The sequence below is a fragment of the Lycorma delicatula genome, chromosome 6 (genome assembly GCF_047948215.1).
Source record: "Lycorma delicatula isolate Av1 chromosome 6, ASM4794821v1, whole genome shotgun sequence".
In the NCBI taxonomy this organism is placed as follows: Eukaryota; Metazoa; Arthropoda; class Insecta; order Hemiptera; family Fulgoridae; genus Lycorma; species Lycorma delicatula.
The window spans coordinates 158,298,935-158,443,113 of NC_134460.1; the positions used below are offsets into that span (position 1 = coordinate 158,298,935).

Below are 144,179 nucleotides of genomic sequence, written 5' to 3' on the forward strand. Positions count from 1 at the left end.
CCTTATGGTGGTTCTGGAGGCTAAACAGAAACAGAAAAAGTCTAATATGATTAGAATCCAGCTTTTTCAAGTCTGCAATACACTTCCCGTGAATTGTAATAAACGACATACTTTCTTGATAATGATTTTGATGGTATACATTATTGTGCTAAGGATCAGTCATTAGTAATTTAGAAGGACTCTTTCATCAATATGCAAATTTTACCCAGTTTTTACTAAATTAAAAGAACATGTCATAATACATTGAGAGGCTGTAGACATAGAGGTTATAAGTTTTAAATCACTACATTCACAGACAGGATATAAAATTTACAACTACCTTGATAACATACATATAACTTTTTCTGTACCATCTGTCAAACTTACCTTTCATTGTATTCCTTTAACTTCAAGTGATCTCATCAAATGATATTTTTTTATTTTGTTTAATTAAATATTCCCTTATTAAAGTCAAAATAAAACTGCTGCATAACACATAAATCTATATTCTATTTTTGCAGTCTTGCTCAGAATGAACTGAATCTACTATATTTCAATTAACATTTTTTTATTAAATAAAATTCAAAATGGAAACAATCATAAAAAGTGTTATTTAAAAAAAAACGAAAAAGTGAATAATGTACACTACAACAATGACTGATAATATGTTAACAATCTATTTGAGGAATAAAACACACTTTCAAATTATTGAATTTGATGTGACAAAAGCATTGCATTTGCCATAAATTTTGCCTAAGATACCAGCATGAATCTTAGCAATGACAGATAGGCAAGATATTAAATAGAGATCAATAAAATATTTTCCAATAATAAGACTGTCAGGGCAGGTTTAAACTGAAATACAGAAAACATTGCTAAACCCATTCGTAATTTAAGACTTATTAATAATTCTATTAGATTTTATTTTTGAGACATTAGGATTTGTAGAATTGTACAAATTCCACGAGAACAAATAATAAAACATTACAAAGAATATAAAACACATTATTATAATAAGCAAATACTTACTATTGTATTCCATCTGCTCTAAAAGATCTACTAATATACACTGTTGCTGCTTAGAATAATGCATGAATTCAACTTGAAGAATATTTTGGGCAACAAATTTTCCTTTAGGCATAATCTTTCTCAACACCGAATTCTTTCATATATTTCATGGCAGCATATATAAATTCCACATGTCCTCTTTTATGGGTCTCCCTAACCCTGAAATGATTCAATAATTCTAAATAAGTTTCTTTTGATTTGTCTTCAGTTCTTTCAAAACGGTTAGGAGCCGATAGTTTTTCATCATCTCTCTTAGAAGAGAAATTCTTATTGAATGTATGAAAGCACGTCCTATTATTAAAAATTACTTTTCTATGTAATCCATCACAAACGTTTAAAAAACCAGTAATTTTTTTTAAACTAAGTCTAAAAATTGCTTGTGACATTAGTAGCCGTTAAATAAGAATTACCGGTCAACATAAATTAGGATACTTGAAAAATCACATGTTATTTATAAATCATTTTATAAACTATATACATTACAAAAAAAGATATTTAAAGACAAAAATCATACACATAACGCTGAAACAATATTATTTACAGTAATTATTTTTTTCAGCTAGGGAAATGGCTCTCCCTCACATTATTTACAATACTAGAAAATTAACCTGAAAATTTCGATCATTTGAATTGACGATCCACTGCTATCTAGTAATGCGAAGAATCGTGAACGAGTCGTTCCTTCGATTCGATTCTTTATACTGAACGAAAAGAATCGAGAATCGGTTTGCAGGAGAAACAGATTCTTTCTACATTTCTTAACAATGAAATGGATAGGCGACGGGAAACCAAATCTTTCTCAATTACGAATCGATTCGATTCGATTCATAGCAATGAGTTATGTATTATTAATTCTATAAAAGAAATGTAGTCTGTTAATCTTTTTTGATATCAGTATCATTTTGTTAAAAACAATTTTATCTACATTACAGAAATTTTGTTGATATGAACTAGATCTTTCAGCTTACTTGAAAGCCATCATCAGGAGATAATATTATTTTATTAAAGTTTAAAATATTTAAAAGATCACAGTTAAAATTTAAAACAGTCATAACTGTGTGGTCCTACCACTATACTGAAGGAAGATACATGTACTCTAATGGATTATTCCTGTATTCCATGTTCTCTACATCAGTATTCCTTCGCTATACTGGTAAGACCATACAGTCATTACTTTTACATGTGAGCTTTTAAATTTTTAATTTTAATTAAATAATTTTATCTCCTGATGATGGCTTTCAAGTAAGCCGAATGATCATGCATTGATTTCAACTGGTAACAAAGTCTGATTGAAGTCTGATGTAATTTCCTCTTTTTGGTAAATATTACACACCAATTTGTATAACCTATCTATTGCTTTCTCACCTGCACTGTGCAGTAATTCTGGAGGTATCCCGTCTATCCATTCAAATCTTTTAATGCTATATTAAATTCAGATCTCAGTAGTGTTTCTCCCCTTTCATACTCAACTTCCTCTTCTTCCTCTATAACACCATTTCCTCCATATAACTCTTCTATATATTCCACTCTATTGACCTTTCCTTTCATATTATAAATCAGTACACCATCTTTGTTTAACACATCAGATTTTAATTTTTTTTTTTTTTTTTTTTTTTTTGTCTTCAGTCATTTGACTGGTTTGATGCAGCTCTCCAAGATTCCCTATCTAGTGCTAGTCGTTTCATTTCAGTATACCCTCTACATCCTACATCCCCAACAATTTGTTTTACATACTCCAAACGTGGCCTGCCTACACAATTTTTTCCTTCTACCTGTCCTTCTAATATTAAAGCGACTATTCCAGGATGTCTTAGTATGTGGCCTATAAGTCTGTCTCTTCTTTTAACTATATTTTTCCAAATGCTTCTTTCTTCATCTATTTGCCGCAATACCTCTTCATTTGTCACTTTATCCACCCATCTGATTTTTAACATTCTCCTATAGCACCACATTTCAAAAGCTTCTAATCTTTTCTTCTCAGATACTCCGATTGTCCAAGTTTCACTTCCATATAAAGCGACACAGTTCTAATTTAATACTTGAAAATCGATTTATATTACATTTAAATTTAGATATTCAACTCAAATACAGCAGAATGAATGATATACATAAAATACCCATCACCTAAACTTAAATTAGTATAATTAATGTTAGTAAGTAAGTCAATGTTAGTAAAACAATTTTTGAATGATAAAACAGTTACAATTCTAAGCTACATAAAAAGAACATGCAATTACTAGCTACATAACATGCAATTACAAGCTACCTAATTATTTTATGTATATTATTCAAATTACTGTATATGAGCCAACAAAACCGTGTAAACATAATTTGTATATGAAATATACATAGCAAAAACATTTACCTCTCTCAAAAGAAGTTAAAGTTAAATATTTAATTAAAATGTTAGGAAAATAATACTTATTAATATTGTTGAAAAATTGTATTATTTACATTACATTAAAAAACCGACAATTCACATAAAGAACAAAATTACAGTGTACTACTTGTTATTATGAAAATATATGGAACCTTTACAGTATATGGTCATTTGACTACTTGCTTAAAGGCACGAATATAAATTGGGATTGTATTTTTCTTCCTGTATTAAGTTTTACTAATGGCTATACATAATTAAATAAATTCAGTAAAATGATTGTAACTGAAAAGGAAAAGCAGAGTAAAAAATTGTAAATGATTTCAATGAAGAAATTATTTGAAATAATTGGCCAACTTTCTGATATGAATGTAGTGACAAGGGAGATATAGGACATCAGTACCTTAACCACCAAAGTAGCTAACCTAACAAAGTTAAGAATTGCATAAAAAATATATTAAAGTATAGACTAAAATTCATTGAGAAGAAAAATGATTAATTAAAAAAATTATGCCCTTATTTTTCTTTCTACCTAGTCTCCTGTATAATCAGAAAAATAAAAAAAATGCACCCGCTTGAAAATAATTAAAAAATATGATTAAACGTTTTTGATTGTATTGCAGTATTCAGAAATTTGTGTGCCAGTTGGCAATTCACTAAACATGGTAATGGATCAAATGAAAATATTAAAAATGGATTAGAACAAGTTTTATTTGGATTAGAATATTCTGTTGGTATTTATTAGTGAACTGAAAGGATTAAAATAAATTTAGGCAAAAAATGTGAATTACGATTGGTTGATTACACAGTAAAACAGCTTTACAAAATATTTCTTTATCAAGTTACAATTGAGAGACCCAGAAATGAATGCAGTTAACTACAACTGACGTCCAGGAAAAATTTAGAAACATAGGAAACAAAAATAAATTTTAAATTAACTTTAATAAATAAAAGATAATTTCTTATTATTATAAACTCTTGAGAAATAAATGAAGAATATATTTTCAATAATGGAAAATATTTGTAGAAGTTATAATTGGCTTTTATTTCTAGAATTTTCTAGAGAATTACAGAAAAAAAGAAATTAAATAATGTAGATGTGAAAATGTATGGATGTCCAATAAGATTTGGTTCAATGATTTTGTATGAAAGAAGATTCTGATTGTTCTAGTGGGGAGATAACACAATTATTATGACCTGAAAAAACTAAAAAGGAATAAGTAAATTTTAAATATGATATAAAACTGCACATTGTTTTTTTTCCTAATTCAAAATACAAACTATTTTCTTAATAGAGTTTCTAAAAAATATTTCCTGTTTCAGCAATAATAATTAAAATATTCGATACATCAAACTATAAAATTTGATATTTTCTGGGACATATTCATTGTACTTATTTTCAGTAGACAAAGTAGCGAAGCGCAAGATAAAACATGTCTATTCAGTTAAATTACATTTACTATTAATACAAATAATGTATCCAGATGCAATATAAAAATTAGGCAATTCCTATAAAATTATTGAAAATATTAATAAATTTTATAGCATTTTTTTGAATAAAATTCATTTTAGTTCCTACATAAAATTCATCAGTAATTCATTTTACAAAAATTTTGTCATATTGGTATATCCATTTCAAAAAAAGTTTATATCACCCCTGTTTTTTTTTAATAACAAATTTTGTAAAATGTAAGATTATTATTTATCTATAATAGATATTAAATTAAAAAAAGATCAAAATTAAAATTAGATATTAAATTAAGAAACAAAATTACATCTAAAAAAGTTCAACAAATTAATTGTAACAACGTGCTTTATGAAACCACGTTAAATTTTCACGTTTCATTAAACTGTAAATTAAGAAAGAAATGTTTAATTTAAAACGGATATATAAAAAAAAAAATCTATGTTGCATACAATAAATGTCCCTCACTTAAAATAATGTCCTAAATTGTGTGGTTAATTTTCTAGAAGATTGTTCAAAGTTTCCCACACGGATGATATGCACAAATATAAACTCAGAATCTTTCTATCACCCATCTTTTTTGAAAAATTTTTAAATTTTAATTAAAGGATTTTTTTTTTCATTTTTCAATGTATAGTTTAGCATTTTAAGCTCCTATATTGTATTTAGTTAGCTCATTTTTTATGGTTTAACTTTGTTAACATAATTTGCAAGGTATAAATAAACAATACTAGACAAAGAATTAAATCACATCATAGTCACATATTATGACATCATATCAAATGCTGAAGAGTGAGCCTTCATGGACAAGATTAATCATGTCTGTGCAGATCAAATATGTAGCTGAAAACGCAGCTGTGTTGTTTGTATTAAGCACTGAATTTAGGAATGAATTAATTTTGTTCAGTCTTATTGCTATCTTAAGTTTGTTAACAGTGGTGTCGTAATGCCTCAAAATTGTGTAAATGATGTGGATGCCTTTTGTTATGTATGTGGTGAGTTTGCCATAAAATCAAATAGAAAAAACATGACACCTTTAATTAAAAAAGCATATCATTTGTACTTACAGTGTAAAATTGGTGATCAGGATAAGATGTGGGCTCCTCATATAGTATGTACTAACTGTTCTTTATATTTAAGAGGATGGCTGAAAGGTACATGGAAGACTTTGCCATTTGGTGTACCTACGGTTTGATGTGAACCAAAGAATCACGTAACCAATTGTTACTTTTGTTTAACAAGTGTTTCTGGAATTTCTAAAAACTCTAAACATACTGTAAGTAAAATATCCTTCATTGCAAACTGAAATCAGGCCTGTACCTCCCAGTGAAATTATTCCAATTCCTGAGCCACCTGTGAACGTATGTTTCAAAAGCAGCGATGAAGAATCAGGCAGTACTGAAGAAGACAATAATGACAGTGACTTTGAATTATCTTCCAATAAGCTACATTTTATATCACAAGGTGAATTAAATGACTTAGGGATTTAAAGTTATCAAAAAATCAAGCCGAACTGTTAGGATTGAGACTGCAAGGTTGGAATTTATTTTTTAAAAAATACACACATTTCGGGCTTTTGAAGCCGACAAAAAGAACTTTCTCAGTACTTTCTTGATGAAAATAATTTGATGTATTGCACAAACATTATGTTGCACTTAGGACCTGAGGACTGATGCCTTTTCATAGATTCATCCAAGTATAGTTATACCTTCGATACCATTCGCTTATAATATTAATTTGGAAGAGACATACAATGTGATGAAAAACGTTCTTGAAAAAAAAAATTATAAAAAACATAGCTGGAACATATGTGGTGATTTGAAAGTTATAGCTATTTTGTTAGGCATGCAGTAAGGCTATAATGTACATGTGTTTGCGATTGGAACAGCCGAGCTAGGGATAAATATTATGCTACCAAAGAGTGGAAAAAATGAGACAACTTAACTCTAAATGAGAAAAATATTATTCATGAGTCCTTAGTTCAACCCAAAAAAATATTTTTACCCCCTCTCCATATCAAGCTAGAACTAATGAAAAATTTTATAAAAGCAATGATGTAGAGTACTGGGTTTTTGTACATAGGCAGAAATTTCCAAATGTAAGTGAAGGGAAAATTAAAGAAGGAATATTTGTTGGTCCTCAAATAAGAAAGTTGGTGAAAGATGATGTATTTAACTTAATATTAAATAATGTAGAAAGTGCAGCTTGGGCTTCATTTAAAGACGTTTGCAAAAAGTTTCCAAGCAAACAAAAATCCGACAATTACCACAATATTGTTAATCAACTTCTTACTTCATACAGAGCTATGGGATGTAATATGTCTTTGAAAAAACCATTTCCTTCACTTACATCTGGATTTTTCCCTGGACAACCTCAGAGATGTAAGTGACAAACACGATGAACGTTTCCACAAAGATATTTCAATGATGGAAAGCCGCTATAAAGGGAGATGAAATACTAACATGCTAGGCGATTACTGTTTGACATTAATTCGGGATGTGCCTGAGGCTATTTATAAAAGAAAAGCATCAGTGAAATCATTCTAACGCAGGTATGGCCCATGCAAAATTATAAATTTTACAGATTTTTAACTATATTTTCCCTTAATTATTTTTGAACCATAATTTATTTAAAATTAAGGGTGATAGAAAAATTGTATTTACAGATCTGTAATGTACGCAAAAAAAGAAATTCAAGTAATGGTATCACACTTAAGAAACATTAAACAATTTTTTTTTGTGTATCAGTGTTATTTTTAATTGTTCATCAAAAGTATGATTATTTAGAAAAACTTAACCAAGATTATAAATTTAATATGAAACTCTACTTTATGTTGAAAGATCCAAAGAATCCTTAGTAGCATAACAGTTGGAAGCATAGAAAGATAACCAAAAAATGAAGAATAACAAATTTTAAGTTACATAAGTTTTTAGAGCTACGCTTATGTAAATTTACAGTACATACATTGCAAGCTAAATAAAAGCATGTAATAAACGTCATAATAGGCGTCTTTACAAAAAAATGTTCTAATATCATTTGTTGTAATAAAGTGGATGGTAGATGGCTGGCACAAAATAACAATCTAACAAAAAATGCGTGCGCTCTTATATACTTTGTTAATACGGTAGAATGGTAAATCTTCTCACAGATGGTGTGATTGTCTCAAATTTTTCAAAAATTTGTTATTTATATATTTTTTTTCATCTTGGAAGGGGGGCAGCTGCCTCCCCTTGCCCCCTCTGGATACCTGGATAAGCCTGGGAACATGATACATTTTTTGGTTCGTATAAAGTGTAAGTAGTTGTGTTTGTATTCACCCTCAGTTTTTAGGCCCATATTTCAGTATGCCTCCTAGTGTTGTCAGTTGAATGTATTTTATCCATTGATAATATTTTTTTGCTTTATATTCAGAATGCTGAAAGTCAAAACATGTATAATTCTTTGTTTGCAGCACTGATGCATAACTTAAAATTTCAGGTTTTCCAAAAGAGGCTTTACAATGTTGTTTTTCAATAAAAATATATTTTATGAATATATCTTCATTTTAAATAGAAGTACTATCACGGCTACAATGACAGGCATTGACATGAAAATCATATTTCGTATGATTGCGACATTTTTTCAATCATTAGGACATTAATTTCCCTTATGAGGGCTCTGATGTTATTTTTTAAATTTTATATGTATTCTGGCTTTGTAGATATAAACTTTACTTTTAAATAGCCCTAAAGAAAAAGCCCATAGTGTCAAGTCAAAGATGGAGGCCAATTCACATCATCATTTCAGGAATTCATTAGTACAGGTAATGTTTTTGTATAATAATGTTATGTTCGGTCATATTGTGTAGTTTGTAGCACTGTCGTATAGAAAATAAACATTAGAAATGTTGAAGATGGTCAAGGTTATTTAAATTACATTAAAATATCAAAAGAATAAAATTTCAGAATCAAATTTAAATATTTTTATTACATTAATTTTATGCAATACATACATGTATGTTTCAAACAATCAAAATAAAAGTAATACAAATCAGAATACTACTACTTGTATACTTAAACCCATAACCAATCATTAAAAATAAATAAATTAAAACAAGATTTCTAAAATATCACAATATTTATGTAAAAGTAAGTACAAAATAACTATAAAATATAGAGCAAATAATTCTCTCAACAAAATAAAAGAGTATCAGCTTTTACAATAAAGTTTATTACTTACAAAAATAATAAATTTATTAATACCTTTAAATAATTTTTAAAGCTCATGATCATAAATACCATAACTTTTGCCAAAATTCAATTTTAATTTTAGGTGTAAAATTTACTTAAGAGTAATTTGAAATAATTGCTACAATTATTAATCCACTGGAATTTGGGGGGGAAGATTTCAGCATTTTTTCCTGAATGGATCTTTGGGATAAAGCAGTCATCATTCGGTAAATGTTCATTGAAAAATAATAATAAACAAACAGTCTGCCAGTGATTACTAAAAAATGTATATATATATATATATATATATATATATATATATTTAAAACAGTTCATAAAATACATCAGTTATGTAGAAAACAAAAAGCTGTACAATAAAAAAATAGTTGTCAAATATTTTTTTGAACAGAATGTAGAATATAGAAGAAAAACAAAAAATGCAATTCTTATACCGTTATAAGGTATGAATTTTGAAGATAAGAGCAGTCAGCCTAAACAGATAAATAGACCATTAAAACATTTTCATATATAGCAGTAGTATGTATGTATTAAGAATGGTGGACAGTATTTTCAGCTTTAACAAGCATAGCAAAATTTTTTAGCCAATATATATATATATATATATATATATAATGGACAAAAATCTCTTAATTTTTAATCTTTTAACAACTCATTTTTCTTTTATTAGTCATAATTTATTAAAATTTTGAGGCATACATATTGTTATTGCAAGAGAGTTCTTTGATTGACTTTGATTTGTCAAGTTCAAAGCAAATCGATTTGAAATTTTATGTATTTATATTCGTATGCAGGAGTGCATATTTTTGCATACAACATGCACTAATTTTTCAGTAACAAATCACATCTTGCTAGTTTTTTCTTAATTTTTTTATTTTTTACAGTTATAAATTTTATTTGACTTAAAACTTTTATGTCCTGTGAAAATTACATAATACAAGTATATATAAAATTACTAAATACATTATGAAACAACTAGTACTACATAGGGAAGCTTGGAGAGCTGCATCAAACCAGTCAAATAACTGAAGACAAAAAAAATAGATTATGCCATTAAGAAAAGCAATATGCGTAACAATTCTAAATTGTTTATTAGTTTTTAATTAATTCTTTAATACCTCACTCACTCAAATGTTGGTCAACAACAACTTAAAATGCAAATACAATGATCTCTAGCTATGTTTAGGTAAATAATTTAGTACATGAGAATTAAAGTAAAAGTAGTTTGAAATAAGTAAGAATTTTAAACTGCAGATTCTAATATAAAAATCCTTTATAATTATTTTTCATTTTATTTGGAGGAATTAGAAAAAATAAGTAGAAAGCAAATATTGAATGTTTTCTTTTGAGTATATTTTACATGGGCACTCTATAAGCAGCAATGACATCTATAAAAATAAGTGGTATGCAGAGGTAAATGAACGTGCATATTCTACTTTCTGATAATTTGTAGCCAAAACATGGGCAGTTTATCTGTAGTTTATTGCAAAAAATAATTGTAAAGAAATGTTAATGCCTTATGCATAAGAAGTTTGCTAATCCCAGATGTAAAGAGTAACTCAACAAACTATTTCATGAGTGTAGAATTATTATTTAGTCACTTGGTAAAAATCACACGATGAATTATCTGGTTGATTACAAGGTTAAATGAAAATTAACCTATGCATATTATATTACAAGTTTTATCAAAACTTTGAAAAATGAATAAAAAATGAGGTCTACAAGAGTTGTATCATACATAACATTCAAATTATAGATTGAAATTTATATATTATATATATATATATATATATATATATATATATATATATATATATATAATACAGCAAGTGTCTGTAAGGTATGAGAATTAAATGTAAAAAAATAAAACAAATTCAATATTTTTTTTTAATATACTGATATACTGAAAAATAAGCAATTTCCAAGTGCAAGTCATTTCATTTGTTTTTGTTCTGTTTCTTCAGTAAAATTTGATTTTTAAAACGTTTATTTGATTTTTATTAGACTTACTAGCATCATTATTTTTAGAATTTAATTGTTTACAAGTTTTGTTAATAAATTTTACACATTTATTAGCCATTTAACAGAAATATTGTACTGCAAACCTAAAGAAGAGTTTTCAGACATCAAATGTTTCAGTTTTAATGCAGGTATCATGAAAACTATTGTAAATACAGTTTTGAAACCTATTTTATTCAAACTTTTCAGGTTAAAAACCATAGGAAACCATTAATTTCATCCCTCAATTAATGTCCTAAAAATTTCAGTACAACCTCATTTCAGCAGGGGAGCTAGCTGAATTCCGGGTGAAATCTTTCAATAGCCATAACTCACAAAAGAAGCGTTTCCAGGCCTACATTTACATAAAATCTTTTCATTATTTTGATGAAAGTAATGTATCTGTCAAGTATTTTGGGTTCTTCGAGGGACACCTATATACATACAGTAGCATACAAATTAATTCGAACATATGGAATTTTTTTTGTTTATTTCTACATTGTGGCTTGACCACACCCATTCTTTAAATTGTCTGTGTAATGTAAAATTTATTTTTTTTATTTAGCAATTTTAATGTTGTAAATAGTACAAGTATTTTATGAAAGTTTTTATTTTTTATCACAAAATCATTTTTTGTTCTGTGTGTCCTGACTTATAATAACAGACGTAATTCCAAGAAAGTGTTAAAAAATTGATTCACTTTTTGAGCACAACAGTATGATACAATGACAAATAGCTTCTGAGTGTGGTGTTGAACTTGAAACAGTGAATGCTAATTTAAAACAATTTAAAGAAACTGATCCTTTTCATCTCATAGGAAAGGCAAATGTGGCCATAAAAAAAACTACTACAACTCAGGATCAGTTGGTTATTAGTGACAAAAAGTAAACTTGACCCAAAACTATCTACTGTGCATTTAGATTGAGATTAACAGCCAGTGTAACAGATTTACACATGACAAATGTTAGACTGACTTCTTGCAGCTGGATGGAAAGCTTGTCAGCCAGCTAAAAGTAGCTTTTAACACCAGCAATATGCAATAATAAAAGGCTGTTGTCTTTGATTTCCAGTCAAAAGACTGGCAAAGCAAGAGATAAAAATATTTCATCGACTCATAGCCAACAATAAATTAAACATCTCCAGAGAAAAATGTTTTAGGATTGTTTCACATTTGAAGGCTCTTACTCATTACTTCCAGTAGATGGTATGTTGAAAAATGATTGATATATATATAAAGATCCTGAAGTAAAGGGTTGCAACAAAACTTCAAAACAAATTTCCACTAGGCAACGGAGTGACGTAGTGGACCATTAACTAATGGCCCAGCGAACACAGCACCATGCTGTGCTGCCAAAAAAGTAGAAAAATCTTTTGAGTAATGAAAATTAGGGTGTTCCCATGGTTAGGCAACAACCCAGACTTAAAACCAACTGAAAATCTTGGGCAACAATCAAAAAACAACTATCAAAAATGAATTATACCACAAAAATTGACTCCATTAAAGCAATAATATCAGTATGGTTTCATGATGAATAAATAATAAAAAAAAAATGTATAATAGGCTGTTGAATCGATGCCAAATCATGTAAATTAAATGATTAAGAATACAGAAGGACATATTAATAACTAGATATTCACAAATTGTACAGGTAAAATTTTTTTCTAATTGATTATAAAAGAACTCATCTTAGAGAGTACTTTATATGTACCTGTACATCCTTAGATATTAATTAAATATTTGTCAATATAATTTATTTTTATGAAATTTGAATGTTAATATATATTTTTCACTGCAGTTTGAAGCAATTATTTTTTTTTGTTGAAATGGCAACATTAATTATCAGTTTTTCCAGCTACATCAACCCACCGGTATACACGCATAACAATTAGCCACTAATAATTATAATAGGTAGTTTAAAAAGTACTGAGTCCCTTTTATGCACAAGATAGCATTAGAGTATTCTGGCAAAAGTCGAGGATGACCATCACATAAGCAGTCACGACATTGCCAATGACCTAAACATCAATCACCAAATAGCGTAAAACCATTTGGAGAAAGCTAGCTACAAAAAGAAACTCAATGTTTGGGTGCCAAACAATCTGACTCAGAAAAATTTACTCAATCAAATTTCTATCTGCAAGTCTCAACTGAAACGTAACAAAATTTATTCATTTCTGAAGCAGTTGATCGTGAGTGATTAAAAGTGAATAACTTACAACAACAGTGTGTAAAAAAAATTGTGGTCGAAGTGAGGAAAAGCTCCACCACAGTCTGTAGCAAAGCCCATACTGACACCCAGGAATGTTATGCTGTGCATTTGGTGGGGATCCACCAAAAATGCATAAAAAAGCATAGTTTAAAACATTTGGTGGGCATCGTGCATCAGGAGGTGCTGCTGCCAGGTAGAATGATATAGTCAGTCTTGTATTGCTGACAATTAGCGCAATTACACCTAGCAATTAAAAAAAAACAGCCTGAACTGATTAACAGAAGGGTGTTGTATATCACACTGATAACACCAGACCACATAGATATTTAAACCCCATCAGAAATTGAGAGAACTTGGCTGGGAGGTTTTAATGCATCTACCATATAGCCTGGACCTAGCACCATCAGACCTATTATTTGTGTTGGTTTCTGCAAAACTACCTGAATAGTGTTAAGTTAGTCTCAAAAGAGGTCTGTGAAAACCACATGTCATACTTTTTTGACCAGAAAGAAATTCTATAGTGACAGGATTACAGTGTTGCTGGAGGAATGGCAGAAGGTCATGGAAAAAAGTGGTGCACATGTGGTCTCAATGTTATTTTCAAAAAACAATAAATGTATTCTCAATTTTGCCCTCCAAAGACTCAATATGTTTTAGACAACCTAATACATAATAGTACAGCTGGGAATCATCACGGCCATATACTACATCACACATGTCATCTTGATTATACACAAATTGTGCAAAAATGAATGTCAGAGATCGCATTAGTAAACAATGGAATAACCCACCATTCATTACTCATAATAAAAAGGTATTCATTACTCGGTAAAGGAAAAAAAGCATCACTACTCCAAGACTACTACAGACTGACCCAGTACAGCTGAGTAATGCAATTAAAAACCTTTATAAACATTTGATGGTAGTATTATTGAGATTTAAAATGATTTCCAAGATCGATGACCACACATATAAATTAAAGTAATTTAATAATAAAATTTAGTTGAAGTAGGTTCGATATTAAATTATTTGTCATATACTATCATAGTTTTATAAACAACAGTAAATAAATTCATAATTAATTAAAAATGATAAACAAATAATTTTTCTATTACTTATAAATTAACAACACATAATGCTTTATCCAACTCAACTTTTAATATTTACTAATAGTATGCTAAAAAAATAAACTTATAAAGTTTAATAAACTTAAAAGTAAGGTTTAGTTTACACTTACAAGAGAATAGTTTAAAAGATTAAACTCATATACAAGTTTAATAAATTTATATTTTAAATAGACATAAATAAAAACATAGACATAGATAAGAAAGAGAAACAAATAAAAATAAGGTATACATTAAGATTACTGTAGCAGTACGAATTTAAGTACAATATTATTTTAATTTACCCAAAAATAAATTATATAACACAGCATCTTTACATGTTTATAATGTAGAAGTAGAAATGATTTAGTTAATCAACTTTGATTGTACTATAACCAATACTGCTGACATAAATTTTTTTAATAACTCAAAGATAACAAGGTTTCTTTCTTATTTGGTTGCATTTTATTAACTTTAAAGTTAATAAAGTTTATAAATGCTGGAACAGTTTTCAGTATAGTCTATTATTCATACAACAGAGAATACTTAAGGTTTTTACTTTTAATCTTCTGATTTTCTTTACATTTCTCTTAATTTTTAACAGTACATTTATTGTTATTGTTTTTTTAAGAAACATTTATAAAAATTTGTTTAATATAATGAAAATCAAAAACTTTTAGATTATTCAAGTTAAACTAAATGGAAAACAAAATCAATCTATTTGGTTACACTAGATTATGTTATTATATAACCACAGAATACGTAGAAAAATATCTTTTAAAATAAAAAACCAATATATAAAACTTTTCAAGTTGAGGTTAGATATAAAAAATCTTACTAGTACAAGTCTAGTAAACAAATAAATTATTTTTGACATAAAAAAATAAATATATTAGAATAAAAAAGTATATGAATGATAATAATGATAATTTTAATAATAATTATTAAATACATTTATATTTTCTGCTAAGATTGTCATAATTTTTATATAGAGTACAATTATCTACCTTTCTTAGCCTCATCATAGTTAAATCATATGTTGACAACTTTCAGATAAATTCCATTTTCAAAACTCACTGTATTTATAATAGAATGGTGATCAAATTCATGTTTGGTTAGAAATCTCTTAAACAAATATTTTGGATTAAAAAAGAGTATACCTTAATGGTATGATGACTGGAGGAAATAAAAAAAAAGGTTTACAATAGTAGATAGAAAAAGCTTACTCCATATGAAATTTTCAAACAGAAAATTCTTTCAAAAATAAATGTAAGAGGTGTAATTGTCGCAAGAAAAGGTTGAAATAGACTTCAATTTAATTGAGGGTTGTATAAAATGTGTGAGACAGTGATGAGAGTAGATTTTTGAAGAAAATGTATTTATTTCATATTATTTTGATGGCACACATGAGAAAATATAACAAATTCTTGAGTAAGGTAAGACTATCTGGCTATTATGTAAAAGAGGAGAGTTGTCACTAGGTAAAAAAAATTTGGAATAATAGAGTATCTGTGAAATAATAATATTAAGAGTTAAGTTTAATTTTAATAAGATCAGTTTATTAAAACTCTTACGTTTATTTTTGAACAAATTTTCTGTTTGAAAATTTCATAAGGAGTAAGCTTCCTACCATCTACAGCTAAATGAAGTATTACTGTAAGCGTTTGTTTTTTATTTCCTCCAATATTCATACAGATAAGTATATTACCTCAGTATAATAAAAATTAGGATGGCTCCAAGAACGAATAATTTTGTAATAATGGAACAGAATGTTCACAAACAAATGCTGAAGAACATGATGAATCTCTGGTTTCCGTGACAATTAGTAAATAAGTACAGAATACACTAATAGAGTTTTAGTTAATACAGTAAACCTCTACAAAACAGAACCTCCAAAAAACAAAAAACCTCCTCAAAATGTATGGTTTACCAAATCCCGATATATTTTTGTAGAAATTAATCTCTTCAAAATGGAAAAGTTTGCAATACGGAAACAGAAAGGAAACACATTTTACTTTTAATTTTACGTATTAAGCTTGTTCCATAAGACGGAAAGGAAATTAAAAAAAAAAATTTGTACATTCCCAAGATATGCAAATTATAAATCCAATGGATGATTATTATTATAATAAAGTACTGCAACTGTTGTTTATCTAAGTATACACCGTCACATTCTTGGCTCCAAACTCCCAGCGTATAAGCCGATGGTCATTAATAAAATTTGATAGCGGACAGCAGCTTATGTAAACAATCTATGTACAGTTCTGAGAATAATTTTATTCAGTGTCTTGAACCCCTTGTGAGAGTTTAAATATTAAGTTCAGACGCCTTTATTTTTAGTTTAATCTAATACTTTAAAAACTGTAACATTTTAGTTTTAAGTTTTAGTTTAGTGCGATTTTCTTCTTTTAAAAGGCTCGTAATTATATCAAGAAAAAATACTTCATGTTTAAAGTACAAAATAGAGGTTATTAATTTAATTTCTAAAACTAATTTTAAAGAACTTAATGAAAAGTTTAATTGTGGAAAAACAAAAATTTACAATATTTAAAAAATTCAAGGAAGAATGATTGAAGGGTGAAAGGAATGCTAATTGTATATGGCAGACTAAAAGAAAAAATAAATAAATAAATTCAATTTTATTTAAACGGTTCACACATGCAAGATCAAAAAATCTTCTTATTTCGAAGTCTATCCTGCAACAACAGGCGAAAGAAATTGCAGCTAGTTAGGAGTTACTACATTTAGCGCTATAAATGGATGGCTAAAAAAATTTTGTGAGGCATTCTGTTTTTTAAAATCAAATTTCAGGTGAGGCTAAAGATGAAGACACAAGAATTGTTATCGACTGGAAAAATAAAATTAGTGTTCTGGATGCACTAACGTGGCTTAATCGTATAAACAAATTACAAATAACTGTGTTAAAAATGCATTTAAAGAAGCTGGTTTCTGCACGGAAACCGATAATGATTATGTTCCCGATACATGTACTTTGTGCAATACAACAATATTGTGTGAAGTTGAATTTCTGTTGCAAGAAAGTGGTCAAACATCGGTCCTTGCTGAAGACTATGTGGGTATTGACAGCGATTTGGTAACCAAAGAAAGATTTCAGACTGTAAATGAAATTATTTTGTGTGAAACTAACAAAATTAATTAAAGTTCAGAATAAAAAGAAAAAGGACAAGAAAAAGACACAAAAAACAAAATTAGCAGTTTCAGAGAAGTAATGGGTATGACCATATACAGCTGGAGGAATTCGTGATTTGTATAAATGGCAATGATTTGTGACAGAATATGTTAACCACTAGAAATATTACTGAAAATGAAAGTTCCAAGAGTAAATTATTGAAACAAAAAACTGTACCCAACTATTTTAGAAAATGATTTTATTTTAGAATTAGTGTTAGATCATGCTTTGTTTTAGGCTAAGTGATTTTTTTCTATTTACTTGTATTACTGAAGTGTATACTTGAAGTGAAGTGTATAATTATTGAAAACGAAAGTTCCAAGGGTGTTATTGAAACAAAACTATACTTGATTATTTTATAAAATTATTTTATTTTAGAATTATTGTTAGATCATGTTGTTTTAGGCAACATACATGTCTTCTAATTAAACATAACTTTTAAATAAAAAATTACTAACTTGTAAAAATAAAAAAAACATCCTTTTTTTAGTGCAACTGAACAATTTTTAAAAATTAGTGTTAATGTTCTCTATATGCAGTATAATTTGCGGATTATTCAAAACGTTTAGCCTTGTCTAACTTCATTTTAAATTTGTATAATTCATAGCACAAGACCTCAAGATAAATTAGCTCAATTTTTAAAAACTCAGCAAGACAGAAACCTCTTCAAAACTGAATTCTTTCTCGGTCTCGTCAGATACCGTTTTGGGGATGTTTTACTGTATCTATTTACCCAATCAACTAATAAGTACATATTCCTAGATATTTTTTGTTAACAAATGAAAGTAAGTGACCATTTGATTCAGTTAATCTCTAAATTCAAATTTCATTATTTATTTATTTTTTAGGAACTAAGATTAGAATCTGAATATTTTAGAAACATGGTTATTACTAAATAAATATATTACCAAAATGTGTGTAATAGATTTCTAAAAATTATTTTAACTCTTTATTACATTTATATTATCTCATTTACTATAACTGAAAAGACAGAATAAATCTAAGAAAAAATAAAATGGTAATTTGTAATACAGATACTGCTGTGGCGGTAATTTGTACTTTACTGGAAACTACATTTGTCCATTCATATTATGTATCTAAATAAAAATTTTTGATCACTTTTAAGCTAGATAATGAAGTAGACGTATTATTGAAATCTTTATAATATGTGACATATACAATATATAACGCACAGTGTATATTTAGTACAATAAAATACTTAAAAGTTCAATTTATCAAGTAACTAGTAGAAATAATTCATACCATAAATTAATAACCAATTTCCAGTAATTCCTAAATAATTGCTGTTTTTTTCTGAAACATCTCTCAAATTATTACTTTGAATTTTCAACTTATAATGAAAGAATTGAAAAGCATTTAAATATCTGACTGTACATTACATTAATATATAAGATAAAGAATATGAATATTTACACATGAAACACTTAAACATTATTTTGTTTCAGTAGACATTTGCTAATTTATTATAAACCATCTGTTAATATAACCGTTTTAAATTGCTAAATATTTTACATTGTTCTACAGCAGAACGGTTCATTCTATATCAGTTACTGACCCACTGTATATTTTCAATATATTTATTATGCTTTTAATTTAATTTCTACAAAATGTTCTGATGAAGCATAAATTTCTGTGAAAGTACAAAATTAGGGGGAAAAAACCAGTTAATGGAAAAATGCATTTTTATAAATAATTATACACTCTTGCAAGATGCATCTGCTAATTATTATTTATACATATATATAATATGATTGGTGGGAATTGCCCACCAATGAAGTGTGTGCCTGAAGGTTCCCTTCAGGCACACACTTCAACACCTTTCTTGCAGATGCTCAACTCATAGCTTAAACAGAGTATTCCTCTATAAACAAACTGTCCCTTCTAACCACCCAGTTTCGCTTATTTTCCTTCTTTCAGTTTTTCTTATTTTTGACTTTTTTCTTATTTTTAAATTCTGCAGGTGAAGGTCTGACTCTGGCAGGTCCTAGTTGAGGATGCTAAAATTTATAGAGCCAGTATATCTTTGGTGTGATCTTACAGGATGCCTGGCTGCTGAATGATTCCTTCTTGTCTACTGGCTGGAAAATAGGCCCATTGAATGAAGTGTGCTAATTAAGAATAACAGAGGAACCTCCTAATGCTTTTTTAAATATAAAAGAAATACAAAAAACAGAACTATCAGGTATGCTAAAGATTTTCATACATGTAGAAAATTTTTTACAAAGCTAAAAATAAGGTAGAAATTATGAATCTTTAATAAATATCTAATTTTAAGATAAGGATTTTTTTTTTCAAAAAATAACTTCATCTATAAATTCATATACACTTTTAATGGAGTAGATTTTTTTTTTTTATAAAGTATTACTTGAAACACTACTTGAATTAGGTTATGTATATATATTTTTATCCATACTATCTAAAAAATTAAAGCAACACATGCACTCAACAATGAAGTCATGCACTCATATATAACATAGAGCAGATATAAACAAAACAATTGACTCATATATAAACTGACAGTGGCTGACAAGAAAGCCTATTAGACCAGAATTCAATTGCATTAACTATAACAGAAAACAATAATTATCTTATCGTGAATAAAAGATGACTGAAATGAACAGATAAACTTTTACAATTAAAAAGTAATTGATTGATGTTTACTTCATTATAAAGAAATAATTTTAAAAATTAAGAAGAGTCAAGATAATATCAAATTAGAACTGATACTAATAAAAATTAAAAAACTGTAATTTATAAAAATTATTAATTTAATGATGTCAGTAAAGCCGATGAAGCGCATCTAAATCCTAAATTACCAGCTGAACTGTCAGGAGTGTTCTGACTACGAGCTGCACATCTATACCTGTAGCAGTAACTTTCATGACATAAATATGAACCTCCTTTTTTCACCTTATCCAAACCACTTTTTGGACCGATCTAAAATGAACAAATTAATGCAAAATAAAATAAATTAAATTATTTCTCAATAATTCACTTAATTACATTTTTGAAAATCATTTAAAAGTATTCAGTACAGTTTCAACATGAAACAGTGAATAAAACATCTTTTTATAAAAGTATTAATTTCCATTGTGGTTAGACTGAATCTTTACATATAATCATTTTCCCTAAGACAGTAGAGGGCATTGTTTTTCACAGAAAGAAGTAGATCAGAGGAAAGAAAAATAATTTCAATTATCATTCTTACAGCTGTGAGACATACAAAGTACCTGAGTACAAGCAGCAATAGTTGTATTGCTCTGTTTGAAAAAATAATGTTAATTATGCAGCCAGCTCCTGCAGTTGCACCTCAATAACCACCAACTTCGTATGTTTGAAACCGGTACATAATATTAAGAAAATCTGAATTCTTTGATACATGACCTGGACTTGTAGCATCTACAAGAGCTTAATGAAAATGAACTCTGTGATTATTTGACTCAATAAAGATAAGAAAATATTTTCTTTATTTACTAACTATTTATTAACTAACAGTGACTTAAATTCTTTCTAGTCCATTTTTTTCACCCAGCATTTTGTAATTTTGTCAGTTTTATTTTTGATTTTACTTAATTATGTTCTAGACAATTAATTATGAGTGTATATGGGTAGGTGTGTAATACAAAATGGTTGTAGGCTAGTTGATAAGTGCCAAGAATTTACAAGTTATTCCTGAAACTGATGCAGCCATTAGCTTACATTTTACAAAAATGAGAATGCGAGTAATCACAATTTACTATTGCAGACTCAGTTTAGGGATCATTATTCTTTTTATCAAAATAATAAGGAACATGTGCAAGGCTTACTAAAAAAAGTGAGGGTTGGAGTGGTTTCCCATTTTGTTCTTCACTAAGCTAAACATATCATTGCAGATCAACATACCAAGCTCACTGAAATACAGAAGATGTTCATTTCTACAAGTGGCATCTTCACTTTATTTACCACAAGGAATTGGATATACGGTGGAGACATCATTACTCTCAGATACAAAAGCTCTGACTAATGCTTTTGAGCTGCAGGTATGTTATAAGCATCAAGATCATAATAAAGACTGAAGCAAATACTGTACAGTAGAAATTATTTATCTTTCTTGTAAGAAACAATGCATTGCATAGATTATGTTAATTTTGTAGGGGAGTTAATTATGAGGATGTGATATATAATTTAAATAAATATAATCACACATTTTATATAATATAAAAAAATCAGTAATTCAAAATTGTAATTTTTGCCAGCAAATACTAACCATTTTAGTTCTTTAAAATAATAAATAACCGTACTTTAATAAATAACATTAAAAAAGAGCAAAATAACTTCTCGAGAAATACAGAAATAATAGTGAAAACCACACACACACTAGCGTAATCTTTCAGTATATTAACAAATAAATGTATAACCAATTTTCATTAATAAATAATCCTTCTTAATCCATACTGTAATGTATGTATTTGTAATATATTCATTTATATTTTATATATAAAAAAAACCAGAAAGTGCCCCTAGTGTAATATTATGCCCCTAGTTATGCTCAAGCATATCTGATTTTTCTTTTTTTATTTATAACAGGCTGTGGCAACATCATTCTATTAAAATGATTCAATTAACAATGAAATTAACATACATATCTATATGAACAATAACTGACAAACAAAGGAAATGACTCTGGCATAGCCTGTTTTATTATTTTTATGTCGATTGGTTTTATTATTTTCTGCCTGTTATTTTGTGTTGACTGCTTCTTAATGTCTTATTTTATATATTAACCACTGTTCATGGATTTGTTCTGTTATGTGCAGTTGTTAATTTAAATAAATAACATTGATTTTTTATTTAAAAATATCTTTTTAATTATACATGGTACGCTTTTCCATTTGTAACATACTTCCAACTGATCTACTAGACAGTTCTCACAAAAAACCTCACATGTACTGGTACTGTAAGACATACATTCTCAATTACAGTTTTACAAATTTCAAACACTGACTTTCTGTATAGTTTTACTTCCCTTTGCATTCCTCTGATACCAAATTAACTAAACTTTTATCAACTTAATTCGATCTAAGATTCTGCCACAAATTTCTCTTTTCTGCTATTTATGTTAAAACGTCATTTAGAACCTTACCAACAAAACTTATTAAAAAATAATTAGTAGATAGAATCTACTATTATGCTTCACACTTGTGTAGATAAAAAACTCTTCTAACTGACTAGAACTTAAGTGTTGCAGCATCACAAAGCAGCAGTTGACTTATATAATAAAAATTAAACAGATCTGTTAGATTTTACAAGAAGCAAGTCAGCCTAAAAAGCATGCATTTTGTGCATTCTAATTTATCAGATTCAATTAGCTTAATTCTATTATACTCTTATAAGACTTAAAACCTGGTTTAACAATGAGAATCCTTGTGTAGATAAGAGGATTCTATTAAAATTAAATTCCTCACATTTTGTAATATGTCGCACAGAAGTGTAGGCATAATAGCCATAACAGAAATTTACTTGAGCACTCCTAGAATTTAGATTTACTTCTTATTTTCAGTTGGTTCTTCAATGACAAACACTTAAAAGTTCATCAGAGGGTTGGATACTCCATCATTTAATAATTTTACTCAAACACCCATAAATTTTCCACAGTTTTAATAAATATGATACTAAGCCTGCATATTAATAAATGGTGTTATACCATGCCATTTGACCAGAAACACAGCCCTCTCATTATTCTCAACCTCGAGTGTTGAAAAAAATTAATAACCAACCCTTCAATTATTTAAATTGAGTTAATTTTTTTTATAATCATATAAAAAATCACTTTGCAATAAAATAAACAAATCTTTTTTGAATTAAGTCATAAGAACAAATAATTCAAAAGTATAATTAAAACTCAAAGAAATCAATGAAAACAAATTATAAGAAACCTACAGGATTATTAAGCTCATTTAAATCATGTTGTATTGTCCACCAATCTGCAGTCCATTCCCAAACATTGCCGACCATGTTATAAAGACCAAAACTATTACTGGGAAATGAATCAACAGGTGCTGTACTGATAAAACCATCAAGCACAGTATTATTTACTGGAAAATCACCTTGCCATATATTTATTCTGAAAATAAAAGCAAACATAACAATATTTTAAATCATCATAACATAAAAAAATATGTACATGTACATACAACAAACTATACAGTATTCATAATTGTTGCTTAACCCTTTGCAGCTGGACAGCCAGTATAGCTGGCCACAGCCCGCTCTCAGTCAGTTCAGAATATTTACAGCCAGTAGTCTGGCCGCTTACCTGTCATTGTTGGCTCAACTGCCATATTGACTGCTCTGCCTCACCAGCTCGGAATTGTTTCTCAATCATTCCTAAATATTTATATAGGGTATTTAATTTTTTAAAAAAGCCAATATTTTATAAAAATATTTTTTTTTTACCAACATAAAGAATGGCTTAATATAGTTTTGATTAATTTTTCTTTACTAAATATAACATAATAAAATGATATTTAAAAAGAAACTTTGTAGCATAAGAAAATTGTCCCAACACATTTGTTTAACTTGCTAGCTAGATTGTGGTTTATTTTTCAGAATGGTATTTTTCAGAGCATTCATCCATGTGTATAGTCCAGGGTTTCTGAAAGAATTTTGCAAAAAAATTTGCTTTGTTTTCTTTCTCTTCTAAGTGTTCTGTCACTGCAAACAGCACAGTCTTTTGTTAAAAGACTGTGGAAAAGATCAGGAAACATGATACACAATTAGTTAAAAGGCTGTCTGATAGGTTACAGTACTATTCACAGAATAAAAAAGAAATACACTTTTCTATAGCAATATATTGAAGAGGCCAGTACTGCTGGCCTTCCGGGCGTTCAAGGGAATTTAACCTAGTCACTACTGCTTGCCATCTAAACTGTGAGGAATCAAACTTCAAGAATCAAATAATAATTTTGAACTAAAATTTAAGTTTATTTTTCCATTTTCTACTTAGTGACTTGGTCTTTTGCCCTCACTGGCTGCGTTACAGGACTATTTTCAATAACTTTTGTGGAAGGTTTTTTTTTTTAATTTTGAAAAAGAGTTCCAAACCCGTAGAAGATTTTTGAAGTGATTTCTTTTTCTACCATGGATTTTAAAAGAAAACTGCAATGAAAAAACTAAAGCAGCCTTTACTGGAAATATTTTTTAGTGGTTTCCTAGTCTTATGTATAACATTAAATTACTGAGAACTATATTTTAATAATTTCTCCTATGTAAACATTTTATTAAGAACAATATGGCCAGTATTTGGGCTGGATAATTACCTACCTTGATGCTCAAAAGCAAACAGCAACTTAAGAGAAGCTGGATATATCTGCTAATATTTACTGGGAAATTCTTTTCTAATGAAATTTTAAATATATATTTATTGCAATGTTATGACAAAATTCAATCTTTGATAACAAGTAACTTATACATGTAGATATGAAGAGATTTGAAAAAATATTTCTAAAGATTAGTAAATAATTTGTCAAATAAAAAACTACTGCATACATAAATTCATACTTCTTATTTTTCAGAAGTACAGACATTATATCTAAAAATAAGCTCAAAATGATGGGAATATAAGGACAGGTAGAAGGGAAAAATTGTGTAGGCAGGCCACATTTGGAATATGTAAAACAAATTGTTAGGGATGTAGGATGTAGAGGGTACACTGAAATGAAACGACTAGCACTAGATAGGGAATCTTGGAGAGAAACCAGTCAAACCAGTCAAATGACTGAAGACAAAAAAAAAAGATGGGAATATGTTTACAGTACATAGTAATGAAATTACTATGTATTAATGTTAATGTTAATATTGTGATATTGACATTATTAAAATCTAAAAACGAGTGAAAATAGGGAGGTAGAATAAAGTTTTCGTCTAAAAACTATCACACTGAGGTATAAAGAAGTATACTAAAAATATCAATTTAAAAATAAAATATTATAAAATTACCTATGCTTTCCATGTGGTAAAAGTTTATTACCCCATGGAAATAATCTCCTATCCAGTGAACTACGGCATGCATATTCCCATTCAGCTTCAGTTGGCAAACGTTTACCAGCCCATTGACAATACTCATTGGCATCATTCCAGCTGACATGAACAACAGGATGATTCAGTCTATCTGTAATAAGGCCAGAAAAATAAAATAAAGTTGAGCAAGTAGAATGAAGATAGATTTTAAGTTATAAATGACTTCATGAAACTTAACTGGCATATATGATAGGGTCTTGAAAGGTAGTTTTATCTTGCCATCCTACTTGGAGGAAAATATACATGGAGGTAACGAGGACAGTGAAAAAAGTGATAAAAATAAAATTTGGCTGTGCATGGACAGCCAAAAATAAAAATAATAAAGAATGTAAAAAACCTTAAAAATTATATTACAAATAAATATAATGTTGACCTCTGTGGTGAAGTAACATCTCTGCCTTTCAAATGCAAGGTTCTAGGTTCAAATCCTTCTGTTATGGCTTGCTTTGTTTGCATGCAACAAAATCTATTTCTTATCATTATAAAACAAAGGAGGATAACTATTCTAATGGGTGTCACACTGTAATTGTGAAAATGGATAAATTAAGATTAACAAAGTACAAGTATAATAATTAGAAATTTTAACTTTTAAAGTGAATACAGCTTGCTTTTTAAAAAAAAAAAAAAATTAAATAAATTTTTTACTTTATATTTTCTGATAATTGTAATGAAGTTTATATTTGAATAATATGAATCCCATTCACACATAAAAATGTTTCAAATAAACATCAAAGCATTTTTATGAATAACGTTAAATTGGAAGGCAAGCTCTGAAAACAATTTAAGTTTTATTTCACAAATGTTTCAATTTCAAACATATAAATAAAAAGCAAAAATTTTACTTTCCTAGAAGATATTCTAACAAAAAACATATTTACAGTCCCTCATTATTTTCTTTTATAGTTTTTTAATTTTTAGCATTTACTGAATTTCCCTAAAAATTATCCTATATTTAAAAAATGGATAAACACTTGATCCAAGAATACTGGAACACATTAAATAATGTGTGGTTCAAGAACAGTATATCACATCTTATATTAGTTCAAATTTTGGTCAACCTAGATATACACCTAGGAATATATTTGATCAAATCTGTTGAATTAATTATCTACAGACATGTGCATGTTATCATCCATAAATTTTATTCTATATTTAATCAAACTTGTTTTATTTAAACTTAGCTCCTTTACAATTAAATCTGATAATTAAAGTAATTAATATTACATTTGACTTAACAGCTTTACACACATTTTCTTTTAGAAAACGGAGGAATGACCAGCTAATAAACAACTTTTACTTTACTGTTACAACCAGGAAGTCATTTTTTTTCCATAAAGTATAATGAGTCAATCTTGGACCACTCTTTTCTTCTATAACTTGTTATTTTTTAAGTTAATTAAAAATTTAATAAAATGTTTGATTCAAGTTTACTACTGCAATAAAGAAGGGCAAATACTGTTTGATTGGCAAACGTTAATAAACCGTCGGAAAGTGAGGTAAAAAAAAAAAAAATGAAATGCATTAATCAAAGCACTGTACAGCTTAGATACAGATTTATTATTATTGATTTATTAGGTCCAGGTTTATTTTTAATATACAAGATGTGACACAAAGAAACAGGAAGAATTTCAGGATACATTCTACAAATTAAAATAAAGAAGATCTAGACATACAAACAAGGGTCTGAACACATTTCATTTTATAATCATAGCTTTGAAAAGTTTTCTCTGATTTTTGCTCAAAACAGAAACGAATCCTGCTGAACTGAAATTCTTCAAACCTAAATTAAGAAGGAAATTTTATTTTATATGGTTTTCGACATAAAAAAATGATTAAACTAGTGCCAGAACATTATTTCTAGTATTATTTGATAAAATTATTATAAAACAAAAAATGTTGGTTGCAAAATATATATATTTTTTTAAATTTGATGTACAGTAACTTTGATAAATTGCTAGTAAGCAAATACAATTTTTTGAGGAATAATTTCTAAAGAATTTAATTCTGAGAAAATCTATATAAGTAATGTCAACTGAATGTGAAGCAGAGGTTAAGAAATTTGACTTTTATTAAAATGATAACAGACCAAAACCTGCCAAAAAATTCTGTATTATAGAAAAATGCTTGTATTATAATTTTAAACTGGAACAACAATCACTTATATATTGGAAAATTCAAGAAACAAAATTCAGTTATTAAAAATAAATTAATTAAATGAGTTTTAGTTTTTCTTTAAGCACTGACTGGCTTAGGGAAATAATAAATCTATTTATTAGTTATTTAAAATTTATAATTTTTATTTTAAAATATTTTTAAACATGGTACCAAAACAATAGGTTCATTATCTACCATTAAATTTGTGAAATTACACATTGGAGCTCTTATAAAAAGAAAAAGCAACCTGAAAAATATTTTTTCTTAAATTAATTTAAACCGAAAGTGGGGCAAGTAGATAAATAAAAAAAAATTAATGTAACCATTTCTGTGAAAAAATGCATTGTCTTCACTTAGTAGGGGAAATTTTTCCAGTGATATTTAGCAAAATATAGATTAAAAAAGCCAAGGCATGAATAAAACATATTTCCACACAACAGGTGTAATATGCTTAATATTTACCAAATGACAAACATATTTTTTCTACTGCTAGCTTTAATCAGAAGTTGTTAAAATGTAAATGTAACGTTTTCTTAAGGTTAGTAATTGAATATTTACACACAGTAAGTCACATATCGTATCCATTATTACATTTTATATATTTATGATCAATAAATTTATTTTATTTGTTAGTGTAGTTTCATTAATTTTTCAGACACAAATAGTTAAAACAATTATTATTAAAAACTTAAAATTTTTACAATATGTCGGTATAATTTATTTCACTATCATTTTAAAACAAGCATATTGATCACGTATTCACTTACTAAAAATATTCATAATTTATGTTTATTTATTTTGCATACATCTGTACATACAAATATATGAATTGCTTTATTACTCAACATTTTCCTATGAAAACATTGTTATTTTGGTGCTGTATTATTGTTGTTATAATTGATACTATAGATCAGGGGTCCTCACTAGAATTTCTTTGAGAGCCAACCTGATAATACCAGGTTTCTGTAAAGGCCACACGGGTAGTATAAATAGCTGAGGATTTTAAAAAGGTCATGTTAAGTGTTTTGAAACCTAAACAAGTTCTTTTTTCTATTATATGTGTAGCTTTCTTAAACATTTGATTTATTTGCATAAACGAATTTCAATTGGTTTTATTTAACAGTAAATTAAGCTTCAATATTGGAAATTCATAAAGCTTCAATATAAAATTAAAAATAATTTTATTTACAAGTCATTTTCTCAATATTAACTACAAAAAAAAAATAAAAATATTTTACACCTTTTTATCCAAATTATTCAGCATACAACTATAATAAAATTCCATGAAACATTTATAGGCATATGTGATGTTATAAAAGCCTCATTCTTGAGTGTCAGAATCTTTCACAGTTTTGTAATACTGCTTCAACTTCAGCAGGTTCTAAAGCAACTGCAATTCTTAAAATGCTGTCAACATTCTCTTATTAGTATGTTTGAATCTGTGCTTATTTTTTTCAGTTTCAACTTGTTGATTGTTGATTCACAAATGTATGTGGAGGTAAAAATACATTTCTCTGTGCACATTCAGTTAAGTTAGAATATTTGTCTTTCAACTGAGGACCAAAAGTAAGTGTCAGATTTTTCTTTGACTTTCTCATCAAAAACACTTTTCAGTTCTATATCTTACTGAAGATCAATCGACTCATTTTTCAAATATCTTGCTTCAAATCCAAATATGGAAAGTTCAGCAACATTTGCTGCTGATATTGGCCGTGGATTTTTTACCAATCGAAATGGGTCACAATACTTTTTGAAATCACTAAATCTAGCACACACTTCTTCCTTAAGATTTGATAACAGTTTCACTAAGGCATCTTTCTTATCATGAAAAAATGTTTTAACAGAAGGGAAACTAGAGAAATCATTCAGTGAGTGTTCATCAATATAGATATTAAATATTTTTTCCTGTGAAAACATGATGCTCATCATTTTAGTGATTATCTTATTGCAGTCTCATTGCAATCTGGTTAGTGCAGCACTCATTATGTTATCAAGGAATGTAGCTTTCAGCCACCAATCAAATTCATAAACTTCAGAAAATTCTCTTTTTCTTTCAGCCAGAATGAAATAGAGTGATTTCATGATGAAGGTTGAGAAACCTCTCTAAAACTTTTCCCTTTCGTAACCATCTCACCTCTATATGCCAAATCATATTACTGTATTGATATAAAAGTTCCTTCAAAAACTCTTGGAACATTTTATGATTTAATTCATTTGATCTAATAACATTTACAATTCTCAACTGTTTTCATCAGTAGTTTGAAATTCACCGTATTTAATTGCAAGACTTTTTATGAACAATGCAGTGAAAACTTAGAAAGTTATCATTTTCCATGAGGTTTTTAAACAAATTTCACAAAGCCTATAGATCATCCAGCCATTGATGGGCAACCATCTGTGTACACAGAAAAAAGCTTCTTTAAGTCAAAGGTATGATCATTAAAAAACTTAATAATTGCCTCACTGTGATCAACACCACATGTTTGTCCAGTCATGGGAGCCGTGGCTAGAAATTCTTTTTTAATAGCATCATTTCTTGATACAAACCTTACAAATAGAAACATTTGTGAAATAAATATTACATCTGTTGATGAGTCGATTACAAGATTAATACACTTACTTTGCTGTAACTCATCAATAAGACTAAATTTTTGCAGTTAGTTCTTTTGATCATCTCATACAAGCTAAATCAGATAGTGAAAGTTTTGTAACTTCATCAATTATTTGTTTACTATTTGGAAAATTTGACATATTTTGCATACTGTGACAAATACATTCTTTTACAACTTCTATATCAGAAAATCGTTTCATTTTTCATTTTAGAATTTAAGTTACAAGGTAAGACACTTTGATAGGCAGTAAGCTTGTTTTTGTTAATTTCTGTAAAAAGCGTGTTCTATTCACAAGAAACTGACTTTTTTAAAGAATTTAGTTTTCCTCTCTGAGTTTAGATTTTTTGAATAATTTTTCTTCAAATTTTGAGTGAACTGTCGAATGATGTCTGTACAGGTTATAATGTTTGTTTCCCATAATCATTTCATGAAATATTTAACATACAGCAGATCCTTCTTTTTTATCTTTTGTGAATAATAAGTCATGTTCCCAATCATCTTGAAAGCCACAATTTTCCGTTTTCTTGCCTTTTGAAAAAACTACTACATTGTCTTCGACATTATACTCAGACTTATATACTTTACAACACCTTACACGAGTAGATAAAGTTTAAAAATAGTTTCACACAAATGTTTACTTTTATTTGCAGAACCTATAGATGTATAATCACAAAGTCTTAAATGCCTCTCTTATCACTAATTCTGCTCCCTTACCAGACAGCTAGAAAGCTGAAACACGGTAAAGTTATTCCTGAGGGGGATTCTAGGAAAAGCAAGGAGAAATTATTTTTGTTAACAACTCTTGAGGGGTTAAATTAAATGATAATGAAAAGAGTAACGCCCAGAAGACTGGAAATCTGAAACCAAGCAGGTTATTTTAGGGTGAGGCTATTACTACAAAAAGAATATTTCATTCATTCTTAGAGAGTCAAAAAGGTATACAAACTGATCAGTACATATAAACAGCAAAGGCATCAGCATTGAATTGCTCAATTTAATTTTCCATTTTCCTAAATAGTTGCAGAAGTTTAAATTTTGCATTTTTATTCTAAAGAAGTCCTTAGAAAAAGGAAACAATATTTATTTTGATTACTTAATGAAGTTTTCATTAAAATTTGAATGAATGATCCCCTTCAGATAATACCACTAAGTGATTTTTGCCTTACTCTTTCCAGGAAATAAAAAAAGTACTACATTAATCTATGTAGTACCTAAATGGGTTGTTTATTATTTCATGTTGAAGAAAAACAAATGGTTATTATAATAATCTAAGGTTAATAATATTTTTTGCTTAAAGAGAAAAAAATATTATATATTTAGTGGGTTAGATCCTGAAAATAACAAACCTTCAGCAGCTACATAAAAATCCAGATCATAATAAAGCCAGACTAATGCTTAAACTTTCTTAAAAGTCTATAGTAAATTGTGAGGAACAGCTTTCCTCTTGCAGAAAACAGGGACAGCTCCAGTTCCTTCTGATGACTTTATACTGAATCTTACAGTAAAGTCCAAAAGGTTTAAAGCAATTGTTAATGAATGAATTCTGCAATATGATCTTTAAGCAAAAAAAAAAAAAAAAAACAGTATAATAATAAGATTGGAGGTTTGAAGTAAACATGGTAGGTGAAGAGATCAGAATAGGGCAAACATTGAGTAAGGAACACATTACAGAATTGCAGTAAAGAGGGTAGCTTACATGGAAGTTACCTTTAACATATGCTGAATTCAAAATCCAAAAAGAACAGGTCCATGGTAGAGGACGTAACACAGGAAGACTTAAGAGATTGATAAACAAAGCAGGAACTAGGTGTCCAAGCAGCATTTAAAGTTTGATTTGAAATAATAGTGAAAAAGGATACGCATTAACCCTAATTCCTCTGAATAATTAACACATTGAACAGAAAATAATAATTCAGTATAAATATAAAATTCAATGAAAATACATCAAACGATTCATCGTTAAGAAAATGAAATTGGTAAAAGTGGTTTAGCATTTCCAGTTTATACTCCAAAACAGCTGAAAACATTAATTAAATGCATCATGGGAAGAAGAAAATTTTAACATCAGATTTATTCCGTTCACAGATTACATTTCAGACTGACTTATTCAAACTATTCAAACTGCTTAATGATTTACAGATTCAATTGTTTTTTTTTTTCAATTTGAGAGAACAAAATACAAAAGAGGATGTCAAATTTAATAACTGCTCATCTGAAGAATAGGTACTTCCAACAAAAGTAGCTGTTTAAAAACAGACAGTTAGAACTACAACAGCATATAACTGTAACTGTGATAGATTTATGGCGTTATTTAATTATAAATGGGTCATTTTTGATGAAATAAAAAATTTCACAGGTAAAGATAAAAGTAAAGGTCTTTTTTGTAAATCATTATTGGAATTGGTTTTGAGCTATGTCCTACAAAGGTCAGGGCAGATTTTGTACATTTACTTAATTCAAAGTAAATTAAAAATTTTTCATTTAAGTAAATTCAAAAATTTTTAAATTGTAAATTAAAATTAAAATTTGCATATATATAAAATATGATTATTAATAAAATTAAATTAAAAGTCAAAATAAAAGTAAAACAGAAATCCATGTAGACTAGCTAGCCAAAATTATGTGACTACACCTGTCACACACACACACATATATATATATATATATATATATATATATATATATATATATATATATATATATATATATATATGTATACTTTTTATGAGTGTATACCCAGTACAATGAAAAATCTTTAAGATATTTTATATTGATGTAAACTTTTATCACATAAATCAATATGTATCCTAAATTATAGGAATTCAGGGGCGAAATTAAACATGGCCTAAATTACTCCAAATTAACCGTTTTTCCTTCCATTTTTTTGTTGTTTTTTTTAGATAAATTTCCTTTTTCTATTTTTAAAATTAAACAAGTTTCTCTACAATGGCTCCTAAGAATTCTGCAGTATTACATTAAATTTACTTTATTTTAATTAGAATTTAAAAAGTGTTAAAAGTCACACTCTGGCAAGCATGTCAGCAGGAATCACTTCAATGGCTGCTATTATTCTTTGGTACAGGTGGTAAAGTGAGTGGATTCAACCTTGGTATACAATGTTTCTTATGTGACCCCAAAAGGCATCAAATCAGAACCTCACAGTGACCAAGCAATGGGAGCTTCTTTGCCTATCCAACCTTCTGAGAACCTGTTGTTGTGCTCAGTCTGCACAACTTCTGCATGATGTGGAGCTTGAAAATTAGGCCCCCATATTTTGAATCTGTGGAAACACAAAGTTCCCTAACATGTTCAAAAATGGACCAAAAATTTAATTATGCATGTTACTACCCAGATAATCACTTTTGAACAGTTGTGGCCAAATTCCACTGATTCATGTGAATTTTCTGATCTCCATACTTGACATTTTAGTGATTTATGACTCCATGATGAAATTCCTTCATCAGAAAATAAAATGGACTATAGGTAGTTTTCAAGGGCAATGAAGTGTAAGATGATCATTACAAATTGAACTATTTGTGGCTTATCAATAGGTTTCATTTTATGGAGTAATTGCATTTATAAACACGAAAACACTTGCATATAACATCATGGAGAGTGTTTTCAGGAATGCTTAGTAGAAAACTAACAGTACAAACTAAACATTTTGAACTTTGTTGGAAAGATAAGTCAGATTCTTTCTGTTTTTGGCACTTGTTTTAAGACACTGAGTGTCCTTTCAAAACGCTTCCAGTTTCCAAAAACTGTTCACACCATTTATGAATTCTTTTGTCACTCACAGAATTTCTATGATAAACTCATATATAATTTATTTGTAAGACAGCCCCAAATTTGTTTGGTGGCTATGGTATTACAGTGGTTAACCACATTATGCTCTTACAGTAACATCATGATACTGAAGTCTGGGCTCAAAACAGCTTGACTTGTACAATAGCCTAATGCAGCTGCTATCTGATGGATAATGTGTAAATTAAAATTTAACTCTTGTCACGTTAAGATTCCTCATTAAACACAATTGAGTGCTGCAAACCCATGATACCCAAAGTTCTTTTTCAGACACTTGGTATTGCATTAAAGAAGTTGAATATTAACACAGCCATATAGAATTTTATATATTTATTAATAATGTATTTATATTATTTCATTAAGTTATTAATTCTCATAATACAAGTATTTACTGTAATTGCCTTTTGAAGTGAAAATGATTTGTAGTATCAGACACTTAATACCAAGTCAGTTGATTTGTCAGGATCCTCAAAGTTTCTTATAAAATAAAAACTTTGCAGTTTGAATTATTATTATAATAGGAGTACTTTAATTTTGTCTAAAAAGTTTGTTTTTCACAAATAAATTTTTATTTAATGAGATCATATTTTTTAAAATAGTAGAATTATTTAAAATATTATTTAATCACTTGTAAGAAATATTCAACCCTACAAATGACATCTTCATTCTGTAAGTCTTAAATAACTCTTCTTTTTTTTTAGTTTGTCCAATTATTAAAATATAATACATGTTAAAAACTGAACAGTACTATATTCAATTCAATTACTCTATCAATTATTTTATACTTGACTATTTTTTGTATCAGCCTAACAATTTAAAACAAATACAAGGTACCCATTTAAAAGAATTAAAAAAAATAGGAAAATTACAAAACTAATAACAATGGTTATAAAGCTGAATGAAGCACAATGACATCTGCTTACCTTTATAAGACCGGTACCAGTTTTGAAAAGTTAGTGAAATCTGATAAATAAATTTTTATTTTATTAAGTGCATAAGGATACATTATAAAGAAGACGTTAGAAATGTGCGCGTAAACTGCTCAATGGATAACATAAAGAACTGTCCCAGTGTTTATTTGGATCTACCAAGGTAAACCATGTAAAACCTTCATCAAAGCAGTATCAAAAGAAAATACACAGTTAGTTATAAAATAAAAAATAGATATGGTTAAAGCCCATATTAATAATTAAAAATATAAACATATTTAATAATACAAAAATAAATGCATGAGGATTACTAAATACATAAAATAATTACAAAATAAATCACAATTCAAAAGGCATTAATGACAATTAATTGAATCTATACAAGTGAAGAGACAAAGAATATTTAGAGTTTTTAATAAGCAATTTTTTTAAATTACTTTTTGTAAAATAAAATCTTTCAATCGTATTTTGGATAAATTGGTTAGAAGATCTTTTATATGGCTTGGTAATTGATTCAAAATGTTAAAAGAAGCATAATAAGGCAATTTCTGAGAGCTGATGTGTTAAGTTATGGGGAAACAGCTCTGGTATCGTTGTTACTGCTGGTTTTTAAGAATACGTGATTATTATTTTAGAATGATTGCACATTCATAAATAAACACAATGTTAAGTTACAATTTTTATTCACTAAATATCGGCCTACATAACTCATATCCCTAATTATTTGACATTATTAAATATTTATTACGTATTCATAATACATGTTTAATAATGATGACAGGCTTAGCATTTTATTAAAGGCTACAAACAAAAATAGAACGATTTGATTTAGTTGCAAATAAAATCAATATGATTATCCACAGAAAATTTGACTCTTATAAAATAAGCAGAAATTTTTATATTATGGGTAACAGAAATAGTATCATTATCATTAATTGGAGTTCTATCAATGTAATTAGGAATGTTACCTGAGAAGCACAGAGCAATGGTTTTATTCACATTTAAAGTTTTAGGATCCTTTTAAATAATTATCTTTGAATACAGATACAATTGTGTAATCTGAAAAGAGGATAACAATGAACAATTTAAGATTTTTATTATAAATAAGAATAAATAAACAGTAAGAAATACAAAATATCGACGACACTTAAGGCAGTTCACGTTCAATATTTTGGTCTGTGAAGTGAGGACTTAACATTTTATATGTGAATTCTTATCAGTTACAAAATTTCAATAGCCTGTTTACAGTTAGTAAGGTATGACTTTATGACTTTAACCACTGTAAGCAGCACCAATGATACATAGTTACTAAAGTTTTTTTATCAGTAAGATATATGGAAATAAATTTACTGCTTTACTGAGATCACAAAAAATTGAAAATGAAGACTTTTGCTTTCTACAATATTCCAAATACTATTAAAAACTGAAAAAAGGCTTATCATTACATAATTTTTTCTAAAACCATTATGAAATTGTGTAACACAGTATGCTTTCAATACTTTTCTACAAATGTTAAAAGTTTGCTTTTCATACATTTAAAAAAAAAATACTTTAGAAAATAAGGAAAATGATGGAATTGAACAATAATTTTGTAAATTAAGTTTAGAACCTTTCTTAAGAAATGAAGAGGAACAAGGCAGCTGATAAATAATCCAATACTGAAAGATAGTTGAACTTGTATGGAGATAGTAAAATTATCTACAACTTTTTTAAAATGCTGGCTTTAATTTCATCAATATTAACTGAATGTTTACTATTAATATTTAAAATATTAATTTACTATTTTCTGGGTATTAACAAAAAATATTGATTCATCAACAAAATAATTCAAGGTCAATGTCGTAGTTTGAAATGAATCAATATTAATGTTATTTTAAATACCAGAAAAGAATTTAATAAATTCTTTTCCTATAAGAATAGGGGATATGATAAATGAAGTCGAGTCCTTTTGAATTTATAGTAAAGTTTCTTGCATAATACATGCATCTTCTTTTTATCTTTATATCGTTTTTTTTTTTTTTGCTAAAGTACAAGTTTCTTTTTTGCTAGAAGTAAGGCCTTCTGAATAACATTATGAAAATTATTAAATTTTCATTAAACTAAATTTTGTTATTATTCTCCTAATTTGTTACTGATAATAAGTTTTCAAGATAATGATTATCTTGTCACATATTTTCATTAATAAATAATGCTATTGCAATTAGACAATCATCTTATGAAAGACTACAAAAATGATTTAAAGTAAATTATCTGTGCAAAAAAAAATATAGAAAATTAGCTTTATGTAAATTTGTAAAATTATTAAATAGTTCATTTGTCATAATATTGAGCTTGCCTAAAAAGTTATCTTCAGAATTATTATTCACTGACGTTGAATTTATTAGTAACTGTAAGAAGTTTCTGAAAGTTTATTTAGAAAAGTTTCAAAAGAATCAGAAGGCAATCCACAGATTAAATTATAATCACATTAACTTTTGGACTTAGACAATCAAGTGCTCAGCTTTCAAAATTAAATTCTTCAGTGAAAAAATTTCAACCTTATTAGAAACGCATTTTTCTTTTTAAGAAACATTTACAATAGTCTTGAATCAGTATTTAAAGAAAGCATTCTAGGTTTTTAATTTTGAGATATCTTTAAGTAAGATTTTTTATGAAAATTTATAAAATTAAAATTATTTATTTATGATGTACATTATTATTAGATACTTTATTATATATTTATTTTACTTAATTATATATTTTATTTTTTATTTTTTTTTTGTCTTCAGTCATTTGACTGGTTTGATGCAGCTCTCCATTTTATTACATTATATTAATTATTATTTATATATTTAATATTAAGTGAAACTTAAACCACTAAAACACAGTAAATAGATAAGTTACAATTAATATTAATTCCAAGAATAGATTTTCACAGGATCCCGCATCTTCAGTTGGTATTTAATTCTATAATGACATTAAATAAATTTTTTTTAAATTGTGAATTTTTAATGTGTCAAAAATTTTACTGTTATATAAATTTTGAAATTTGTTATGGACAAATATACAAATTCTGCTGTCCAGTACCAGAATGATGTAAGTTTTTATTTACCCTTAACTAATATGATCAATTCATATTGTGATGCCGCGTGCATACATTTTGAAACAGTGGTTCTTTATCCCACTTAAATTCATTTTTACCATAGTAAAAGCTATCTCTTGACTGCTGGACTGCTGTCCATAACAAATTTCAAAATTTATACAACCATAACAATTTTGACAGATTCAGAATTCATGATTTATAAAAACAACTTATTTTAATATAGGTATAGAATTAAATACAAACTGAAGAAACAGAATCCCACAAAAATTGATTCTTGGAATTAATATGATAAGATTAACTTATATATTTACTATGTTTTGGTAGTTTATATTTCATTTAATATTAAATTCCATTAACACATATAAATTTTTTTATCAAGTTATGTAAATGTTATAACAGTTAATCATAAAAAAATTAAACAGCCTCAGTTAATGACAGAAAAGAAAAAAAAATAATTTTGGGTTATGTACAGATACAAACTAGATATTCAAATAAAACTTATTAAAGTATAATCAGGTAAGACATTTAAAAAACTAAAATAATACATTAACTGAAATAACTAACTTAATAACTTAACTTTTTAATAACTAAAATATTACATTACTAAAACATAAGATTTTTTATTCATGACAGGATGTTTATAGCAGTACACATTGAGATTTCTTGGTTACAGCTTCTTATACAAGGCTAAAACTGGTTTGCAACAACTAGAATAATTCAATTTCATTTTAATTCTACCCTAAAAATAAACAATTTAATCATCACTGGGGATTACAAACAACAAAATTTTCCAGTCAAATAATATTTAAAAATAGCAGACACAATAATATGTTGGAAGTTAATAAAACTAATAAGTTAATTAAATCTAACTCAAATGAATACTATATTTACTCTCACTTTGCCACAAATCTCTTCCATTAAAAAACAAACTTAAATAAAGCAATTTAACAATATAAACTTCTATTGCTTTTCAGAGGTGAGCAATATGCCCAGCTCTGTGGCATATTATAATGTAAATGTATCTGCCTTTAATCCAGAAAGTTCTAGAATTGAATCATGCTAGACTTTGCATTTTTCATGAACTACAAAAATTATTCCATCATTATGAAAATGGAATTGGGTGTACTCTAACTGGAATTGTTTCTAAAGAAAATAGATGAATAAAATATTATCAAAAGTTCCAATATACACTGCTGTAGTTGAGACTGATTCAGTTTAACTACCAGGATAAATAAATATTTGTACTACAGTGAAGTAAACAATAAAATTCATAGAAGCTCAACCATAAGTCAAAGAAAAAATATATACATAGAATTAAAAAAGAAATGATCTTACCAAGAATATTAGAGTCTAAGCCTTCTGGGTGTTTCCAGCTGCAACCCTTGACTGGTAACCACCAAGGTGCTGCAGCCACTGCCTGCGTAATTTTTGTTTTTTCTTTTTCACTAATTAAAGGCTCAAAAACAAAAGAATCACCAAATTTTTCTGCTTCAGTTACATACCCAGTGCTATTAATAAATTTACTAAACTCATAATTACTCACTTCGTAAATATCTAAATAAAAATCACTAACCTTAACTTTTCTTTCGGGTGTTTCACCATCAGCAATTATAATAGGTTTATTAGTACCCATAAAAAATGTACCACCCTTAATGAAGGCCATTTTATCATGAATATTATAAAAATTATTTTCTATAAATATACTTCTCAACGTCGGACTTTCACAAATATAATTTCGTCGATGTAACTCACTTTTTGTTTCTACGTTTGGAAAGCGATTTATAGCATTACAACCGCAATCTTTTTTATTTTCCAGGGTAATTTCATCGGAAAAGGCAGCAACAGTAAAACCTAAACTACTATCTCTGTACAAGAGTTTCAAACTATGTTCGAACAATAATAAAATAAAAGTTATGGTAAATGAATTCATGATCACTGTTAATCTTTGAATAGTTTTACCGGATTATTAACATAAACAAAAATTCTTAAAGTAAGCTGGCAAAAATTAAACAAGAATTTAAGTGATCACCGAACACAGCCAAACGAAACAACTTTTGAACGAAGTTCTCACACCCACTATTTAGTAGCACACAGCTGATTCAAATCGATGAATTTCAGGGTTACAGATTGCCGTACTCAAACGTGGTGCGCTCTTACTATGTTTATTACGGCTGGATATCAGCTGTTAGTATCATGAGTTAGTTTACATACTCAATTACTATTCGAGGTTGTGCGAAAATTACGTATTCTTGGTGGTGTGGTAGATTAGGAATGTTTGAAATAGTTTAATGAAAGTTTACTATTAAAGAATATTTAAAACCACCATATATTGTACTTTTATTATTAATGTTTAGAAGAGTAAATTTATCCATTACTAAGAAAGTCATTCCGCTTAGTTTACTGATAAAAAAAATGGCAGAAAATACAGGTGATAGAACGTGGGGTGTAGATAACAGTCCTTATAGACTAGCTTCGACGGAACATTTCGGTAGGCCTTCTACTCCAGATGAATACATACATGTTAAACAAGATGAATTAAAGCTACCTTTGTATAAAGATTGTACTCAAGCCAGTCACTGTATGATTTATGCTAGAAATAATGAGAAAATATTTGGTGTCTACCATCCAAGAGCTTCAGTATTAGTAAGTATAATGTGAACTTAATGAATTATAATTAATTATATTTCCCTGTTATTTTTCCAAAAAAAAAAGTTTCTTATTTTTTCATTACTGAAGTCCTCGCTTTGTCTCCCGTTTAAACAAAATGCTTCTGTTAAAATTAACATACAACAGTAAGTATTATTAATTTTGGAAAATGTGAAAATATTAGATATGTAGTTCAACTGGTATTACAAATATGGGCATGATTCTTGATTAAAATACTATGATAATTTTAACAAGTTTTTTTTTCAGTGTTAATTATATATAATTATAATCGTTATACTCATTCAACTTTCACAAGTTTTTCTATTTAAATTTTCACAGTAATGTGTTAAATTTCTATTAGAACTATGTGATTTTCTAATTTAAAATTTCACTTTTTTCATTCTTATACTCTATTGTATTATTCTCCTTATATTACTTTAATTATTCACCTCTGCAGTAGAGTAAAATGAATTTTTTTTCTATAGAAGGGTTTTGTTAATTTGTTACTTTCACTGCTGCATGCCCCAGCCAATCTTTTAGGCATGAAATTTATAAAGGATGTGAGATACAAGAGGTTTTATTAGTTGTTGCTTTCTAGAATAATTTTGTTCACCACAGACTGCCAGTCCTTGCGAGGGTATTCCATTTTAATTCAACAAATTTTCAAAAATTTGATTTCATCACTATTTTTTAATTTTGATGATATTTGGTATATAACTTACCTACCTTGTAGTGCCCAAAAAATATTTTTTTTTTAATATTAAAACTTTTTTTTTTGAGCAATAGATTATTTTCTCACTTGCCAGCAGGTAAAAACAGTCATTTTAATCACTTTTTTGATGAGCTGTAGCATTCTTATTTTACATCGTACAGAGTGTCAAAAGGGGCTTTTTGGAAAGAGTAAAGATGGAACTTCAACTTGGTATACTCAGAATTCATTTTCTTACATAACCAAATCTTGTAATGTTGAAGATACGTTTACAAATTGTTGTTTTTTCTAATTTTGAGTCCGAAATAAATAATGAAGGGCTTAGGGTAACAGGCCTGTTTTTTAACTTTTAACTCTTAGGTACTTAAAAGTACTTAAAAAAAAAATTTGATTGTTACTGAGTGTCCTTCATTAAAAAAATTGCTCCAAATCGAAATATTTTGAAAATGTCTCATTTTTGGGACCCAAAAACCACATGTGGGACAAGTGGTAAAATTCTTAAATGTGTACAGCAGTAAGTACATTTTACGTATTTTAAAACCATTTTTTTTTGTCTTCAGTCATTTGACTGGTTTGATGCAGCTCTCCAAGCTTCCTTAACTAGTGCTTGTCATTTCATTTTGGTATACTCCAAAATGAAATTTTGGAGTATACCAAAATCTACATCTTACATTCCCAAAAATTTGTTTTATATATTCCAAATGTTGCCTGCCTGCACAATTTTTTCCTTCTACCTGTCTCTCAAATATTAAAGCGACTTCCAGGATGCCTTAATATGTGGCCTATAAGTCTGTCTCTTCTTTTAACTATATCTTTCCAAATGCTTCTTTCTTCATCGATTTGCCATAACACCTCTTCATTTGTCACCTTATCCACCCATCTGATTTTTAACATCCTCCTATAGCACCACATTTCAAAAGCTTCTAATCTTTTCTTCTCAGATACTCCGATCGTCCAAGTTTTACTTCCATATAAAACTACTTTCCAAACATATACTTTCAAAAATGTTTTCCTGACATTTAAATTAATTTTTGATCTATACAAATTATATTTCTGACTGAAGGCTCGTTTCGCCTGTGCTATTTGGCATATTATAACACTCTTGGTTCATCCATCTTTAGTAATTCTACTTCCCAAATAATAAAATTCTTCTATCTCCATAATCTTTTCTCTCCCTATTTTTAGTTTTAGTGGTCCATCTTTGTTATTTCTGCTACATTAAATTACTTTCATTTTGTTCTTGTTTATTTTCATGCAGTAGTTCTTGCGTAGGATTTCATCCATGCTGTTCATTGTTCCTTTGAAATTTTTTTTATATGTCATCAGCAAATTGTAGCATCTTTATCTTTTCACCTTGTACTGTTACTCTGGATCTAAATTGTTCTTTAACATCATTAACTGCTAGTTTTATGTGAAGATTAAAAAGTAATGGGGGTAGGGAACATCCTTGTCAGACTCCCTTTCTTATTCTTATTACGGCTTCTTTCTTATGTTCTTCAATTATTACTGTTGCTGTTTGGTTCCTGTAAATGTTAGCAATTGTTCTTCTATCTCTGTATTTGAGCCCTAATTTTTTTAAAATGGTGAACATTTTATTTCAATCTACGTTATCGAGTGCCTTTTCTAGGTATATAAATGCCAAGTATGTTGGTTTTTTTCTTTAATCTTCCTTTTATTATTAATCTGAGGCCTAAAAATGCTTCCCTTGTTTCCTATACTTTTTCTGAAACCAAATCTGTCTTCTCCTAATACTTTTTCCACTCTCTTCTCAATTCTTGTGTACAGAATTCTAGTTAAGATTTTTGATGCATGGCTAGTTAAGCTAATTGTTCTGTATTCTTCACATTTATCTGCTTCTGCTTTCTTTGGTATCATGACTATATCACTCTTTTTGAAGTCTGACGAAAGTTCCCTTTTTTCGTAAATATTACACAGTTTGTATAATCTATCAATCGCTTCCTCACCTGCACTGCGCAGTAATTCTACAGGTATTCCATCTATTCCAGTTGCCTTTGTGCTATTCAAATCTTTTAATGCTCTCCTTAAATTCAGATCTCAGTATTGTGTCTATGTTTTCATCCTCTTTGATTTCTTCTTCTTCTACAACACCAGTTTCTAATTCATTTCCTCCATATAACTCTTCAAAATATTCCACCCACTTATCAACTTTTTCTTTTGTATTATAAATCGTGTACCATCTTTATTTAATACAGTATTAGATTTTAATCTATATACCACAAACGTTTCCTTATCTTTCCTGTTTGCTCCGTCTATTTTACCAATGATCATTCTCTCCGCTTCTGAACACTTTTCTTTAATCCACTCTTCTTTTGCTAATTTGCATTTTCTGTTTTATAGTATTTCTTAATTGTTGATAGTTCCTTTTACCTTCTTCATCAGTAGCATTCTTGTACTTTCTACGTTTATCCGTCAGCTGCAATACATCCTCTGATATCCAAGGTTTTCTACCAGTTTTCTTTGTTCTAAGTTTGCTTTTGCTGATTTAAGAATTTCCTTTTTAACATTCTCCCATTGTTCTTCTGTATTTTCTACCTTATCATTTTTACTGAGACCTCTTGCGATGTCCTCCTCAAAAATCTTCTTTACCTCCTCTTCCTCAAGCTTATCTAAATTTCACCGAATCATCTGACCCCTTTTCCGGTTTTTAAACCCCAATCTACATTTCATTCCACTAAATTATAGTTGCTATCAATGTCTGTCCCTGGATATGCTTTGCAGTGGACTAGTTGATTTCTAAATCTTTGTCTAACCATGATATAATCTACTTGATACCTTGCAATATCACCAGGCTTTTTCCATGTGTATATTCTTTTATGATGATTTTTAAACTGGGTATTGGCAATTACTAAATTTATACTTCATGCAAAACTGTATAAGCCGGTCCACCCTTTCATTCCTTTTGCCCAGCCCGTATTCACCCACTATATTTCCTTCCTTGCCTTTTCCAATGCTTGCATTCCAATCTCCAACTATTATTAAATTTTCATCCCTTTTATGTGTTTAATTGCTTCATCAATTTCTTTGTATGCATACTCTACCTCATCTTCATCATAGGTGCTTGTAGCCATATAGACGTTAACAATTGTTGGTTTAGGTTTTGATTTAATCCTTATTACAATGATGATTCTATGCGTTCATTACGAAACCTACTCCTGCCTGCCCATTATTGGAAGCTGAGTTAATTATTCTAAAATCACCTGACCAAAAGTCGTTTTCCTCTTCCCACCAACTCACTAACTCCTACTACATGTACATTTATCCTATCCATTTCCCTCTTTAAACTTTCTGATCTACCAACCTTTTTTAGACTTCTAACATTCCACACTCTGACTTGTAGAATGTTATTTTTTAATTTTCTGGTGGCCCCTTCCTTAGTAGTCCCCACCCGGAGATCTGAACTGGGAACTAGTTTACCTCCAGAATATTTTACCAAGGAAGGCGCCTCCATTTTTATTATATGAAAATGCAGGGCTACATTTTCTTGGAAAAAAAGTAGCTGTAGTTTTCCATTGCTTTCAGCTGCGCAGTACGCAGAGGATTGAGTGATGTTGATATGGCCATTTAAATCATCTTGACCTACGCCCTTAACAACTACTGAAAGAGCTATTGCCCTCTTTCAGGAATCATTCCTTAGTCTGGCTTTTAACAGATACCTCTCTGATAGGGTTGCACCTTCGGTCCAGCTACTCTGTATCACTGAGCACTCAAGCCCCCTCACCATCAGCAAAGTCTCATGGTTCATAGAGGGATCCATAAAAAATCATATTTAAAAGCATATATAAAATTTATTTTGTTACTCAAAAGGGTTGACGAGTATTGAAGCAATCAAAACTGCTAAAAACATTGTTCCTTCTAACTGTGAACAATATATCCAAAAAACTCATAGCGTGTATTTTTTCAGGTAATAATGTAGGCCTACTATACAAAATATTTTGATATGTCTATAATGAGATAGCTTATATTCTAGATAGTCTGTTATTTAAAGTATGACACATACATATAAGTGAATAGACATGCATTAACATGAATGTTTGCGTAATCCTGAATGTAGACATTGTAGAATGCTCAGTTACTGTTGTGATTTCAATGTGATATGTTGTATTGTTGCTAGTTTTAATACTGTGGTTACGTAATGTTACTAGTTTATAAAGTAATTTTATTGGCAGCGATATCATTTATTTTTAATTATATTAATTAGAGAAATTTTTATTTTAGCTGTAGAGAAACTGGGATAAGACAAAGTGAGATGCAATTGGTAGTTTTATAATTTACACTAACTGCATTGTTATTCTAAGAACTCTTGTATTTTATAAAAATGGATTATGGAACGTTTAATTGGCATTCACACTAAAACAATATGTCACGAATTGACTTCAGAATAGTTCTTCAGTATTTCATGATATTTTAGAGTTTACTGAACAGCAAATAACATTGATATCATTAAGAAGTGGATGACTGATACAAAAAAATTACTGTATTTTTCGTAAAACCGAATATTTAGATAAATATTTTCACATTAATGGGAAAAGTTGCTCTGAACCATTTACCTGTCACACTAAATCAATTAAGAAATCTCTTCGAGAAATATCTCTAACACTTTCAACAAGCAATCCAAATTTAAAATTAATTCCAGGCAGAGCACTGTGTACAAAATGGTTAAACAAAATAAAAAAACTACAAGAGGATACAGAAAGCAAACTGGAATGTCAAGATATATTTGAGCTTCAATGAATTATAGTCGAGTCGGTTTATAAAGCTTGTTCAGCACTTGGCATATCCTCCATTAAGGTTCAAAAATGATTAAGCAGTGCAAAGGAACCAATTTATAAAAATAGCTGAGTCAGTTACCAGTAAATTAAATGATTCCTTTGATTTAAATACGTCTACAGAAGAAACCAGTTTAGTACCACAAAATTATTCTGATTTAGGTAGGCAGGGCTAGGAACAGAGGGGGTGGTGAGGTGACCGGAATCGCCACAAGGTGTGTGTCTTCCCCTATGAGGTTGGTATGATTTAGGTAGGGAATATGAAGAATCAATCATTAAAAATAAAGGATAAAATGAAAACAGTTACATCAACCTAGGAAAAAATTAATATTTTAACTTTATTACCAAGCAGCATTCAAAAATTTCAAAATAAATTTAGTGTTAGTTAGTACTTAGCCCGTCAATCCAAACAATTAGTTAAAACTATTGGACAATTCAGCAAAAAGAAACTCAGTCACGTAATTGATGAAAATGTTATTAAATGTATCCAAGATTTTTACCAGAATGAGAGCACAGCCAAATGATGCCAGGCAAGAAGGATTGTGTCTCTATAAGACAAGCTGACAGGAAGAAAATGAATATTCAAGAAAGGCTAATGTTAGTAACTTAAAAGAACTGTACACAGTCTTCAAAGAAAAACATAATTTAAAAATTGGTTTTTCAAAATTTGCTGACTTAGACCTAAATTTTGTGTTCTGGCTAGTAGGTCAGGTACTCTGTCTGTTTGTGTTTGCGCGCGCATATCACCCATCAAAATGTTACGCTCATATTATCTGTTCTAAAAATGAAATTTGATTTTAAAATTCTCCTTTCAACCATGGCAATGTGATATAGAAAATGAAATGTGCATGCTGTCACAGTGAGAAAAATGTCCAGGCACTAATAAAGTGCTCAGATTACTGCAAGAGACCTGGGATGACTTTGATTCTGAAATTTAGAAAGGCATCAATCCAAAAAGGCATCATTTTGTTCCAAAGAAACAAGCTAATTTCCTCAACATTAAAAAGGAAAACTTGTTGGAGAGTGAATGTACTGTAATGGGAGGGAGACTTCTCTCAAAATTTTCCTTTTGTGATGAATTCCAATAACTTCATCCTAAACTTCATCCTTTAGGATTAAGTCCAGTCTTATCACTGGTCAAAAACTTATGTCACAGTATATCCATTTCTCAAATATTTTAAAAAAGAAGGAAAATTATAAAGTCAAAGCTGCTGTGTGATTAGTGAGTACTTGAAGCACAATACTACATTGTTCTGCTTCCAAAAGCAAGTTATAAAGTAAAAACACTGTTACCACAATTTAAACTATTTATTTATTTTTCTGATAGTACCTCAGCCCAGTATAAAAACAAAAAAAATTTCATAAATTTGTGCTACCATCAAGAAGATTTTGAAATCGTAGCCGAACGGCATTTTTTTGCCTCATACCACTGTTAAGGACCATGTGATGGTGTTGTGGAACGGCGACTAAAGCAGGCCTTCAAAAGACAGTCAACAATCAAATTGTTACACCTTCTAAAATATACAATTATTGCAAAGATAATATTAAAAATACAACATTTATTTTTTACTTCAATAAAGATGTTCAAGAGATTGAAGAATACCGCAGTTCTCGTTATCAGGTAATTATAACAGTCCCAGAAACAAGAACCCTTCACAGTTACCTTCCAACAAGTCAGAAATGTATTTTGAAAGTCCAGGCGACCTCTGAATTGGAAATATTTACGTTAAGTATCTGTACACAAGGACATTAGTGTTTTTGATTGCTTTTTATGTTTACCAAAGCCAAAATTTAAGAATTATATCTGCTGCGTATATGATGGCAAGTGGTGGTTAGGCGAAGTCATTGAAGTCAAAATACATGAAAATGAAGATGAATATCAAGTACACTTTTTCCATCCACAGTGTCCTGGTACATCATTCAAGAAATCATTGAGGGATAATCAAATATGGGTTAAACTGGAAAATATTTTAAAGTTTCTCATGCCTTCAGAGCTTTTTCTATCAAATAGTGGAAGCGGACACAACATTACACTAAAGATGAATGAGTACTTATCAGTTCCATTCAGTAAAAAAAAATGGCAGGAGCACTAAGTTATGTTAAGTTTAGTTTGTTAGTAAAATGTGCAACATTTATTCTTAAAATATACTTACTGCTGTAAACATTTCAGATTTTTTCCACCTGTCCCATATGTGGTTTTTGGGTCCCAAAAATGAGACTTTTTCAATATCTTACTATTTGGCGGCCATTTTTTTTTATGAAGGACACTCGATAAAAGTCCAATTTTTTTTTAAGTACTATTAATACCTAAGAGTTAAAAGTTAAAAACAGGCCTGTTACCCTATGCCCTTCATTATTTATTTCGGGCTCAAAATTTGAAAAAAACAACAATTTGTAAAAGTAATTTCAACATTACAAGATTTGGTTATGCAACAAAATGAATTACACTAAGATGAAGTTTCATCTTTACTCTTTTCAAAAACCCCTTTTTGACCCTCTGTACAATGTAAAATAAGAATGCTACAGCTCATCGAAAAAGTGATGAAAATGACTGTTTTTATTTGCTGGCAAGTGAGAAAATTTACCTTTTACTCAAAAAAAGAAAAAAATGTTTTAATATAAAAAAAATATTTTTTGGGCACAACAAGGTGCCCAGTTATCATATACCAATATCATCAAAATTAAAAATAGTGATGCAATAAAATTTTTGAAAATTTGTTGAATTAAAATGGAACACCCTTGTGATATGATGAGTAAAGACAAATGCGTATCTCATCCAGAAAGTCTTCGCCCTTCATCTGGAGGTCCCAGGTTCTAATTCAGGTCAGGTTTGGCATTTCTTGCACACTACAAAACTGCCTTTTCATCTCATCCTCTGAAGCAGTATCTAATGGTGGTTCTGGAAGCTAAAAAGAAAGTGCCACCTATCCCATGTACAGAGCACAAGGTAACTTGTACTGGTACATGTACTATGGGATTTGTAATGAAAATTTATCATCAGATGAAATGAGGTAATTCTGAGCAAATACTTCAATTATGTCAGTTTTTTTCATACTTTAATATATCATACTAGATATGCTTAGGACCAGGAAAAACGAATGTCGTAAAGCAGTTTTGGGCAGTCATTGACCTGTTCAAGGTCAAAGTCTATGCCGTGTTATCAGTATTCTAGTTAATTAGCCATAAGTTATGTGAGTTATCGAGACTTGTTATAATGCCAATCTGTTCTGTGGAGAGCGGTTAGAGTTAAAAGTTAAGGTTAGACTTTTGTGGACAAAGGTTAGAGATAAATTACCAAGGTATGGCAGTACTTAACACTGTCTTGTAGGACACTTGGCTGAATTTATGTGGAACTGGAAATTTAGTCACTACAGAAAGAGTCTACACCACATTTTCTGTGCTATTAGTCATGAATACAATGGATAATTACCTTACAAAGAGTGCCATCTTCCATGGTTGACTCTGATGACTATTAAGGTTAGTTTATGGTTTATTCCTGTCTACAAAAAACTTTAACCTTAATCAAAACCTCTCTTCACAGAACTTTAAACTTTCTTTGCAGAACGGATTAGCAACTGAACAGGTAGCTATAACTCCCAAGACTTGTTTGCTAATTAACTTTAGTATTTATAACATGACAACCTTGCACGGGTCACCAAACTCTGGCATTTAGATCTTATGTTTTCCTGATCCTAAGCATATCTACTGTGGTATATTAAAGTATGAAAAAAATTGAAGGTGATGAAGTAATTGCCCAGAAGTACAGATATTGAAATTAACTTGTATAATTAATACATTTATACAAGATACTAAGTCTTGAAAAGTAAGTGTATTTTATTCAAGAAATATTTATATTCTTATAAAAATAGTCTTCCAAATTATTCTATATGTTTTTTTAGAATCGGTCACAAAGGAAGACTGGTAAAACATTGGAGAACATTATGAATGACTTCTTTGTGACTTTTGGGAGATTGTCATCATCATGGCAAACAATACTGACATGGAAGAAGAAGGCTTTTGCAACTGGATGTATTCTCGATGCGCCATGCGCTACTGGGAGACCAAGCACTCAAGCTAAGAAGTGCGCTGCTATAGAGGCATCAATTCAACGATCAATACGCAAATGTTCTGCAGCATGTTATGCATTCCAAGATTGACAATACAAGACCACATGTGGAAGGACTTGAAAGTTAAATGTTTTTGTCTAGCCACAGTTAATGAGCTGAATGACAATGACCTTGATCGACATGTTTATGCATGTCAGTTATTACTAGGACGCTTTCTGTGAGCAAACTATAAAAAGAATGTCTTGTTCTCATATGAGTTGACAGTTTATCAAAGCTCTTGTACCAAAATATTGTTTTCTGGTTAAAAACAATCCTCACTTTATTGAGGAAATCAACCACCATGAACATTTTGCACCTGAATATTTTGGTTCTTATTTTTTCAATGGCGCAGTTAATTAACATAGTTAGTTATCTGAGAATGTTAGATAAAAAAGTGATTGGTTACAAAATTAATGGCATAAGAGATTGCTGACATCAATACGTTTCAGCAAGACGATACTTCAGTGCATTTTGCTTTCATTGTCTTCAAATTTTTTCGAATCACTGGATTGGACGTGGGTTAGAAGAATTACTTGCTCCATTGCCTTGGCCAATAAGAAGCGCTGAACTCACTGCACCTGAAATTCACTCTGAGGTTTTGTAAAAGAATAGATCTAAAAATCAGATATGTCAAAAATGGGTAGCTTCAAGGCGCTATTTGGTCAGCATTTGAAATCCTCACCCCTGATATGCTGTTGTGGATTAAGAACCGGACATGGAAGGGCATACAGCTCTGCTTTTAGCATGGTGGAATCCACACAGACATTTTGCATATGTAGAACATAAGCTGCATCTATCCTAATAATTTCTTAATTAGTAAAAAGGAACTTCCCACCCACACTTTGTTTGTAACTTTACCTGTGACTAAGTTTTACATCTATATTCTTAGGATTTCATCCTTTTTTAATCACCATTATCCAATTATGGTGATTATTTTTAATCACCATTATGTGATTATTTATTCATATTTGTCTGAATAAGTTATTAAATTTCTTGCTGTGTGCAAAATGACAGGCGAAAGGAGTGGTGTTTATTTTTTAGATGTGTGTAATATTTTTTATACATATTATTCAGTATCTTATTCGTTATTAATATATATGTTTTTCAGATGCATATGAGGTTTGATGGGTATATAGGATTTCCAGGCGGTTTAGTTGATTCTGGTGAAGAAATTGTTGATGGATTAAATCGTGAATTAGTTGAAGAAATAAATCTTGATTTATCAAAGTATAAAGTAACCAAAAATGATTATATCATAAGCCATTATAGTGTTAGTAAAAAAATTTGTTTACATTTTTATGCTATGGAGTTATCTTTGGATGATTTAGTAGAAGTTGAACGTAATGCAATCTTTTCTAAGGACTATGGCACTGAAGTAAGTTCATAATTCAGTTTTTTTTTCATTACTTTTTCTTTGATAAAATAGAATATTATTAAACACTATGATTTATATGTCATTCAGGCCATTTCAGTTATAAAATATTTCTGAACCGGATAACGTGTGGGTTGGAAACTTGTCTTAACAAGGATAAACTGTATTAAATGTATGTACCCTGTTTTACATATAGGTTAAAATTTAACCTCACTCTCATAAATAGAACTTTAAAAAGGGGTTTCTTTTATACAATCTAGCTTAGTTTTTTTTTCATTTACCTAATTTTCGTAACAAAAGAAAAATAATAAAAAAATTGTAGAATTTATTAAACTAGTAAAAAATTAAAAAAATTAGCATAAAAAAAACTCGGCCTGTACTTAAAACTTAAGATATCATAAAACATAGTTTAATACCAAAATTACAGAATAGGCTATTGATTAAAAAAATGGTAAAAGTTGAAAACTATTTCCTCTTTAGTATATCATTTACTGAAAAAAATTATACCATTTCAAACTAAAATTGTGTTTTTGATATTTATTTTTGTAACTAAAAGATGTTTGATAAACGTTTTTTAAGGCCATCCACCTTCAAAATAAATTTCCCTATCATTTGATTAAAAAAAAGTTGCATTAAATTAATTTTCCTCAGGCTACAAGACTAAGTTTCACAATTGTATTTTAAATTGTTCCTGTGGTATAAAGCCAGATAGAGAATAATATGTTTTCTTTATACAAGATCTGTAAATGAAGTAATGAGACTAGTTTTTTTGGTAGCCAAAGTGGCAACACTGTAAAGTTACTAGTAAACATATGAACAGCTGATTTATATTAGGTATTAATATTTTTAGTCTATTGTTGCCACGTGAGATGTAAACAAACTTTTCACGAAGCAAGTTTTTGTTGTACACTACAAAAATGAGGGATATTAATTATGAGTAACGTTTTCAAAATTGAAAAGGGCATATGAAGGTGATGCTCTGTCATGAGCCCAAGTTTTTAGGTGGTTTAAAGCATTTTCAGATGGCCGGGAATCAGTTGGAATGGAATGTAAAGTTGACGGGAGTTTATTTCTCCCTACTTATCGCAGAACCTGGACAGAGTCCCTTGCTGCTGGATCATTCTAATCGGGCTTGTATTTTAAAAGGGTTATTTTATATAGCGGGTCTAATTTTTCAAGTTTTGTTTATTATTATTTAGTTAATTTAAGACGGATTTAGTTGCATTCCAATCCGTTGTTGAACCAGCGTTATCGAACCCATTTTATGGGCCGACCGCGGAAGGCTAGGCTTATGAAGCCTGTCCTCCCGACGCAATTCCCCTTCAGACCGTCTACTGAAGTCCTTTCGATGCTAACGCTTCATTGGCTAGCAGGAATACGCCACAACGGGGCACTAACTATAAGGAGGGAGCAATGCGACCCCTACTCCGGAGGAGTCGCAATTGCTGGTTTGTTTTACTCTACTTGTAAGTTTTAAAAGGAGAGGTTGTGTAGAAGCTCTTCATCCGCTTCTGCTATGGCTGCCCTTCAGGTCGCATCTCTGCTGGGCTCTGTTCCGGACTCCAGTCCGCGATGTTGAGACGAGTAGTGGGTCTTCCTTCTTCTTCACCTTCTTCTTCTCCCTCTTCTTCTTCCGAAGACCTCTTCATTCTTCTTTGGCCTGCACTTGCCAAGAATTGGCAGTAACCGAAGTTACATACCGTTAACCTTGAAATTCCCGAGGCCCCGAAGGGCTGAACGGGGGAAAGTGTAGGTTTCTTCGTTCTTCCGTGCTGTCAGTGGCTGCTGGGCTGATGGCTGCTGGGCTCGTTCCCTCTTTCTTCTTTCTTGAAAGGAAAGGAAGGTAATAGGGAACTTACAAAATGGTGATACCTATTCGCGATCGCGGTTTTGGAGCGGCGGTTTTCTTAGAAGTAAACAGAAATTATTCACTCTACGTAATTATTAATCTCTAGACACACGTGTGTCCGGGAAGGGGTTGGGGGGACCGCGTGGCCGCAGTGAAGAAACCATTTGTTTTTGTGGTGGCTGTTGGTATCTGCAACAAAAGAAACAGAACACACACACACACGAAGAAAAAAAAAATGATTTTTTACTTTCCTTTGGAATGGCAGGATGAGAGGAAGGAAGGCCGTTTCACAAGACGGCACGACGAGTCGTTCCACATCCACGTTTCTCCCGTTTCTGAAACAAGAGAAACAAAACAAAACACACGCAGGGGAAAAAAAATGAGGACCGCGTTTTTGTTTTATGCACGACTTACCGTATTTGACGTCTTCAGTCTATATAACTCGCGAAAATTAAGCACTCGTGACCCCGGAAACGCCTATGACGCGCTATTCCGTTTATGGTTCATGCGATATGGAGGCCCCTAAGCCTGGTTTGTCGATTCTCGGCTCCCGCACCGCACCATCACGGTGGTTCGTCCAGTACGGCGTGAGGCCGCTTCCTTACAACTGTCGGGGTTGGGTCCTCTCGGCAGATGTCCCGAAGATGACTGTGTTCGGACACAGCCGCTCTCCCGAACAATCCGCGCGCCTGCGCCACCCCCACCTCGGACACGTATTGAAATCTCGCATCAGATCGGAGAGTGGCGTTCCTGACGAACCACGGAGCTCCAAAGATCGTCCGCAACGCGATGTTTTGGACGGCCTCCATCTTCTTTTGAAGCGAGGAGCTCAACACTGCCCCCCATGCCGGGTAAGCATATGTCAGAATCGGCAGTACGTACAGCCGAAAAATGAGTAGCTTAGTTGCCAGTGGGTACGGGCTGGCACTGTTCAGCACTGGGTATAGCTAGGCTCTGGCGACCTTAGCCCTCCGGGTCGCATAATTTACATGTTCGCGGAAGGTAAGCCGCCTGTCCAACACCACCCCCAGGTACTTAACTGTTTTCTCAAAAGGGATTTTCTCCCCTGAGATTTCCAGCTGTCTGGCCGGTTTTCGTGTCTTGCATGTGAACATCACGGCCACCGATTTTTCACCGTTGACCCTGATTCTCCACATATCGAGCCACGGCTCCACTAAGTTCAGCTGCCTTTGGAGCCTCCGGACCGCGTAATCCATATTTGCGGATTCGTAGAAATATGCCTTTATGCCGTCTGCATAAAGGGCCGTTTTGACCCCTTCCGACAGCGGCATATCGTTCACGTACAAAGTGTTCAAGAACGGGGAAAGCACTGCTCCTTGGGGAACCCCAGCGGCTATTTCTCTGGTAGAGGAAATCGTTTCTCCTACGCGCACGACAAAACGTCGGTCTGCAAATATGACCGCATCAGTCTGACATAGCGGTACGGGATTGCCGATCGCGCTAGTTTATAAAGCAGCCCGCTATGCCAAACTTTGTCAAAGGCCTTGGCCACATCCAGAAAAACGGCTGCAGTCACCGCTTTCTTGTTCAGGCCTCCGACAAGGTCATCTATTATTTTTATCAGTTGGAAAGTAGTTGAGTGACCCTCCCTGAACCCAAATTGCTCGGGCCGCACTTTTCCCTCCATGTATCGCCTCAGTTTTTCGAGGAAAATTCTCTCGAACAACTTAGACAATACCGGTAACAGGGAGATTGTCCTATAATTCCGTGGGAAAAGTGAACTTTTCCCCGGTTTGGGTAAACATACGACTTTGGCCGTTTTCCAACAATTCGGGAAATATCCAACGTACAAAATGGACGTGAATATCACCGAAATTGTTGTAATCACGGAGGCCGGTATGTTCCGGAATGCACGCGCGCTGATCCCGTCGACACCCGGGGGCTTGTGGCCTTAATGGCTGCGGAAACTTCCGCTTCAATGACTTGGTCAATCTCTAGAGGGGCGTCCTCCACCTGTGAGAAATAATCTACGAGAAAGGATTCCACCTCGGTTGTGTGCTCGTCGTTCGGGGTGGGAGGGGGGTTTGGAGTGAATTGCTCCTCCAAAGTATCGGCGAAAACCTCGGCCCTCTCCGCCTCCGAGTATGCAAGAAAACCTCGCCGCCCCACAACCGGATGACGAGGCTTCTTCCCTTCTCGCAGTCTCCTGTTCAACCTGAACACCGAGGAGATGTCGTCAGAGACCGAGGCGAGGTATTCGTTCCACGAATCCTCTCGATGGCTTGTCAGCAGTTGTTTTCACCCTGTCCGTTTGATTATAAAAGGCCCGCTTATCAGCGGGGGACAGGGTGATTCGATATCTCCTCCTCAGTCGCCGTTTCTCCGCTATGGCGTCGGAGATATGAGGAGGGAGGTCGTTTCGAACAACTGCTCGATTCTTGGCCGATGAGCTGCCTGCCAGGGCCTCGGTCATTGACGACGTGACGCGGCCGACAGTGTCGTCGATTTCCTCCGGGGTGTTCAGGAGCCCAGGATTTACCGGCCTGTACTCCCGCTGGAGGGTCTCGTAGAACCTTTTCCAGTTAACTGACCTTCGGGGTATAGGCGGGGGATCTCGGCCACCTCCTGCCTGCCCTAGTTCCAACAGGACAGGGGAATGATCCGAGGAGCTGAGGTCTTCTATCGTTTCAATCATGAACGGGAGGGTACCCCCACATGACTGCGATATCCAGCACGTCAAGCCTACATCTGCCTGTGCGATGAACGTACGTGGGCACCTCAGGGCCTACGACGACCAAGTGGCGGGCTCTCGCCCTTTCGTACAGCAATCTGCCATTCGGGTTTGTCAGATTGCTGTTCCATGACACGTGTTTGGCATTGAGGTCGCCGATGAGTATCATGGGCCCATCCCAATTTTCCAGCACGGCATCCAGATCTGCGCCGGTTACCGCATCGTTCGGCTTGCTATAAGCCGAAACCAGCCGATACACCGTGCCTAGATGCTCCACATGCACACACGTTTGTTCCATCACATTTGTATGAAGAACAACGCGCGTATGCATGTGGCGTCTATGGACTAAAGCCGCAGTTCCACCAGAGGCGCGGCATCCGGGTCGTACTGGCTTATCCGTCCTGTATGTAAAATAGTTCCGAAGGGTCAGTTGTCTGCTTGGGTTCAAACACGTCTCAGACAACAGTATCACGTCTATCAGTAGATCCTCGGCCAGACGGCATAGTTCCTCCGTCCGGCCTACTACTGAGTTGGCGTTCCACTGCAAGAGTCTGAGGGTGGGCCTAACCATACCTGGACAGTACAGCCATGAGGCACTCTATTAAGGACTGAATACAGTCCTTGAGAGATTTTGCCTGGAGCAGGCGTGGCAAAACCATCATGATGTCTGGCAGGACATCCCTCACTGTCATCTGTGACAGGAAGTCCATGCCAGTGGTCTCCAACGGGGTAGCCGGTTTCGGTTTGCCGCTGGAGGCGCCTTTTGACGCGGCCGCCCTTTTGGTGGGGCGCGGGGCCACAGGGGCCGCGGTGTTTTTAACAGCCTGCTTGGCCTTCCCAGCCGGAGCAGGCTTTGCCTTTCCCGTCGAGGAAGGCTTGGCCTTCTTCGCCGGGGCCGGCTTTGGCGCAGCCTTTTGTTTTATACCACCTTCTTGGTGGTTGCTGCCGGTTTTGGCTTGGCGGGTGTTGGGGAGGGTACCTCCCCCTTTTTCACGACCGCCTTGGTCACAGGTGCCGGCACCTCCGGTTTGGGGGCTGTTTTTCCCCCACCGGTAACACGGGCCCAGCTGCGGCCGTATACAGTCGCGGGCTTTTTAAGTCCCTTGACTTTGTTTGTCTGCTCCTTGTAATAGGAGCAGCCCCTGTAATTGGCCGGATGTGGCCCCTTACAGTTGATGCATGAGGCTGGTTCCTCACGCGGCTTGACGCAGGCAGAAGTGTCGTGGTTTCCACCACACTTCACGCATTGCTGGGCCCTCTGGCAGTAATTGGACGAGTGCCCAAATTTCTGGCATCTGTGGCACTGGGGCGTCCCCCCTCTTGACACAAACGCAGTCACTGCGACCTTGCAGTAAAAAATACTGCTGAGGTCATAGATGGTACGGGCCATAGGGGTCCTCTTAAGGGCCACTAGGCAGGTCGGGGTTTCCCGACCGTCCCTTGTGAGGAGCTTCTTAACTGAAGCCACCTCAAAGCCAAGGGAGGTCAGTTCCTCCCTTACTTCTTCCGGGGTAGCCCCATAGGGGATCCCCCGTATAACCACCTTCAGCTCCCTGTCCTTCGGGAGCTGAAAGGAGTGAAAGGCAACTCCCTTCGAATGCAGAAAACTCTGCACAGCCCGGTAGTCTGCCTCGCTGCCCAGCTGCAGCCTTATCGAGAGCCCGGTGCTTTTAGCAACCAGGCGCCCCCAATCCTAGCCTTAATTTCTCGCGCTAATGCTGGCCACTCCTTCGGGCAGTCCAGCATTATCGGCGGGATTTTCTCCCGCCTGACGGTAGCAGGCTGTGATGGGGCCCCATCATCAGCCTGCGGGTTGGCGGCTGCTGCAGCCCGCTACGGGCTCCGTCTCCATAGGAGGCACGGAGTCGCGGCGTTACTGGCGCTTCCTAGCGCCTGCCCCGCTTTCCTCTCCGCCGTCGGACAATCCGGGGAGGGAGAACGGGGTGGAGGAGGCCTTATTTTTCCTTCCATTAAGGAAAAATAAAACAGAAAATTAAAAATTAAAATTAAACTTAATTTAACACTTCTTAATCTACACTTGCTGTAAAATAAAACACTGACAAGGAAATAATAAACAAGATATAACCTGTAGACCTAAATAGGTACAGATTAAATCAAACAATTTAAAATAAAATTATTTTAAATATCACAAAATAGTCCTATAATTATAGGCTATTAACTTAATGTATTGCTAATGACTACAAGAGTTCACTTTACATTATTAGAAAAAATAAAATAGAAATAGAAATAAAATTAAGAAAAGGATTGTCCTTCTCTTAAGTAACTGGCCTGGATTCCAGGTAGCTGGCTGCCCGGCGGATGTCCTAGCAGACCCTTCTCACATTGTCTGGCGACGCAGGTAGAAGCCCTGTTGAACACCGGTCTGGACTGCTTACAACTCACTGAACACAGAGCACAATAGAAGACAACCTTTCACTAGCAAAGCCAAGGATGGAAATTCCTCCTCTCCGGGAATCAGTTACAGACAATCCACACTCTGGAAGATCGTTAACATCAAAAATTGTCGACATTATTGAGTAAATCAGAGACTTGATACAGTACGAGTAGCAATTAACTGTCAGAATGATTGTAGAACAATTGAATTTGAATCACATCACAGTCCATCAAATTTGGACTAACAAATTGGAAATGAAAAAAGTTTGTGCAAAATTGGTCCCAAAAAACCTCACTGTTGAACAGAAAAAAAAATAGGGTGGAAGTGTGCCACAATCTTCTAGGGCGAATTGAAACTGATACTGATTTTCAAAAAATGTTATTAATGATGATGAATCTTGGATATTTGAGTATGACCCAGAAACAAAACCCCAGAGCATGGAGTGGCACACTTCAAACACACCACGTCCCAAAAAAGCAAAAATGGGCAAATCAAAAATCAAAACCATGCTAATTTGTTTCTTTGATAGTAATGGCGTTGTCCATAAGGAGCTTTTGCCCACAGGACAGACTGTAAATCAACATGTTTACCGAGAAATTCTTAAAAGACTGTGGAAAAGAGTTGCCCATGTGAGCCATCAAAGACAGCTGGATGCTGCATCATGGCAATGCCACGTTGTCACACTGCACTCTCAATTAATGAGTTTTTGACAAAGAAAAACATTCCTGTAGTTCCTCAACCACCTTATTCACCTGACTTGAGTCCCTGCAACGTTTTCCTGTTCCCGACTTTAAAAAAACACCTCAAAGGATACCATTTTGGAGCTGTAGAAAACATTAAAAAAAGTTTAACCGATCATCTGAAGGATATTCTGGTTTCTGAGTTCCAGCACTTCTATGAAGAGTGAAAAAACTGTTTAAAGCATTGCGTGGCTTCCCAACGGAACTATTTTGAAGGTGATAGAGTCCATGTATAATTGGATTGTAAATAAAATTTTTTTCTGAACCAGTCTCATTACTTTATTTACAGATCTCATATTCATTTAGTGTCCACTTAAATATAAATTCAAAACTTTTTAAAGTAACACCTTCAAAATTGTTTTACTCTATAATGATTCTATTTATTTATTATACTTTCATAGTTCCATAATACAGAGTCATTGAAAAAGGTTTGCAGTAATTTAAAAAAACTGTATCTCAGAAACTACTAGATACTAGAGATAATCAAAGGAATATTTTTTTTTTAAATTTCACCGACTCAAAACGTTTTTTACATACCTTAGAATGTTTCAAACTGAGCTTTGTTGGTTGCTCCGCAAACATCCAGCCAATAATCAAATTTTGCCCAGATCTGCTGGGTCATCGCAGGCATAATTGTGGCAATAGCAGCAGTGATCTGTTGTCTTAAATGTTGTACATCCCTGATTTTTGCAAATATGTTGGCATATACGCTCAACTGCTTCATCACTCATTTTGGGCCATCTGGGGGACTTTTTTACTTTCACATTTCCAGATTCCTTAAACTGCTCATACCATCGCTTAATGCTATTTTCATAAGGGGAATCATTGCCATAAACACACCGGAAAGTTCGCTGAACAGTTATAACTGATTTATACTCCGCTAACCACAAAACACACTGTGCTTTCTGCTGAACTGTCGCCATTGCACTGATTGCCAATGCCATAGTGCGCATCGGCTCAAGATCATGGCCGGTCACATCTAAGTAAACTTAGTGATATCCCCGATTATTTTATTGTTCTAATAATAATTTATCTCGATTACATAGGGAGGTTGTTTATTTTTTATTTTTTTTTATGCCTCTGTATTTAACTTATTATTATTTATTTATTTTATTACATTATAACCACCTCTCTCTCTCGTATCCATTAATTTTGTACTGTTTAATGATGTCTGACAAGATTTTTCTATTTAATTTACCTTGATCTTTACACACAAATGCTGGAGAAATTGCTTTTTATCCGTAAAATAGCACACCTACAATTCCTGATATATTCAGAATGAATGATATATAATTTTGCTATTGTCTGTAAGTTTTTTTTTATTCTCACCTTCAGATATGCATAAATTCTGTAATAAAAATTTTAGGTTGAAATATTCTGTTAAAAATATAAAACATGTTAGGCAGGGAGAAAGGAAATTTTTTTAATGATAATACTTTCAATTTAGCTGGTACAGCTAAATAGTAGTTGTTCAGTTTTGATTTGTATTTTAGAGGAAGTGCAACACGTAATAAATAAATCTGAACACATAATAAGTACGTTAACTGAAACCCATTTGTGAATTGTTTTCATAAATTATCATGATAAAATAAGAAACATTTTATACTTTCCAGCGTACATTTTACATCTTAATTGCTGTTAGTATAAAGGATTATTGGCTTATACAATGAATTGTTTTTTCAAGACATATCATAATAAGATTTATATCAGTTTTAGCAAGATACAAAAGGGGGTTGTCAGATCATTGTTTGGTGCCCATAAACACAAATCATGAAGACCAATATTTTTAAAATTAAAAATATTAACTTATCCATGTGTCTATATTTACAAACGTGTTATTTTTAAAAAGATAATAACATCCACTTCTATCAAACCAGATAGGAACTTTTTTGTGTAACTCACTGTAGTATTTCAGGTTATGACAAAGGGACTTTTACTCTTGTTGTTTTTAATAAATTATCGAACCATCTAAAAAATCTTCCCACCAGTTTATTTAAAAGATTTTCTTTTATAAGCAATATTACACTTCCAGTGAATATTTAAATAATAACAATTAAAATTTTAAATAATTTCCTGCATTTCTGTTATGCATATAATAAATATGTGCTCAAACAATTTTTTATTAATACCTTCTGAATTGTGTTTTTATTTTGTAATTATTTTTTATATTTAGTATCTTCATGAATTTAAAGTTAGAGTAAGTTTTGTTACTGTAGTTGGTTGATGCTTCCCTTCCCTCTGAGTACATGTTGGTATCGATTAGCGGTGAAGTGGGAGTATATAGGATGGGGACAGGAATGAATGCAGGCTTCTGCCTACCTGCAAAAAAATATATGTATCAGGCAAGCATATATGTGTGTTTCACTCCATTCTGATGCTGTAGTTTAGCTCTCTACCCATGTTTAAAATATCAATTCCAACCTGTGCGAAAACTACCTTACCATACCTTAATATTGTTTCATGAGTTTTTATTTTATTTAATTAATATGGACTAATCACATTTGTTTTTTTATTTTATAATTAATTGTATATTTTTTGTTGCTGCCTCTGATCAAGGTTTTACCACAGTTTTCCTTATCCATTTAGATAAATGCCAGGGCAGTTCCTATTTTATCCATGGAGCAACATATCTACTAATTCTTGTCATGATCTATATAATGTATTACTATGTCCCAATTACAATTAAATTACATTTTACATTTAAAATGTTCACAATTACATGAAATTTATACTTATACTGAAACCCTACTAGTTCCAGATTTGAATTTGTAAAGGAAATCTCCATTATAATAGCTCCAAGATGTGAAACAAGTATTGTACACTAAAAATTCTCAAGTTGAAAAAAATAAAAATGAACAGATATTTAATATAACTTAATGTAACAAGGTAGAATTTTTTTTGGCAAAACAAGCAACTGTAGGGGAGAGGTAACACTGGGATTTCTATTGTAAATACTGTCCATCTTTCTTAGCTTCATTCAGTTATTTAACGTATAATAAAAGAATGAAGCTAAGAATTAAACTATATTCAACATAGAAATCATGCTGTTGTTAGTAGAAATTATAATTAGAATTATTTTCTTAATAACAGCAAGGTTTTGATTTCAAAAACAAATAACAAAAGTAAATGTATTTTTTATATATTTTTTAGTATATTTCTTATGGTTTGACTATTTTGTAACTTTGTCAACATAAGATAAGATTGGTTTGCTTGGAATTTCTCCCGCCACCACCCCATTCGGTTGCCCTAAAGCATAAGACTGAATGTCTGTGCCACAAACTGCTACTGAGTCAAAAAACAATTTAGCGATCAGTGTCCTAACTAGCTCCTAGAGCTAACTTAAAAGCATGAGCGGAATAAGCATGCTACCATACACCACTCGCTTGCGTGTCCCACCACCCACTTGTCATATATCACTAAAATGGGTAGGCGCACCCCGTCAACTATAAAAACATATATGACTATTAATAATTAATTTATCTTGTCAAAGACAGCAATTCGCTGCCATGCCTAGGCCGCTGAATGCCAGCAAGTACCTGTCCGCCATTAAAGTGCTTGGAGCCTTAATCTGGCTGGTAGCCAGCCATATCTCTCGGTTAGCTTCCTACAGCAGCGCGGTAGGAGTCTTTTCCCTTAGGTAAACTACTGATGTTGGTTGAACAAAGCAACTGCATCAAGGAAATTCCACACGGTCCGACAATGCAGCTCTCGCCACTTGTGAGTGGCCAATTTTCCCCTTGACTTCTAAGTTCCAGGGTGGCCTGAGTCCTGCCCCCCCCCCCCCCCGCCGCAAGCTGGGCAATCGAACATCATGTGTTTGTTCGATTGGACCTCCCTGCAGACGCACAGCTCATCAGTTGCCAGGCGGAACCGAAACAAATATTGGTTTAAATTTACATGGTTGGAGAGCACTCGGGCTCCTGTTGCACTTAAAAATGAAGGAGAGACATACCATCCCCCCCAGATCTTTAATAAATCTATACAAGGATCTTCCCTTAGTCGTGGCGTGCCATTCTTGCTGCCATGCTTCCATCACAAGGCTGTAAAGCCTCCTCCCAGGTGGGAGATGGGCAACTGTTCAAAATTTAGAACCGGTGCATTGAGATCACCGTTCCGCTCCAGTACAGGCCCTGCTTGAAACTGCATCCCAAATACCTCAGCCTAACTGTCTCTTTGAAATTTCCACATGACCCCTCAAACTTTCACCACTAATCTCCCAGTACAGTAGTAGCCTTGTAGTAAGTTGTTTTAAAAACACCAGTGCATACAATTAAGGCTCTGTGCTGGGCACTCCTTAAATTTTGAATAAGTGCTCGATTTCTTTCCAATCTATGCGCCCAAATGGATGTCGCGTAAGAGGTCATATTTTCGAAGAACCTCTGTACACCACATACAAATGACGGCCCGACAGTCGGTAATCCTTTCCAGCAATCCTCCTAACCTTGTGCTTCACAGAGATGGCGTCTGCTGCTACTTGCCGAATGGTTGCTAAACAGCAACTTCTCATCAAACAAAACACCTAGCTACTTATGAACTCTAACTTGACTGATTATACAGCCTTTATACTTAATATGGGGATTATGACTGTATGATAATTTGCCTGCACCCTTGAGAAGTACAAACTTCATCTTGAGCAAAGAATTCTTAAATTTTGAATGTCAATCCAGCCCTTTGCGGTTGAAAAAGCCGCCTGCGCTCGATCTTCTAGTTGCAGTTATGAATTACCATAAACTAACAGGAGATAGTTATCGGTGAAAGCCTGGGCCATGACCCCTTCCAGGAATGTCAGTCCCAAAAATCCATCGAATACCAGGTTCCACAGCAAGGGACCGAGAACGGAGCCCTGCGAGCTTCCCCTGTGATGGATTTTTCCACAACTAGGTGCACAAAAAGTGCTCCCTCTATGTCAAAACATATTTACAGTTGGCAATTTCCACCGCAGAAAGTGTAAGATAAGATAGCTTCATAAGTGGTGGAGAATTTTTAGTGTTATTTCACAATTTATCATACTTTTTAAGGCTGTTGTTATTAAATTATTACCATGCGTGCATTACGATATGTTCTAAGAACATATTTTATTTATACATCATTTATTTGTTTACACCGGGGAAAATGTATTATATACATTTATTTGAACACCATGATGATACGTGATAACAATTATTAATTATTTAAAATTTATAGTTTGAAATAAATGTATTGATTTTTTCTTCGAAAATTCTTTCAAAGTTAATTATTGGCTTCCTCTTGAATGGAGAGTATCTGATAGTACTGGTTGTTAATGGCATCCACTGTAAAAAAGGCTAGGTAACCCCTAACCACCGTAACAATTTCATCAAATAATATATCTTGTCCATCATGTGTTTTATATATATGTTCATATGTTTACTACAGTTTTTGATGCTCATTTTTGTGCTACATCTTAAATTTTTATGTTGTAGTTAGTGTCTGATTGTATGTCTTGTTTTCACAAGATTATTCATAAAAATTGATTTTGTTGACTGCATGTGACTTGTCTGTATCTTCTTTGTATCTCTGTGTGGATATGCATTCAGTTGGTGCAATTCAATATTCACTGCAATCACTGCAATTTTGTTTGCATTCTACTGAGTTGTTGTGTTAGTTTTTTATAATCCTGTAAATAAGTAAATATATCTTTTATTTTGATCGGTAAGGTACATAATAGTACATTTTATAGATAACTTCAGGAATCGGTAAATATACTTCTTCATGTATAAAAAAAGAACTGCGTAGATTGATCCAAGGAAACTGATAAAAACTTGATTTTTATAATTTTTAAATGGTTTGATAATTTATTAAAAATGGCAACAGAAGGAAAATAATAATAATAAGTCTTGTTCTTGTGAATCAAAGTGTTATGAGTCACAAAAGCTGTTGTGTTACCTGGTTTGATAGAGATAATAGTTATTATTTTTTAAGAATAAATAACTGTTCGTTTTAGCAAGGATTATAGATTGATATTTATACTTTGTAAATGTATTTATGAATGGGCATTTGTAATATTGTACAAGACGTATCAGGAAAGTCAGTACTGTTTTTTCTGCCACCCCCACAGCGCTGTGATTGCAGTTCTGAGCATATTTGCCATATTTTCTCATTCATTAGCTTTCATTAGACGTCATTGCAAGTATAGCAGCAATGTTTAAACAATTACAATTTCTTATATATATATATATATATATATTGTGAACGGTTTTTCATGAAATCCTAACATAATACCTAGGCTATCACAAACTCAGCTCTTGTCGGCTGCCAAAAATGTTGATGGAGGTTCACAGAACCAAATGATTACAGTATGCTCCATCTTTTCTTGCCTAAAAAAAATGAAGTGACAATTTTTTGATCCAAACACTGTATTTTTTTGAGTTTGAGTGTATCTTTTCAATTTTTTGAGCCATACTTTAAAATACTTTGTACTTTACAAATACTTTACATACTCTACAAGTACTTTTCATACTTCAAAATACTTTGTATTTTAAAGGTATGTTTAATACTGGTACAGAATCCAAAGGGCAGTCAACAGAATGGCATAACAACAAAGATTTCCCAAAAACCTGAAGTTCAAAACCATCCTTTCAACATGAAAAATCATGTGTACTGTCTTCCAGGAAAGGGGTTTTGTTGATCGACTTCTTGCTAAGAGATGAAGCTGTAATGCTTTGCTTTATTGTGTAATCTCAAAAAAACTGACTGTGCAACCCAAAACAAGAGGAGAGGTATGTTCAGTTATGGAGTTTTCTTGCCATACGATTGAAGCACCCAACTTAGTAGTAGTCACTCAGCACTGAGTGACTACCACTTGTTTCTCCGTCTCAAGGGGTCCGTTGCTCTGGTCAGCACTAAAAACGATGCTATGAAAAATGTTGTATAGCATCGGTAATCTTCTTTGCAGTGCTGTTCTTTGAGAAAGGAATGAAAAAACTGATTACAAGATATAAAAAATCCCAAATTAATAATGGTAGAAGTTATGGTAGAAAAGTAATATAAGTAATTCCGTGTAATAATAAAATTATTATGTTGAAAGTTATGTGTATTTATAAATAACAAAGCATACTTACTTTCCAGATACCTCATATATTTTATTTATTATAGAAATAGTTGAACTTATTGGTTGGCCAGTCGAACGTAGAATTAGAAGTATCTTTTTTTCTTTTATGGATTTTACGATTATTTATTAGTGTAGAGATAGTTTTTATCAAAAGTTGCTTATACAGTTCATTTTTAATTTTGTCAGTAAGTTTGTTTTTTGTATTTATGTATTTGAACTGTTAAGTATATTGGTTGTTAAACTTGTTCTAATGGTTCTGCCCATTTGTAAAACTGCTTTGTGCATGTTAGCTATGTTGTATTTGATAACTGATCAAATGGATGTGACTAGTTTATGCATTTTGAATCTTGCTTTTAAAGTAAAATAATGTCTTGTTTTTAGTCAGTAGGGGGCGTGTATTTGTTATCTTAGGGAGATGTTTGTGTTATGGATTATTTATTTTTTAATGTTTTACTAAATTTTATATGTTTCGGGTACAAGGTGTTTAATAAACTGTTTTATAATTATATTCTATGGTTTTATTATTCAGTTTCATTAAGCATTATTATTATCTACACCTACAACACAACATTTAGTATGTTTTTTAGCATTAGTTGTATGTGGGTAAAATGGTAATAATGGCTTCATTATTATTCATAGTATTTTGTTTAAGATTTTCATATTTTTTAAGATGCATGTTACAGGTTTTTTCTAGCTTATACCTGCATAATATCTATGTCTTGTTTAAATTGGTATCCATAAGCCTTCAGAATGTAAACATGTAACTTGTATAACTGTTTGTTAGGCGTATATTTCATTGTAAATAGTCTTGTGTGACATTTAGGAAGATGATTTTGTAAATTTTTGATTTTTTTGTGCCATTATAGATTATCCATATCTTTAAATGATTTAGTATTATTGGGCATGAAATTTTATTTGTTTAATTTTAATATTGAGAAAAAAAATCAGATAAAAAAGTCATTGTGAAATATGGAAGTTTAAAAATTATTTATACACATGATTGATATTTATCTAATGATGGATGATGCAAGTTATGATTGAAATGATATGATTACTTACAAAATGTGATTGATATAATTACTTATCTAATTCAGTAACCTTGAGTATTTCGTTGTCTTATAATTATTATTTTTTTTTAAGTTTGTTATCTACTAGGTTGATTTATTTACTATCTTCAACATTACTTTCTTTAACTAAAATAGCTAATTGATATTTTAAAAAAATTATTTCATTCATTTCTTTTAGACTTTGCTTATAGTTACTAAATTTCTAAAGAATATTGTTTAAGTAATTTTTTTATAAATCAGCCTTTGACTTCTTCCTTATCTGGTGAATGATTGATTTGGTTTTAACGTTTGTTAAATTAAGCCATTCAAAAAATATGCTCCCATCTTGTTATTAAAAAAGGTTTTTTTGTAATTTTATCACTTTGAATTTTAAGAACAAAATGTGATCTTCATAAAATTTTAAAATCATTTTTAATATTATTAAAGTACCCAGCCCTAAAGTATATTTGTCGGAAAAAAAAGAAAGTACAAGTTTTCATAGCTTATTTACAAGATATTATGATAATAACATGGCAGTATATCAAATTAATAAAAATTACATAAAGGCACACCATACATACATATGCACACCCTTCTTACATCAGAATTAATCATTGCAAATTATTTCTTAGAAACGGAGCATACATACATTAAAAAAAAAAAAAACAAAGTGACAATTTTACTCACAGAATACTTAAAAAAACACGAACTAAAAGTGAAATAACACTAAAATACTTTAACACAAGAACAGTCATAACAAATTATCTCATTCTACATTTTGGGGGTTTCTTAATCATTTTAAGATTGTATTTTAATAATGCCATCAATAAATCTATTGTAAAAGGACTTTGATAATTAGTTATGAAAAAGCAATTTTGAAAGTGAGCTATTAATTTAAAAATTTTTTTGTAACTTATTATGATTATTGAATAGGATAATCCTAGTACATTTATTTAAATTGAATGAAAATATTCAATTTTTGAGGTTTAGTATATTTATTTTTAAAGAAAACAAACTGTGCATGTAATCTCTTCATCTAGTAGTACTGGTTTTGAATAATCGCTAAAGATTAAAGAATTTTTTAATGGATTATGAAATCTTAATTCTGAATTTTCATAGTGTTCTATATCACATTACTTATACTTTTATTTCTTTTGTATATGAAAATTAAAATTTTATTTTAAAAACTTTCAACTTTTTCCAGGTATTGGGAAATGTACGTGTACCTTTATATACAATGGGTGATGGTTATAGAGGATTTCCAGTATTTCTAAATAATTCATTTATTGGTAATTCGCGTAATCAGTTATTATATTCATTAAAATATCTAAATATAATGAGTGAAAATGATATTGATAAGGCACTAATTGCAAAAAATACAAGTGGTGATATTAAAAATGTAGAAAAAACAAAAATGTAAATAATATAATAAATGTTATCAGATTTACCGTTTTGAGTAAAATTGTTATCTGTAGAGGTTATATTTTAATTATTATTATCAAAGTAAGTTCAGATAGTAGTCTTGCTGGATAAATTCCCTAAGGCCTATAAGTAAGCCTTAAAATCAAATGTATTTAATTGTCTATAAACAAAATGCTTTTATAGAATCTGACAATCTGATATGTGTACAATTTAAACTGTATTAGTGCATCTATAGTCAAAGGACATTGGATCAGTCTTCACAAAAATTTATGCGGTGTGCTCAATAAAAGACTGAACATTTGTAATAGATCATCAACCTGTGAATTCATGTTCAAGCAAGTGGCAGCTTGCTGGATCTATCGTAAGGTATTACTTCAGAGGATGAATAAGGATGATAGTGTAATAAGTGTAATTTTATATAGTTGGGTTAATTGAAACCCAACTACCAAGAACACCGGTATCCATGCTGTAGTATTCAAATTCATATAAAAGTGCCTTTACTAGAATTTAAACTGTAGAACTACCACACTATTGTGCCTCACCCGTTCTACTTCCTGGATTTGGTCCCAGCAAACTTTGTGTTTCCCAAATGTCAACTGATAATCTTGAAGAGTTGTTTTCAAACTGTAAACGATAATCAAACATAACTTTGAACTTAATTTGAACGGATCTTGTTTTTTTTTCATTCAGTTTCATTTCATTTATTTTCATTCATATCTACATTTTGATACTCGGTTACGATTGAGATTATTTCTTTTTATAAGATGTTTTTCATAGTTTCAAAATTGATTTACAATAAAGATCTTCCAGATAAAAATCGAAATTAACACTTCCAGTCTATGGCTTTCAAAACTATAAACATTTTCAGTAAACATGATTAGTGCCGTATTTAATAAATTATTGTACTGTACAGTGTTTGATACTGAAAATTTTGAATATTACTGCATTATTCAACTATTGTGCATTATTTTCTTTAAAAGTTGTCATGTTGTTCATTAATTTATGCTAATCTTTATGTTTATAAAAATATTTCTGTTACTTACTGTTCATATATTTTCATACTTATTTTTACTATTATTTTTAAATAAGAAACACACAGCATAACTATGTGGACTGATGTCCAGATGTTGAGTAATAGTGACATTAGGACATGCAATTGCCATATTTCTAAGTTACTCTCTTTACTTGTTTCAATATAATTTTTTTATTTATTATTTAAATAAAGATTTAAATATTTTTAGAACATTCCTTGTTTGTGATAATTATTTTTAAATACATTTATTATGAAATAAGATTGCTTGTTTGCTTTTATTTTTTATTTTGCCAACATAACTAATAATTTACTTCAGAAATAAAAGGCTGACACCCAGTTATAGTTTCTTAATGTTAGATTGAAATTGTTTTATTGAAATTTGTTTCAATAAATAGTTCAGAATTTCTGATTTGTTTGGGCAGTTTATTGTTGTTTTCATGTCTGCTGTGAAGTTGTGATTTAACACTTGCACTACAGAGAATTTTTGTTTGAGATGGGTGTAAAAACGGTACAGACATTCAAATGGAAAAGAATCCTTTCAGGGGAGAAAATGGATTTTGAAAAACACTCACTAATGATAAATTTTGGGTATGTAATGTGACACCAGAAAGCAGACAAGATCATTGGAACAATGACATGTTAAGCTCTCATTGAAATGAAATGATAGACAACCCTATCAAATGATACCATTGTTAATTCCTTAGAAAAGTACATTCTCATGGAACATGGGTTAAAACGATTTATGTTATAGATTTAGTTAGTTTTTTTGTTACTGTAGGAATTAAGTGACAATACAGATGTAGTCATTTATGTTAAATATAATCTAGAAGTTAATCGTGTTAATTATGCGGGTTAAAAAATTATCTTGAGTAAAACGTTTTTGGGCTGAAAAATTCAATAAAATAGGTCCTACAACTGTATCTCCTCTAGTTTTTCTGACTTAAAATCCAAAATTAGGGTCCAAAAAACAACTCTTAAATAAGTAATAAATGCATAAACTTTTTCTACAAAACTTTTAAAGAATTTAATTCCTAAAAAAAGTGATGTAATCAACATCTATGAACACTGAACATAATGTTTTCAAATTTGTTTTTATTGAAAACCAAACAACCAGTTATGAAAACTGAACACCGCAAACGAAAATTTAAATTATAGGCCCTTTTCTCTCAAAATAATTTTAACCAAATGTTCATTTAAATATTCCACAGTACTTTTCATTTAAATTATTTAATTTGATCAACTTATAGTGAGTATTACATAAGCAGCTCAAAATGTCCACCTCAATTAGCAATACATATTTCAGCACGACGATTTAAGGATGCTGCTGCTTCCTACAACATTCGTGGGCCGTTTTTATTTCTTGGATGGCTATCATGATTCTTTGTAAAAGTTTACTTTCATTGTTGGATTTTTAAGCATACACATAATAACTTTATGTATCCCCATTCAAAGAAATGTAATGAGTTTAAATCAGGGTATCTGACTGGCCATGCTATTTGGTCTTTCTGGCAGTCCACCTATTTGGGAATGTTTCATTAAGATGATGAGTTACATGGCGATCAAAATGTGTTGAGGCTCCGTCCTGTTGGAAGTACGTAATTCACGTTACCAATAGAACATTCTTTAAAAATTTAGGAAGTTATTTTTTAGATAGGCCATCCCACACAGTCTACGATTAAGGTCATAAGGTCCAATCAGAATATTTTCTATTGCACCGCACCACATTTATTGAAAACCGACATTGGTAGTTTGATTCTGAGGTGGCATGCGGATAGGTGTCATTCCAAATATGATTGTTTCTTGAATTGTTTATACAATTACATGTAAATGTTGCTTCATCACAAACAAATATTTGAGTTTCTAATACATTGTTATGCAGTAACCAATGGCAGAAATTAATTCTCTGATTGTATTCACATTCTTCTAGATGTTGTACATGCTGAAGGTGGTATGGATAAGGATGTTCATGGCGGCGTAATGTTCTCCATATCCTAACATGCGGATTATGAACACGCGCAGATAATCTTCGTGTACTTGAAGGACTTTACTGTTATCATAGGCAATATCTGTTCTTGGTTGTTGCGTTCCCATTGAGAATTTAATACGAATAACTCGTATTTTCAATACTTTTAAACAATTTTAATTTTTTTTATTAGGTATCATTTATATATAAATAAATTTTTCCTAAATTTTCTTCTAAGAGAAAGCCTCAAAAAAAAAAAATTTTCTAATTTTGATGCTTAAATCTTATTTTGGTAATCCATAAGTTGTCCGTCATAGCTGGAAAAGTCACACAATACTTGCGTTTTTTTTTTCAATTTGTAAATTTTTAATTTATGTAAAGATTATTTATTAATCCAATGTAAAAAAGGAGGACATCGTATTTGGTATCTTTTAAAAAATTACACTGCAACAAAAACTATTATCCTTGCAGTACACCAGTACTTTACTCCAAATCAAAAATTTTATACAATGCAGTGATTCAATATTTCAATTTCCTTTAATATGATAGATCATTTACAAATGTCATTTTAAATGTTCATAATTATAAATAAGTAAAGCCATTTTAATAACTGCCTATAAAAATTGATGTGTGATAACAATAATATTTTTAGAAATTATCGGAATTGTCATCAAAATTCTGTTAAATCATTTTTTAGAGCAAATAAAAAACATGTACTTATAATTTACACCATCGACCCGGTTGCTATTTTATTACATTATCATGTCAATCATTGGAAACTGTTTTTTCATATTTATTAATCTTTTAGTTCATTTCTGACTTTTCTGAAAGAGTTTAAATAATTTATACTTAATATACTCTTGAAAAGTCCAAAAGTAATATTACTGCCCTCCAGTAAATCTGTTCCCTGTAGTAAATTAGATTAGCTTTTTGTTAACTTATTCAGACCCCGATGCTTTTCTTTGTTAAAACATTGAATAATTCTCTATGAACAAACTATCTCTCCAAGAATGCCTTATGACAAAGTTTCATCAGCTGTGCTTTTTAATGAAATCCACCTGTTAGTTCTGCCCCTCAAATCCTCAAATTTTGGATATATTCTTTGCTCCCGAGTGTAATATTATACTACAAATGTAAATTTACTAAAATGTTAGTAATATTACTGTTCTCATTGTCAATAATTCTGTAAACTATTCTGAGAATAGTAGTTTTACTAACAAGAGTAAATCGCTAATTTCTGAAACATATACTGTCCAGCATGCAATTTTACAATTCTAATAAATTTACTAGTTCAACTGATCTCAGTGGTAAAATTACAAACTTCAGTGGAAATGCTTACTCTACTCATTATTTTATACATTTAGCGAATTTAGGCTCGGATTATTTTTTTAAATTATACATTTAGGCTCTGATTAAGAGCACCATAAAACCAAATTTTCACTTGAGCACACGTTTAAAGGAATGACGAATATTTTTTAATTAACTACGTACTGTACAATTTATACAATTTTTGTTGATGTTTTACCTTTATATGAGAAATATCGTCATTATTAACGATATAAAATCATTACTAGTTTTGGATTAGAAAATGGGGTGCTTAATCTGTTAGAATGCTTCTATTAAAATTTCTTAATATATTTCATTTTTTACTTGTGATTACCATAATTTCATGAAAAAGACATGATAAATGCGAAAAAAATAAACCAGCATTTCATGGCAAGACGGCAGATATTTCGATGACAGCATTGCAATAAATTTTTTCAGATTGCCCTATATTAATGCCATCTCTCATTAGTTGTTCAGTATTAAATATAGCAAACCTAAAAATTTACTGAGATATTCTGGTTCTTACTAAAGTCTGGTGTACTGCGATGATATTAGTTTTTGTCGCAGTGCAAGTTCATAAATGATATTAAGTCTGGTGGCCTCTTCTTTTACATTGGAAATGTTTTTAAGGAGTGATATCAGTGCTTTTTGTAAAATTTTACAAAACCAAAATTAATAATGATGACAATATTTAAGTGGATAATAATACACGTGGCGAACCTTAAAAACGTAATATTAAATACTTCATAACACATTGTTAAAATTGTTCAGAAATGAATTTTTTCTGATTGATTATTCCCACTTTTATTAGTTTATTAATTTTTACTATTAAAGATTTACAAACTTGTATAAAATGTATTTTATTTTTCAATACATTCTTTCTACAACATACATAAAATATATAGATTAATCTCATTGTAAAATAATTTTTTCATTCTTATTTAATGCAATAAATTAAGAATTTTTTTATTTATTTACATAATAATTTGATAATAATATATGATAATCTCATTTCTGAACATCTTTTACATACAATTCATGTCCACGTATGTTATGTATTAACCCTGGTAATGAAAACAAAACTCATCATTTGAATTAAAAAATATTTTTTTGTTCGGTTCAGTAAATTAGTTTTTCATTTACATATTTGGCCCTTTTTAACAAATGTATTTGTACACATTTGTTAAAACATTGAACAATTCTGTATTAAATATATGATGCAAACAAGCAATATTTAAAGGGACAAAACTGATTCAGTTGTTTTCAGTGTAAACATTTTGTTGCCTGAAAATATTTGAACACAGAATTTGTTAAAAAGTAACATTGTTTATCCATATATACTGTACTTTTATGTGCGTTATTCAGAAATGTAAATAATAATTTACAACTTATTTTCGTATTGTTTGTTCGAGATTTGTCGATTGACTCATCAGTTTCACAATAATCTCATACATGAAGCAAATATTAAATCTGGTAAAGTGAAATATGTAAAACTCATCTGGATTTCTGTATATACACCCTAACTCGATCTCGATACTGCAACAATTGGCACCGATGATTGGTGGCAAAATTATGAAACCCACATTCACTAATGATCAGACAAAAAGTTAGATTTTTTCAGAATATTTGGAAAAAATTATTTAAAGCCCAACAGTTGTTGAATTGAGATAATTATTTAATTTCAAAAGTCACATTTGAGAAATTTGTCAATTTTGTTTTATTAATTTCTTCAGGCAATTCATATTTAAATGTATAACAAATAGAAAAAAAACAATTTGTTTCCATAAAATATTTTCGATAATTTTTGTCTAGTCTGATGTTTTACGACCTACTGGCCGTATCAATATTGAAGCAATATTTAACATGATAATTTTAAATTTATGACAATTTAAATTTGAATGAAACATAATTAATTACTGTTATTAATTATTTTAATATCAGTTTATTAACATAATTAATTACTGTTATTAATTATTTTAATATCAGTTTATTATTAATTTCAACGTATGCGTCAAAATATTTTCCCATTCTTTTAATCTTAACTTTAAAATCAACTAACCTCTATAGATTCTAGGAAGAATACCTGTAATTTACAAAATTTTACTTTGTAGTAAAATGATATGTGTAAATCAAGGGTTGCTTATTATAAAAGCATACCTGTTTCTTATTTAAGCTATGTTACTTACTGTATGGCCACTTTGCCCTCTATTGAGGGGGAAGAATTTACATTTGTCTTATGGAGAATAAAATGTATTTCATAAAAGAAGTCAGAGAGAGATAATTGTCAGTTTTTAAAGTTATATTTTATCATTTGTCATTTAACTTTTTTGAGGTAATTTACACAATTAGATTTCCTTCTACAATCAGATTCACTAACTGAATGAATTAGTATTTATTCCACATCTATTTTTTGAATATCTTTTAGTAAAATTCTGCCATAAATATTTTTCTATTTCAATTTTGCAGCCACCAGGATAGGAACTAGTGACCCTGGATAGTTTCATAGGCAGATTCACCAAATTACACTAATATCAAAGATGCAATGGTCTTCAGAACTCTTGGATTAAGAGATCTTATGGGTATCCAATAAAAGTGATTGGACACTGTTAGCGACAGACAGGATCACGGATAAGGAAAAAGAGTGTATAGTGACAAAAGTATGCTTTTCTCCTCCACAGAAGACTCCAAAATAAGAAAAATAAACCTAGTCAAAAGAGTGCTACCACAATCTATACAGACAGTGGGCATTCAACCTACTCACAATTCCTTGGAAGATCAAATCTGGTCTTTAAGTTTGCATCAACCAGCTTAAATATATGCTGCAGCAAATTGCTGTTCATTCCTGTGGATCTGGATCAACCTGAGAACAGATTCAGGTTTCCTTAAGAAAACCCCCTTGCTTGTTCACAAAATGTTTAATAATATTTATGAGACATTACTCATAAACATTATTAAACAAATAATGTGCTTCCCATCCCGGTAAAAATTTTCTATCTCCCTGAATGAAGTTTTGAAATGCTCCATTTTTGGGGCGGATCAGTATGTCTGTTTCACAGTTCCTTTAAAAGGTAGGTAATTCGTTTAAAAGGTGACCTACCTTTTCTGCCTGTGACCTACCTTTTCTCTCTACGCACTCTTTTCCCTGTCTATAATTTCTTCTTTCTTGCGGTGTTCTGTGAATTTTGGCTAAAAATTCTCGGCATTCATTTTGTATGAGAATTAATGGAACCCTTTAGAGTTTCTACAGTATTAGTGGAGGCATCAGTTAGTGCCTCCTTTAGGGTTGCTTTACAGTGTTAGTGGTTGCTTTTGGATTTAACTGTGAATTCTGTTTCCTATGCAGTCTATAAATTCAACTAGGGCTGAGACAGTTATCAAGTACTCTTGATACACACATTCAAATTTCTTATGATCGTAATTTTTATTTGTCCTAAAGTCTACCACAGCGCTTTCACTATTAATTACAGCTGAGAAGAGAAATATAGAGATGGTTCACTCAAATTGAAGAAGATTGATTATTGTCTCTTCAACCACTCTAGAAATTCCTTGACTTACAAATACAAACACAAAGTTCTTGAATGAATTAATTCAATACCAGACCCAAGATAAAACAAGAAATAATATAATAAAAAAAGTAATAATAAAAATTAAACCTTGGCCTAGATATGAGGGCTACAACTTTTGTCATCCCTCCAACAGTCATATAGTAAAAGTTTCAGGTAAACTTCATCCAGAATTGTTTAATTTCAGTGATTAAACTGTTTTATTAGGAAAAAATTATGTTCTACTTCATACACTAGTCTATTCCCTAATTCCCTATTAATGTCTAAGACATTCCAGATATTACATAATCTGATTATATGGTCAAGTAGTGTACAGCTTTTGAGTATCAATAAAATCCTAAAAATGTATTGTGTTTAAATGCTGTAAAATACTATAAATTAAAAATCTTTGCATTCCAATTTTTTTCAATAGCTAGTGCAAAGATTGTAAATATTAATTATATTTGTTTAGGAATGTTTTTAAAATTTTATTTTTTTTCATCTAAATAGCATTTTTCCATAAGGAGTACTTCAGAATGATGTGGAACATAATCGACTGGAAGTGGCCATACAACCTCTGAAAAAAAAAAAATTAATAATTATTAATATTTTTATGCATTTTTAAAAAAGGCATGAACTAACTATTAAAATGCTAACTCCTTATCAAGTAAAAATCTTAACTTCAGAATATGAATCGGTTCATTGAATGTAGTTTTGGTACTTGGCATTTTACCGTACTTCACACATAAAAATTTTCAGGATGGTACGTACACCTGAAATTCCAGGTCTTTTTTTTTTGTTTCTGGGAGGGCAAAAAATGCTTTCACATTATCATCGCCCGTAACAAACATAATACAATATTACAAAAAAAAATATTGCAGAAATTATTAAACAGTTAAATACCGATGCACAGCCTTAAGAAACAAGATATTTAATGGAATCATCATATTTTTTCCTAGAATATTTCAGATGTTAGCTGCTAATTTAAATTTATGACGCAATACACACACAGTCCACAAGCATGTGATGTATCATTGGTTGGCAGTCACAACAAACACAAACCTGTTTGTGTTTGCTGTGATTTGTTACACTATTACTATTACTATTGTTTTTGCTGTGGTCTGATTTATTAGGTTCCAAGAGTAAGTTAGTGTGCCCTATTCGTAAATGGCAAATAATCTTATAACCATCAGTAATAAGGCTATTTCAATTAGTGCAGTTTACAATTTTACAAAAGATCATCATTGTTATTATTTTTTTGTTGAGGTTTTAGGGAAATCGACTCTACTATGATCATTAACCCCTTTCCACATAAAAAAAGAAAATATGCTTTTCACACTTGCATAATAACACTAGCGACATAGTCAGATGACTAGCTTGTCAAAAATAGTTTGCCTGGGTTCCCCCAGCCAGCTGCTTGATCATGATCAGGTAGTCAGTCAACTGACTACTTTATCATTAAGTTCATTGACGATTTCCTCCTCCGTGCCGTTTAGTAAATCCCTGCACATAATCACACCTTTTGAGGTGTTTATGTGGTGAGATCTACATGAACGATCCACATGTCCATGATAACCATCTTCGTCGCTTTCATTAGTGGTAACGATTATGAATCGTTGACTCTTTCAACAAATAGTCAAACGCTAGTTTTCCTTGTCTTCTTTACAGGCCCTACTGCAACTTCCGTGATGCCTCGAGCTATCATGAAAGGACTAATCTTTGAGAAGTCTCTTTCTTTTCATTAATTATTATTATTATATATATATATATTCTTCTTTAACATTAATTATAACTGTTTCATTGTAATTGTGAATATTTCTGTAAGTGAAATGACTGAATTGTAGAACTGGAACTGGACTGTCTCTTCATTACTAATGTAATGAAGAGCTTGCTTACATACTGTTGGTGAAGCCGCTTATTTGTCAGGAGCAAAGTGTATCCGAAAGGAGCCGTGTGAAGTGTAAAAAGCCTAGTGAATCCGACCGAAGCCGAAGGTCTTTAAATTTAAAAATCCTATATTAAATAAAAATGAAAGTTCTAACATTTAAACAGGAGCAACAGAAAAGTGAACATTTATAAGATTTAAAAATTAAATAAGTCATTTAAATAACCCGAGTCTTTAACAGAATTCAACACACTTCCTCCTCTTCGTTTGTGAAGACAGAGGCTCTCCATGATGAGGGTTTTTATGTGGACCCTCTGCATGGAAGTTGTGGTAGTAGAATGTTTCATATCCTATAGTTTTGCCAGTCAATATATCACAAAGTGTGGGTGAAAGACGTTTGGCGTGCCCTGGATCATTGATCCTGCCTGGATTTTGCCAGTCAGCCACCCCTCATAGATTTAACCTGTTCGGGAGTCAGGTACTGTCGGATCCATGATACCGACATCCCAGGGCTCACACATAGCAGTAAGGGCTCCGATACTCTTAGCCGTGGGCCGGAGTGACTAACTCACACTTGGTGATGCAAGACTTCGGTAGAGCAAGCTTACAGAAGCCCACCCTCAAATCGGCTTCACAACCGGGAAGAGGGATGAGCACTCCACCCAGCATCGGCAAAAACAAATCACTGTCGTGCTTCCCGCTCCCGCCGTAAACAACGAAAATCTAAAGCACAACATTATTATTATTACTCTTTCTTCCCATCTTACTATCTTTAATAATCATTTCACTTGTTTTATTCTTTTGCCAATTTTTAGTTGTCTAACGTTTTAATTCACCACGTGGTTGTTATACGAGGGACGATCAGAAAGTAAGTTACACCCTTCTATGAAACAAACATATTTAAAAGATAATTTTTTTTATTGAACAAAAAAACACATATTTTTCGACATAACACAGACTTTTTCTAAACACTTTTCATACTCTTGAGACAAGTTTTTCAATTCCATTCTCATAAAACTTTCGTCCAATTTCCTTCAAATATTTAAGGACCGCTTCCTTAAGTTCATCATCATTAGCGAAATTCTCCCCTCCAAGTCTCGCTGGAGAGGACCAAACAGGTGGTAGTCGCAGGGTCAGGGCTGTAAGGCGGATGAGACTGCACTTGCCACTTGAATTTTTGCAGTAACTCCTTTGTCACATGAGTTGAATGAGGATTATTGTTGTGAAGAAAAACGACCCCATCGCTCAATCTTTCGGGTCTTCGATCTTTAATGGCTTTACACAATTTTTTTAAAGTCTCACAGTAAAATTTGGCATGGATTGTAGCTCCTCGTGGTAAATGTAAACAACTACCTCAGAATCGAAAAAGACTGTCAGCATAACCCTTCGAATATGTGAAGATGTTTTCACTTTTTTTTGGCTGCGGCAAATTTTTGTCTCTATTCATGTGATGCTCGTTTAGTCTCATGAGGGTAATGAAGCATCCGGCTCTCATTTCCTGTGATAATTTGTTTCAAAAAATGCGGACAAGTTCTGGAATGAAGTTGAAGAAAAGAAAGAGCAGACGTAAAACGCTGATGTTTGTGGTTGTCGGTCAACAGATGCGGCACCCATCGTAATTAAGCTGATCGTGAATAATCGCAAACACACTACCATAACTGATGTTAAGTTCAACTGGCAATCTCTCTAATTTTAATGAGCACGCAGTTCGTACCTCACATTTGTTCTTCCGTTTCTGAACGTTTGACACCATTTTGTGATCACCAGACGTAACATTGCGTTCTCACCGTATACCTCAAAAATTTGGCGATGAATTTCACAACAATTGTAATTTTCTGGCCACAAAAACGGACTACTGAACGCACTTCTATGCTTGACGAAACCTCTAGAAGACATGCCATATTGTCAACGATACTACACATGTACTGAATATCATATAGAATTTCTGCTGGGGGAGCGTGAAAACAACAACACAACCAGTGCTGCCACCACAAGATATTAATATATCTCTTTCGGTTCAAGAACACGGCGAGGGTGTAACTTCTTTTTTTTGAACCACCTCTCGTAGGTTGGGCGGCACCAGTCCATCGGCAGTGCTTCCGTTCTTCAGTTTCTTTGTTAGTATATAATATATTATTTAAAAAAAAATTAAATTATAATTAATTATAAATTAGCGATCGATTGATTTTTAATTAATTTGTTTTATAAGTATAATTCTATATTCTATAAGGCAGATTTCATAAGAAAGTTACCAATTGTAATGGATACCATGATTCGACTTCCGTAGAATTTCGACATATCTTCGCGTTTCACATCCCCCAGACACCAAAACCACCGGCAGCTCAAAAGTTTATATATATATATTTCACTTTCTTGTGGACACGACAACTGCCGTGATTTTGTGCCAATCACTTTCAAGTTGATGCGTAAAATATAACGATCCAAACTTTCGGTCGAGCTAGTTAATAGCCAAATTCGGACCATGGGGTTGGAAATGAGGGGGCTTTATCGAAAAAAAAAACAAAATATTGGTATAACGTTCTTATTAAGTAAAATATCGAATTCGTTTAAAGTTCCTACGATTCTTTGGACAAGGGCCTAAAACTTATACAAGTAAAGTTTTTTGATATCACCAACCATTGAGTCAGGGGGTGGAAAAAATGGGGCTAGAAGACAAAAAAAGAAATCGTATCTCCTTTAATAGACATAGTACCGCATCGGTTTAAAGTGGTTGTTATTCCTCTAAATGTTACCTAAAACTTTTGTCTGTAACAATTATTGATATGACCAACCCTTACAGCAAAGGATGACCAAAATTTTGCTGGAGTTGTAAGAAGATGGGCTTGTCGTATGCTAAACATGTGGAAACTTTTGTCACATGCAACCATTGTATTGAATAAATTTGAAGTTTTTCTTAATTTTAAGGTGGAAAAGCTCTCAATGAGGGCTTATTACTGCAGTAAGAAAAACTCCAAAATCCAATCGTTTTGGATTTTGGGCTTTTTCGGACACTTTTGGTCAAGTCGATTGCAATCAAATGGTAGGTGCACAATTAGATGTTACAACAGTCCTAAATCCAAAATTTCAACATTCTACGCACAATCCTTTTTGAGTTATGCGAGATACATACGTGCGTACAGACGTCAAGCCGGAATTAGTAAAATGGATTCAGGGATGGTCAAATGGAAATTTCCGTTGAAATTTGAAAACAATAATTTTTTGCAATCATATTACTTCTTTTACTTCGTACAAGAATGGAAAAATCGAGATTTATAAACAACAGTTAATTATTTTTATCGATAACTGGTCCCTGGTTATTGAATTGACTGCTGTAACAATTCGATTTCGCAGATCTTGAAGAGTAGCAGGCTTAGGCTTGGTAAACCCATGGGGTTGGTGTAGTGTCATCGCAATTCAGCTGATTTCGAAGTCGAGAGTTCTTAGGTCGAAATCATAGCAAAGGCAAGAATAACATTTTTACGGATTTGAATATTAGATAATGGATACCAGTGTTCTTTGGTGGTTGGGATTCAATTAACCACTCGTCTCAGGCAGGACGGTCAACCTAAGACAGTACAAGACTAGGCTTCATGTACATTCATACAGATCATCCTCTGAAGTAATACCTTACGGTAGTTGCGGAGGCTAAACAGACAGAAAAGGTAATAACCCTGAAGTAAAAGGTTACATTATATATATAATATATTTGTTGTTTATATTCTAATGTCAACATATTACAAAATAGAATTATAAACGAGTGTTTCGGTCTAAAGTAATAAAAAAATATTATTAAATTTGCTATTTAAAAACTAAATTATCTTATAAAAATAATACCAATAATACACGTGTAAATGGACTTTTATTCAAAATCAGTAAAAGATCTTTAATAATTAAAAATAAATTATTGTTTTTATTTGTATATAAAATATATATTTTTCAAACCGAATGAATTATCCAATTTTAAGGGGATGTAAATGAGTAAAACCCCCCGAATTACAAAATAGTTTATTTCATTATATTTTTGGACAATGTAATGTTTTAGGCAGATTTCATAAGAAAGCTACCTATTGTAATGGGTACCATGATTCGACTTCCGTATAATTTCGACGTATCTTCGCGTTTCACATCCCCCAGACCCCAAAACCACCGTCAGCTCCAAAGTTTATTTATATATAATTTTACTTTCTTGCGGATAAGATAACTGCTGTAATTTTGCGCCAATCACTTTCAAATTGATACATAAAATCTCGGTCTACATAAAATTGTAATGATCCAAAATCTCGGTCGAGTTCGTTAATGGGCAAAATCGGACCGTGGGGGGAAAATGTAAGGGGGCTTTTTCGAAAAAAAATAAATATCGCTACAACTTTCTTATTAAGTAAAATATCGAATTGGTTTAAAGTTCCTACCATTCTTTGGATAAGGGCCTAAAATTGATCTAAATAAGGTTTTTGATATCACCAACCGTTGGCCTTGGGGGAAAAATGCAGTTTGACAAAAAAATTTCTACCTCCTTTAATAGGCAAAGTATTGAATCGGTTTAAAGTAGTTGTTAGTCCTCTAAACATTACCTAAAACCTTTGTCTGAAACAATTTATGATATGACCAACCCTTATGGCAAGGGATGACCAAACTTTTGCTGGAATTGTATTTAGTGGGCTTGTCGTATGCTAAACATGTGAAACTTTTTTTCATATGCAACCATTGCTGTAATGAGTAAATTTTTAATTTTTCTTAATTTTAGGGTGGAAATCTTTTTTATCCCCTACTTAACACCAATGAAATCTACCTGCGCCTTCTGACACGCGGAAAGGAATTTTTTTAATTTATAATTTCATTATTTATTATTATTATTGTTATTAATTTACAAATTTCATAAAATTCTTTTTTTTAAGATAAGACAGGGGGACTTTTCACGTGTTTTTCTCTTAGATTTAATTTTATTTGTCCATTTGATTGTTTCTGTGGTCATCATCCTGGGCAGATCCAACTAGTGCTCCCTCTATGATCTTTTGTTTTATAGCAAGCAATCTTGGATGTGCCATTTGCTCTTTCTGTCACTATGTGTCATGTCTGAAGATCTCCAATAATGGCTTTCATAATTATCAAATTAACAGTTTTAAATGCGACAATTGCATGAACAATGGTTCTGTTATTGATGACAAGGTAGCAAATGAGGTAAATTCCTTATTTTGGTTCTTTATTGCATGTGTTCCAGTTGTCTCTTCAGGATGGGCTTATTGAAATTTAAAAGTCTTGAAGAAAGAAATTTGTTCTGTTAATGGCGAAGTTAAGCAGCTTAGGTCTGAAAATCAAGAGCTTAAAAATGTGATTTGATCACTTTGTCAGAATGTTCCTCTGTCATCCGCTTCACATCGACCAGAGTCTGTGATCGCTTGTAATGAGGGAGTCTGAATGAACAAGTTATGTAATAGAAATAGTCGATGTAATAGGATGATGCCTAGTGACAGTGTTTCTGGCGAAGCACGCTCAAGCTGGATTTTGGATGTAGACTGTGATTCTTTGATGTCTAACATTAATTTTCATTGTAGTGCAAGTGTTAATATGGAGAGGGGTACTGGAGTCAACAAAGATGGTGCAGGACCTGCAGCATCTTTAACAAAAATAATAAGAATTCAATAAAGTCTGGTAGTTTGAAAATCAAAACTAATTTTGTCTCTTCTCATACTCGGAAGAAAAAAGTCCTTTATTGTAACAAGATTTAATACCATCATTACCGTCTGTGAAGTGGAACTGTGCGGCAATGTGAACCTCGAACATATTAAATGCACAAAATTGAGAACTCTATATTCTCCTTATAATTTTTTTCCACATTGAGGTGTACAGCTGAGACTTTGATAAAATAAATAATACTGATATTTGGCTGGATGGTATTCTAATTTCCCCTTTTTTTGGGGGCTTGAAAACTTATACGTTCTTGAATTCGAAGGATAGTAATATTGGAATTAATGGCTAACCTCTTGCTGTTATTCAAAATGTTCATGGCCTTTGTACTAAGGCTGTCACGGTATACGCAACTTGATTCTAATTATGATTTTATTGCATTGACGGAGACTTAGCTTTCTGAAATCCACAAAAATGTTGACTTTTTCCAGGAGTCATATAATCTGCACAAGACTACACTTACACTCATACATATCATACTCTGAAGTACTACCTGACAGTAATTCCCAGAGGCTAAACAGGAAACAGGAGGAGTCATATAATGTATTTTGATCTAATAGACTGTAAATCTTCTGTTCTTGATAGTGTGGAGGTTCTTTAATTGCTGTTAAAGGTAACATCAATGTGTTCGATGTAAGGATCTGGAGTTTACTACTGAGTTGTTTGAGATCTAGATACCAAAAACTACATCCAAAAGCCTATTAATTGATATTCATTTCTATCCTCAATTTGTGCACCCATTTGTTTTGGAGCAATATTTTAATTCTTTAATTCTATATATAGATTCTTTGAAATATGATATAATTATCACTGGTGATTTCAATGCCTCTGGTGTGGTCTGAGATGATCATATTTTTTACTTCTTGTAATTACTATTCTAAATGTCGAGCAAAGCACATATTCAACTTTGTCAACTTTTTGAATGTGGGTTTATATAGCCATAATTCTGTTCTATAAAGGAAAAGAACCTACATCTTGTTATGACTAATATCGACTCATTGTTACAACTCATGCAGAACCGTTCCACTACTTCAAACCTTTTTTTCCTAAATTAAATAGGTCCTACTCTTGAATCTCAAAACCAGGTAGATGCCATCTATTTCAACTTTCAAAAAGCATTTGATAAAATGTCACATTACCTGCTCTTAAGGAAGTTGGCTGGATTTGTATTTAGTGAGCATCTTCTTAAGTGGAGTTCTTCATATATGAGTAATAGAACATTTGCTGTGTGCTGGATATACTTCCCACCTTGAATTCTCTGCAACATCTGGAGTTCCACAGGGTTTTAACCTTGGTCATTTGCTGTTTTTACTTTTTGTCAATGACATTGCTGAATTCATCTCTGTTGGACTGAGTATTTATGCTGATGATCTTAAAATTTTTCTCCGCATCAGAAACAGAAATGATCACTTTTTTTTGCTACATAATAAATATTAATTCTATTTTTGGCCTTTAAGAAATCATATGCCATTAAAATTTTCCAAGATAAAACATTCAGTTCTCCCATACGACTAATATTGAGTATTTTAAATACCTAATAAATTCTCTTCTGATTACTAATGTAGACTCTATCACCGATCTAGACATACAACTTGACTTTTATGAACATGCAGACAGGATTCTGAGCAGAACAAGCGAAACCTTGGTTTTATTTTCATCTTACTCAAGTCACTTGTTCGTAGCCAACTTGAATATTCCACCTCCATCTGGAATTATCAGAGGAAGTATACTTTGCAAACCATTGAATCTATCCAGAACAACTTTTTGTCTTGGCTTTCTCACAAATTTTACCTTCAACATATTGACAAACAACACCCAATTTATAATTTACCATCTCTTGCACGTCACAGAGAATACTTTGATTTACTGTTTTTTCATAAAGTATTACATGGATATAATCCTGTGCAAAATGAAGTACACCTATGTATTCCTGGACACAGTATTAAAAACCTTTGCCCTTTTATTTAAAATATGCAATAGATTTCACTGACACAGAGAAGTACTATAACTGTAGTAGACATTTTCCTGAGAATAGATTTTTTTTCAACTAAGAAGAAATTTTATTAATGACCTAAGAATTTTATATTTTAATCGTATGTTAAGCCCTTATTTATTTTGTTTCAACTGTCCTGGTCAAAGTACATCTGAAACTCATACTTAGAGGTGGACTACCATAAAACTGACAAAAGAGCTTCTTCTGCTTGTTACTATTAAAATTGTTCAAATTTATTTGAATTTTTTTTTTTTTTTATTATTATTATTATGATTATTTTTAATATTAAGAATTGTTACTATGATCAAATCATTGTTATTATTATGAAAATTATTAATATTACTGTTAAATCAATAATAATTATTGTAATTATAAACTCTTTATTTATTATTACTATTCTGAGAATTTTGCAATATTATTTGTTGGGTAAAGTTAACAAAAAACACAAAGCTAGTATTTGCCAAAAGAAATTGGACTTTAATTGGAAATAAAACAAATCAACTTATGTTAAAAACATAACCTTAAAACATAAAAAGAAATTATGAAATTAACATAACTTAATGAAACTTAAAATATCAGCTGAATCAACATATGAACAATGATGTTAAATGAGAAAATACATGAATATACATTTTTTAAATACACAATGTAACAAAGCCTGAAAACAAGAGAACATAAAACACCTGATTAGCCTTATAAGCAAACCTAGGTAGTGGACAGGAGAGTGTGTGTGTAAAAGATGTGTGCATGTATTAGTATGGGAACGAAAAGAAAAAGTGGTGTGTGAAAAGGGTAGCCATAAATAATTCGAGAAATGAATACACACGGTCACTAAGGATGACAGAAGCAGACTGGCCGGCGCCAGAAGTGTCAAACACGAGAACAAATAATCAAACAGGTACAAATTTGACAACCCCAAAATACGAAACATAGTAATAAATTTACCATGCCTGTTGGGTCCAACAGGACCCAACCCTAGCTTTGAATTCATTGGAAATAACGGAACTTTACGCAGTGGCGTAAACATTATTATTTTGAGTTGATTGTTATACTCTACATTGATTTATATTACTTACGTGTATTTTGAATAATGTGTGATTTTTATGTGCATATTTTCTTTGTGCAATATAGCTTTTTTGAGTACCTTTTTGTAACACAACTTTATAATACAATGAATTAAACTACTTTTGTTTCCTGAAATTAAAACGCTTTAAAGTGTTTATTAGAAAACTAAACCAATTTGGAGAAGTTTCTAGTTTTCGTCTGACTTATCTTTTAAAAACCAAGCTATTTTCCAGAAATACATAACTGTGTATAACAGTTTTCCACATGAATTAATCATGATTAAACTTTTTTTAATCATTATTTTAATGACTTCTGCAATTAATATGAAAGTTAAATAACGGATTTATGCAACAAGAAAAAAATAAAAAAATATTTGGTAAAACTATAATTTTTTTTTTGAGATAGACCGTACAAAAAATGTGTTTCTATACCTTAAAATTTATAAACGTGTTAAGATATGGCATTTTTTTATGTATCTAGAAGATGGTTGTTAATGTTAGATTTGTGATTTGCATTCATAAAATATTTGGCACATATTGATCTGGAATGGTTAGCATCATAATGTTTATCAACTATTTAACAGATGCAAATCACAAATCTTTCAGCTTTAATGACAGTCTTAAACCATAGATCAAGGCCCTAGCCCCATTGGTGGTGAAGTTATGAATTAAAAATATTCATTAAATAAATAAAAAAATTAATTCATTTTATACACTATTATATTTCTATCACCATGGCAACTGAAATAGATTGTGGCTTTTTCCTTGCTAAATGTCTGTGTATTTTAATTACCATAGTTACTACTATTCTGACTTTTGTAATTTAGTTTCTTTTTCAGGTTTCTATAATATCTGAATACCTTTATTATTTATCAGTATTATTCTCACAATCATGAAGGTAATGAACAATGGGTAGATGGGAATGGTAAGCGAAGTGAGCCCCGACCAACTAGTGTATTTAATTAATTTTGTTGGATTTGTCATTTAGAAAAACTAGTATAAAAGGATATTTTCAACCTTATGAATTTTTTTATTCTTGATATGGCTTTGATGAAAAATATGTCACAAGGTAGATAAATAATGGCACTTTTTGTAAAAAATATTTTGGGTTGCCTAAAACCAACATGTTTACTAAAAACTGATAGTTTTTCAAAATATTCATTTCATTATCAACTGTCATGAACAAAAATATAAAAATAATGTTTGGATTCATTATTTTGAAAATATTAAAAATGTTCTTGGGTTCCTTATCATAATAATGGGTAATTATTTTGAAAAATAATTAATGTTATTTTCTACTCCTCACTAGAACAAATAAGTTGTGAAAGCCCTGCAACTTCCCTCGCCTCTTAAAATGTACATTTATTTATGAACTCATCTCCTGTTTTTCCAGTGCTCTTGTTGAAGTGTAATTTTTTATTCTCTCTCATATCTTTCATTGTTTTATATATGTTTGCTTGGATCCACTCTCATGTTTTTTCTTACTTTACTTTAATCATTTGCTATGTGTTTGTCCATGATAGTCATTGAAGAAAGTTATTTAAAAATACAAACCTTTAAAACAAAACAATAATAAATTTACAAATGCAATGTTTTCAATAACTTTCTTTGATTTGTATATCTTTTTAAATATCTTAATTGATAGATTAAATTGCTGAAGATGGTCACAAGGGAGACTGAAAACATTGTTAAGTAAACTGTTAAACATACTTGTATTTATAAAATTTGGCTCATTTTGTTGTTTCAAAAGTTTATAATTTTTTAATAAGCTCATTGTATAATTATTTGAGTTAGTACTTAAATTACCATGATAAGGTATCACTTTAGGCATAGTCACTGTTTCATTACGGAAAATTTTTAAATCTTCCAATATCGGTGTGTACAGTAAACGATGTAACATTTGTGCTGGAGGTAATATTTTACACATTAGGTTGAAAATGTATCCACCATCTAAAAGTTCCTGAAAAACAAATAGATACCATCAACTTTTAATTAATTTTTATTTTATTTTAATGTTATTATGTATTGAACATAAAAAAGTGTAATGCATAAAATATTATTGTCTAATTTTAATTGATGACACCCAAGACAGAGTGATATCATCTCAGCTTTTCTAGGTTTGAATCCTGGTCAGCCTTGACATTTTTTCATATGTTACAAAATTTCCTATATAAACTTCAGTGTATAAGGTGAATTAATCGTCTTAGAAAACTGCCTAATTACCATTATAACTTTTTTAAGCTTTGTTATATTGTTCATTTATTATATATGATATTTTATATAAAGTTTCACGGAAAACATTTCAACTTAACTTTCATTTTAGATAATGTAATTTAGTATATTTGAATGTGCATTTGAAAAAAGTTAGTATCATTATTCTTTAACCTCCTTTAACATTTTATCTGCTAATTTTAAGTAAAAATGAACCAAATATAAACTTAATGGAATTCTTGTCTTTACAACGCATATTTTCAGCAATATTTGTAGCCATTGCTAGTAACCACTACTGTTGTATATTTCTGAATGCATTGATAATAGACAATAGATTATTTAAGTCAGAAAGAATATTTAAAATCTGATTAATATCTCATTAATTTGAACTGTTTTTTAAATTAGTATATTGGTTTTATGTGCTTATGAGCATTTCTCTGTTTCATAATTTGTGTTAAAAATTTACTTTCTTGTCTAGTCCTATAGCAGAGCTATAGCTTTAGAAAGGAAATCGTAATTGGTCCAATTTAGGCATATGTGGTTTTCACCAGATCTTGGCATCGTTATCGCATATCAGCTGATTTTAAAGTCAAGAGTTCTAAGGTACACATCGTAGTAAAGGCAATTACTTTTATACGGATTTGAATACTAGATCATATACCAGTGTTCTTTGGTGGTTGGGTTTCAATTAACCACACATCTCTGGAATAGAATTAAGTAATACCTTATGCTAGTTCCGGAGGTTAAACAGAAAAAAAAGAGATGTTTTGACATGAACCCAAAAACCCCAAATACTGGATAGAAATTTTCTGGATGTTCGTATGTATGTATGACGTATGTTCGGTGTTGCCTTCTAAATCACCTTATATCTCAAGAATTGCTAGACTGATTTTGACCCAAACTTGTCCAGATTACTTCTATATATGGGGCATCGATGCCATTAAGTTTTCAGCTTAAAAGGTCAATGGGTGAGGTTGTAGAGCAAGGTCACCATCAGTATCTTGAGATTTTGCCTAATTAAGGTCTTATTTTTCTTAGGCACATTTGTTAACAATTAACAAAAAATATTTGCAAAAAAACGTTTTTTGCAAAATAGCGCCTCCATCCCAAAAAAAAATGCTCTAAATAAAATACTGGCTAATTAGTTATACTGCATCGATAGTACCCCATCTCACCACAAGGAGCATTAGTGCAGCATTGATGTACAGCTGCTACGTTGTGAAGTCACAGGTGAGCGGTAGAATTAATAAATTGATAATATTTAAAGTGTAAGAAAGTATTTAAAGTGGCCGCTAGTACCACCACAGCCATTCAAATGAAATACGGTATGTGTGCATGCTTTAGTTGAATCATTGAATTAAGTAAACAAAAAATATTATATTTAAATAAAATTATAAATTAATTTGTGTGTGTAAGCCGTGCCTCGGAAAAAAGCCACATGACGGTAAAGTCCTACAACTGTGTTATCAGCCTTTTTTTAAGTGTTCATAGATGCAGTTATTAATGCTTCCGTACTTGTGATCTATTTCTTCGAGTGAGTTGATAAGTTGACTAATACCAAAGGTGGAATGCTTTTATGTTTTGTTACAACTTTGAAGCCATATCCCTTTTGCCTAGTGTAGATATTTGTTCAAAAAACTTTGTTAGGTATGTATATCTTTAGTGTGATGGTTATTTTATTTTGTTCCTTATTTAGAAATTTATTTGAATCCAATTTTTTTAAACATGTGCGAAGTAATTTTTTTACATTAGCTATTTTTTCTTTTATATCATTTATTTTATTTGCTAAAATAATGTACATTAATTAACATGACACAAATTACTTAATTTTTTTAAAGAAATTAAAAATATAACTTTATTTCTAAATACAAAGAGAATTGTAATTTTTGATCTTTTTATCTTAGATCTTTTTATTATAGAGATTTGAAAAACCACTGATGATACAATTTCAAAATATCACTAAATATTTCATTATTGATGTGTCTCAGCAATCAAGAAAAATTCAAGTGATTTTTAGAAATTAAATAATTTTAATAAATTTATTTTTGTGCTATGTATTTTTAAACAAAAAATCACATAGTGATTGAATTACCAAAAGTTTAATCTTTGTTAACCTGACCACAGGAGGGGAAAACCCTTCATTGTTTCTCAAATTTACAATATAATGACATACATGTGTGAGTTTCATAAAACCACAAAAAGAATAAATTATAAAACCATATTTTGAAGTTGAATTAGTATAATTTAAGAATACTAGATAACTTGTTTATGTAGTTTTTATGTAGTATTTGTAGGTAGAAAGAAACAGGGTTCTACACAGTTAAAATAATCTGCATTGTAGTGGGTTTTTAATTTTTTCCCCCAAATTGGGTACAACATATTGAATCAAACATTTATAATATTAAAAGAAAAACATGTTGAAGCCCGTTTTTCTGTTAATGCCTTCGTTATCGAGCTACAAGCTTTCAAAGTCGCAATAAAGGAAAAATTGTATTAACAATAAAATGAGGTAAAACGCACTGTATGAACAGTTTTAATGCATTCTACATTAATAATGTATACAATAACGAACTTTAAACAGTGTTGTGATATTAATATTAATAAACAATAATAATTAACAACAAACTGAACGGCTATATCAACCAATATTATTTTCTAAATAAAAATTAAATTCCAGCGTTAATATCAACTGATATTTGTTACTTATCGTAAATGAAACAAATCAGCTGGAAATACTTACTTAAAAAAGTATTATAAATTTAGTTGAATAAATCAGCTGTTAATTTACAATGCAGTTTGTATTACGTTGGGAAAATCCAACTTATTAACTCCTCATTTCATCTTTTTACTAATATACCTGTAATGGTAAAATTTGGTAGTGCTAGTAAAAATTAAGTTGAAAGCCTAACGGTTCAAATTTATTTTTTGGTGAAAGTTTTATTATCAGTTTCCTCATTCATTTAATTTAGTTTTATAAGATATATGTTCAAATAAAAACGCCTTCTTTAAGTGAAACCGAAAGAATAACGCCGTTGATGGTGTATGGGTATGGTAGCAGACTTCGGCCTTTAAAAGAGGTATGCGATTTATTAAATACATTTTCAAAGAGAACCGATAAGTAAATCGATTGAGATAAAGACAGTACAGCGATTTGAAGAAACCTATTAGTGTGACAAATCGTCTTTGCACCGGTAGACCAAGAACAGTCACAACTGATGGAAAGTCATTAATTATATGTGTTGCAGACCTTTGCTGAAGATTCTCATCATCGATTCAGAAGGCTGTGTTATTCAACACATCAGTTATTTTTCAGTTCAAAAAATTACTAAAACAAATAAATTTCACACTTCTTAGTTACTATACTGGTGCAGAAACTTTGGGAAGATGATTTTGACCAAAGAGTTGGGTATTGTGATATTATAATGCAAAAATTACACTGACGCAAATTTTTCTAAATCAATAATATTTGCTGATTAAGAAACTTATGTTAAATGGCCATGTGAATAAGAAAAACTGTCGACACTGGAGCGATAATAATCTCAGATGTATGTCGGAAGCTCATAAAAAGCGTCCTCAGAAAGTGAACGTTTGGGCGGGAATCGTCGGGTCATTGCATTGTAGGGCCTTTTATTTTAAATGACAAGCTTACAGGAGGCTCTTACTGCAACTTATTAACTGATAGGATTTTAACAAATATCCGGGAAACTGTTGGTTAAGAACTAAATAATAAACGTACGTTTCAGCAAAACGGGACACCACCTCGTTATCTGGTGCACGGAAAATTTTAAATTAACAATTTCCAAATCGCAGAATAGGTCGTAGAGGAACTATAGAATGGCCTGCCTGGTCCCCAGATATATCTCCTCTGCATTACTTTTTTTGGGAGTATCTCAAACATAATGTTTACCAACCAAAACCTGCACAATTGAAACGAAGAATAATTGACCAATCTGCTCGTGTACCACCAATCGTAAATTTGTTATACGTGCAGAAGAACACTCTAATAATATTAAAAACAATAAACCCGAAAATTCTAATTTTGCTAAACATATTTTAGATAATTGTTATTATACTTATAAACCAAATTACATTTTACTAATTTTAGATATTTCATACAATAATTTTAATACACATAATTTAGAAATTCCACATATATATTAACCAAAAAAATATAATTAACAGAAATCTTTTAAAGATAAAGAAATAATCATAACTAAAATATCATTTCTGATAACATGTTTTCCTTTTAATAACATTTCAATCTACTAGAGTATCTTTATATAAAGATACTGAAGAGTATATACTTTTCAGTATAGTGTTAACATGCAGTCATGACTGTATACATATTTTAACTTTAGACTAAATTAAGATATTTTAACTCCAGATGATCAATTGAAAAAACTGAAAGATCTCAAGGACTTAACACTCATTTGCTGGTCAGGCGGATATATCACTTATACTTTAAATTATTTTATTTATTATCAAGTAGAATGAAACAAATGCATAAATAAAAATAATACAATTCTAAATTGTAATTTTTCAATTAATAATTAATAATCAGATGTTTCACCAAATCTATTACATATACACATATGTAATAATGCCTATTAAATTACATATACACATTTTTAAAAGTAAATAAAATTTTTTTCACTAATGTGCCTTCCTCATGTAAAATTCAAATATTTCATTAATCAAAATTGTATTTGGCTTTAACTCTGGAACCAATGAAAATAAGTATCACTTATGACAATGTTGAAAAACTCTCAATGGGGGCTTATTACTGCAGTTAAGAAAAAGTCCAAAATCCAAAAAATTTGAACTTTGGGCTTTTTTTAGACACTTCGATCCAGTCCATTGGTCCAGTCGAATGCAATCAAAAGAGATGTGCACAAGTAGATGTTACAATAGTCCTAAATCCAAAATTTCAACATCATGCAAGATAGGTACGTATGTACAGATGTAACACCAAGACTAGTCAAAATGGATTCAGGGATGGTCAAAATGGATATTTCTGTTGAAATCTGAAAACCAACATTTTTTGTATACACGAGTTTTTATTTTCTTACTTCATACAAGTAAGTAAAAATATCAGAAGTTATTAATGAAATAAAATTTTATGTACTTTGCAGTTTGTATGTAATTTAAGCATACAAAGGAAGTCATATGGTGTCCACATCAGACTTTTTAACTATATAGAACCCCATTTCTTTCTGCCTCCAAATACATTTCAGATATGCAGTATAAAGGTTTATTATCCATTCTTAAATATCACAATGTATATTGATCTCGTAAATAAATATTTTACTATTATTAACCCATGAACAAAAGGTTCTTCTCATGTAAAGTAAGTAGGTAGTATGGAACACCATATCACAATCAACAGTGGACAAGGATCAGATGTGCTACCATCACACTCATAATAATTCTAATTTAATCGATTAAATCATTAATTAATAAGTAAATTTATTTTGTACCTGCTGCTCAAGAGAGTTATTCATTAGTAATTCATTAGCATCTGCTAAGTTTTTCACCAATGTTTTATAAAAAGAATAAATTTCTTCTTCTTCAGGAGCCATTATGATAGTTTCACTGGGATAAGAAGAGATTATTTCCATAGATGTCCACCTGGGTAAAAGTCTCTGTTTAAACATATAACAAAAATGTTCTGCTTTCTATATAATAAAAATGGTTAGTAATAGCAATAAACTTTACCTGTAGTTAGGTAAAAACCTACTCAGTAGGTTTTTCACCAAACAAAACAAATAAAATGACTCATTTTACATAAAAAATTAATAATTCGATTAAAATAACATTTCAGTGGGTTTATTTTTTTAATTTCTTGTACAGTTTATGTGAAAGTTATTGTTAATGACATCTATGTTAAAGGGGCTAGGAAACCTATTAAAATGCAAATTTTTATCAACTTTATGCTTTCTTTTATTTATGATCTTCGTGAAATTTTGTATTGTTTGAGTGCACCTTAACTATTCCAAGATCAATAACAACTTATAAATAAAGTAATTAAAAAAAAACATTTTCTATAGGATCAAATTGTAAATCTAAACCATTCTCAAATCAACTTAATCATACACACAAAATTTCATCAAAATCAGTCCAGCCGTTTAGCAGGAGTTCAGTCACACACACACACACACGGACAGAAGAAATATATTTGTAGATATATTTTTTTCTTTTTTTGAAAATTCAAATAATACATTAACATATTGACCACTGTGTTAATAAAATTTAATACATATGAAATATAGTCCACCAAACATGATACTTAAAGATTCAAAATGGAGACTGAATTTGTATCAGTTGCTAATTATCTTATCAGACTATGCTAAATTTCTTATTACCACTGTAATCTTACTATTTGTATACATCTATATTGCATTACAACTAACATCAAAATTTTACTGGAAAAATTTGCAAAAAGATTATTTAACTTGTATAAACAAAATTTACTTCACAATTTTTACTGTTCCTGTAGGAAGAATTTATCAATTAAATCAAACAGGTATGTTTGATTTTATTCATGCTGTAAAGGACAAAAAAACTCAATTTATCCATATCAACTTATTCACTATTGATGACTTAAAAGTAAGGAGTCAAAAATTCAAATGTTTCATCATATAAGGTAACTCTGCTAGAATCCCTTTTCCATCGCACGAACTAATCCAAGCAAATGACACATGCTGCTGTTATACATTTTAAATATATTTTTGAGTGTATTTACATGTACCCCAAAAAATCTTAAGGAGTGTTTCTGTAATCAAAATATTCCTTGATGTTGTTAATCTATTTCTGTTTGGTCAGAAATAATTGGTTCCTGTTCCTTTACTCTCATCATTGTATATTATTTATATCTTAATTTATCTTATCTACAGTTTCATTTCAGAACATTTTTTACAATGGGCGATTCGATTCATGTTGAATACAAGTCTCTTGTTGTGAAAAAATAGTGCCATTAAATAATACTTTATGCTAACATTTTTGTCTAAAATTAAAATTGACTAGATTCCAACAAAATGTAAACCCTAACTTTTCTGGAAAACTTGTCTAAAGAAAACACAATGAAAAATAATACGTTTTACCATGTTTTCTTTTTGGATCAACAATAAATCTTGTATAAATCTTTGGAATAATAATAATAAAGTAAATCGTGAGATGTGATAAACCAAAATATCTTATTTTGAAGCATACTTCTTCATGGACTGAAAAATGGCAAGGATAATTCCACTTTACAAAAAGTTATGAAAATTCTGAAAAGATTAGTGAGTAAAAAATTTGGAAGCTCCCCTGTGTGTGTGTTAAACACAAGTTAAAAAATTTACCTAAAATATACAATTATGTATGGATATGAAATATTTTTTATTGATGTACTTTTGAATCGTAGATAATCCAAAATCAAGCCGTGCTGCTTATTACAGCAGCTACCAAACTAACAATGATCCCAGCACTATAGGCAGCAACTAGCAAACCATCTATATAAAAAATTTAAGAAATAAAACACTTTTTCAGTGAGAAAAACATATGACATGCATACCATCTAAAAACACAGAAAAGTTTTCAACTAAACATTGATACGCGCCTTGTTAGTAATAACGCGCCTTGATTAAAATGAAACAATTCAGAAATCAGCAACAAGTAAAGATATTCCTAAAATCATTGCCTTAGATAAGATACATACAGTTTATCATCCAGAAGATTGGCTGCATATCTGTACCGACCACTTCCTGACTAAAGTCATTGCATATGCAACTCTATGTTGCACAGTTGAATATATAACTCTGAAGTTTTCTGCTTCTACAAATCTCTAGGGTGCTGGCCTCCATGGTGCAAATGGTAGCGTCTCAGCCTTTCATCCTGAGGTTCCAGGTTCGAATCCTGGTCAGGCATAACATTTTCACACGCTTCAAAATTTTAATTTCATCTTGTTCTCTGAAGCAATACTTAATGGTGGTCCTAGAGACAAAAAAAAATCTCTAGGGTGGTACTATTAGCCCACCGGGTTGTTCCAGTGGTGAACGTTGCGTTCACCACTTGGGAAGACGCGCAACGCGTCTTCCCAAATCAGCTGATTTGGAAGTCGAGAGTTCCAGCGTTCAAGTCCTAGTAAAGGCAGCTATTTTTACACGGATTTGAATACTAGATCGTGGATACCGGTGTTCTTTGGTGGTTGGGTTTCAATTAACCACAAATCTCAGATATGGTCGAACTGAGAATGTACAAGACTACACTTCATTCACACTCATACATATCATCCTTATTCATCCTCTGAAGTATTATCTAAATTGTAGTTACCGGGGGCTAAACAGGAAAAAGAAAGAAAGGGTGGTACTATTGCCTCAGTAAATCTACCTTTAAAACACGTGTCAATCAGACATAAACATAAAAGAATTGCGGTATTTTATAATTCTGTTTCTGCTATCCAAAAAGTAATATTGCTTCAGAGTAAGCTAAGTCAACATAAAGAAAATAAGATCTTTTACCTCCTTTGTAGCTAGCTACAGATCGAACCAAGTTTATTTGGTGGAGACCATTGTATACAATATATATGGAAATGAGATATCTATACTGTAGTGAATAAAGTATTCACTTTAGTACAAAACAATTTAACTGCAGTTCTAAAATTACCTTATTCTTTCTCAAATGATATATTAATAAATCTAAAATCAAAATTGATGATGCAAGGTGTGGATAAAGGATGGATTTTGTTATTAGAGGACAAAAATATGCTTTCTGAAAATCCAAAAAAAATGTTTAGAAAAATTATAGATCATACATGATTTCCTGCAAAAGATTTTTGAATAAAATTGGTGTTTATTCAAAGTATACTGTATGTAAACAAGCATCTTAGAAACTGTATGAAGTTAATATGTTATAAGATATCTGTTGGTCAGTTGTAGTCAGAAATTACAAAAATAAAATGTATAAAACTTTTTGGGAATTAAATCTATAAATTTTGCATTGAAGAGGTTAACTATATAAAAATTACTAACTTCTCTTCCTTCAGACTTCCCCTCTCCCAGAATTATTAAGATCTTGATATAGTCAAATAAATATTTGTTGGAGAATGTATCGTTAAATTTAAAATTACAAGAACATAATAAAATTATTAATCTTATTTTACAGATTAGTTTATTTTGTATAACACTCTCACCGTATTAATGTGCGTTTGAATAGCGACTAATTTACAAACAACATTTTTGGCATTTCCAAATACCTCAGTATTTGCAAAAATAAGTTTAATGTGTTTAAGTAATGTTGAATCCGAACCCTGAAACAAAATTTCAAGTTATACATATGAAATTGTATATTATTTGTATCGGTGCCAATAGCAGAAGATCTTAGTAAATCTTCAATCACATAACTTTATCAATGATTGAACTGTAAAAATGCACCTAAGAAAAGACATTATACAGAGCAGAGATCATTAATGAGATGCTACATTTTCTGTACAGTTTTCATACAGACAGTAAGGGGAGCCAGCCAACAAAGCCTTAGCACGTAGTAAATCTTTTAGCTAATGTCTTATAATACAAAAAATCCCATCAAATATTATATTTAACAGAAATTATTATCATGTTAAAAGTACACACTGTGTGGATGACAAACTAAAATAATAAAAGTTTACTTATAAATGCTCTTCTGGTCGTTACACCAGTGACACTAATAATAATCAACATCAAACAGAAACATAGTTTATCTTTTCCTGTAATAAACTGAGTAGTTTAAACCTAAAAATTTTTTTTGTTTCATTTAAAATTGATAAAGCTTGTTTTGGCAGTAAAATGCAAATTACACACAAATCAAGATATTTTGGTATTAATAATTAAAATTTCTTTGATCTGTACTCATGTTACTTACCACCTCCTGTTTACGCTTGCTTCCACTTATGTTGTATTTTAATTATTTTCTTTTTTTTTAAATATTATTAACATGATCAAAATTTCGTAAGTTTTTTTTTTTTAAATTACCCATATAATTTTCTTCTGCATTTTTATATGAGAAAGACTATAGGAAAAATTAATATCATCATTGAACAATATGAAATAATATGAAAAGGCCCAGAGAAAGATTATCCTTCTCCATCTACTAAAATAATAAATTAATAGTACTTTTTGATTAAACAGAGATCATTCTAACAGCACGCTGCGACTGTTAGGTTGAGGATATAAATAAAGTGATACAAATAAAGGCCTGTACTGTATGTATATGTTTGAGCTTTTTTATATAATAAATAAATATAATTTTAAATTAACCAAACTTAACCTACGTTCGCTAACCTTGACTAGCGAGCGTAGGTTAAGTTTGGTTAAATTAATATAATCTAACTAAATGTTTGAAATCTTTTTTAAAAGAATCATTCTTCCTTCTGAAAACAGGTGGCCTTCATTTAATCATAAAGTACCAAATTAATTATCAAACTTATTTAATGATATTATCAATGTGACACTCTCATCTATAATTCTAAATTATCCATATAAATTAGCATCACAAAATGAAGTTTCCTAATGAATTAGGGAACTTGTTTTTTAGAAAGTGAAATCCAGTCCCACCACTATCTATTACTTTAATGAAATTTTTCATTGAACCTAGCTTAATGTGTGATGGTGGAAGGTAAACTTTTGCTGTACTTACAAAGTTCTTTTCTCCTACCTCAATGTTTTTGGCCCCTCTATTTAATGTAATGATTCTTCCTAAGTCTGCTGTCCCACTCACAAAGCAGAATTTAATATACCCAAATTGTAATCCAAGTAACAATGCTCTCATTTTCAGGTCTCCACAAATCTTTCTCATACTGAATCATATCATACACAAGTTTCATATTTTCATGTTTCCATGTGAGCTGCATGAACTAAGTAAGGGATCGATGGGATATTATTTCTAACATGAAGAAGGTCTGCTTTCAAACTACACTTTGAGGAGTCTATAAAATACGCCATTCATCAGGATGATGCAAATGTAGTTTCTAGTAGAGATTCCACATCATTGGAATAAACTAAGTCCTCGTACTGGAAGATGAAACGTTCATATTCACACTGCCTGTCATGAAAAGCACTTATTTTAATATTGTGTTGTAAAAGAATTCATCCTTTCAGTCATGATGTGACAATTTCAGCTTAATTCTTGGATAAATTCAGATCACGAATAAGAACATTTAATTCTGACCAATTAATTAAGTGTGATTCAGTATTTGTATTTTCTAAAAAGTCTGGGTCTCTCCTTTGTTCATCATTTGATAAATCTGTACAACCTTCAACATCAATAGCTTCATCTTCATCTAATACCTATGTTTTGGTGTACTGGAATCTGAAACAGTGGATTATGAGGCACTGGTCTTATAGAAGGGATAATATCAGGATATTTAATAGTATGTCTAGACTTAGCTGTTAACTCTGATATTTTCATTATACACAAATAGCAGTCTGTGAAGTGATTTTTTCAGTTCTATCCTAAACCATTGTAATTGCTAATGTCTTGTAATGAGATCCATTCAATTGACTAGTCAACAGTGTTTCACATGAATTGCACCAAAATCCTGTCCTGGTCACTTACTTTACATCCAAAATATAGTTCATATGATTTTTTTTTATCAGTGGAATTATATTTCCCCTCTGAAACTTTAATGTTACCTCACCACATATGAAGCAGAAACTAACTGGGTGGTTAATTCAAGCGTGTGGCTTTTTTATTAAAAGGTTTTCTGCAGTACACTCTCAAACAAATATTACAACATTTTAATCACTGACTTTACAGGGAAAAATAAATTCAAAAATTGATAGGAAAAGAAGCTATACCACTAAATGTTACCCATATAAGAACTCACACTTGACTGATGTAGTTGCGATTTTTCTTAGTCAACATGATATACTGTTTATTGTTTACAGTATTACATCCAGCACTGAGTCATCAAAATGAAATTCATATACGCTGCTAATTTGTTGCTAATACCATGTGACTAATGGGTGACTTAATTACATTTAGAAAAAAAAAATGACAATCATATGTGTATCATTTGTAACTCTTATAATTATTGTGAAAGTAATAATAATATTTATTTTTCAGCATTTCAATAGGGAAATTCTGATTACATATTTACAACCAGTGTCAAAAAATACATAACATTCAGCACATATTGTCTAAGTAACAAAATCATTGTTGACCAATGTAGTAAATAGACTAAAGATGCCTTGATGGAAACTATCACTTGAGTTATGAAATTCATTTTCAACTGTTCATCAGCACTGCTGATAGGATGCATTTATTACGCTCTCAATGAAGATGTGATTACAAACATCTAATCACATAAAGATCATTTTACATAACATCTAATCTAGTTGCATATAAGAACAAGGAGTTGGCTAACCAACTCTTTACATTAGTCCTGGGTACAACACAACTATTGAGAGACAAAAAACACTTTGGTGTTGTTTTCTTTGGTATAAATGGTAATCAACATGATACCAATTATAATTATTTTTCTGAAAATAGTACTCCCTGTGAAGAAAATTTACCATGTGTATGAGTGAATAGCTGCTTATCAGAAGGTTTGGCACGTTCTGATGAAGGTAATGAATGATAAACAATTTTATTTCTCGCTTTAGTGGTGCACTCGATCTTGAGAATGATATGCTATTTGCAGGAGTAACTTGTGTCATGTCAAATTATCTACAATTGTTAGATATACATAACCAGTGAAGGTGTAATACATTTCTGTTACATACCGTCTATTACCTTGTATTACATCTCTTCCAAACCTTTAAAATTATAAACAATATGGACACAAAAGATAGCTATATAATCAATGAAACATTTCAGACAATGATAAAAACTCACAAATCACTGATATCAAATGTAACTGTAAATCAATTCAAAATGAGAAGGAAATTTTACTGTAGAATTAACATATTATTGTTGTATCATTAACAGTAAACTTTGTTAAATAGCAGAAGACACTATTTTTTGTGAATTTAATAGTGTTAAGAATACTGTTTTGAACCCAGTGTCTGTAGTTTTTACATTAGGAAACAAAAAGTATTCCAGCTGTGAATGATATATACATCCGTCTTCTTAGACAACTATTCTTGTTCAGTTGTTTTTATTTTATTTAAAATTTCAGTGAGATTAACATGTTATTTTGCTATATCTTTTATAGCCTTTACACAGTTCTTTATACTTATTTGGTCAGAAAAGTAGGCCTTAAAGGGAACATTCAAATACCAAGTATACTAACAATTGTTTTATTACTTTGTTTGGCAGCTGTGTTATGAAGCAGCAGTTTTATGTTTTCACTGTAAACAACCACAAAACAAAACCACTTACAAATGAAAAGCCTAGCAAAATTTTTCCAAATCAACATTAATATTATTACTTACATTTATTGTTACTTATATATATATATGTTATCTTATTTGTTTGTATACATCAATGTTATGCGTGTTATGTGTACATAAGTGTTTTGTGTTCGATATAGCAAGGCTTACGTAGCTGTTCTGTTTTACTAAATAAATAAATAATTTTTTTTTTAAGCTGTAGGGATATTGATTGTTGTGGTCATTCCATCCATCTTTCTGAAGGCTTTGACATCAAATTCAATTGATTCTGATGCTTTGGAAATGAATCCTTCTGATCCTCTGCAGTAAATTATAGAGGATGTCTTGCTGCCAACGTCAGATGATACCGGCTCTGATAGTTTGGTCAATAGTGCAACAATGCAACTCCTTGCTAAAGCTTGTGGGGCAGGTGAATTCCTCGCCCTCTCAATTAAAGGCATTCATGTTCTTGGGGGTTCTATTTTTGTTTTTCCTAAGTCTTCTTTTTCTAATACTTTTATCTATCTTCTTAGTTCCCTGCATGGGATTTTTTGTAATTTCTACTTTGGCTTCAGGCTTCTTCTCTATTCTACATTCATTGTCAAAAGTTCATTCCTCAAAGGAGATGAACTCTTTTGTTTAATAGCTGCTGTTTTTTTCTCCTGTTTTGGACTGTCTTCTCTGGTTGTACGATTTCTAAGTTTGTTGTTCACAGTAAGTTCAAACATACTTGCTAATGCTGGTACTAGCTCCACAATTACATCCTTTGCTTTGAAAGAACTTGCAAGAGTTGATGCAGCTTGTGCATATGACATTACCTTCGGCGATCTATTTTTGATGATTTTCTTCACTTCCACCCTGGACGTGTGTGTAGATGTTATTGTATGGATTTGGGGTTAGATTTATATGGGGCATTATTACTATTCTTACTGTTCTCTCAATTGTTAATTCATTTCTAATCAATGATTCATCTTTAACTTCTACTTTTGCTACATACTCTAAGTTGTTAATATTACTGAAGAGGTTGGGAAAAGAAAGTGTTAACCCACATCAACCTCATTTAGAGATATTGCAATTTTAAAATTTATAGAAATCTGTAAATTAGGATTCTTATAAAAAATTGAATTGAAAAACAAATTTTTAAAGCTTATTTATATATATATATTTGCTTCTATAAGTTAAACTCAAAACATTATTATAATTATTTTATATTTTTAAATATTTAATAATATTTTAAATACATGACAACATGTGGGTTAGCATTTTGTTCCAGCTAAAAAAAATTGGATAGCACTTTCTTACTCCGAGTAAATTATACTTTCTTTTCATTTGCAAAACTGATGTATATTTTGTTTTTTCAATACATTTTTTTAAACTAAAGCTACAAGTTAACTACACAAAACAATACATTTAAGCTACAAAAATGCATATTCAAAGCTAAACTTGTTCAAAATTATTAAATAAAATTGAGTACTAGTAAAAAAAAAAAGAAAGTGTAATATACTAAAGATTTGAATGAAACACAAAGAATTTGTGAAAAAGAGTTGCCTGTGACAAAAAGAGGTAAACCAACAACAAATTGGGTCTGAACTAACAACATAAATGTCCAAACAAAACACTAAAAAAGTTCTACTCCACTAATTCATAGTTTTCATTGTCATAATCTTTATCCTCTTGCCTTACAATGGGATGTAGGTTCAAAGCAGCAGGTACAAACAAAGGGAAGCATTTTTTAACATCTTCAGTTTTTTTTTCATTGATGTGGTTGCCTTCCCTGTATTTTGTTCTCAATAGCCAATTTCTTGTTGGTTTACCTCTTTTTGTGAGTGAATCTTTTCGAAAATCTTCATTAAGCCTGTATTTTATCTTGACTGTCGTAGGCAACTCATTTTCAAACCTAAAGCAGATTACTTGGTTAAACTTTAATCTTTCTCCCAGTCCACACACATCTTTTTTTGGCTTTAATATTTTGTGTAAGAACTGAAAGATCATAGATATCCTCTTTGGTGAGTTTGGTTACTAGGAATTGTTTTTTCTAGCAAAATTGAAGTATGTCTTTCCAGTGATCTGGTGTACATACATTAGGTTCACATTGCTGATGATATTTTTTGATTTTTGCAAAATCCTTGTCAAAAATGAGATATGTAGTCCCTGGAATCAAATAATAATGTTCAATTTCTTTGACGTGGCCTTGTTTGATCAGGTGAAGGTACAATGCCATTAGGTTATAATTCTTATTTTGTCCTCTACATTATTATCAGAAAATATAACTAATTTCTCAAATTGAATATTACTGTTATAAACATATTTTAATAAGCAACTGCCTGTTTCATCACTCCCCTAGTGGCGATAGTTTCATCCCAGATAAACATATGGCCAATTGATGTTCCACAGTTGTGTATTCCAACATTGTAGCCCACAATTTTTGGAGATAAAATGCAGGATCACATGAAAGCTTAGGTGTCAGTAATGATTGTTTAAGGTTGATAGTAATCACATGAACTATTTTAGGATGCTCTTTTGTCTGGGTGCAAAAGAGTTTATCCTGTAAAGCTTCAGCTTGCCTTAAATGCAACTCATGTTTTTTACAAGCATCACACTTTTCTTCTTCAGTTGCAGCTTGACTTACGGTTATCTGGAATTCATCACATGTTTTGCAAATATCTGATTTGGGTACTTTAAATTCAATATTGTAATTTTCATAAAAGATCCTTCTATATTTATCTTTTTTTAAGGTTTGATTAGGTTGTCCTCACAAAATTTAAGGAAGTAATTTCGATACAATCTATTGAGCTTACAATTGAGGTAGACGCAATCTGGGTTTTGGAACCTATTATAATGGGACTGATATTTTGGAATTGATGCTATATGGTAATGCACAGTTTGAACTTGGAAGATCAGGGACTAAATACATTATTGTAATAATACATTTTTCATATAAAAACTAAAAAAACTAAATATTTAATTAACATTAGTGACTTAGTTGTTTTCTTCTAACTACTTGGTGCAATATAGGGCTAATCCACAAAAACTAAAAGAAAGAAACTTTAGTTGCAATATGGTTCTAAGCCACAAATCACATTTAACTTTATTTTAGCAAAACTGTTTAAAATAATTATATAACAGTATGCCTAATAGTTTAAGTATTTATTTCTATGAATTTCAGAAATATTATGTTAAACCTAGTTTGTATTATAACTATAATAATAACTTAAGTGATAACCCTCACAATTTTGAGGTTATGAACTGATATGATGCTATCACACACTTACATTATTATTTCCTTCTTTTGATGATTTCTCAGGTGCATAGCTGGCATTGACATCACTATCATAGAAAGGTCACTGTCACTGCTAGAACTCATATCAAACAGTTTTTTCACAATGTTATTGTGCAAACCAGACTACCCACTATTCTAATGATGAGGGTTTGCACTGTATTCCTCTGAAATAATCTAACACCTGTTAGTCAAAATAATGCATAGTGATTCTAGAGACATCTAACGATAAAAAAGTAACATAACTGGGTTGTAGATTAAAGCATTGGCTGACAGGTTGTGCTAGTAGTCTAATTTCTCCAGAAATGAGGGTTAGCACTTTCTCCTCCTGACCCTTCAATTTATTTATCTCCTGTTTTGATGTTTTTATGGCATTTATTTTTTTCAATTATAAAGAAGTTAGTTTTTTTGCCATTTTGAGGTCTTAGACTTGATTTACAAAATTGATATGTATATATTTTACTTAACATTACAGTGGCAGCTCGCATATAGGCATTGTGGAACTGCAGCACCCCCTATTTCCACTTGATATTATCGATAACATTTAATATAATGAGTTCTTTATTCTTTATACTTATACAATATATAATCCTTAAGGTTAATGTCAGTAGCTATTCCCCAGTTTATGAAAAAGATATAAAAATCTTTGTATGAAACTGTGTGCTTCACAGTTCCAGTGGCATAGTGTTTGGCTGTTGTGTGCATGTGCACATAACATAACGCACACAAGGGAGAGAAAACACTGTCGTTCCTGCAGTGACTCTGGTGTGGGGTTGGAGGGTAGTTTTTTTTATTCCACATGTACATAGAACATTCCTTGTTCATACCATTTTCTAGTTTAGTCAACAGAAGGAATATGAAAGCGGTTTAACTGTTTTCAATAGTGATCAGAAAATGGCAGAAAGCAAGGGCTCTTTGATTGCCACATCTCCAAAAACATGCTGGAAGGGTGAAAGAGAAGGTAATTATTAAAAACTAATTGTGTATACATAATTTGTTTCTGTATACATAGAAATTTAAAATAAGCACCATTGAACCATAGTGTTTTTCAGCAGATATTTTATAAAGTTATTATTTAATAATACTAAAAACTATCTGCATTGACATTTTATTATTTATTCGGTTTTTAAGCATATATTCTTGAATGTGATAAGTGTAGAATTAGATTATTATCCTGCTTCCAGCTATTCTATTTGATTCATTTTTTTTTGTTCTTTTATTTTACAGAAAACTTTAACCATGGTCTTGAAAAGGCCCAGAAAAAAATTTTCTGGAGCAGCACCCCCATAATTTTAGCTACAAGCTGCCACTGAAACTTTAATGCTTTTGAACCAACTTCATAGTTAACACTGTTATTGCATAATGATTATTAAAAAATCTTAATTTTCACAGCCATTTTGAGGTGAACCCGACGGCCGAAAGCGACCATTCGCGTATTTTTGTAATTATCTAATGATGCTTAAACTGAATCCCCAAAAAAACAAAATCCGGGACAAAAAGTGTTCCACAAATACATATTGAATTCAATAACGAGCTGTTCGTTCATTGATAAAAGGTTAAATAACAAGTTCTAATCCAACTTATTATACAATTAAAATATCCTTACCTCTATTATATGAATTCCTACAGTATCGCGGTATATAAACAACATTCCTGTCAAACATTCATCATAATAATGACTGTACTGGATTTGTGCAAGCTTACAAAAATTTGCTCTAATTACAGCATACCCTTCATTATCATATCCAAATATGTATGTCAAACGATGGATATATGTTTTCTGTAATATGTGAACACAAAAAACACTTTTGAGAATTTGATTAAAAATATTAAGGGTAAGTCTAATTTTAGTGAAAAACTTTTGCAGAGTTCAAGACTACAGTATGGAGACTACTTGCCCTATCTTGCATATATTATTATCTCGCTTCATTATTTTTCTGACCACCATTTTGCGTTTTTCAATAAAAATTTATATCCTAACAGATTCAGGATGTTAATTAAATTTAGTGTACGTGTACCCAGTAAGTAACACCTATAAAATAAAAAATTAAATTTTTCTCAAAATTCAAACATTTAATCTCATTTAGAGTTTTAATTATTAATAGTTCCGTAAATATATAGTGACGTTTGTAAAAAATTGTCAAACTGTAAAATTTTGTGATCTACATTAACAATTTCACCATATCACAGTTGTTTATGTTTCAATGAATAGCGAGTGTTTTTTTGCTCATAATAAAAGGCTCAATATTTTATTTAAATTAAAAATAGTTCAATAAAACCAGTATTTTCAGAGCTATTAACGATTACAAACTTTATATGGCTCCCATTTTGGAATTTTCAAATCGATTTATTTGGCATAAGATGTTAATGGATACAAACATGTATGCAAAACTCATTAAAATATCTCAATCCGTTGATAAATTTTTATTGAAACATCACAATATTTTGATTTTGGAGCGGACGGGAGAAAATGAAGCCAGATAGGCCATTTGCCGACATGAAATTTTTTTTATGTTTACATGTCCTGAAACAGCTCCTTAAGTTTGGCCTATCCCTCATGGGTTAATCTTCTTCTTTTTCCTGTTTAGCCTCCGGTAACTACCGTTTAGATAATTCTTCAGAGGATATGTATGAGTGTAAATGAAGTGTTAGTCTTGTACATTCTCAGTTCGACCATTCCTGAGATGTGTGGTTAATTGAAACCCAACCACCAAAGAACACCGGTATCCACGATCTAGTATTCAAATCCATGTAAAAATATCTGGCTTTACTAGGACTTGAACGCTGTAACTTTTGACTTCCAAATCAGCTGATTTGGGAAGACGCGTTAACCACTAGACCAACCCGGTGGGTTCATGGGTTATTCTATGTACAGGAATGTATATATTAACATTTCTTTTTAAGATTTTTTCTCTGGCTGTTGATGTAAGCAGTCAGATACGATCTTTGTAAACTAATCTAGTATCATAGATTAAGAAGGCAATGAATACTGTTCTTGTTAATTTATGATAATGTGAAATTGTGAGGTCCGATACTGTGACTTTGTGAGAACCGGTACCAGAAATATTGAGTTCAGTGCAACCATTGAAAATTAAAATTAGAAGTGATAAAATTAAATGCTTAGGATGCATTACTCATCAAATAAACAAAGTTTAGAAACTCACTATACCCGAAGTTGAGGCACGACCGATGGGAAGGCACGAGGAACAACAACAAACATATGCTCCACGTACTATGCGACTAGTACACGCGAGTGTACCATACGGCGAATGTATCTTGTCGGTCATTTCGTTAACTCTGATTATTTCATAATTCTGTTCAATTTTTAAGACGTCTCACAACACCGGCTTTCGATATTCATCTGGTAGTTGGAAAAAATTTATCTGAGATTTTTTCATTATATTTTGTTGACGTGACAAATATTCTGCTACACCCCGACTTTTTATTTTCGTCCAAAACAGCTCAATCAGGTTAAGTTCAGGGTGATGTGTGGCAATTTTAATAAGTTGTGACTAATCCAAAGATCGAAATAGTACCATCGTAGCGGAACTTATTTATTCGTACTAATTCTATGAATTAAGTTTTTAACATATCTGTTGATCACGGAATACACCTGGTTTGTAGCAATTTTACAAAGTCTTATTTTCTGCAATTAGAATTCGGCACCTTGTGCAATTTTACGAGTTGTATAATTAAATAGCCAACATATGTAATAAAAACTTTATTAATATATATATACTATTTAAAACTGGCTTGTTCCCTTCAGGCCTCCGTTGCTGGCAACACATCTCTTCCAAAGTTTTTTTACATTTCGTTTTGAGGATGGCGTGCAGCTGTAGTATCGCATCTCATTATGGCTTAAAATCGACGTCCCTTAAATGTTGCTTTCCATTAGGAAAACACGAAAAAGTCTATTGGAGCTAAGTCTGGACGGTAGGCTGATCGAGTCTAAACGGTTGTCTCTTACTTTGCCAGTTAATGGTTGATAAGAAGTGAAGTATTGCGTATAATATCTCAAACGCCGTAAAAATTTCATATAGAACAACTTATTTAGTGAATGACGTGGAATGAAATTAAAATTCACTAAGCTTTACTGTAAAAAAAATCCCAACATCACTTTCATGTTTGACCGACTCGTGCGGATTTTTTTCGAGATAACCCTTTCATACCCACTGAGACGATTGCATCGGTCTCCATATCGCAGCCGTGAGCCCAAGTCTTATGTCATAATTTTTTTCAAAAATCTTTCATAGACATTGGCCCGGTCAAGAAGGTCTTGACTGATGTTAACACGATTCTTTTTCTACCATCTCTCAACAAACCAGAGAAAAATAAAAAATTAACAATGATAGTGTGACACAAACAAACGGCGTTGTATTTCTGAAATTGCTACTAGGTAGCTCTATTTGTTGTAATACGCTCTGTACACTGGTTGGCCATCTATTACAACAGTTAGATCTTTTTTTGAACGCATATCGTTCGTTATAATAGCAACCGTTGTCAATTTTCAAAATTGAATGAGGTGGAAACTTTGATTCTAACTTTGTTTTAGTTCTCAAGACTCATGTTCTTCTGGTATTTTCCTTCTAAATTATAAACAGACATTTTAGAATTATGATAAACCATTAACTTGTAAGTTGCATTCTTATGTCGATGCTGATTTTTCAAATGCTAAAAAGGATAGAAAAATCATAAGTGGATTTATTATAAAAATAAAATGAATGAAAATACCCATGGGAAAAGAGGGAATGTTGAAATATAAAGAATGCACCGATTCCACTTAAATAAGATATTAACCAACAGAAGGCATTTCTTGATCAGACACACACACAATTTTTTTGATTTCAGATGATTTCTATTGTAATTTGGTTGTTACACAAAAATGTTCATTACTAATAAATTTTTCAGTCATTGAAGCTGTTAATTTTCTTAAAATAGTAGCTAGATATATTTACCTTAATATTATTTCCTCAGTTTAAATAACTAATATGGCCTTTAATCACATTATATTTTACAGCCAACTGTGTATCTTTTGCATTCAGAGTAACTATTCTGTTGCTGTTTTAATGGCAACTATTTCATATCCTCCCAAAATCAATTTGGCTTCTGCATTTCTTCTCTTCAATACTTGACTAGTAATTCTTTCTTACTATTTCCTTTCCAATTGACATTATTTCTTAATTTTCAATATTACTTTTATTACTCTTACTAGGAATATATGATCATCATATTGATTTCTGACCCGTTGTATCTTTTTACTACATTTTTGAATCTTTCTTCTGCAATCATACATTCAGTTTGGCATTTAGTTTTATCTCTTGGTGATTTCCATGTGCACTGCCTCCTTTTATGATATTTAAACCAAGTATTTGTTATGATAATTTCTTTTCTTTGCAATATGGGTTCTTCTTGAACTTCCCTCTACCTTAGGATTCTAATGTCCCAACATTATTATACAACATTCTTTATCTGCCTCATAATGTTTATGTAACATTTCTACCTTATCAGTTTTAATATTGACTAGTTAGTATGTAGAAAATCTTTTGTTGTTTTTTTTTCGTTATAAAAGTGCAGGCATCAACAGCTATGGTCATTAGTCCACTGGATGTCGGTAATGGGTAGTGTATGAAAAGATGCCATGCCTTACCAGGATTAGAATCTGAGACCTCCAACCTGAAATGCCAAGACACTACCTATTCAATCACGGAGTTCGGCTAATCTTTTGTTTTCATTCCTACCCTGAATTAATTATTCAATCATTAATAAAAATGTTGTTCCTACACATTTTACTATTTCATAGTGTATAATGATTCTTATAGCATTTCTTCCATTTAATTTCATAAATAATAAATTACAACATCAAAACTGTTAACCTTACCTTTTCTTTCCATTTATACAAAAAAATAATATTGTTTTGTAAATTTTCTTCGGCAAACACATTTATTGTGATAGTTGTTTGCATATTATGTCTATTAAATGTATTATTATTTCTTTAAAATAATCTGCCAATCTCACGAAGTTGACTGTATAAGCATACAATTCAGAATTTTAAGTAATTTTAATGTGCATACCTAGACCGATTGTACTTACATTTTCAAGCGGCATGACAAAGATGCTTAGATTAATACAGATAACAAGGCATTACAGATAAAGTAGGAAATGAGAATAAAGATTATACTTTTATAATGTAATAAAGATTATACTTTTTATTATGTTATTACATATTAGCAACAAATTAGTTTACTGATGATTTTTTGTTATCAGTAGGATTAAGGAAACTATGAAGGAAATACATAACCTATTTGTGGGGAAGTAGAAAATGCACAATATCCTTTATCTTCATACAGCTAAATATGACCATCAGTTTTACTGGCCAATCAAGACATTTGTTTGTGAATAGGGGAAGTACTATAAAATAACCCGTACTGTAGGAACTAGCCAAGGGTTCAGAGATGTGAGTGTCCAATTCTATATTAAGTATTAATTCTTGATTAAGTAAGTAAATTTAGTTTACATTAAATAAATTATATAAAACTATTTATTATATACATTTAAATAAAATGTAATTTTAAATGATTTGTATTACATAACTATTCTTAAACGATTAATTTTGAAGTCTGTAACGTTAGTTTCTATTTTTTATTAAATAAATGTGCAATTTCTATGGGAATATCCACAAAATTAAATAAATTGTTATCTAATGTAAGGAAAAAGTTAAATAATTATTGTTAACATATAGCTTATACATTCTAGAAATTGAGGATTATATATTTCGGTATAGTCATATATATCTTTCCACCAGTTTTGAAGATACAAAACATATTGCAATTACTTACATTTGGTGGGGTAAAATATTAAACTCGTCTGAATCAAATAATGTACAACCGGTTTGGAAAGCAGTAGATATTTATTTATTACTAACTCTTACCCTGTTATACTTTTCAAAATTTTCCTTCATAATATCGTACATTGATTGTCTGTTTAAATCCATTTTACCCAAATGTTAACTAAATTATATGGAATAAGCAAATCAGAGCGCACTTTTAAACATAATTTTTGTTAACTTAAACCATTCGATTGATCTGCAGTTACCGTGGGAACAAGTCGTCTGTTAACATAGAGTGCAGTGTGATAGCTTTAACCAATTCGTGCGAGGTTGGTTTAAATTGCTGGCTGGTGTAAGGTTATGTTTACTGATCGCGTATATGCAGTTCAGGTGTGATTTGCCTTAATAAAAATAACTCTTGCCTGAAGATTTGGACCTACGATGAATAAAGGGAAGAGGACGAATAAAAAGAAAAAAGAAATTGAAACAGTTGTAAACGACAGCTCTGTAATCAATCAGAAGATTATAAGGTATCTTAAAACGTGGGAAAGTAACAGAAACCAGTGGAAATTTGAAAAAGTAAAACAAATAAGGCTTGTTACGGGAATGTTGGATTGCGAAAAGGTAAGGATTAGTGTAAAGCGGATTCATATAGAATTTAAAAAAAAAAATTCTACCTAGTACAATTTAGAATGTTTATTTCAGATAAATATGATAGCGTGTAATTTTAATTACATACATATTTTTTATGTGTAAATGTGTATGTGTAATATTTTGTATGTGTATGTGTAAATCTGTCCGAGATATAATAACAAGTACTGAAGATTTCAATATGATTCTGATGAATACGTTGATAGCAGAAATTGGGAGAGCTACTATTGAACATTTACTTTACTTTTTTATCTTGTAAATTAATTGAAAACGTAAAAATTATATTTTGTTAAGAATTCTACACCAGGATGTGTGTTTAGATTTTTGTTTATGTTGTGGCTGTATTGATTTGTTCATTTATATTTATTTTATTTACAGAAAAGGTTTTCTTTTTCGCCAGCCATTTTTATAATTAATAAAAATTAATATTTTCTCCATTCTTTAGAATTTGCTCTAAGTAATAAACAACTACAAGTATTCTCTATTTTATCCGACGAAATTATTCAATTATATTATTCCAATGCTTTTATATAAATAAAATCATCTCCATATACGTCTATATAAAAATAAAATTTTTACAATAAATTGTAGATTTTAAATATTTTTACTTGTTTTAAATTTTCATCTACAAGTCTCTTATTTTCGATTTCTATATATTGCAACTTTGAATGTAACTGAGCAATATCATCTTTATGTGACTTAAAATCTTTATTGAAATAATCTTTTATAATTTTCAAACTATCATAGAAATCTTTTGATATCCAACTCGCCAAATTAAAAATTAATTCATTCCTTAAATAAGTACAATAATCAAAAAATCTAATGGATTTGTACCCTTTGAAATGATTTTATATGAACTATTTTGGGAGCTCGAATCTTAGCGACCAAATGATTGTATTAATATTTGAGATTCTTTATTACGATACCAATTTTTAGATTCTTTCCCACCATGTTGACATAATTTTGTTGCATTAAAAAAACCTGTATTTGTATCAATAATTAGCTTGAAATCACCAAAGATACCACATGAATAGTTGTCTTTGATGTGTTCGTAACACACATCTATTAAACTCATTTATCTCTATACATAAATAAGATAATTTTTGCAACAACAATAAAATATTGATTTTAAATATTTTTACTTATTATATAGAATCATAAAAATGTCTAATATTTTCGATAAATTGAATAGTTTAAATTATTGTAATAATATTAAAAAATATTAGTGAAATGATACACAATAGGCAATATGAAATTGAAAAATGGAGTTTACAAAGACAGAAAATGGTGATTCAATTATTGCATCAATTGAAGGTTTTGGAAAACTATTTTTACCACAAAGATTCAATGATCTTACACTATCAGATTTGAATGAAATTAATAATTCTAAAGAAGTTTATATAATATATAAGGGTATGAAAAAACTGTCTAATGCTCATAATTATCATGATGTAGAGTTTGCATGTGGTAATGATGTTCCATATTAAGTTGTAACAAACAATAAATTGTCATGGTTGAAAAAAATAAGATACAATCTAGTTTTAGTTTTTGTAAGGAAAGTAAATTAACATATATTAAAAAACTAAACTAATTAACGAAATCGAACAGGATAATAAAATGGATATAGGCTAATTTTTATTATTTTTTTGTAGTTTGTCACCATGTTAATAATTCTAAATAATATATGTTATTTTTTATTTTTTTTTGTAATTGATTAACAGATGATGAGAGAGACGATTCCCAATTGACGTCATTTACTAATCATGTAAAAGATTGTGGATTCCTCATTGATGTCATAGGAAACAGAATTATGCTTTTTGTAGTAAATACACTCTTTCTTGGTGAAAATTTAACTAGAAAGAGGTAGTCTGTCTCAAAAAAAAACCTCAGGTTCAAGCACAATCTTCAATTGTTATTTGATGTATTGATTTATGAAGGCGAGGCAGTCGTGCTTTGCTATGCTTTTTGTAGTAAATACATTATTTCATGGTGAAAATTTAACTAGAAAAAGGGGGGTCACTCTCGTGAAAAAAAAACCTCAGGTTCTGCGTTAGTGGCTCTTGCTCAGGACTGGTTGGCCTGATGCTAAACCTAAGGTTTCTATACTACTGTTCTATAATTATTGCAACAATAGTTATAATTTTAAATGTTATATAATTATTGCAGATAACTTGTATTTATTTAATGTGACTAACTTCTACATCTATTGAGTTTTATTATCCTAAATAATTTTGGTTCAAGAAGGAATATATTACCTGTGCTGGAACAATAATGGCATGATCCTCTAATTACAATGGCTTTACCTCATTTAACTTTGGCTTATGCACTGTAGAGTTGGTTTATACTAAAGTTTCAGACTACATTACTATTCCTTTTTTTTGTTTACATTCAGCCAAGTGGTAGAGGCCAATTGTTACATATGCTAGTACTACTAAAAAAAATTAACATGCTTTCTTTCAATTAGTGCATTTTGTGTTTGATTGTATGTTAAGCCATTTTACATGGGTTAAGGTATATTTTAAATCTGATCTGGATGAAACATTTCAGAATAGGTTTTGAATGTAATTTTTTCTTCACAAACATTTGAGGTTTATAACAGATGGTACATTTTCAAGTTAAAGTGATTAAAAGAAAAATTCAGTAATTTAGATACAATCATCTTGTGAAACTATTGTGTTTCTTTGATCAAAAGTTGTAAGAAGAAAATGAAAGTAGTAAAGTTTCCTTTTTTTATATTATTCGACCTTGCAAATGGATTTGCATGTATTTGAAGGATAAAGATGAGGTGATTAATAAAATCAGTGAAAAAAAATGCTAGACCTTGGACCAGGAATCAAATCCAAGACCATAGGGTAATTAAATTAATATTACTGTTTTAACTGGAAAGTAGTTTAATTTATTAGATTTATCTATTGCTGTAGTAGGGAATGAGATAACAGAAGTTGAGTCCTTTAGGTGAAATTTTCTGATCTATTTTATTTCTAAATCTGCATTTGCTTTTTTTAGCTTCCCATATAGTTTTAGATTTATTGTTTGAATTAGATAATAAATTATCATATAATCTCTTAACATTGCGAATATCTAGGATCGATTTATTTGTATTTTTAGAATAATTTTGGTAGTATTAGACGAGTTTGATATATATATATATTTTTTCTAAAATCGATTGTTTTGGTAATCATATTCCTCTGCACTATACAAATTATATTAATCCGATCAACCGAAGTACAGAATTAATAAAATAAAGTAGAATAGGATGACACCTACCTTATTCCATAATCCAAGTAAGAGCGCTTTCACAAGTACCTCGCATCTTAAGTTGTTCTTTAATTTTTCAAATCTTTTGTTGCAAATTACACATTAAAATTAAAATTGTATGTTGCAAGTTGCACATTAAAATTAAATATTTAAATAACTGTTTGTAGTTAATAAAGGTATCGTGTTAGCTGCATTTTCGATTTGATGTCTCAGCTGCTGCAGTGTCCTTGGTTTTGTAGAATTCACAGTGACTTTTAAAACACCTCCCCCCAAAGTTAGAACTTCATTGGTATTAAGTCTGGAGCTGAGAATTCTGAAGTGTTTCTTCATCCTATCTGTCGATCAGAAAAGGTGTTTCCAAAGAAATTCCATCACAACATAAGATAATGGGGTGAAGCCCTATTTTGTTAAAAGCAGTGCATTTCTCAACAAAAAGATTATGTAGAGTATGAATAATGATATGAAACATTTGTAAGTTGAAATGCTGGTGACAGTTCCCTCTAAGAAGAATGGCCCAGCAATCCTACTAGAAGGTGAACTGCACCATACTGTTAGGCCTGATAAATTAAAAGGTGTCTGTTCAGTTGTGTGTGGATTTGTGTTATTTCAATAAACACTGCCTTGTTTATTAATTGTTCCATTTTGCTTAAAATGTCAGTCGCATGAAAACATTACCTGAGAAATTTACCCTGGGATTGTGTAAAGGTTTGGTTTATTAAAGTGATATTTTCATTAAAAGGTTTCTTTTGATCAAACCATCTAATTAGTCTCTTGTTTACATTTCCCTCTATTCCATTAACTCCAAACTTATGAATTCTTGCAATTGTTACTCTTCCTTGATGGTGATGTTCCAAATTCCATTGTCCAGCATCTTTAAACCTCTTTAACATTTTCACTTTTCCAGTAACACTTCAGAAGCCACTCACTTTATAAAAAGACAACTGAATTTCAGCCATGTTGATTGTGAAAGAAATAACACATAATCTAGCAGTGAGTGACTACAATGAAAAAAGTTGTTCTGAACTATCACCTGAAAGGGTTTTGTCATTTCTGTTCCTGTTTGTTTTCTAGCTACAACCATTTAAGTGTTGTACACATTTGCTTGAGATACTTGTATGACAATGATGTATGTTCTACTAGTAATAGCTATTGTGAATAAATGGATTCTATGTTAACTAGATATTATGTGAAATTGTAGTTTAGCGAGTTTTTATAGACTTAGTAATTTTTCTTTCAGGTACCTGATGACATTTTTCCAATTTTTATAGCGTACATGGAAAGTTCTAAGGGGAAAATTAGAGATACAGTTATCAGTAAAGCAACAGAAGTAGTTGAAGAAATGGAAAATTGGTCAGCCCTTGATATTGAGGCACAAGAAAAATTACAAACTAAACCAGATGTTAATAAGTACAATAGAGCCAGAATTATATTACAAAGTTTACAATAAATAACTCGTTTTATGTTTTTTATTCTCTTGATTACTATAAATTAAAACCAGCAATATTTCCTATGATTCTGCTGGACTTACTGGAGTTTTACTGACTTCAGTAACTTAAGACCGATATAGTTCTAATTGAAATTTTGTCAAACATATTTGATATGAAGTAGAAAAGTAGTGTAATTTTCTGATATGGTCATGCTTCGCAATATGCAATCACAATTATTTTCAATAATGAATGGTAAAGATATGCCTTTTGAAGTTATTTTCTGACAAATTTATTTATATAATTTTAATCTTTAGGAAAAACATATTTCTGTATTTATTACAGAAATATGTTACTTTACTTTTTTTTAATAGATATGAAATTATTGTGGGATATATTAACATTACAAAATAATTAATTTTAAGTGAAAAACTGAAAAAAATTCAGTCATTAACCATTTTGTTAAAAATCACTACAGTTCCGATCACTCCAATTCTTAATGAAAAAATTTTGATGGTTGTATAAAATTCCTGTTTTAAGTTTGGGTGTGTTTGTTAAAAAAATTAGTCATTTAATATAATTTTCACATGTGCTATGAAACTAAATGTTGAAGTAATTGTTTTATGAATTAGGACCTGCACTTGCTTAGTTTTAGAGATGCTATTGGAAGTAGTGATTCTGCTCAAGTTGATTGGAGTATTTTTAAAGTGGGACTAATTGAATTCCTTTTTACTTCCTTGTATGAAGTATAAAAAATAACATTCTACGAGTCGGAGTGTGGAATGTTAGAAGCTTGAAAAAGGTAGAAAATTTAAAAAGGGAAATGGGTAGGATGAAGGTGGATATAGTAGGAATTAGTGAGGTTCGGTGGGAAGAGGAAGGCGACTTTTGGTCGGGTAATTTTAGAGTAATTAACTCAGCGTCAAATAATGGGCAGACAGGAGTAGGTTTTGTGATGAACAAGAAGATAGGGAGGAGAGTGGAGTATTTCATGACGCATAGCGATAGAATCATTGTAATAAGGATAAAATCAAAACCTAAACCGAGAAAGATTGTTAACGTCTATATGCCTACAAGCGCCCATGATGATGATGAGCTAGAGTGTGTATACGAAGTGATTGATGAAGCAATTAAACACGTAAAAGGAGATGAAAATTTAATAATAGTTGGAGATTGGAATGCAAGCATTGGAAAAGGCAAGGAAGGAAATATAGTGGGTGAATACGGGCTGGGCAAAAGGAATGAAAGAAGGGACCGACTTATAGAGTTTTGCACGAAGTATAATTTAGTAATTGCCAACACCCAGTTTAAAAATCATCATAAAAGAATATACACATGGAAAAAGCCTGGTGATATTGCAAGGTATCAGATAGATTATATCATGGTTAAGCAAAGATTTAGAAATCAACTCGTTGACTGCAAAACTTACCCTGGAGCAGACATTGATAGCGACCATAATTTGGTGATAATGAAATGTAGATTGGGGTTTAAAAACCTGAAGAAAAGGTGTCAGATGAATCGGTGAAATTTAGAGAAGCTTGAGGAAGAGGAGGTAAAGAAGATTTTTGAGGAGGACATCGCAAGAGGTCTGAGTAAAAAAGATAATGTAGAAAATGTAGAAGAAGAATGGGAGAATGTTAAAAAGGAAATTCTTAAATCAGCAGAAGCAAACTTAGGTGGAATAAAGAGAACTGGTAGAAAACCTTGGGTTTCAGACGATTTATTGCAGCTGATAGATGAACGTAGAAAATATAAGAATGCTAGTGATGAAGAAAGTAAAAGGAACTATCGGCAATTAAGAAATGCTATAAACAGGAAGTGCAAACTGGCGAAAGAAGAGTGGATTAAAGAAAAGTGTTCAGAAGTGGAAAGAGAAATGAACATTGGTAAAATAGACGGAGCATACAGAAAAGTTAAGGAAAATTTTGGGGTACATAAATTAAAATCTAATAATGTGTTAAACAAAGATGGTACACCAATATATAATACGAAAGGTAAAGTCGATAGATGGGTGGAATATATTGAAGAGTTATACGGAGGAAATGAATTAGAAAATGGTGTTATAGAGGAAGTTGAGGAGGATGAAATGGGAGAAACAATACTGAGATCTGAATTTAAGAGAGCATTAAAAGATTTAAATGGCAGAAAGGCTCCTGGAATAGATGGAATACCTGTAGAATTACTGCGCAGTGCAGGTAAGGAAGCGATTGATAGATTGTACAAACTGGTGTGTAATATTTATGAAAAAGGGGAATTTCCGTCAGACTTCAAAAAAAGTGTTATCATTACTATGATACCAAAGAAAGCAGGGGCAGATAAATGTGAAGAATACAGAACAATTAGTTTAACTAGTCATGCATCAAAAATCTTAACTAGAATTCTATACAGAAGAATTGAGAGGAGAGTGGAGGAAGTGTTAGGAGAAGACCAATTTGGTTTCAGGAAAAGTATAGGGACAAGGGAAGCAATTTTAGGCCTCAGATTAATAGTAGAAGGAAGATTAAAGAAAAACAAACCAACATACTTGGTGTTTATAGACCTAGAAAAGGCATTCGATAACGTAGACTGGAATAAAATGTTCAGCATTTAAAAAAAATTAGGGTTCAAATACAGAGATAGAAGAACAATTGCTAACATGTACAGGAACCAAACAGCAACAGTAACAATTGAAGAACATAAGAAAGGGAGCCCGACAAGGATGTTCCCTATCTCCGTTACTTTTTAATCTTTACATGGAACTAGCAGTTAATGATGTTAAAGAACAATTTAGATTCGGAGTAACAGTACAAGGTGAAAAGATAATAATGCTACGATTTGCTGATGATATAGTAATCTTAGCCGAGAGTAAAAAGGATTTAGAAGAAACAATGAACGGCATAGATGAAGTCCTACGCAAGAACTATCGCATGAAAATAAACAAGAACAAAACAAAAGTAATGAAATGTAGTAGAAATAACAAAGATGGACGGCTGAATGTGAAAATAGGAGGAGAAAAGATTATGGAGGTAGAAGAATTTTGTTATTTGGGAAGTAGAATTACTAAAGATGGACGAAGCAGGAGCGATATAAAATGCCGAATAGCACAAGCTAAACGAGACTTCAGTAAGAAATATAATTTGTTTACATCAAAAATTAATTTAAATGTCAGGAAAAGATTTTTGAAAGTGTATGTTTGGAGTGTTGCTTTATATGGAAGTGAAACTTGGACGATCGGAGTATCTGAGAAGAAAAGATTAGAAGCTTTTGAAATGCGGTGCTATAGAAGAATGTTAAAAATCAGACGGGTGGATAAAGTGACAAATGAAGAGGTATTGCGGCAAATAGATGAAGAAAGAAGCGTTTGGAAAAATATAGTTAAAAGAAGAGACAGACTTATAGGCCACATACTAAGGCATCCTGGAATAGTCGCTTTAATATTGGAAGGACAGGTAGAAGGGAAAAATTGTGTAGGCATGCCACGTTTGGAATATGTAAAACAAATTGTTAGGGATGTAGGATGTAGAGAGTATACTGAAATGAAACGACTAGCACTAGATAGGGAATCTTGGAGAGCTGCATCAAACCAGTCAAATGACTGAAGACAAAAAAAAAGATGGGAATATGTTTACAGTACATAGTAATGAAATTACTATGTATTAATGTTAATGTTAATATTGTGATATTGACATTATTAAAATCTAAAAACGAGTGAAAATAGGGAGGTAGAATAAAGTTTTCATCTAAAAACTATCACACTGAGGTATAAAGAAGTATACTAAAAATATCAATTTAAAAATAAAATATTATAAAATTACCTATGCTTTCCATGTGGTAAAAGTTTATTACCCCATGGAAATAATCTCCTATCCAGTGAACTACGGCATGCATATTCCCATTCAGCTTCAGTTGGCAAACGTTTACCAACGTTGGCAAAGTTTTAAGTAAAGAAAGTATTGTGATCATGAAAGATTTCGGTTTACAAAGGAAATATCCATTTTGACTAGTTTCGGCGTGATGTCTACACATACATATGTATCTCGCATAACTCAAAAACAATTAGCCATAGGATGTTGAATTTTGGATTTAGGCCTGTTGTAACATCTAGTTGTCCACCTCCCCTTTTGATTGCAATTGACTGGACCAAAAGTGTCCAAAAAAGCTGAAAATCCAACAAAATTGGATTTTGGACTTTCTTAACTGCAGTAATATGCCCTCATTGAGAGCTTTTCAGCGATATGTTATAAGTGGTACTTATTTTCATTGGGCCCAGAGTTATACCCAGATAAAATTTTAATTAATGAAATATTTGGATCATACAAGGGTTAGGGACATCGGTTCAAATCTGACCATCTCCATTTTTTCGTAACTTAAATATATTGATTTAATAATAATTATTAACCTCTGATCTTAAAAAAAATTTACAATAAATAATTCAAAACTAACAATCAAAAAGTATGAAAAAATATAAGAAGTTATTAATAAAATACATTTTTATGTACTTTTCATTTTAAAAACAATGTGTATATGTAATTTAATAGGCGTACAAAGAAGTCATGTGACATCCACATCAGATTTTTTTTATTTATCATCGTAGATTTTCTGGTAGTTTATCCCTATTTTTTATTATAGAATTTTTAAGTTTTCTAAATTTTGTAGGTAAAAGCCAATGATTTTCAGAATATCAAAGCCCTACTTGTTCAGTGTAAAGAAAACAAACAGAATTATCATAAGTATATTATCAGTATTTTTTTTTTCAATTTTGAGATATTTTTAATGTACATTTTTTAATAAAATGATTTCATATAATAAAATAAAAGTTGAAATTTACAAAAAAAGATTTGTAGGTGCGCCATCTCAGCACCCGCAGTGGGGATTAAACTTTATGAGTGCATATTTTTTTAGCTTGTAAAAAAAGTAGATAAGATCAGACATACCATTAAAAAATAATCGGTTTCTTAAAAGCATTACCTGTCTGCATAAATTTTATAACTTTTTACAGACACAATTTCTTGATTAAAATCTTTTTTTTATTGTAGAGGATTTACTGTTGTGGGGACAGTTAAGAACCCTTATCAAGGGTTGTAATACCTTACAATTAAAAATAATAGTTATGTATATTTTTGTAACTTTTTTCTAATCCATTCAGAAAACTTCAGGTTTCCTTAAGAATTTATATGAGAAAAAGTAAAACAAAATATATATAATTCTAACATTTACACAGTTGGTAAAAATTAAAATTTTAATTAGCTTCTGCAAATAACTTAAAATATTGTCATTTGAGTTGTGTTTGTTCATGTTGCAAGGACAAACGTTAAGATTAAGACTGTTCGTGGAATTTATGTTAATTTCTATAATATAATATATATTAGTGTTTTTAGTATTTCTTAAAATAATTGGACTTTAACTCTATGGTAAGGGTTAATTTTAGTCTGAATGTCATATCTTATTAAGTGATTGCAAATCCTTTAGTAGTGCTATTTATTTTTTCATTTTTTGACTTACAGCTGCATTTCAAACTTTTTATTTACTATGTATTGTAAGTATGCAAAAATATCATTTCAGAATTTGAGAAATCATAGTGTTGAGTCCAAAAATTATGGTCTCTGTACAAAAATATTTATTGTATTTTTTTACTGTGGCACCAGAGGTGTAACTGTTTAAATGTTTTTGTGGAAAAATATATAAAAAGATAAATACTTCATTCAGATAATAAATTATTATGGGTATTCCTACACTAACATCTAAATAAAAGAAATTCCTATTTAAAAATTTTATATATAACCTTATTTTATATTAAACCTTATAAAACAAACCCATAAAACCTTATTCTAAAACAGAATTAATTTACATTCCATGACAGATATTACATCAAGCCTAGAACAATACATTCTCAGAAAATAATACTCTGACAAAGATATCTTTATGTCACAGTCTTGTACCTTAACAAGACAGTGTAAACAACTATTAACATTCTTAATCAAAATACATGGACTAAATTTTTCAGCCAAATACAAACACAATAAACAATTAATTTTGTTGACATCACTGTAAAAAAGATAAGTCAAAATATAGAATATTAGTAATTACAGAATATTTTGAAAATAAAAATTAAATTCTTTTATTAAGTTTGCTATTGCAGAGTTGTACATTTTAAAATTCTCACTACTGATTGACATGGACAAAGAATACAGTCTATAAATTATTAAAAAAAAATACCTTTTATTTGTAATAAAATGTACTTTAGATTTTATTAGAATTATTATACAGCTTCATTAGTAAAATTGCAGATTATGCTGTTATTGCTACCTTCTTGTAGTGGTTTGTGAACAATTTTTAATTATGGTTAATTATATTTATTTCATATTATTGTTATATATTGTTTTTGTAAAATTTTAATTTTTTCTAAATTTCATATTGTTTGAGCATGGTTACACAGATTTCAAATCTGTCTGTGATCATAGTTTCAAGATAATTTATGAAGATTAATTCTGTTTTATGTAGTGCTTTAGGTGTAGTTGGTCTGCAATAGACAGTTTAATGCTGTTGTATTTTAAGTGTTATATTTTCAGTGGGTGTTTCTGAGTTTGCAATATACCATTTATGGTATATTAAAAAAACTGCTTGTTTTCAAATTCATTTTAATATTTTTCTCAACTATTGACTGCAGGCTGCTTTAGTTGCATTTCAGAAACTGCAAAAAAAAATAATTTTTTCCAAGATTTGACATTCATTCTGCATATTAATATTACAGTATTTTTATAAATGTGTAATGTTTGATTTTTGAAACTGTGCACTCTAATCAGTTACCTTACAGCAAATTTAAAACAGTTTAATATTTTTAAAACCGTTTGCTGGGCAAATTACCTGTTCTCAAAATATTCAATTTATATTACTTTAGTTTGGTGTTGACTGTTAATCATTTCATTACAGTCATATGAGATAGTAAGTGTGTGGATAAAACAGCAACATGTTTATTGTCTTCATTAATATTACATTTTTTTCATATATTTTATCTTACAGTAATTCACATTGACAGCTGTTTTATTAATAATAATGGGAGGGGTATTAAACAAAAATATCAGCCCAATCTAAATGAATTGCTTCCAAGATTGGATTTGTACTTGCTTCGTGAGACTTGTCAATTTTTGTAGTACTTGCTTCGTGAGACTTGTCAATTTTTGTAGCAGATTTATAGATTTTAAGTCATTCAGCAGTTTGGTAATGTGATCCTACCGTCATGACTATTATACAATCATATCATCAAGTCTATTGCCTTTCTTATCTTCAATTTGTATTAAGCTATTTTATGAAATTTTTCATTTGTAAGATTATGTGCAAATTATTACAGGTCATGGAAGTTTTTATTAATATTTTGCAAGTATTATCCTGCAATATAAGAGAGAAAAATTATAGAAAAATGTATATATATGTTATATATAAAATGTATGTTATATATGTTCTTGACCAAATAAATATGAAATTTCAAAATGCCAGCTCTTAATTTTTCACTACGTGATAAAAAGACATTTATGCAAATTGTAGATTTTTCTCTCTTCTGTTGCAGGATAATAGTTGCAAAATATTAATAAAAACTTCCATGACCTGTAATAATTTGCACATAATCTTACATAACCTTTAAACTACAGTTGGCTTGATGCTGCAAGTAACAATATTGCTGTAATTAAAAATTCAGGTATTATTGAATGTAATGAACTTAAGAGAAAATAAAAACAACAATAATGAAATAAGAATTACAGCTTCATGTATTTACTTCCAAAATAAATTTTTACAAACAATAATCACTGTATAATTTATATTTATATTTTGTTCACATAGTAATCTTTAATTTCTACATGAAAGTTGATTGGGCTATTTCTATCACATAATAAATTTGAAAATATTTTACATAGAATATAAATTCTTATATTTTATAAATTTGTTTTCAAACAATATTTCTTCAGTTATGTGCTACTACTTTATCAACAAATTTTCGAAGTTTATCAACATCTTGCAATCCAACTAACCTTTCTTCAACTTTACCATTGCGGATTAATAGCAAGACTGGTACTGATCCCACCTAAAAAAGAAACAAAAGACCATTACAAAGACTTACTTTCTGTGGATGCAGCTTACACAAATACACAAAATAATTAGTATATATAATTGCAGATTACATTAGTTATGTGGTTACATTTGAACATTTAAAAAAAAATTATGTAGAATAGTTATTTAATTATTAGAATAATTCACAGAATAATAGTTCTATCCAAATGTACAGGAATTATCACAATAATAATTTAGTTCATTTCTCTTGAATTGAAAGATGGTTTTTAAGGCACAATCATAAAATTTTCTAGATAAATAATAAATGTCTTAAAAAATTAAGTAAATATAGTTATAAATAATAGTTTAAAACTCTAAATAAAAAAAATATAGACTGTAAATATAATTACGAGACATTAATTCAACTTGTCTGAAGCAAACCACTCTTTACTTTCTGCAGTAAAACCTGTTGAATGCTTTTGATTACAGGAATTGAATAAGTTGTTTTACAAGCAATATTACTGATTTGTATTAATGAGCCTTAATGAAATAGTAAGCTTGATTATTAAATACAGTTTCAACGTGAAAGAGGCTCCCCATTACTAGTAGTTTATACTAAATGCATATTTTTATTAAATTATGGGGAAACAAGATCACCTCATAAATCTTTGTGAAAACTAAGCCGGGAGAACATCATTTCACTTGGTTCAGCCCATACTGCAGTCAGAAGAGTGAAATGTTATCCATATTGAATGCAGGTTTTCAGTGAGCTAACGAATGCTGATTGTGCTAAAAGTGTTCACTACTTCAATGATGCAAGAACATCATTAGCAGCAACACGGGCATTTTAAATCAAAGTGTTTTTCACAAATGAATCATGGTTTCCTCTGTGATTATGTTAGTGGTTATGTTTACAACAGAACTATTGGACTCGTACTGAAAACTCACACATTTTCGTTGAATCTCCCTTACACCCACAAAAAATAGGCAATGGTGTTTCAAGGTGACGAATAATAACAGGAAACTTGTTTTTTGAAAAAAAAATGTGGATGTGCTGCCTACCAAAAAATTAACCAACAGTTCCATAGTCTTACTCAAAGAGGATGAGTATGACTGCTGGTACAACTTGCCTTATTTTCAGTGGAAGAATAATTTCTAAAGGATTGTGGTCACCAAGATCCCATTATCTGACTAGTTCAGACTTCTTTCTTTGGAGTTACTCAAGAGATTGTTTATAGGAGTAATCCACACATCCTGCAGTAATTGAAAGTAAACATAACCAATGCCAATGCTTCAATGGAATTGAAGGAAATAAGATGGTACGGTTGACGAGTAGCCAGGAACATGATCAAACATGTTGGCAAGTGCACAAAAGTGGACAGACATTCTCAATACCTTCAAATTATTATGCAGGTGACTAAGTGATGGGGTCTCAAGTTGAATAGTCTGTATTTATTTCCTTTATGGACTGTCGGATCTGGTGCCTGTAAGTATAATAAATCATGCAGATCAATATAATTAGAAAATCAAATATGTTAATATATCCTTTTATTTACATTCATGAATGTGCAATCTCTGTTAAAAAGAATTATGTATTTTTAAAAAAAAATAACCATCCACCTTTACCAAACCACAGAATGGAACTCTGTTTTCATTATAACTTAATACGAGGGTCATTCACTAAGTCCTTAGAATATCTAAGAGATGGCACTGATAGTATTGAAAATGGTTTGCTTTTAGTAAGCGTCATTTGTCGCTAGAGAGCAATTAAAGTTTCAACTGTATCCATCACGTGGTTTCATTGTCATAGTCGATTGAAGCAACAAGCTATTGTTTATTTAGAAAAAGGGCATGGGTTTCAAGTGGTTATTAAACACTTATATTTAAAAGACTTAATACCGAAAGAGATCAAAGCTGAGTTAGATGAAGTTCATGGTACATCTGCTCCTGTGTTTGCAACTGTTCACAATTGGGTAAATTAGTTTAAATGTGGCTGTACATCCACAAAAGATGAACATAATTCGGGATGTCCAGAGGAAGTGACCATCCCTGAAGTGATTGACAAAATTCACAATATGGTTTTGAGCGTCGAATCAGTGCGCAAAATAGTTGAGGCCACAGGCATGTAAAGTACAGCGTTTTCAATTTTGCACGAAAAATATTGTGAAAAAGTTTGCTCTCAGTGGAGAATAAACGCTATTGTGTAGTCAACTTTGAGGCTGTTTTGGCGCTTTTCTGTCGCAATCCTGACAAGTTTCTGTGTTGATACATAACTGTGGACGAAATATGGATACACTACTACTTTGTCCAGAGACAAAGGAACAATCAAAAAAGTGGGTTTTTGAAGGCGAACAGGCTCCGAAGAAGGCAAAGATGGTGACATCGGCCAGCAAGGTGATGGCCATGGTTTTTTGAGATGTATGCGGTATCATCTACACTCATTACTTGGAAAAAGGACAAACAATAACTGGAGAGTATTTTGCATCGTTACTGCAACCGTTTAATTTAGAAATCAAGAAAAACTTCCTCATTTAAAAAAGAAAAAGATTCTCTTCCATCAAGACAATACACGGGTGCACACTGCACAGTTTTGATGGCCAAAATTATGGAATTAAAGTTTGAAGTATTACAACATCCACTGTACTCTGCCCACAGTGATTTGTTTTTTATTTCCAAACTTGAAATAATGGCAGGCAACTGTTCACATCGAACGAGGTCATTGCCCAAACAGATGCTTATTTTGAGGACCTTTTAAAATCCTACTTTTTGGACGGCTTAAAGAAATTAGTGTATAGAGTTAAAAGGAGATTAAGGACTTATTGAACGACCCTCGTACCATAACTCTACTTACAAGAAGGATCTTATTATGCTTCTGTTGTCGCTTTTTAATAAATTACCAAACCATTTGTGAAATCTCCCCACTAATTTATTTAAAATGCAATTAAAAGATTTTCTCTTATGGAAACAATATTAGTCAAATTTTTTAATAGTAATTACAGGATTCCAACACCCTGAATTTTAGAATCCTGTTCAACAAATAATATGTACTAAAATAAACATATTTAATACACACGTTACATATGTAATATGTAATTAATATGTGCTAAAATAATTTTTAATAGCACTTTCCTGATTATTTTGTAGCAATTTTTTTATATTGTGTGTCACCTTATTTGTCAACATTATTACATATGTTCATAATTAAATATAAACTTTAAATAAGCACAACTATTTTTTATCTTATAATTTATGTTTTTATATTTATTATCTTATAATGAAGTGATCTATATCTGTATAACATAGTAGTAGTGACCTCCTGCTCAGAATGTTGATTACAACTGATAGAAAAGAGAGAAAGGTCTTCCAATATTTCTAATACATCCAAACCCTTTCTTTCTTTTTCCTGTTTAGCCTCCGGTAACTACCGTTTAGATAATTCTTCAGAGGATGAATGAGGATGATATGTATGAGTATAAATGAAGTGTAGTCTTGTACATCCTCAGTTCGACCGTTCCTGAGATGTGTGGTTAATTGAAACCCAACCACCAAAGAACACCGGTATCCACAATCTAGTATTCAAATCCGTGTAAAAATAACTGGCTTTACTACGACTTGAACGCTGGAACTCTCTGTTTCCAAATCAGCTGATTTGGGAAGACGCGTTCACCACTAGACCAACCCGGTGGGTCAATACATACAAGCCCACAAGTGCTTGTCTAACAACAAATCATCATATCTATATTGTGCTCAAAGTAGGAAAACTGAAAATATTATATTTAAGATCCCTCATAAGGTACAGTACTAAAAAAAAAACCCTGAGAATTTATGCAAGATACTAACCAACCAAATCAACCAACATCTACATTTATTTGTATAACTGTACAGAATGTTCCTATTAAACTTGTACATGCATATTCTCTTATTAAATATAAAAAATGTTATAAACATGGGTTCACAAATTTCTTAAGAGCCAGTAAAAAATACCTCAGTGCTATAATCTGCACACTTAAACACTTCAATGCAATTTATTTACAAGCCTTAATTTATGGTTTTTGATATAATTTTACATAAATAATCTAAAAAATTGCCCTAATATGATGGATTGAATACTTTTAGAGGGATCCCTGTGAAATAAAAAAAATTAACATTTTTATGAAACTGCTAAAACAGCAGAGAAATAAAACAGTTTTCTATATATCTTGATATAAAAAACTTAACTTTGAACTAAGTATTAAAAATCAGACATAATAGGCCACAACAGTACAGTTTCAAATAATATTTTTCTAAAGGTGAATAACCAGATAAAAGTAATCACCTGAAAACCATGAACAATACACCTGTCATAAAAAATGAAGAATTTCAAAATTTTAATTAGATTTTGAGGAAACACTAAAATTCTGCATACAAAAGCACAGTAAAACAAGATTCTAGGATCAATCAAATAATGCTTGTTACAGCCAAGTTCTTGGTACTTCTGAGTTGCCACCTTATATAGGCTAACAAAAAAAAAAATTTAGATGTTTACAATTCCTAGATTCTAATAAATTTTGCTTTTAATTAAAACTGTTAGCATTTAATGAATTAGCAAAAAAAAAAAATTGTAATTATGCAGTAAAACTTACCAAAATCATCAAGGAAAGAAACAAATGAATACCACACAAAAATTTTCAGTTTCACTCGTTTTTACATACAAACTGCATGTATTAAATTTTATTTCATTCTAACAGAATGTCAAAACTGTGTGAAGGACAGTAAAAATGAAAAGTGATAGGAAAATAAGACTTAAAAAATTTGAAAACCTTTTCAATATTGGCAAACGCTAAAAACATTAAGATCATGTCTTAAATTTGTCTTTTTACTTAAACGTGTGATACAATATGCATATAATACATCAATTAAGCAGAATGGTATGCATAGTTACAGAAGTTATCTATGGAGAATCGTTGAATGACAGGACTAATACATGCATTAATCTCTGAATACAGATAACTTCTTTGTGTCTTTCACTGTCAAGACAACAGACCACATTTAACTGACATTGTTTATAACCATCACATTCACTTTGTCACACTCACAGAACGGACTCCTTTATTAGTTGCATCAGCTTGTTTTCCTGGTGTGCTCTGGATTCCTATATGCCTAAGTAACTAGGAAAAACTTATTTATAAAAACATATTTCAGTTGTTGAAAAGATAAAAAAACATGAAAGTCTCCAATTACAGGGTGTCTGTCAGAATTTGGAGCATATTTATTGAATCAAAGTACAACAAATTAGTCTTTCAACAAGTATCCAGCCATAAGTAAAAAATAAATAGCTTACAATCCTAATCTCCTTCAAGGTACATTCCTTGTGTAATATACGCATAACTTGGTTGTTCTTCCATTGCAAGAAATATTTTTCATAGTTCTCAGAGTGACTACCAGCAGTGATATGATATTGCATTCATTATTATGTCCTCCAGCACTGAAGTTGAGACTTTCAATGGCAGCTTCAACTTGGGTAACAACCAGAAATTACAAGAGCCATGAGGAATTCCATACCTGATCAAGAAATCCAAGATTAGATGTGATCAATTAGAGGGTGTTAACAGTGATTCAACTGTCACTTGTGATTCCCACAGGTATGGTTTCTTGTGCTATACTCAATCATAATAGTTAACAGTTTAGCCTTCTAGTTATGCACTCGGTAGTCGAAAATACCAGTTACCATAACTTTTACTTTGGTCGTAACTTGACTTGGGGGTTTATGGTAATCTCCACTGCAATGACAACTCTGATTTCTATATTATGCAAATTCATCATGATCTTAACGAACAAGAAATCTGGTAGTGAATTTTGTGGAATATCAAAATAAATAGGGAAAGAGGTTTATAATAAATTTCACAGCCACTCTGAGCATGTGAAATTTCACAAGTATGAACTATCACTAATATTTTATCTGAATTTTCTTGGGCAGTCATCTATTTTTCATTTTCAAATTGTACACACTTAACATGCCATTTGGATTTTTAGTCCAGTGTTTGACGGTAAAAGTAGAATATTACCTCAGAATTCTTTTGAACAACAGATTTTCATGAAAATTTGTAACCTAACAATCTGCTTCAAAAGTTATATGTTCCTGATGTGTGCTTTGTTTTTTGGGTGTGAAAACTACCCCTTGTTAAAAAAATTCAAAAACCATACATTTAAACGTTTCACGGATTGAAATCACATTTAAATACGTAGAATAAACATTCTTTTATGTTGTGAAATATAATTTATGTTTTAACTATGTTTCAACCCATCCCTTATGATGAAATTAAAAAAAAAAATTTGAAATGTTTTAATGGTGCATTATATAATGAATTAAAATCCATTTACTGTTTATTAATATAATTTATGATTTATTGCAACACACTTCAACCCTCAATAACCACCCCTTATTAAACAAATTGTTAAAATTATAGATGTAAGTGTTTTGTTCCTTAAGCTATTCCCTAATCACTGTCCAAATTTCACATCAATCTGTTTTTTCCAAAAGAATTCTGAGTGAATAACCGTCAAACACTGGACTATTTGGTTTATTGATGGCCTAACTTTCATTCCCAGCTGAAGTTCAGCCATTTTGAAAGTGGTAGTATCACTAATATACACATTTGCATTAGGTATTAAGTGTTGCAGTCTATAAAGTTTCACCACTCAAATTCAAATAATTTTTGAAAAACATTGGATACTTTCATAACAGAACTTGCATGGAGTAATCCATTTATGAATTGATAAAAGGGCTATGAGTAAGGGTGCATAGATTAAGCTGTCTGAAAATGTTAAGTTGTGATCAACTATGAAGAAATAAGCCTGTTATCCTGCTTCAGACTAATCAGAAGGAAGACTGCAAAACAACTATTGCATTATCTGATTTTTTAAGCGTTTTCTTACATGCAATCATGTGACAGTAGTTGACACAGTAAATGTCTTAAAATACACCTAGACGTAAACACACCCATTGGGGTCACTCACAAGAGTTTCTGTAAATAATACCCACATGCTGAAAATTTTCCCTTTCCAACATATTCAAGTCATTATTAGTTAATCCTGTATTTGTCAGTGGCAAGGCTCACCACATTGCTGAAATGCTTGTTGTGCTGTACTAATAGTTTCATGAGTTAACATAAAGGCTTCAAAAAAAATTTCATATGGTCTGATAGATTTCCTTTCTTTAACCCTTTCAGTGTTAAACATTCAATTTTCCAGACATTCGCGGTTTTTCTTAAAATGAATCCATTGTCTGTGCAAGAAGTGCAAACTTCCAGTTTTCAGAACATAAAAGTCTTCATACGTCAAGTATGAAGACTTTTATGCAATATATGATGCATAGATGTATCATATGAACTAGAACCAGAATGTATTTTTTGACTGATCTATATATATTATTATACAGATATGTTTGATATGAGTGTACAAATGTACAATGAGTGTAGATACTGTATGCATATTTAGATGACAGGACAACAATTAAGTACTGGAAGGTTACATTTAAGAGTATTTTTGGACAAACTACATAAAATTCTTGCATACTGTATAAATATAACAATAATAAACTGATGCCAAACTATTTTCAAGTCTAGATGTACTGTATCTGTCAGAGAATCTAGCAAAAGAACGGCTACAGTTCAGGTGTGGTGGGCCAAATTTGGTTGCTTCTTGTGGCAACCAACAGCAACAGCCTGATGCAAGTGATGCTGTGGATACAAAATTATTTTTGAAAAATTCCTGAAAAAAGAGAAAAATTGCTGTGTTTGTATTGCAGCAGAAACTAAAGCTAGTATGAGAAGAGAAAAAATCAACATACATGTGTAAAACAGGTTTGCATACAAAGTATTATTTTCACCATCGTTAAGATTGTGTAACATTAAAATTTCAATTTTTAATTTTATTTTAGTATTTTGTTTGAATTAAATTTAATTTTGTTTTTTCGTGAATGATTTTAACAAGTTACATGTACACTGTGTGATTACATGTTAATACTAAAAATGACATTTCAAACCAGAATCAGAATGGAAAATTTCTAAAAATAATAAAGGTATGAAAAATTTTTACTTTTATTTTTTTTATATATTTTTGGCTGTCTAACATAAAAGAACACTTATAAAACAAAGCAAAACAAAAAAATCATGAAATTTGATATAAAAATATTTTTTTCTAAAAAACTGCAAATTGTCAAATACTAGCATTCTATACATAGGTGGAGGGGTAAATTACATAGCATTTTCTGAATAGTTACATAAAATATCACACCATAAAAATAATTCTGTTACTTGGATCATAAATGAGAAAAGTATATAATTGTTTTAGAGAAAAAATTTGAACCTAATATTCATTGGCAACTTTCTAATTAAGAACTGAATTTTGAAGTAAACACTCAGCAGACACCAATGAGTGTAATGACAGTGAGACACTTGACAAGAAGATGCAGACACATGATGAGGGTTTTTTAAATGTATTTTATATATTAACTGAAATAGTTACATTTTCCTTCCTCTATGAATCATGAGACCTTGCCGTTGGTGTGGGGGCTTGAGTGTTCAGGGATACAGAGTAGCTGGACCGAAGGTGCAACCATATCGGAGAGGTATCTGTTGAGAGCCAGACTAAGGAATGATTCCTGAAAGAGGGCAGCAGCTCTTTCAGTAGTTGTTAGGGGCGTGAGTCACAATGACTTAAACGGCCGTATCAACATCACTCAGTTCTCTGAGTACTGCGCAGCTGAAAGCAATGGAAAACTACAGCTGCTTTTTTCCAAGAAAATGTGGCTCTCTGCATTTTCACATAGCAATAATGGAGGCGCCTTCCTTGGTAAAATATTCCGGAGGTAAAATAGTCCCCCGTTCGGATCTCCGGGTGGGGACTACTAAGGAAGGGGTCACCAGAAAATTAAAAAAAAATAACATTCTACGAGTCGGAGCGTGGAATGTTAGAAGCTTAAAAAAGGTTGGTAGGCTAGAAAATTTAAAAAGGGAAATGGATAGGGTGAATGTGGATATAGTAGGAATTAGTGAGGTTCGGTGGGAAGAGGAAGGCGACTTTTGGTCGGGTGATTTTAGAGTAATTAATTCAGCGTCAAATAATGGGCAGGCAGGAGTAGGTTTCGTGATGAACAAGAAGATAGGGAGGAGAGTGGAGTATTTCAAAACGCATAGCGATAGAATCATTGTAATAAGGATAAAATCAAAACCTAAACCGACAACGATTGTTAACGTTTATATGCCTACAAGCGCCCATGATGATGATGAGGTAGAGTGTGTATACGAAGAGATTGATGAAGCAATTAAACACGTAAAAGGAGATGAAAATTTAATAATAGTTGGAGATTGGAATGCAAGCATTGGAAAAGGCAAGGAAGGAAATATAGTGGGTGAATACGGGCTGGGCAAAAGGAATGAAAGAGGGGACCGACTTATAGAGTTTTGCACGAAGTATAATTTTGTAATTGCCAACACCCAATTTAAAAATCATAATAGAAGAATATACACTTGGAAAAAGCCAGGCGATACTGCAAGGTATCAGATAGATTATATCATGGTTAAGCAAAGATTTAGAAATCAACTCGTTGACTGCAAAACTTACCCTGGAGCAGACATTGATAGCGACCATAATTTGGTGATAATGAAATGTAGATTGGGGTTTAAAAACCTGAAGAAAAGTTGTCAGATGAATCGGTGGAATTTAGAGAAGCTTGAGGAAGAGGGGGTAAAGAAGATTTTTGAGGAGGACATCGCAAGAGGTCTGAGAAAAAAAGATAAGGTAGAAAATGTAGAAGAAGAATGGGAGAATGTTAAAAAGGAAATTCTTAAATCAGCAGAAGCAAACTTAGGCGGAATAAAGAGAACTGGTAGAAAACCTTGGGTTTCAGACGATATATTGCAGCTGATGGATGAACGTAGAAAATATAAGAATGCTAGTGATGAAGAAAGTAAAAGGAACTATCGGCAATTAAGAAATGCTATAAATAGGAAGTGCAAACTGGCGAAAGAAAAGTGGATTAAAGAAAAGTGTTCAGAAGTGTAAAGAGAAATGAACATTGGTAAAATAGACGGAGCATACAGGAAAGTTAAGGAAAATTTTGGGGTACATAAATTAAAATCTAATAATGTGTTAAACAAAGATGGTACACCAATATATAATACGAAAGGTAAAGTCGATAGATGGGTGGAATATATTGAAGAGTTATACGGAGGAAATGAATTAGAAAATGGTTTTATAGAGGAAGAAGAGGAAGTTGAGGAGGATGAAATGGGAGAAACAATACTGAGATCTGAATTTATGAGAGCATTAAAAGATTTAAATGGCAGAAAGGCTCCTGGAATAGACGGAATACCTGTAGAATTACTGCGCAGTGCAGGTGAGGAAGCGATTGATAGATTATACAAACTGGTGTGTAATATTTATGAAAAAGGGGAATTTCCATCAGACTTCAAAAAAAGTGTTATAGTTATGATACCAAAGAAAGCAGGGGCAGATAAATGTGAAGAATATAGAACAATTAGTTTAACTAGTCATGCATCAAAAATCTTAACTAGAATTTTATACAGAAGAATTGAGAGGAGAGTGGAAGAAGTGTTAGGAGAAGACCAATTTGGTTTCAGAAAAAGTATAGGGACAAGGGAAGCAATTTTAGGCCTCAGATTAATAGTAGAAGGAAGATTAAAGAAAAACAAACCAACATACTTGGCGTTTATAGACCTAGAAAAGGCTTTCGATAACGTAGATTGGAATATAATGTTCAGCGTTTTAAAAAAATTAGGGTTCAAATACAGAGATAGAAGAACAATTGCTAACATGTACAGGAACCAAACAGCAACAATAACAATTGAAGAACATAAGAAAGAAGCCCTAATAAGAAAGGGAGTCCGACAAGGATGTTCCCTATCTCCGTTACTTTTTAATCTTTACATGGAACTAGCAGTTAATGATGTGAAAGAACAATTTAGATTCGGAGTAACAGTACAAGGTGAAAAGATAAAGATGCTACGATTTGCTGATGATATAGTAATTCTAGCCGAGAGTAAAAAGGATTTAGAAGAAACAATGAACGGCATAGATGAAGTCCTACGCAAGAACTATCGCATGAAAATAAACAAGAACAAAACAAAAGTAATGAAATGTAGTAGAAATAACAAAGATGGACCACTGAATGTGAAAATAGGAGGAGAAAAGATTATGGAGGTAGAAGAATTTTGTTATTTGGGAAGTAAAATTACTAAAGATGGACGAAGCAGGAGCGATATAAAATGCCGAATAGCACAAGCTAAACGAGCCTTCAGTAAGAAATATAATTTGTTTACGTCAAAAATTAATTTAAATGTCAGGAAAAGATTTTTGAAAGTGTATGTTTGGAGTGTCGCTTTATATGGAAGTGAAACTTGGACAATCGGAATATCTGAGAAGAAAAGAATAGAAGCTTTTGAAATGTGGTGCTATAGGAGAATGTTAAAAATCAGATGGGTGGATAAAGTGACAAATGAAGAGGTATTGCGGCAAATAGATGAAGAAAGAAGCATTTGGAAAAATATAGTTAAAAGAAGAGACAGACTTGTAGGCCACATACTAAGGCATCCTGGAATAGTCGCTTTAATATTGGAAGGACAGGTAGAAGGGAAAAATTGTGTAGGCAGGCCACGTTTGGAGTATGTAAAACAAATTGTTGGGGATGTAGGATGTAGAGGGTATACTGAAATGAAACGACTAGCACTAGATAGGGAATCTTGGAGAGCTGCATCAAACCAGTTAAATGACTGAAGACAAAAAAAAAAAAGTTACATTTTCATGAACTGCAGTGAATGAACTAGAAAATGCTGTCCCAATAAGAACACAAATCTTATTTAATCAAGAATCCTGCAATGAAACAGCATATATTGTTATATACATCCTAATCCTTCAAGGATATACTTCTTTACAAAGTCATACCCATATGTTTTTCACATCAAAGAAGACTCAACTACAATCTGTATGACAACTAGTTATATGGACAACTGTCTTCTCTAGGGCAATTAGATGAGTGATAACCAGCCTTGTCTGAATATGTACTGTGGAAGGGTGTAATAAAGGAGCTTTTCTCTAGATACACAGATTGTGATTTTGTCAATCTGCATGTAGAAAATACTTATCACTGACATCTATGATCTAAGAAAAATATGTTTTAATAAATAAAATAAATCTTTTATTTTGACTGGTACACACTATATATAGAAATCCATATTATAGATTGTATCATTACAAGATGCATATTTAAATATCCTAACACATGAAATAATGTTAAGGTAAATAAATAAAATATAAGTAATACAAAATTCACAATTCAAAAACCACTATTGAAAATATTTTGACCACATATTTATGTTCATGTTGAATGGGATGCAGATAGTATTATTTTCATAAAAGAAAATTCTTTAACTATATTTTAAATAAATTGTGGAAATATTTTTCAAATGGTTCAGCAACTTATTAAATATGCCAACAGAACCACAACACCCTTTCTTTAAACCAAAGTATGGTGTTTGATTACATAACAGTTCCATTGTCAGGTTTGGTAAAGGATCTTTTCAGCAAAGATTGTACATTCATAAATACCCCATGGATACATTAACATATTTAATTTCCTAAATATTGGTCTACACGATTTATACCTATAATTGCTAAGATAATGATCTGACAACCCATTTTATATCTTAAAAACTCACAGACTTTTAGAGCGAGCCCCATTAGATGACATTATTATACTATATACACAAATACCGCTTACATATATAGCATAATAAACATTTAAAAAATTGCGGTTTTTGTTAATTATTCTTAATGTTTTATAAAGGTGCACTGCAGGTCAACACAAGATTTTGGATAGCAAAAATAGGTAAAATGTTATTTCCATGCAGTGTTACATGATTTTTTTTTATAGCATATGTAATCTAAAGTTATACAATGAATTAATGTAACTAAGTCATACAACGAATTAAGCAACAAACTTAACAAAATTTATTACCCCAAAATAGTGGCTACATGACTGGATATGTGTATATGATGCCAATCTTCAGTCCTAAGAAAGCAATACTGGAATCAGCCTGATAATAGATCTTAATTTTCTTTACATAACAGAAGTTGGTGTAGTGGCAGATCTTATATAATACCTCTAAGGTAAATGTTTTCAATCTAAGAATGTTCAATATTCAACCATAAACCACTTTTGTATTAAGGGACTCTTGAGATATTTAGATGTTAGTCTATGATTGAAGACTGGACCATTTTTTTGACGATTAAATGCTTTCTAACAATTATTTCACCAAGTAACTGGTGAATTCTTATACTTCATAGATAACAATAACACATATTTGCTTGTGGGGTCGTTTGTCCAATTTGAGTCATAAGAATCTTCACACAAAGTAGAACTGTCAATATATTTTAAATCAAAGATTTCATAGTTATCCTAGTCTGCTTCTTTACATTTCAATGGCAAAGTTCTCGAGGAATGTTACTTTTATGTACATCAACACATGTCTTTGTAATTGTTATGATAAAACTTTGGGCTTGCTGATCACTGTAGATGTGAAAATAAAACAGGGCTACAGAAGGAGATGTCAATATTAATCAATGTATAAGCAGGCAATAGTAATGCAAGTGTACTATCATTAAGAGACAGATCTAAATCCTCCTTAGTTTCTTGATAACATGACAAAACACTGGGCAATTGATCTTCCTGCAATAATGACTATTACTAATTAGATAATGTATTATTTTGCTGTTAGGAGTGTTACAACGCTATCACATGATGAGAAATTGACAAAACAGTATTATGTTCTGCATTGGTTTTATTGATAATTTAATAATAAATTCCGTATTATATATCTATCGTAAAAATTCTGAACTGCATTACTTTTCTTTTGAGAACAAAATACAAAGAAAACTCTTGATTAACCATAACTAAAACAATGCATTTCCTGACCCATAATTATACACATTTTAATCAGAAGAATATATCTGTAAAAATGACCAAGAACATTAAACACTTGAATAAAACAAAGGAATCTTAACTGAATGAAAATTTTAATAAAAACTTACATCAAATTCAAGAGCTAGGTCGGAGTGTTCATCAATATCAACTTTCGCTAAATCAACTTTACCATTTGTCTCAGCAATTACACTTTCTAAACGTGGTGCTAGTGCCTTACATGGATTACACCATCTAAATAAAACAAAATAAGATATTTTGTTCTTTTGTTATTTTGCTATCATTAAGAATAAATTTGATTTACAAACTAAATAAAGAGAACAATGTAACAATCACAATTAGCATTCAAACAGAAAACAGCATAAACTTGAAATCTGGACTTGAATGATGGTTGCATAATCCTTGCCATTTTTAGTTTCAATCAAATTGATTTATATATATATATATATATATATACTCTCAATTTCTTGTATATAGCTGTCTGTGTTTATATCCTACAAATTGGTTTATTTTTTTGTGTGATGAATCATTAAAAGCATGCCACAATGTATTTACATTACTTGATTAATTTGCATAATCTGGATGTTGGTGAAAATATCAATGATTCAAATTATGAATTTGCCAATAACTTCTGCAAACTAAGTTATTTACCCAACAGTATTATTTAATGCTTATAATAATCATAAATATGCCAAAAAAATTTACACGTGTAACTAAGAAATTAATTTTTGTGCAAAGGGTGCTGGTCTTTCTCATTTGCTATCACAGTAATCTTTTATTATTGTAAATCATTAATTTTTTGTGAACTCACGTATTTTTTTAAATTAAAGGTAAGCAGAATTAAAATAAGCTAATACATTACATATTTTTATCTTTATTACATCTTTGATATTTTCTAGTTAAATATTTTCAGCTTGTTTATAGAAGCAAAGCTTTATCTCTGGATATCTTAATTTTAATTATATTTTTAACTTTCTCAATTTGTACAATCAAGAGGTTTGCTACATTTACTTGATAATTACAAAATAATTCATGAAATTAATTTAAAAATGAAATGTATACAAACTTCCTAAATTTAAATTTAATATCCTTGTTTTTATTCTATAATCATGAATTCAAATTTCATATTTATAATATTAAAATTTATATATTGAAAGTAAAAATAGCTGAAACAAAGAATAAGGAAAACCCTATTTTAAAAGAGACTGGCACAAAAGTAAATACTAGTTGTAACCCATGAATAATATGTAACCTTTAATAGAAAAAAATAATTATTCTTAATACAACATTCACAAACCAACAAAAATATTTTTGCATTATACAGCAACAACTTCAGCCTATGAAAGAACTTTTTATTTGCCAGTTTTTAATTTCAATATATAGTATGTCCTTAAATAAATAGTGGTTATTTAATGGTTATAATTTCAGAACAAAGCACTGTATAGTTACGAACTCTGTTAAATGAGAGAGAGAGACACTTGAAGTTTATTACCTGTTCAGTAAATTTTGATGTGTGCTCCCGTAGTTGCTCTGCAGACATCGTCTCTCGCCATACATGGTAGACAATATCTGGCATGATAGAAGAAACAGCTTTAATTATCCTTCCTTTAAATGGTCCTGGCTTTAACTTCAACAGAATACAAAGTGTGGTTTTACATAACCTCAAAAATAAGATCCAAGGAGGTAAGGTCTGGAGACAGTGGGGGCCAGGCAATCCATCTACTCATCTGACCGATATCGCTGAGGAAATTTTTAGTTAAGAAAATCATGCATGATTGTGGCAAAATGTTGAGGAGCTCAAACTGAAAAATGGAATTCTCTGGTATTTGGGGCGCTGCATATCCTTTTAACATATCCAGGAAGGATGTTCCTTGTTTTTTCAGCAAGAAAAAAAGGGCCAATAACTCTGTCTTATCCAATCACACACCAAGCATTTACTTTTTCACTGTCAAGCTGAAAGGGCATGTGGAGGTTCAGTACCCCAGATACAAACATTATGCCGATGTACTCTTCCAGAAACAAAAACTTTCGTTTCATCACTGAAAACAAACTTGTTTAAAAAATCATCATCCTGCTATAACCTATCCAGAATGTCTGCAGCAAAATCAAATTGTTTCACTTTGTCCTGTAGATAAAGCTGTTCTAACACCTGAATTTTATATGGAACACTTAAATATGAATTTCTTTGTGTTATGCAAGAAAATCTGTTTACACTGCTTCAATCATTTCATCAACACTGATGATCGTCCTGGACGTATTTTAATTCAGTAGGCTGCTCGTTTCTTTGAGTTATCTCATTGCCAAATATTATTTTCATGTAGGTGTACACATGATAGTATTCACGCCTAACACATGTAACCAACTGAAACATATCAAGCTACAGCACACATTGAACCTTTCTCTGTATCACAAGCATGTTGACATGACATGCACTAGCTTTCACATACAAAAAAATCTTCTCTTTTAACGTACAGTTCATCTCTCTACAATGCTTTATTTCAAAGCTATAACCATTTAAAACAGCACTATTACTTTGTGGACACTGTATAATTAACAGATCTAAATTATCTTCCTGTCAAAATATTTACAATTAAATTTAATTTTGTGTTCTTACAAAAAAATTACTTCTCTGCAATAAAAAAATAAAACTAATTAGATAAATCTTAATGAGATTTATCTGCATAGTTTAATTTAAACTTAAATTAAGGAATCAAATACTTAGCAATCAAAACCATTAACTTTTTTTTTTATTCTGTACCAATTGTTTATTTATCATGTTTACGGAGTTGAATAATTTAGAAATTACTTTATCAACTTTATTTATAAAGTTGATGGTAGTAATATGGTACATACTGTGTGCCATAGTAGATATGATTAAAAATACAAGATCCTAAATTTTGGATCTAAACAGGTTTAGACACCACACCTGACCTTTCCATGTTACATTCATTACACTCTAATCAATTAGGAATCAGTTTTGTGATCGACACATGTTCAGATGCTAATCCATTCTATGGACAGATGTGGATAAATTATAAAGCAATAATTAACACAATCTCATAGGACACTTAGCTGAATTTACATACTATCACTGTACAGATACTACACCACTAGTTCCGTGTTATTAACGGATATTCATCTTATGTAGAGCATAGTCAGTCTTCAACAGCTAACTCAGAGTTAAAGTCTGATGACTATTAAGGTTAGTTTATAATTTATTCCTCTCTCCACATAACGGATTAGCCAGGTTGCCATTAATAAACAAAATTGATAGCTAATTGCACATGCCATTGTCTAAACCTACTTTCTAACATTTAGATCCTGTGTTAATCCTAAGCATATCTAATATGGCATATTACAGTATGAACAAAATTTAAGTTGATCAAATAATTCATCAGAATTACCAAAAACTATTATTTAATATAATAAGCATTATAAATTCCTTTTTTTATTTTTTCATGGTACTGCTACTTTGAACAAAAAAGATTTGCACACCTTTCCTTTGGTCTCTCAAGGCAAATGCTGGAGCAGATATCCCTTGAAATGCTGCAATCATTATCTACATAAATGCTAGACACTATCTACCATTCCTAGTGTGATGATCTAT

General features: G+C 30.9%; 6 protein-coding genes across 8 annotated transcripts in view; 2 read left to right on the top strand and 4 right to left on the bottom strand.

Annotated features, from left to right (window-relative positions):
- LOC142326413 (evolutionarily conserved signaling intermediate in Toll pathway, mitochondrial-like) overlaps window positions 1-1,677 on the bottom strand; it is an 11,070-nt gene extending 9,393 nt beyond the window's left edge. Inside the window, exon 1 of the mRNA XM_075368902.1 lies at window positions 1,009-1,677. Coding sequence (XP_075225017.1) covers window positions 1,009-1,120 — 112 coding nt within the window. The 5' untranslated portion in view covers window positions 1,121-1,677. The remainder of the gene's footprint in view (window positions 1-1,008) is intronic.
- A 13,572-nt stretch (window positions 1,678-15,249) lies between these two features.
- On the bottom strand, window positions 15,250-40,206 carry LOC142326415 (formylglycine-generating enzyme). Its single transcript, XM_075368904.1, has 4 exons — window positions 39,612-40,206; window positions 25,615-25,786; window positions 23,557-23,740; window positions 15,250-20,574 (listed from the first exon to the last, which is right to left on the bottom strand). The coding sequence occupies exons 1-4, from the start codon at window positions 40,204-40,206 to the stop codon at window positions 20,401-20,403; spliced, it is 1,125 nt and encodes a 374-aa protein (XP_075225019.1). The 3' UTR covers window positions 15,250-20,400.
- A 230-nt stretch (window positions 40,207-40,436) lies between these two features.
- LOC142326417 (U8 snoRNA-decapping enzyme-like) lies at window positions 40,437-95,427 on the top strand. Of its 3 annotated transcripts, XM_075368908.1 has the most exons (4): window positions 40,458-40,919; window positions 51,633-51,899; window positions 68,892-68,976; window positions 95,384-95,427. In XM_075368908.1, exons 1-4 carry the CDS (start codon window positions 40,623-40,625, stop codon window positions 95,410-95,412), a joined length of 678 nt encoding a protein of 225 aa, XP_075225023.1. In that variant the 5' UTR covers window positions 40,458-40,622; the 3' UTR covers window positions 95,413-95,427. The 3 variants fall into 3 exon arrangements, with proteins under 3 accessions (XP_075225022.1, XP_075225023.1, XP_075225024.1); XM_075368907.1 differs by lacking the exon at window positions 95,384-95,427 and having other exon boundaries at window positions 40,437-40,919; window positions 68,892-70,401; XM_075368909.1 differs by lacking the exons at window positions 68,892-68,976; window positions 95,384-95,427 and adding an exon at window positions 58,738-59,778.
- LOC142326418 (uncharacterized) lies at window positions 76,180-108,282 on the bottom strand. The gene is made up of 5 exons (XM_075368910.1): window positions 108,020-108,282; window positions 98,981-99,097; window positions 95,289-95,453; window positions 89,407-89,560; window positions 76,180-77,550 (listed from the first exon to the last, which is right to left on the bottom strand). Exons 1-5 carry the CDS (start codon window positions 108,062-108,064, stop codon window positions 77,462-77,464), a joined length of 570 nt encoding a protein of 189 aa, XP_075225025.1. The 5' UTR covers window positions 108,065-108,282; the 3' UTR covers window positions 76,180-77,461.
- Window positions 108,283-113,549: 5,267 nt separating this feature from the next.
- LOC142326420 (cholesin) lies at window positions 113,550-118,612 on the top strand. Its single transcript, XM_075368912.1, has 2 exons — window positions 113,550-113,863; window positions 118,386-118,612. The coding sequence occupies exons 1-2, from the start codon at window positions 113,681-113,683 to the stop codon at window positions 118,593-118,595; spliced, it is 393 nt and encodes a 130-aa protein (XP_075225027.1). The 5' UTR covers window positions 113,550-113,680; the 3' UTR covers window positions 118,596-118,612.
- A 7,679-nt stretch (window positions 118,613-126,291) lies between these two features.
- Window positions 126,292-144,179, bottom strand: part of LOC142326419 (thioredoxin, mitochondrial) — a 19,190-nt gene continuing 1,302 nt past the window's right edge. Inside the window, exons 2-3 of the mRNA XM_075368911.1 lie at window positions 140,683-140,806; window positions 126,292-126,628 (exon numbers count right to left, since the gene is read on the bottom strand). Of these exons, the coding sequence (XP_075225026.1) occupies window positions 126,509-126,628; window positions 140,683-140,806 (244 nt within the window). The 3' untranslated portion in view covers window positions 126,292-126,508. The remainder of the gene's footprint in view (window positions 126,629-140,682; window positions 140,807-144,179) is intronic.

Coding starts and splice junctions, on each gene's coding strand:
- LOC142326420 (XM_075368912.1), top strand. CDS start 113,681: ATGAATAAAGGGAAGAGGACGAATAAAAAGAAAAAAGAAATTGAAACA. Junction 113,864..118,385: donor GAATGTTGGATTGCGAAAAG/GTAAGGATTAGT, acceptor TTTTTCTTTCAG/GTACCTGATGACATTTTTCC.
- LOC142326418 (XM_075368910.1), bottom strand. CDS start 108,064: ATGTTGTTTATATACCGCGATACTGTAGGAATTCATATAATAGAG. Junction 99,098..108,019: donor TAGGAATTCATATAATAGAG/GTAAGGATATTT, acceptor ATTTTGTTTCAG/GGTTCGGATTCAACATTACT. Junction 77,551..89,406: donor TAAAGTGATACCTTATCATG/GTAATTTAAGTA, acceptor TTTTTTTTTCAG/AGGTTGTATGGCCACTTCCA.
- LOC142326415 (XM_075368904.1), bottom strand. CDS start 40,206: ATGAATTCATTTACCATAACTTTTATTTTATTATTGTTCGAACATAGT. Junction 25,787..39,611: donor CTTAGACTCTAATATTCTTG/GTAAGATCATTT, acceptor GCCTTATTACAG/ATAGACTGAATCATCCTGTT. Junction 23,741..25,614: donor TTACCACATGGAAAGCATAG/GTAATTTTATAA, acceptor TTTTATTTTCAG/AATAAATATATGGCAAGGTG.
- LOC142326417 (XM_075368907.1), top strand. CDS start 40,623: ATGTTTAGAAGAGTAAATTTATCCATTACTAAGAAAGTCATTCCGCTT. Junction 40,920..51,632: donor ATCCAAGAGCTTCAGTATTA/GTAAGTATAATG, acceptor TATGTTTTTCAG/ATGCATATGAGGTTTGATGG. Junction 51,900..68,891: donor CTAAGGACTATGGCACTGAA/GTAAGTTCATAA, acceptor AACTTTTTCCAG/GTATTGGGAAATGTACGTGT.